We start from the raw sequence: 144,179 nt of genomic DNA, 5'->3' as shown, positions 1-144,179 counted from the left end.
CTATAGTCCTTTATTCACACATTGGTTTAGCTTCGCCTATATACATCTTATCATTCTTGATTGATATGAAAGAAATGTAACCTGCATAAGGATAAGATTTTCTTCTTTTCCTATGTTGTTTATCTTTTCCTTGCACTACATGATAAAATTTATATATTTAAATATAAAAAAATTAACAAGAGATGTAATTTTAAGAATAATTATAAAAAGGGAGGACAAGTTTTAGAAACCAAACACCTTTGCTCATTGTAATGCTTGAAAACTTAGGGATTTTAATTCAATATTAATTTTGTTGTACTTGCCTTCACAGTTCTAACATTTACACCAATAATTATACTTAATAGGTAATGTTGTTAATCATAATTGGGGTTGATAATTCAACAATAATTCTTTCTTAATAGAATTTAAAAAATAAATAAACAGTAAAGTGTACCTGCTGATATTAAAAACTTCTTTCCAATTACATCACCATCTTTTTAAAATACAATTAATGATTAAATGTTCAGAAAGATATAAAAAAATAAAATGTTTATAGCACACAAAATAAAATAAAGATATTTTTGTGTTAATTTACCTAAACCCCATTCTTCTTCATAAACTTGAGTCTGAAAATTAGGATTTAAAATTATGAATAAAGAATATTTGTAGTTTTTTTTATGATTTTATAAATACCTGAAATAGATTTATTAGATCTGAATAAGTATTCTTAGGGTCCAAAATAGCTGTAACTTTCCTAAATATTTAAAATTTGGATTGTCTAGTAATTTAGCACACTGACCTAAGTTATCAATCCTGCAACTCTTTTTACTCATTTTTTTATTAGGTATCATTATTTTTTTCATTTATCAAGTTTCTGTATGCATAATTCATTGGTTTGCATTAAATATGTAACTTATGGCTTAACGACTATTGGATTGATTCTTCTTTTTGAGACAAATTGTATGAAACCTTTTTTAACATCTTTAGTCATGTCGTGGTGTCGGGCAAAAAATCTATCACCTCCTCAACGATGAGCAGAATACCTGGCAGTAGTATCTGGACTTGGAGTACAGTCTGGCAACAATCCTCCCTCATCAAAAACTAAAGAAAACTACTTAGTTCATACTGTTTTAGAATCATTTGTAAATCCTTCAAGATCCTTAAATTCTATGTGAAGTTATACAGTAAGTAATGATAACCTTAAACATAACCTAAAATTTTTGACATAGGTGCAAAGAATGTCAGTAGAGGAATGTGTCAAGAAATGAACCTGTTATATCTCTGATTTTAGGTTGTGGATGTAAAGGAAGTCCAGTGCAAGAATCTATTTCTTCCACTTCATCAGACAAAAGCTTTATCTTCAAAATATTCTTTTATTATTTTATTTGATTTAAAGTTTAATATTTGTATGAAATTGTTTTAAATTCAACCTACCATGTTAAGAGAGTTGTTGGCTTTCATGGAATTCATTGGAACACTGATATGAAAAAAGATTATATACTTAACAATTATATTTATATTTAAAGTTTTTTCAAGGAATTAAAAATATGTGACTAAAATTCAAATACCTAGGTAGTTTGGAAAGATTCATAGCATTTTTATTCCTTTGAAATCCAAAAATTCTCCTTCCTATCCTTGATTGATTGACTTTTGGATCTTCTGTATATTTATAGATGTTTGGATTTCTAAATGGACTGGAATTTGATATGATATTAGGGTCCATGGATTGGTAACTCTTGTGTGTTCTTCCATTATTTAGAAAGGGTTGCCAATTTTGATTTAAAGATGGATTTGTAAAACAATGATCACCATGGCAACCTTGGAAATAGGTTGGTTTGTTAACCGATTGGCAATTATGACAACTCTCTTTACAATTTGGATAAAATGCATTGTGATTTGGTAAAAGTTGGCAACTTTGTTGTGTACACAACGCTGAACAACAGCTTTCAAAACAGCTGTGTGCTTGTTTGTGGTTCCAAGAATGATCAGCACGATTGTATGGAAAATCATTGTACAAATATTCTGGACTTAGTGTATGGTAATCATCGTATGGTGAATCACAATAGCTGCCCAGCAAATCAAAGTTGAGGATGTTTGAATAATTTGAATAGCTTGGCATGCTTCCCCGTCTACGGTCTAATTTAGACTGTACTCTAAAAATAACAAAAAGTTAAAATTTATCTTGGTTAATTTTACAGAATGGATTGTGAAGCTTTTTACAGTGCCTATATGACGTCTACTGGCTTACGATTGGTCAATTAAAATGTTTACTGGCCTGCCATTGGTGATTTAGTCTGTGTATTAGCCTATCATTGGTCATTTGAATTGAATTTGTATATGCCCTTTAAAGAGCTTCGATTAATTCTACTTTAAACAAAGCTTTCATTTCTATGAAAAACTCGTGTAGAACCTAGCTTTTTTTACCAACCAATCTTTTCCCTCAAATTATTTCACGACCTCTGATACTCTACCCCCTACCTTATTTTTAAAAATATGAATTTGTTCACCTTGACATTTTTGGTCTGAAGATTGCTGGATTCGGCAGATCCTTCCTCAGTTTTAATTCATGTGGTCTAGTAACAATAGATTTTTTATTATTAACAGTTAATAAATATATATTTAGAGTTTAGATGATGAAGTAAAAAGTAGAAATCATAATTTATAAGTAAAAAATATAAAGAATTACCAACAAAGTCAAATTTTTAAATATAATTTTCTGCCATACAAACTAACTTTAAAAAAAGCATTATTCTTATATTTTAGTTTCAACTTTGCTTATTTGCTTTTTAATAAAATTGTATAATGAGGGTATTTCTGGTATCTCTTATAGAATCAAATGTCTTTTTAATATCAAACAATGATGACAACATCCATAAAAGCTAAGCACTGAAACGGTGGGACAAACGGACATTAACACTTATATAGTGTCAGAACTGAATAATTAGAACATAAATGTATAAGAATCGGAGCAAAATTGTAAGTATATTTGTTGAAAAACTGCTTGATTCAGGATATTGTTTAAGGACATACTTACATTTTAGGACTTGAAAAAAGAGTTGCTTTGCTTATAACATATACTTTGTTGTCCCAGGAATCAACATACCAAAAATCAGATCAATCGGATGATTAAATCACATAAAAATTTGTTGTTAAAAAATAAAAAAATAACATGTTTATAATGGACGTACGGACACTCTTGTTATGATTATAGAGTTACTACGCTTTCTAAATCACCATGCAAAGTTTTAAATCGATAGGACGATTCTAACATGCCTAAATTAACGAAAAAAGCTATCCGTTTGTGACGGACGGACGGACGTACGGACCTACCCTAATTATAGAAAAGCTTCGCTTTTAAACAGCATAATTTTAAAATTCAACTTACAGACTTCTGAAATATTTCCCTTATAAAAGTAAACTAAAATTCTGATCTTTGGAATAATTCTACTTTCTTTGTCTTAAATTAATTTAAAATGAGAATAAAGTTACCTTGCATATTTATAATCTTTTTTAAGACAAGGTTTTAGGTTCCAGGATTTTCTATCATCAAATATTCTATCCTCGTAATGTAGAGGACTGAAGGACATTTTTGTCAATATTTTAAAATTTTGTCTACAAAAGCATGAAACAGCGAGAGTTGCAAGCAACTTATGTTAAGTTACTTTATACTATAACAAAAATGGCAAAATCCATTAAAACAAACATTAATACTTGTACAGTGTTTGAATTGAATAATCAGAATACAAATGTATAAAATCTAAACAAAAATGTAAGTAAATTTGTTTAAAAAGTGCTTAAATGGAGTTACTTTAAGTATTTACGTTTTAGGACTAGATTATAGAGATGCTTTGCTTATAATATTGTACCTTATTGTAAAAGGAATCAGTATTCCAAAAATGAGATGAATAGAATTATTATAACACATAAAAATTTATTGTAAAAAAGGTTATAAATCATCGTATTTTATATGAACATGCCGACATTTTGGTAACGATTATAGAGTTCCTACGCGTTTTAAATCTTCCTAACTATCATAGGAAGCACCATGCAAAGTTGAAATCGATAGGACAATTCTAAGCTGTCTAAATTAACGAAAAGAGCTAACCGTTACGGACGGACTGAAGGACGGATGGACCTACCCTAATTTTTGAAAAGTTTGGTAAAAGTTCAGGAAAGTTTTTAGAATATGTATACGACAATCAGCGACGTTTTGGGGGGGATAGGAGTGATTGCCCATCTAATTTTTATTTGAAATTTATTAGATTTTACCTCAATAGGTTATTTTATGGTGTGGGGGGAATTACCTCCCTTACCCAAACCCTTTCATACTCCCCCCCGCCAGCCCCCCCCCCAAAAAAAAAAAAAAAAATCAAAGCTCGGACGTGCTTAATGACAACCCACCTTTTATAAACATTTCAACTAAATTTGAAATAGATAATAACATTTACAGTTTTTCAGGTGAATAATATGACCATAAGTTTCTTCAATCTCACTGGACATTCTTAAAAAAACATCCTACTACTTTAGCATACAAGATAGTTACTTTAAGATAAGTGCCAAATTACTAAAAAGATATTTCCTTAAGAATGATATACACATGGGTATATAATGTGTGTTATATGTATTATATACCTATAAAATATAATAATCAGCAAAAATTCTTTATTCAGTGTTATATATTCTCATCAATCAAGTGATTAGAGCGACTGTTAGGGTAAAAGACTCAATAAAAGATTTAAATCAATAAGCAATAAAAAAACATATACAGCACAGTTTGTTCTATAATGCTTCATTACTTCATTACTTTGTCTTAATTACTATTTAAGTAACTAATAAATTTGATCACATAAGAAAAAGTAAAAAACAATATTTTTTTGTGGTGGATTGGGACTATTTCTTTTGGTAGAGGAATCCTGCCCTCATAAAAAGAGTTTTAAATAAACTGCCAGATCCAAAAATGAAACTTTACTATCAAGGATATTCATAACGTTCCAGTGGTTTTAGAGATCTTTTGATTTAAAAATACATATACATCCTGCTTCTTTTTATGTAAGGATGTAAAAAGACATAATAATTAGAGATAATATTTTGCCCTGTGTAAAAATTGGCAGCCCAAGATCACTTTTTGGGCATACTCGCAAGAGTTGTATAGTGAGAAACCCAGACTTTATACAAAGAACTGAGAACTTATTTCTTGTCAATGAACTGAGAACCTGTATTTTGTACCTTATTTTTTTAAAGCGAAGCTTTGCTATAATTAGGGTTGATCCGTCCGTCCAAAAAGGATATATCTTGTGTAGGCTTGTTAAAATTGTCTTTCATATCTAAATTTTGCATGGTGATTCCTGTAACAGTAGGTTACGACTTATAAAGCGTATAATAGTTTCAGAAAGTCTAATTTTTAAATATATATATTATTTATTCTATTTATCTTATTTTTGGAATAATGATTCCTTAGGCAACAAGGTATTATATTGTAAGTTTATTAAGAGCACCTCTAAAATCAAGTTCTTAAAAATATAAGTAACCGGTATTTAAGTAATTTTGCAATTTTCTAATATACAATTTTTTTTCAAATTATAAATCAACAGTAAATTATGCTACTCTACTAGTGTTGATGTTCGTTTGTATTTATAGCTTTCCTTTTATGGATATTGTCATCAAATGTAATTATTATGTCAAACTTAAACTAAGTATTTTTAAAACTATTTTAAATATGATAAAAATGAACGAATAAATCAAAGAAAGAAGCTATTTATAGATGTTGTACGAGTAGTTAACTATAAGATTAGTTTTCATGAAAAATATGCTTTTTAGATTACACACAATCATCTACGATATAAAGTGGAACGATGTCTGTCTGTCTGTCTGTTTGTACCTGAGGGTCTCGCTTACTGCGAACCGATCTGGTTCTTCTTAACAGGGTAGGTCCCTGGAAGGTTTATAACTATTTTAAGGGAGTGTACCACCACCATCCAAAGAGAAATCGCCCTAGGAAAAAATTATCCCTCCCACCCCCCAAAAAAAATTTTTTCTCATAAACTAAAATAAAAATATTAGGTTGGGGGGCGACCCCCCCCCCCTCCCAATTTTTTGGGTCCAATTAAAAATTTTTTGCGGATAATAATATCAAACTTAATTAGATCTCCATTGTTCTTAGCATCCAGTATGTAATTTACTTTGACCACAATGCTGTCAGTCATTTATCAAATAATAATCACACCACTGTTTTCAGGGAAGCTTTATTAATGTCTAGAGGTAGTTTAAGGCCATATATAATATTAAATAATTAGAGTGCTCAAAAATATTGCATTTTTTCGATTTATAGAATACTTTTAAATGGAATTGATTTTAATAAAGAGTTTCGACAATCGTACATATAATTTATTTTATGCAAAATCATGAGGCAATGATTGAAATTGATGGGAGAATTTCAACTAAAATTGCCTATTTCAGCCTTATCCTATTTACCTGATTATGTGTATAAACAAGACATTACCCCTTTATTATCCACCGACTCCACCCACCCCTCCTCACCACCTCCACAAAAAATTATTACCTTTAATTTAGAAAAAAGATAAAAAGTGTAAATTGTTTTTATTACTGATGGATTTTCATAACAGACAAACATATTATTGAAACTTTATTTTTTATTATTTTTATTATCAAAATTATCAAAGCATTTTGTTTGTTTTTATTGATTTATTATAAAAATAAGCTTCATTAATTACTTTTACAACTATTTTAATAATTCTATATTATTATGAATTTGTCTTCAATTATGACTTCAATTTTAATAACATAATTATGATTACAAAAATATCTAATATCCAATATGAATAATTCTGTACTATTAAAAAACCAATATCTAAGTTTTGAATATAACACAAATATTATTGTTATTGCAAAAAAATAACCAAAACAATATTTTAAATTTATTGCTGTTAAAATTTTACCCACACAGGATTAAAGTCCCTAACTATGGAAAACCTTAACCTCAATAAATGAATTTAACATTGAAATTATACAAATACAATATTGTTATAATAAATGCTTTTATAAAAGTGCAAAGATCCAATATTTAAACACAACTTCACCTAACCTAATTATATCCATAACTATACTAGAGATACAATTTGAGTTTAAAATTTTATTCTTAAATGTTCATAATGCAGTAGGTAGAACTAATCTTAATATTATAAACCTTAACTTACTAGCTTAACCTAACCTATCATATAATACAATGCAATATCGATACAAATTTGTCAGTTAAAATTACAGTTAGATTTAGGTTGAAAATACTAAATTATAGGTATAATAAAATACTGAAAAAAAACATAACATTTCTTTGAAATCATTTACAACTCTTTATTCATAGATAGATGTGAAAAAAATGGATTATCAGCAATAAAAAAACATATAAGGAATATATAAGTATAGGCTTATACTTTTCTTTCTTTTCAATATTGAAGTTGATGGAGAATTCTTATTATAGAAAATGCAATAAATTAGTAACTTATGAATCATCATTGATGTATGTTAAAATCATTTTTAGAAATAAAATATAAAAATGACTTCTTTATCATATTTATACATTGAACTTTATTGTCCTATGAAAAAAATAGTCATTAAAACATTTTGTCTTGTATCAAAGGTTTTATTGTTATGATTGGTAATTTTTTTTTTAAATAATTGCATAGTTGGTTACCAGTTAAAGGAACTTTTACAACTTTTTGCATAACAAATCTTTCTAAAAAAATTTAAATAATTAAATAATGAAAATGATAATAAACTAAATGTTTCAGCTATTTGTCCACTTTGTAAATTGATAAATTCAGTTTAATTTTTAAAAACTTTGATTGTAAATATCATATACTTGGTTTGAATACCTAATTAATAATTCAGTATTTATGGCAAAGAATTAAGAGAGGGTCTCATAGGGTTAACTTTTCAGCAAATTTGGAAAAACTATTAAAATTGAATAATCTAAACCTTTTTAAATATATTTATAATAAGTATTTCAAAGTGACTTCTGTTTATTGCTTTTGGTTTTGATAAAAATCTAAACTACCTTTATCTTATTTAGTGACTGCAGATTTGATCTTCTTGGTGATGACGCTGTTGTTGAAAAACTGAACAGCCCAGACAACCAGATCATGAAGTCCAAGAACAGATAGTCCTAACCAGAGTCCCAAGCTACTGCCAACATCAATAATGTACTTGAACATATCATAGTTGGGCATCCTCTTTGTAACAATAACTTTTTGGTTGAAAATTATATGAGCCCAACTACTTCCCCATTTTTTTGAACCCTTTTCATTTACAACATAAGTTGTTTCTTTGCAAGATTGTCTGCAATCATCTTCCAACCGGATATTACTCAATATAGCCACCATATCCACATAGTTTTTTAAAAAGTCTCCCCAAAATTTACCATAAAATGTGGAGTGTGAAGGGTAGGTTTGGTTACAATGTCTATTATATGACAACCATGGTGGTACACAACTAATGTTATTAAGCTCAAATTCTTTATGAATTTTCTCATCAACACACTTTGAAAATTCTAATTCTGACATTGGCTTTTCATTATCTTTGCATTGCAATCTTTCTTGAATCCTTACATTGATGAAATGCTTTGTTTTTGGTTTCATAAAGATTTCCTTTCCTACATGAGAGTCAAGGTGTGGCATGAAATAGCTCCTGCCATTTCTATTTGATATGAACACTCTTGTATCATCTTGATTCCTATGTTGTAATTCTATTTCTTGTCTATAATTTAGAAGAGAAGTCTCTCTACAAAGTCCATAAGCTGGTATAAATACAAAACTATTTTCAAATTTTCCTTCATATATACGTAAAGCATTTACTTTGTCCAAATAAAATACTTGGCTTTTAAGCTCATCAAAAGTGAGATTTACTTGCTCCCCCCATGCTGTACACCTTTTTGTTTCATTGCACGAAGTCTCGCCTGAAAGCATGAACTCATACAAATCATATCCTAGTTCTGTCATCCTCGTGAGATTGGTCTGATTTGTAGGACAGACTGTAAGAAGAGGCATATCATCATCAGTGGCAACTCTTTCATACTCTGTCAAAACTGTAGGGGGGTCAATCAAATTCACAGTGGCTGTGTGTAACTGGTTACAGAACATGATAAAGGAAAAGGCAAAGACAATAAACCTTAGAACATTTAAGATTTCCATTTTGTTTGAAAGTTTACGTTTATTGGAAAATTTTCCTTTATTATTTTGTAAGTTGTTTGCTCAATGTGTACAAGCAGACTGACGTAAAATTTTCCCATTTCAAACTAATGTTAGAATATATTTACAGTGAGGATAATCAAGTTATGTTGTTGACAATAAGTTTTGTGTGAGGAACAAAAAGACACCCAATCCTTTTCATGACCTCATGTCCTTTGTCTGAAATTTGTTACTAAGCAATGGTAATTGGTTGCCATTGTTTCTAGATGTTTCCCTTACTGTAAGGCATTTGAAATACTACTAGTTGGTTTAACTTTTAAGAATCATCAAAATCACCATTTTTCTTTAGATTTTACATGACTAAAGCCTTTGATGAGAGATGAGATTTTCTCATCTTGCAGATCACTTAGCAGTACCCTCCTCCAGGTTGTTTTGGTCTACCTAAATTTCTCTTTCCTTTGGAATTCCAAGTCAAAGATTGATTGGTTAAATCACCTTGTCCTTACCTTAGAGTGTGCCTTAACAATCTCCATTTTCTCTGTTTTATTGCTAGTTTGATGTCTTACATAACAGTATGCTATCAAAGCTCATCATTTGTGATTTTATTTGGCCAAAGATCCTGAGACATTAATTACATAATTACATATAAGAATTTTTGGTTATGACCATTTGGCTAAGATTTGTATCCATTACCTTCTTGAAAACATGTTGCAAGTTTTTATTAGTGTATGAGAATAGGTTATAAGTCTAAACAAATTTGGTATTGCTTATCACTTTAATTCAGGATGCTGTTTAAGGACAATCTTACATTTTAGGGCTTAATTGTAGAGATCCTTCAGTACAGAACGACACAGATCCTACTTCTTCTATATAAGAAAGTAGGTCAAGGCCTCTATAAAAAATACTGTATGTATATTGTTTATAGAGATTCTGGCATCAAGTTAAGTTAATTTGTATTGTATTCAGTATATTTGTTAAAACAGAAACTAGTTTAGTGGGGAGGGGGTAGGTTAAGTATTGAAAAAACACTTTATGGGATAACACCTTTTAATAAAGTAATGTGCTTAGCTAAATTTAAATTGTAAGCACTAAATAGTAACACTGTTGAAAAGAATTAATTATAATTAAGCATTGGTGAAAATTCAAAACAATTTGCAAGTTGGTAAAAATCAGAGAGTTGGTAAAAATAGGCTTTGTTCCTTACAGTCTAAGTTATAAAATACAAAATATAAAAATTCTAGACCTTGGTAAAATGCCTTTTGGCTGACATTTAGTAAAAATCATCAAGGATGACCCAACTTTTATTTGTTTTAGAAAATGTTATTTATCATAAACTTACTACTTCTCATACAGCTTATAGTGCCTATACAAAATGAAGTCATAAAATGCAAATACCAATGATAGGCCAGTATATATTTTACCATTTGTCAATTAAAATGTATACATGCCTATCATTGGTCATTTGTATTGTATGACGTCATTTTTATATAAGCTACTCCTTAAATTTCTAAATTTGAATTTACTAATTTTCTAAGCTGTTATTAAATTGTTTATGTTAAATTTTCTGTTCAAAACAGAAAAACATTTTCTAATATTTATAGGAATATTGATTTATAATTTTTAAAAGCATAGCTTCTCCATAATTAGGGTCTGTATGTCCGTCCATACAGAATAATTTTTGTTAATTTAGAAATATTAGAATTGTCATAGCAATTTCAAACATTTAAGGTGATCCCCGTAACAAGAAAAAGTAGCAACTCTATAATCAAGTTCTCATTAAATAGTTTTCTATATTTAAACAATATTGCAACAAATTTACATCCGATTTTATGTATACTTCTAAATTTATATTCTGCTTTTTAAATTTTTGGACGGTCATAGTAAATTACATACTGGATTCTATGAACAATGGGAGATTTAATTTGATAGCAATATCAACAATGACTTTGAAAAGTTTCAGCCGCCTATCTTTTATAGGAGTCGGAAAAATCACGTTTACCCCAAAACTTTTCAAACATATGAACCGCCGAAAATATCGAATTATAAAGTAGATTCGCTACGAAAAAAATATAATGAATTAAGATAATTTTGATTATATGTATTCTTTGAAAGCAAAAAAAAATAAGAATTATGTGAATCATTTTTGCCAAATTACAAATAAAAAGAATTTTTAGGTCGCATATCCAAATCCAAAGCAGACGTTTTTAAGGGAGGTAAAATGAGGGGTTTTTATAGATTTGAGGGGGATAGTCTAATGTATTTCATAAATTTAAGGGGTGTATAAATAGGGGTTTTCAAAGATTTGAGGGGGATATCTTAATGTATTTCAAAATTTAAGGTGTGTCAAATGAGGGATTAAGGGGGATAATCTAATTGATTTCAAATATTTTGAGATAAATGGGGGGTTTCAAATTTTAATGGACGGTTATGGCTCTAGGGGATAGTTTTATTTAGTTTTTCATATTTTAAGTAAACTTATTTTTCAAAAGATGATAAAATGTCAGTGAATGTGATGTTAAAGAACTTTAACAGTGGTATTTAATAAAAATGAAAAACTAACCAATCCTAAAGCTTTATATGGACTATTGCATTACTTGCAACTTCCACTTTCCACAATGGATAGAGATTTACGATTACTATAACTCATGTAGAAAAGCTTGCATACGCCATTGTTCCAATTCCAGTTAGTGCATTTAGTCACATCCTAAATTAGAGTTAGTTAGAATTTACCAAAGCATTTGATGCCATATTTTATTCAAGAATCCACCCGTCCCATCATTGATTTTAACTTATAAACAGACTATATGCTCTATTCTTGCGGGGGTTTTGTCAGGGATATAAATGGACATGCCAATAGAATAAAAAAAGTACATAACCAATATACGTAAATCAAAAAAACAACCCTTCTGTAGATTAATTATTTGTAAACACGTTTAAACACTAATAGTTAATTAACCAATAAATTTAAATTGAATTAAAGTACCCAAAGACTTTAAGCCAACGAAATGCATAACGGAATCACAAAACTTTGTGTTCTAGAGTAATTAAAAGTCCAATGTCCCATCCCTACGTTCGTGTTTGTGGTCTTTCTTAACCTAACCTAACAGAAAAAAACATTGAAAAAACAAGGTGTCATTTAAAAAAAATTTAATGATGCAGGTGTAGGTAAGATCGTACTAAGATCGATATATTAGTATGTAATTGACTTATTGGATAGATATTTATATTGATAGGTGGATATATAGATAGATAGAAACTGACCTGAAAACAAGTCTCCATGCAGTCTCCACTATTTTGGGTTTTGAGTGCTCTGTAGCTTGTAAAATTCAAATATCCATAATTTTTGTTACATTGTGGCTTGTTTCCTTTAAATTTTAATTGTTACGTAAACATTTATATATGAATAGATTTCTAAGTTCAGGATATTATTACACATTTAGAAAGCATCTGGGTTCTAGTTTTTAAAATGGTGACTATAAATTCACTATAACTAAATTAAAAATTTACTTTAGAGCACTATTGCATTGTATAGATTGCCTTTAAATAATTTTCAGTCTTTACCTTCAGTGCAATAACCAGAAATTTCTCCAGATTTTGCAGGATAGTCAATAGCCTTCAGAGTGCAGGAATCGCCAGAATATTGCCAGTAACTACAGTCATCGTTACCTGAATTCATTAGTGTTTATGTTGAATTAGTGTTGAAGACTTGAGTTCATTTGAAGAAAGTTAATAACAATAGCCATATATAGTTAAGTAGAATGATGCATAATGCTAACTTGAAGAGGTAATATACCTACTGATTCTGTGGAGTGAGCTGTGGGACTTCCCCAACACAGAAAGAAAGAAAAAATAGACCAATCCAAAACTACATTTTCTTATTATAAAACAAAAATGGGGAAAGGAACTCCTGAATCATAAATATTACATAAAAACTACACAGAACTCATGTTTTCACAACTCAAAAAATTTTCTAACACATAGTATGACAATTTAAATGATTCTATCCATCTATCCTTAATAAGGATGAAAGATTCTAAACAAAAATAATTGATACTTTGGCAAAGGTTCAGGCAGTCAGCAGCTGAAGATTTCTGTCTAATAACATCACCGCCCACTGAAACTAATCCAATTCCTAAAAAATCAAGTTTATGCTACAAAGAATAAAAAAAAAAATTTTAACATAGAGTACATGAAAAAAAAGATTATAGAAAATAGGATGTATTATGAGATACATAAATTTATAATTTAACTTTAAGGAACTAGATTTTAAGTCAGATAAATTTTGTTTATAACAAATACCTCTATCAGGGCCTACATAAGCACAATGGGAACCCATTCTCAGTCCAAGGTCTGTAGCTCCTCTGGGATTTGCATCTACATGTAAAAAAAAAAATTCCAAATAGTTGCTATTTTTTGGTTTCTAGCTTAAAAGAGTGGCCTGAAAGTATTTCTGACACTGCTGAGAAGGCTTTATTTCTCGCGTTTGTTACGTATTTTGATGACCATTGAGTATCTACTATATTATACACTTGACCCGTCAGTCTGTGTGCAAAGCTATGCAAACATTAAATGTCTTATGAGGTACTTTCATTTTTCTCTTCTGCAATAATATAGAAAGTTTTTTGCCTTACAAAACGCTTATACATACCATATTATTACCTATAAAAAGGATGGACATTTAGCACCAACCCTTTTATTTCACAATCTTTGTCTGGAACTCATAACCTTGCATGACAATAAGCTGCGCCTGTTTACATGTCAAGGCATTTCCCCTCTTTGGCTGTAAATGTCAGTGCAGGAAGCGAACCCGACACCTTTCCAACGGCAAACGGGCATGCTAATTCCGCGGATTGTGTATTATATTGTTCAAAAATATATAAAATTATAGATAATTACCTATAGACCGTTTGAATCTGAAGAAGAATCCAAGTGATTCAATGCTACTACCCAGACGTACTGATATGCCACTCAGCCAATTCTGGTACAGTCAAATTAAATTTGTGCACAAAGGGGTAGTTGCACAAAATGCATTTGGACTTAATTTAGGGAACCGCATTTTTTTCCTGGTTATTTGGTTAAACTACATTTATTTAATACCTATATTTGAGACAACTTTTATTTAATGAAATCTTCCAATTTTTAACATGTATAAAACGGCCTGCTTTATTGCATCAAGATCCATGACAGATCTATATAGGAAATAAACGTCTATAATCAAGCTCGAGTCTTCCAATCATATAGTGTTAAAAACTCATAGTGCTTCAATAATCCCTATTAAACTCTCACTGACCAGAACGTTAATACCCATTATTCTACTTTTTGCATCATAAATTCAGTTTTTTTAATTCATGTTGCTATTCAAATAACATTAAAGTATTTGATTTCTATTCTTAAAGCAGAAAACTTAAATTTTAAAAATAGTATATATTAGAAAACTTAGTTTTAAAATGAATTGATTCGTGCGACACTCCCGTAAATGTGTTCAGATATTGAACTAAATGTTTTAACCCCTTCAGGACGAAAATTTGAAATGAAAAATATTAGGATTTTAATCTTTAATAAATGATTTTAAAAAAGGAAGCAAAACGTTAAATCGTGTATTTTTAAATTGGGTGAAAATATAAACTAATTACTGAATACTCAGTTAAACAAATATTCTAACGTAAGACATTAAAAAGTCGTAGTAACGAGACAGAGAGAGGGGGGGGTGAGAGAAAGAGAACGGGGGGGGAGAGAGATAAGGAGAGAGAGGGGGTAGAGAGAGAAATATAACGAGGGGGGGGGGGGGAGAGAGAGAGAGAGAGAAAGATTAACAAGGGTGACAAAATCCGTAAAGAACTACTAAATACTAAAGAACATTAAGAAATATAGAGTAACTGCACTTAAAAGAGAAAATATTTATATTGCAGCAAAAATTTGAGTAAATATGTCATTTAATACCTTAAATACAAGTTATTTTATTTGGACATACTAACGTCATGGTGATGGGGAAACTATGTAAAGCAATGGTAAAAATTTACTTTGACTTCATTGCAGGACAGTTTCATGAATTTTATTGTCAAGTTTTAATTCAATAGAACAATTCTAATATGCCTAAATTAACAATCAGAACTTTCTTTTAGGGACGTACGGATGGACAGAACAACTGTAGAAATAGATCATTAACATTATACAACCCTTCTACCCCATTTCCTTCCCTCTTACTGGATGAACGAACTGACCAATAAATGAGGTCCACACTGACAAGCTATGTAGGGAATATTTACACAATTTTTCAGGCATTGAATTGAAAAATTGAAGAGAGAAAATTACATTTCCCCCTAATCCTAGCCATCAGACGAACGGACGGACATTTTGAAATATAAATAAGCTTCGCTACTAAATAACAGCGGAATTTGCAAATGTTCCATTATAATCTTGATTAAAAATTTAAGCCATTTAATTTTGATAGCAGCTGAGAAAACAAATATTTTAGCTATTAAATATGATGTCTCCAAAAGACTAATGGACCATATGAATTTAGAGGAAGAAGGATAGTTTCAATACCAAAATTTCTTTTCCTCAGGAAAGGAGGGAACATTTGACTGTAAATTACACTGTTAACCAAAGTTTAGTAACCACGTTGACTAAAAAAACTTAATCAGTGTTTCATCAGTTCTATACATACTAGAAGTGTCCAAACTTATATCAACAGAAGGCTTACCTTTGTTTATCATCATTTGGGATGTAAAATAAATATAGAACATTATCTCCTAAGATCCCTAAGTTTAAAAATCATCAACAATGATGATAATATCCATAAGTAGCAAAGTTCCTAATAGTAAAAGTAAAAACACAAAAGTTAAAAGAAGAAAACGCGGTATAAGCGACAGACAGACGAACGATGATCAGTGCAGTGGTCATACAAATCTTCACACAAATTAGTCTTTGATATCAGTAATATTTAATATTCTTAAGAGCATTACAGACCAGCGAACAACGTGAGCTGTAGGCTAATATATTCATACTACCAATTACAATTTATCAGTTATATAATAACGTACCAATCCCTTTAAAAATGTCATAAACCATGAACAAAAAATGCATTTTTGTTATACAACTGAGAGTAATTTGCATCCTTGTTTAAATTCAGAGCTGGATCTTTAAATCATTTTAGTGGTGAGCCAGATCGGGGTGAGTCAACTTTCCACCAATGAGAGCACAGCATTTTATAAAATGTCGCGCTGTGATTGGCTAAAATTCGGCGCACCCCGATTTGGCTCACCACTAAAATGATTTAAAGATCCAGCTCAGTTATCTAATATGCACCAATCCCTTTGAAATTGTCATAAACAAGGATTCACGTTGCATTTTTATTGTTATACAAATTTTATTAAAGACATTTTGACAGTAGGAAGCAAAAAATGGATATTTATATTTAACCATAGGAGGGATATGAATTCAGAAGAAAAACATTTCCAAGGACATCCGAGGGGGAAGAAATGGGGTATTCCTATCCAATTTTTTTTTAGGAATGAATATTTTTTGCCCGAGGGAATAAATGATGGAGCGATAGCTCATCATTTAAATTACCCTACCTTTAAAAGTTTTTTTTATCCCCTCCCAACAAAAATAAAAAAAAATTACGGTTTTGAATAAAGATGTATAAAAAAAATTATTTATTTGAATATTTAAAATTATTGAAATATTTTAATGTTTTTAAAGGGTGCGATTTTCTGATTATAACAGAGAAATAAATCACTTTTAATGTTTGCGCATTAAAAGTTACAAATTTTGCATCAATTATACAATCTCTTTAAAGTGACCAATATGCGAAATGTCTTATTTGTACATTTTGTTAGTGTAAAGTTTTGGCGTATAGTCTCTTTCGCGGCAAGGTGCGTTTCGTCGTATTTTTACAGTTGCTTTTGATAGGTTATTTTAGGTTCGGTTAAGTAAGATTAGGTGATTGCCCCGCAGGGGCTAGAAAAAGGAGAAAAGTTACTATGAAAATACGACGAAACGCCCCTTAAGAGGCGTTGTCACAAAAGGGACTATACCCCAGATTTGTAATGTTTCAGGGTTCTAGGGTCTATCAGAGAAGCAAAATTGGCCATTTCTACAAGTTTTACAAATATGAAAAATATTCTACTGTATGTTATAGGAAAATAGGTTAAACGGGCTATTTTTGAACATAAAACAAACAAATATTTAACCTCCAATGGTGGTCACTTTTAATATGAAGATTCATTCATTCCCCCCTGTCCAGCTTTTTTTACCTACATTAGCACTCCCACTAAAAATGACATATTATAATAGAGGAAAATTACATAACTTTAATTATTGCCAAAATTTTGGGTTTTATCAAATTTTTGTTAATATAATTCTGAATTCAGAAGGACTTAGTTCTATGAGTTCTTTTATCTAATCAGTTCAAACTTTTTTTGGAACTTCAAAAATATTCCTCCCCACCCTATTTTTAATTTTTGAAAAAAAACATATTACTAGCTCCTTCGGACATTTTTAAAATCCTCTTTAAATAAAACCAACAGAATAATTATAATAACACTTTATTAATAAGTTCGTTTGTGGTTCATATGCAAAATTGGAGAATTATCAGTCTATATCTAATAAGTCGCAACAGCGCAAATAGTTCGTGAATATATACTGTTAAATGAAGGTCAACAACACCAACAACCAACAACAATGCTGTTGTCATTGTACACAACAACAAAACTTGGAGTTAAAACCCATTCCTACTGTTACCTACAAAAATTTCAAAAAAAGCTTGAAAATTATGTAAACTATATTAAAAGGAAACTATTAGTTGAAACCCAACTAAAACAATTTACTTTTACTAAGACAAAAATTTATTAGTTTTTAAAAAGTAGCAAAAATACTCTACTTCTCTTGATTTATACATGTTTTACTTTCAAATCCTTCCCTTAAATATAATTTAAAAGACTTAATAAGATAATCTGTCTATATCTACAAATACCGTGATACAGTAATATGCCTGTATTGAAGCTACTATGTAATTTTATTTTTGCTAATTTTAAAGTGAAAATGTTATGTATTTTATTTTATCTAGCATTGTCCATCCCTAAATCCGTGTTAATATGCCTACAAGAACTCATGTGTATGTAACATTGTTATGCTAAAAGGGATTGGTCCAAAGCTTATGGCACATTCTCACAAATTATCTGTTGATCACTGTACCCCCCCCCCTTTCTAAAAAAAATAAATTGAAAATAATGGTATATTTTTCGTTTTCTTCACTTGTTTACATTAGGTCAGGTTATGTATTGTTGGGAAATGGGTAGCCCTGTAGAGTAGATGCCCGCAGGGGTAAGGCAAAGGGAAAAAACTACCCCCTACTACTTTCAATTTATTTAATAAGAGAAGAACGGGGGAGGGGGGTTGCGTTGTTATTCCTCAACTGGCATTTTGTGTGAAAATACTAAGTTTATATTATTCGCAAACTATAAGGATATAACTTTGACTTTTTTATACCATTTCGATAATAAAATTAGGAAAAATGAGTCGATAACTATTATAGCACATCTTAGCAATAAAAGGCTACAGATTAAGAAAACTTAATATTAGACAGCTTTTTCTTTCAAATTCGTCGTCAATAAAGTCAACAAAATTACATTAAGTATAGAGTATTTTTGCTACTCATAAAACTGTAAGAATTGTATGTATTATGCAATGTATGTACATACATAATGGGCAAATTAGTCACATCATACCAGGATGACAAATACCCAGCAGTCCAGAGATTGTACGTTTAAAAGTACAAGGGTAAATCTAAAATACTACTTTAAAGAGTTCTAATAATATTTTGGGTTTTAAAATCTCTTTGTTTTGTACATTAAGAAAAATAAATCCGATCCAGTATGGCTTTGAAACCGATTAAGGTCTGCTGAATCAGCCATACTGAAAAATCATATATAGCATCGTAGCCTAGGCCTTCAGCCTCTCAGGTCTAACAAAACTGGTTTTAATATTATAATTTTTCATTTTTATATCCACGGAAAGCCATGTAAAATACGGTGCGATAAATAACTATTTAATTATTTGTAAAACTCATATGTACATAATATATCATACAAATTCGGACCCTAAAGTTGCCTGTTACCAAATATGAACGTCCTTCCGTCCGATACAGTTAACTTTTTTTACGCTCATTGAATTTTAAATGATTATTAATACAGTAAAGATAGATAGAATCTTAAATTATTTAGTTACAATAAATGCACTTTTTAAGCTTAAAAGATTTTTTGTGCTATTATATATCTTATTTGAAACAGTTGAGATTTACATATTGATTTTAGACATGTATGTAATATATTTGTCTGTCTTTTCTTTAAGATCTCAGTGAAGACTGAGTTGAATTTTTGGATGATTTTAGTTTTCCTGATCTACAGGTTCAATGCTACATTTTAAAAGTTAAGAAGGTTAGGCAAGGGTTCATTAAATTAACAATTTTCAACTGTAAATTGATAACAAAAGATGCATAATCATATATAGTATCATCCTTGCTGTTTTATAGATATCAATATTATTATATTATTATTTCATACCCTTATTAACAATTTATTAATCTAATAAGATGAAATAAAATTTAATCGCCAAATAAAAACAGAATACAATATGTTTTTTTCTATAATTGGAGGCATTGAATAAAATTAGTGCTTTTCCACAAATGCTCGTCGGAAACTGAACCTTCCTTTTTTTATTTAAAAAAAAAATTGAAAATAAGGGGGGATATTTTTTCCCTATGGCAAATCCATGAAGGGGCCCTTAACCTGCAGAGCTAACCAATACCCATTATAGCCTAACCTAACCTAACTTGACCAAAATCTTTTCTATTGAACTGCATTTATAATAATTAAAATCAATTTTTATCTATAAAGCATTATAATTGTAAATCAACGCAATTTTTTCCACCTTAAATAAAAATATAAATTAAATTTATAATCTTGATTAAAAATAAATCTTATAATTATTTTTAAAATGTGATAAATATAAAATCAAATGTTTAATTAAGAACAAAATTTCGTCAATTCATTTTTTTAAAAATAATCTATTTTTATTTAAAATGTAAATTTTTTACGCTTGATTTTCTTTAATTAATTAATTTCTTATAATTAAAGAAACCTATTATTTAGATCTATGATATAATTATTAATACTTTTATACGAGGAAATGATCTTTTCCACAAATTATTTTGGGATTTAAAAATATAACAGGATTTCTTTTATGAACAAAAATTGTGTTTGATACTATACGACACATGAATTTTCAATATGGCTAAGAACCGGTTCTATTCCAGCGAATATTAATTGGTTTCAAAGCCAAATTGAACATGAATTAACAAATTTTTCAAAACTAATTAACAACATCATAAACTAACAATAGAGAAGCAACACTTGTTAGCGAAGCTACTCTAGAATTTTATATTTCTGTCCGTCCTTTAATTACTCCATTGCTGACGTTATCTTCCTAGTATGGCATATATTTGATAAAAATACAATTTTCTACCACGTAGTTTTTAAAATATCTAGACTTAAAAATCGTCTTTTTAAATTGCATTTATCACAAAAAGACGATTTTCAAGTATTGATATTTTAAAAACTACGAGGTAGAAAATTTTAATTCTTTCAGATACAGGGTGGGGCAAATAAGACCGGACAAATTCTAACTTCTAAACAAATGAACATAAAATTGTCAATTTTAAAGATTTTATTGAATTTTAAAAACTGGCAAGCAAAATAGGTATATGACTATTAGATTATTCAAAAAAAATCGCCGCCAGCTTTAATTACCGCCTTAACCCGCCTCCTCAACCGCCGGCAGGTCCAGGTCAAAACGTACTTGTCCAATCTGGCGTAGTTCTCCTTGATAGTGAGTTCTTGAGGGAGTTCTTTGAGGGAGTTCTTTGTAGTATGGGCACGTCTATTGGTGCATTGTCCATTGATTTAAGATTGGGCTGCTTTGAGGCCACATTTCCTTAGGAACGTGAGTAACCGCAGGATCCAAATTCGCCATACTTTCAAGCTACCCTTATACACGGAGGCTCTTATTTGGACCACAGTTGAGCTAGAACGACGTTTTTTATCTTTTTGGAAATGGCATGAAGTTTCAGCTAGGGTTGTCAGCGCAACCCATAGTCTAAAATGAGTTATAAAGTTCAATATGTGTCACCAAAGTCAAGACGCGAGAAATTTTCACGGTTTTTGACGTGTTTAAATCTCCAAATCTGCCCCGTTTCACTTTGCTGGAGTACTACGGCCAAGCCATTTCAGATAGAGAGCTCTAGTCTTTTCTAGTGTCTTACTTATGTATCTAACAGTATCCCCAGCAAGTTGCATAACTCTACCTTGCCTACAAATGGGCTGAGGTCAGATTTAGTGGGCCCTAGTCGAGAATCTTAATTTGTATTTTCTGCCTTGTTGAACAAATGCGCGGCCAGCTCGTTGTACACGTCTTATTGGTCAAGTAGTTTTGGGGCTATGACCGTTTAAAGTTTGTCCAGTCTTATTTGCCCCACCCTGTATATGCCATAAAAATGTAGTTTAACCCATTAACTAGGAAAAAATATGCGGTTCACTAAATTAAGTTCAAATGCATTTCGTACAACTACCCCTTTGCATTTTAAATGGTACTAACATTCACCAATGGATATATAATGGGTGGATATTGTGACAGATTCTCGCATACAGAGGTTAAATGTTTCTTCCAGCTGGCTAATATAATGATAACCCCATATCCCCTACCCTGACCATGGAGGAACATATGATATTGACCAATATTATGACTATAGCAGCATCTACACTACCAATAAATATTTCCCTGTCACAATATCCATATAATATATATTTATATATTTGATATTTAGCGAAAAAAAACTTATTTATTTAGAAATTAAAAGAAATTAGGATATTTCTGACCAACTTTTAATTAGGGAATGAATATTTATTTCCCAAGGCAAGAAATATCCTTCCCACGAAAAGGCTGTAAAACTGAAAATGTTTATCAGAAAGGAAAATCTGTGTAATAAAAGAGCTTAGGGTTAAAAATGAATATATATTACCATTAAATTTATATAACATTTCTTTTCTAAAACGAGATAACAAGGATGACAACATCCAAAAAAGCGAAGGTCTAAAATGGTAGGACAAACGATCATTAACTTTTGTAAATGTAAAGTGTAAGAACTGTATAAGCAGAATATAACTTTATAAGTTTTAACAAAATTATAAGTAAGTTTGTTGCATAACTGTTTTATATGACAATTCTAACATGCCTAAATCAACAAAAAGAGCTGACCGTTACGAACGAAACGATCCTAATTATAGAAAAGCATCGCTTCTAAAAACTTACATCTCTATTAGCCTCAACATACTGAAGACTGAATGGGAATTGAAAATCCAAGGATGAGACAGCCTCCAGGGGAACTGGATTTACCAGAAGGCAAATAAACATCCAGGTAAACAACTAGAATAAATTGATAATTATGGTGAAGGTAACCTTGATTGAGCAGGATTCTCCTTCCATTTCAAGATCATTATCTGCTTGTAATGGGATGTGATAATCTGCTTGTAATGGGACCCTTATCTGTGCGTCCCAAATGTGCATGTGATACTCTAACGCCCACAAAAGGGTGTTAGGCTAGATAATGTCTACAAGACCCTTTGAAAGCATGACCCTTGTCTGTACGTCCCACATGTGCATGGCAATGAGTTCATAGGCCAAGGCGTTCCCCTAACTCTCACTATTGGTGTCAATGGCCAGGCATAGCAGCGGTAGGTATCATTTTTATTCAAACCTGACACCTCCCTGACCGCAAGCAGGCACGCTATCATGTACAATAATACCGTGGGATATAACAAATTTTTAAGAACCAATAAAAAATGTATAAATGAAAAAAAAACAATTTAAAATTGCTCAGTTGTATTTTTAAAAGTTGCAAAATAAAAATTGAGGGAAAAAGCTAAAAAACACAATTTTTTTTAGTTAGTTATTAAGTAACTAGCGGCTTCGCCCCTAGCCTCTAGGGGCTTTGCCCCAAGAGGTGGTAAAAAAAATTAATATTTATTGTTTTTGGTGAGAGAATGTTGCTATTCTTTCATTCAAAATAAATGCTGGAATAAAAAATAAGGGGGGGGATTTTTTTGTTTTTGGGGGGGTTAGGGGTGTCCCACCCCTCAAAAAAATAGCTTAAAACCACCACAGGACCAATAGGTATATACCCTCAAGAGTAGAATCCGATCGGTTCAGTGGTTACCGAGATCTTAAGGGACGGGCAGACAGACAGACGGACGGACAGACAGACAGACGGACAGACATCGTTCTACTTTGTATTATAGATAACCAATAGAATTCAATAATCTACTTTTGCCTTGTACTGTTAAAAATTCTAAATGGTTTTAATTTCAATAGCAATATTTGTTTTACAAAAAGGAATTATCAACAACATTAATAAAAAAAATTAAATTCCACTTTAAAGTTTAAATATTATAGGACTATTCTTTAATCAAAATACTTACCATTCTAATGTCTTCTTGTTGTTCTGGTGACCTTGACTTAAATGAATCAATATATAAATAATAACAATTTTAAAAAGGCCAAGTGCATTTATTTCAATAGGAGTGAAGATATTTGTTAGCTCAATGTAAAAGAGATTTTTATCTATTTTGCTCCTGCTCATTGGCCAAATATTTAACAAAAATATTTTTCTGATTACATGCATCAAATCATTTGGAATAGGCAGGCACAATAAATATCCCATCTGTAAAAGTAACAGGATGTCTGTCTGTCTGTCTATGTGCACCGAAGGATCTTTCTAACCTCTGAACCGATATGGTTCTCCTTTACAATGTAGCTTCTCATAGGTAATGGGAAGGGTTATGACTATTTTCACAAGAAAATCACCACTAAAAAAATGACTCACTCCCTAGTTTGATTTTGCTTTTCCTTTTTAAAACTAAATTATAAATGGGAGGAGGATTGACTATTTTTTCGAATTAATTAGATTGTTTTCCATTGTCCAAGGGCTGAAGGGATTTTTAATTCCCTCAAACTTTGAAAATTAAAAAAAACCACAGAAATAAAGCTTGGACTACTTTTTCCCTGCACTTGTTATACTCTTATTATAAAATTATAAAGAATACCCGCCGCTATTAACAACTGCAACCTTGTGGCTTTGTCCTTCACAGTTAGGAGGTTTTTTTTATAGAAGCAGAAATATAATCTATGATTACGGTTTTGACCATCTAAAAAGCATGATGTATGATTCCATTTTCCCCTCTCTTGGTAATGATATCATCATGGCCGATATGATTTTTGTAATCTACCATTCCACTTTCAATAGAAACGAAACTGGAAAGGTACCAGGAAAAGGTATAACCAACAAGAGAAAAAAATCTAAAATATTATTTGGGGGGCAAATGGAAAGGTCGTGAATTTTACGATGTGTTTGCCCCCCAACGACAGCTGAAAAACACGTATAGGTTTCGTGATTTTTGTCTGAATTAATTTCATTGTTGGTATAAGCTGGAAAGGTACATTAATGTTTACATACTAGCGTATTCAATAACTTAAAATCTTTTAATTATAAATAATGTTTTAAACATTTTTACGATTAACATAATTTAAAGATAGTATGTATTACTTCAATTATGTCGATGTTAAAAGTGTAAACTACCATTCCAGTTTCGTCTCTCTTGAAAGTGGAATGGTACATTACAAAAATCGTATAAGCCTTGATGATATCATCACCAAGAGAGGGAAAAATAGAATCATACATTACGTTTTTTAGAGGGTCAAAACCGAAATTATAGATTATATTTCTGCTTCTATAAAAATGAATTCAACCTCCTAACTGTATTATACAGGTGAACATTTATCTGATAAAAAGAAATTTTCTTTTCAAAAATGACATCAAAGGAAGCTTTTTTTTGCATTATTCCAAACAATTTATTTTCAATTATATACAACTAGCGGCTACGCCCCTAGAGGCATCTAGTTGCACTTTCAATGTTTTTTTATATTTAAAATATGTCTATGTTGCGTTTGACGTTTGTGTTAGCGTTGAACTCTTTTTCTAAAATCGAGAACGTAAAAAAAATTCCGACCGGTTCAGCGGTTAGCGAGATCCTTCGGTACAGACACACAGACAAACAAACAGACAAACATCCTGTTACTTTAGTATAAGGATTACATAAGAAGCATGTACTTGAAGGATTAGACAATGGACGATAAAAGAATATATCCCCAATGATGATAAACAAATTATTGGTTGAAAAGTTTGGACACTGCTAGTTTAGAACCAACTAATCAATTTCAATAAACTAACCAAAATTCTTGAGCCAAACGAATATGATAACGTGGTTATCAAACTTTGGGTACCAATTTGATGTGCAGTCAAATGTCCTCTCCCTAGTGATAATTTAACACAGGCAGGAGAAAAGGGAATGCTATTCTGACATACTTTTCTAATGGAAAATTTTCCCACAGCCTTTTCCTTTTCCTCCCCTTCTTACCCACCCATTCTCAGTAAAATGAAACACTTTAAAAGGTTTCGTGATTTTTTGTAGAAAACTGTAAAAGGTTTCGTGATTTTTTGTAGAATTTATTGTTAGAAAAGATACCCCTGATCACAGGAAATGGAAAATTAACTTATTTTCCAGTATGGCTTCGTAACCGATTAATATCCACTAGATTGGCAAAATTCAGTGTAAACCACTAATTGATCATTGGAAATCATTAAAATTTCTTTAAATTGATTTAGTTGCAGAAAATTTTTTTTGATTATTATTTTGGATAATTTGACCATGTTTTTATTAGAAACATAAAATTGTTTTAAATTTATTGTAATTAAGGAATAGATAGCTTTATTTTTTTTAGAAATTCTTTATTTTTACTGCACAGTGCGATCCAGTGGGACATCCAAAAAATTTAAAATCGACTTTTATCTATCATAAGACCTAATAATGGCTATTAGTAGACAGCTAGAAAAGAAATTAAAAAAAAAATATTAATTTTTGGCGGATTTATACCATTTCTAAAAAAGGTAGTGAAAAACTTCTTTTCAGTTTTGATGATTTTCCAGATTATTTTACCCATTTTTTTAAAAGCAACAAAAAATACATTTACATTTAGCTTCTGCAAATAATTTTTGATTGGGGTACTTTTCAGATACCTGTACTAATGTCTAAATAAAGAAAAAATCTAAAAAATATTTTTTTGGGGGTGTAAAATTACATTTTGTTAGAAAATTTCACCAAAAATATTAGGATTTTTAACCCAAAAAATCCGTTTTCTCCATTTTACTCAAAAACGGCCAGGAGGCACCGGGTGATAGCTCGACTTAGAATAAAGCTATAAACACAAAATCAAAAGTGTTATTATTATGTTATTATTGTTTATATCTGTAAAATAAATATTTGAAAATATGCCTTATAAGTGTCCTATTTTACTTATACTGGACCTACCTAAAAATGCCGGGACTGGAACTTGGTGCACCTGCCGCTATATTCTTGTTCACAAACATTGTTTGCATTGATGAAATATTCACATAGACGTTTATTTTGTTAAAATATTCCTATCCTAACTAAAGTTATGAAGGTTTATAGATTTTTTAAAAATAGGGTAGCTTCGCTCCTCAAAAACAGCAAGACGTACTTACAAAATGCACATTAGAAGTGAACAGAGGCAAAATTCAAGTTATTTCCTAGCTAAAGCAAAAAAATTACATCATTTCTTCAAATACAAGCTTATTTATGGAAGTTAACTTTTGTCTACTCTCAATGTCCCGATTTTTGGCAAAAGATCGCACTGTGTACTGTTGATTTGTTGCTAAAATGAGGAAATAATCAAAAGCCTAAGTCGAGATAACTAAATTTCTCTTATATAAGGTAAGGCGCACGTCAGCCTCATAGATATCAACCTTTAACATTTTTTTTAAAAAATAGCTGGAACTCCAAACCTGTACAAACTATGGCAATTCCTATTTCAAAAAAAACATCTAAACAGGTTGTCTCAACCATGACACTTTGGTTGAGCTTGACTTCCGAATTAGCGGGAAGTTCACGAGATCAGTTGGCGAACATACAAACCCCCAATACCAGGAACCATCAAGTTTCAACAGCAGGTTTGAATATAGATTTATTGATGAAATTATTTCAAAGACCTGAAATTACAATATCAATTAGTTCATAATTCCAGTTATTTATAACCACGTAATCTTATTTGCTTTTTTTAAAAGTCATTTTTCTCTACAGTAAAAAATCTTTGGAAACTTTGGCTTTAAAGGAAAATTATTTTGTTTAATAAATCATTGTTAAATGCAACAATAAGGCACATAAAAATTACTAAAACATATATTAATCATAATTAAGTTTCATGCTTAGCTGGCTAAAGCCTTTTTAAAACTACATATAATCGTCCTATACACCATACTTCTTAATAAAGATAACAAATTCTACCTGAAGCTCTTATGGTTTCAAATCCCTGATATACTAGGGTCGTTCACACACAATGAGACCAATGATAGGCCCAATTTTGTTCTCCGAAATCTTCACACTCTCATATCTCATTCAAAAGTAAGGAACGTGCGCATCATAATAAACAAAACAATCCATGCCGCGCCACATTATGAAGGGAAAGCCATAAAAAGACGACATTTGCGCTTAGTTTTTGGATTAATGATAAGGAATTAATTTTGCACTTGATAAACACAAAGCTTCCTCGAAAAGAGGTTAAGACACACCCCCCGTTTGAAAGTCAAATTAACTTCCTTAACGAGATTCAAGGTTTTTTTTGCGCTGAGCACTAGCAACATTTCTCACTAAACTCAACTCACCATAATCACATGAGAATGGCCACATCCCGAAAACGTGACAATTTTGCTCCTAACTAAATGAAACCCCGTGAAATGCATACACAATATTATACTCCTCACTAGGACTCATAATACCTCACATTTTAGGATAGAAGGATGGGGATTGGTTTGTACCATACAACATTCCATGCACATGACAATCACAAGATCACATACACAATCCTAAAATAGATAATCCTATTAATCATGATGTTGTAAATATAACAACTATACTAAATAATAATCATTTCATAATCAATAGGTAATAAATCATTATTAATAAATCAATAAGTACCTACGAAATCAGGTTGAAATGTAAATGTAAACAATAATGGTAAAAATAAAACGAAATAAATCTTAGACAAGAAAATTAAGATTTATAGGTACTTAAAACTAAATTTGTTAAGCATCAAAAAGAGTAGTAAGAAAAAAATTTTTCAAAATCCTTGGGCAGAAAGTTTTTCAAACCTAATGAATAAGAACTGTAATATCTTAATCAACAATAAAACTTTTTAATACTTAAAGAATAGCAAAATAATAATATCTTCGTTAGAATTTTCATTGAAATTATGAAAAAAATACCAATTTTTCTTTGTAAAAAAAAATGAGACTTTAAATATGAATTTTCAATCATTCCTTGATCTGAATAAAAATGTTTTACTTGATTGAAATTCATATATAATTTTTAAAAAAATCTGCTAAAAAAATACTTGATTTTTTTCTTAGAATAAATATCGAATCACGCAACCTCGACACATTTATTCCTTTTTGTTAAACTTTTCAGGTAAGTTTTAAAATGAATTGTACTTTTGAAAAGAAATTAAACTCAATAAAATTAAATTTGAGCATATGAAATAGAAGAATATTTAATCGCATTTCATTTGATTCTTATTTTAGGCATAAAAATAGGCATATGAAAAATGTGGCTTTTTACTAAAAAAAAATCTCAATTTCCATAAAATAAGAATCAATTATTAATCATAATTTTTAACAACTGCCTGACTGATACAGCATGTTCTTCTAGGGGAGATTTATCTGTCAGTCTGAACAAGACTCTTGCAGTCTTTCTCCCATCCTCAATTCTCGTCACTCGGCCCATCCTCAAACATCTCATCAGGGGATTGGTACTCGTAACCAGAACTATATCTCCGTCAGCTAGTGGCTCTGCCATCTCATCCTTCCACTTGGACATCCGTAATATCTTCGGTAGGATCTCCTGGCGGTAGGCAGTCCAAAACTGGGCAGACAAGTCTTCCAACAACTTCAACCTGGAGGAAATTTGGTCCTCCGGTTTCATCGCCACATTGCACAACGGCTGGCGGTCAACATTTCCCAGCAGCTGGCCAGGGGTGATCAGCCGCCAATTCTCCACGTCGTTCGCAGCTTCTATCGTCAATGGTCTGCTATTCATCAACTTGCTGACCTCCGCCAACAGCACCAGGAGCTCGTTGAAATTAACAGAACTATTCACCAACTTCTTGGACAGCAATCTCTTGGTTAATCCCACCATTTTCTCAGCCTGCCCAATATAATGGTGGGCTCGGGCCGGGATCTGAGACCAAGAAAACTCTACCTGGCTGCCCAACTTCTGCTCTAAAACTTTGCGAGCACCGGATAATTGTGTGCCCATGTCGCTTACTATGATCTTCGGCAGACAATGAACAGCTTCCAACTTGCGCAGGGACAACAGGATACTGCTGGTATCATACTTTTCCAAGGCATCTAACCATAACGCCCCTGAGAACCTGCAGACCACCACGAACACCCACACCTTCTTCGTTGCTGTCTGACTCCTCGTTTTGGCGGCAGCTCTCCTCGTAACCAGCGGACCCATCAGGTTGACTTGCACAGCTTCAAAAGGCCTGCTCGGGACCAACTTGTCAGGTAACACGTCCTTCATGGTAGCACGACATTCCTTAGCCCTCTCAACACTGCAGGGCCAACATTTCTTCACTTCCATGATGGCCAACCTCCTTGCCTTCACAATCCAGCACCAACGGCGGCTCTCAGCTAAAGTTCCACGGACACCAGAGTGAAGCTCAACATGCGCTTCTCTCATAAAAACAGCAGCTAACCAATTACCAGGCTCCAAAATTATTAAACCTGGCATGTCTTCAAATATCAATTTACGGCCACCAGTAATGGCGTCAATGACTGGCTGTCCACGACCAACCATCTTAAGAATCCTCATCTCCCTGGTCACATACTTTCCACCGGGACCAACGACAGGCCAGGTCAATGATACTTCATGCACTAATGGATTTAATGACGCATAATTGCCTTTAGCGTCATTTATCCACTCATCCTCTTGGCTTCGTGACACAATGAAAAGTTCCGCCGCCGCCATAAAATTGTACAAAGACGGCTTGTACACAGAATCTGCGGCTGCTACATGACTACCAGCGGCTGTAGCCTTACCTTCTTGTCTGCTCTTTAGCTTCTTCAACCAGGTGTTCGCAACTTGCAGGACAGCTGCCATAATACGTTTGGCCTGTCCAAATGATCTCCTGTGCTTAAACCTAAAGACATCTTCAGCGGCTTCTCCGGCAACTTTCATTGAACATAACTTAACCATTTTGGTATTCAACTCCTCTGGGGGTAAAACCTGCTTGACTTCTTCGGCAGTTTTCACCGGCCACGCACTTTCATCCTGGCGCAACCATTCTGGGCCCAATCTGTACCTGGAACCTGGTCCCAAATCTGATACTTTGCAGGTGCTTCTGGTGCCCAAATCTGCAACGTTGTGCGTCCCCGGGACCCACCTCCAGTCATCCTTGTTGGTTGCAGATTGAATTTCTCCAATACGATGAGAATTAAATGTGTTCAACATAGCACTGTTGGAAACTATTTGTGATAAAACACATGATGAATCAGTAAAGTACATCACTCTGATAATATCAAAGGGCAGGGCATCTCTGACGGACTTTGCCAACCTTGTGGACATCTGGCACCCCATCAACTCAAGGCGTGGAATTGATTCACACTTGACCGGCGCAACTCTTGACTTGGTGGCTAGCAGAAACGTTTCAAATCCTTGTCTAGTTGGCCACCTCAAATATGCATTAGATGCATAAGCCTCTGATGACCCATCCGAAAACATCATCAAGGATGGAAGGCCAGTTGGTTCATCCGGGACCACACAACGGTCAAACTCCAATTTAGCGACCTCAGCTCTGTCCTCCAGCGACTGAACAAGTTCATCCCGTAGACTTTTTGGAATGAAATCTTGCCAGCCCAAATTCAGCAAACATGTTTTCCGCAGGACAAGTTTAATCCTCAACAGAATAGGGCTGCAAAGCCCGATCGGGTCGAAGGTTTGGGCGGCGAACCTGTGGACCATCTTCTTTGTCAGATTCTCGTCCAAGGCGTCCTGGAGGTTGTACAAATCAGCATCCTCTTTCACCTTCCTTCCCTTGACTTTACCATCTTGGTTGACTCTTGTGGCGATGGACAACACATCGGTGGCTGGCTTCCATATCAGCCCGAGAACCTTGGTAGGCTGGCAATCATCTCCAGAATAAATGACTTGTTTGAAGGAAAAACTACCTTTGCCGATAATCCTGTCGGCCTCTTTCATCATCTCCTTGGCTTCTGGCTTCGATCCTGCTCCCGAAATAACGTCATCTATGAAGCTGTGCTTCTCAAGCTTGACTGCAACTGGAATCTGAGGTAACTTGAATTCCTCATCAGGGTAGGTAGGTATTTGTGGCTCCTTCCATAATTCAGGTTTAGCAACAATTTCACTACCGTTTATCTGTCCCTCTCCATACATCTCCTTGACCTCTGCTTCACTCTTTCCGCCGAACAGGCGGGACGTCAACTTCAGGGCTGTAACTGCCAAATTTCCCGCAGCTAACTCGCCGAAATTCACAACTTTGGTCAGGTAAATTTCAAGTGGACCATCTGGCGTCGGGGAAAATAAAACTCTCTTCATCTGGCTGTCGAACTCTGTGGCCAGGATGGAGTTATAAAACTTGGAGATATCCGCGGTTATACCAACCTTGTAACCGCGGAAAAGCATCAAATGATAAAAAATCTTCTGCATTGGCGGCGGGCCTCCCAGCATTATGTTATTAAAACTGGTACCCTTGAACGTCAGAGAACTATTTGCACACAATCGCATGGGTGTGGAACTTGAATCCTCCTTGAAAGCAACCACTATTGATGAACAAGACTTAGGTCCTTCATACTGCAATTCTTCAGGCGTGGCTTTTTGAAAAACGCCTCTTCTTATGGCGTCGTTGAATACCTCCACATACATTCCATAGGTACCTTCCTTGACCATCCTGGCACGATCCTTTTCAGCAATTTTGCGGGCTAAACTCTCATTGTAGGGTAGAGTGTGAGGATCTTCAATATAAGCATATTGACCTGTCCACTTGTTGGACTGCAAGTCTAGTGTTAAACCTGCCTCAATTATCCTCTGCCTCTCACGCTGGTCCCAGGTAGTGCCGTCGGCCATAGCCTTGCACTCTTGACAAGCAGTACATCCTGGACAAAGTGCCTGCGGCTGTATGCCAAACGATTCAGACGTCAGAAAGTCTGGCAAAGTGCCTCCACTGACACTGACAGCCTTATAAGCTGACTTTTGGTCTCCAGCTCCACCATCAGCACTCGTACAGATAAAACCACTACCAAAAATGGTTCGCCACAACATAGACTGGCCCACTTTCTGGTAGGTTGAAGGAAACACGTCAGGATGTGTATTTCCAATGATGATATCTAAGCCTCCACTAATATATGTAAACCTTTCTGGCGGCATTTTAAATATCTCAGCGGCAGTTTCGGGGTGGACCGAGCGCATCTCGTTGGCCCCGCCGAGGGTAGGCATGACAGCTGCCTCAAACTCCCTCAAATTGCCGTCCCTATCCTTCAGATAAAACACAACATTGCGGCAGGAAGACTCACTGCCATCAGCTACAGAAATAGTTGTATATCTGCCGGTAGATTTCAGCTTCAACTTGTTGGATAACTTCTCAGACACAAGTGGCAAATTTGCCCCGGAGTCAAACATTACCGTGGCGTGGCAGGTGCCGCCGCCAGGTGCTACAACAGGAACTAACTGAAGTAAGAAGGTACAGGGGCTGGGTGCAGAACTTGACTTGTAAACTGTATTCACACCAGCACTAGCCTCATGGAGTAACCTGGAATGGTATCTGTCACAATTATTGGTACCACAAACACCAAGCTTATCCGATTTATTACATTTGTCAGCAGTATGGCCGTCACATAGGCAGAGTTCACATAACTTCTTCTGCTGGACAACTTTCTTCCGGTCAACCACATCCATCTTCTTAAACGTGAGGCAACGGAAAATCGGGTGCTTCTCCTTGCAGCTCTCCACAGGACATGCACTGTTCCACTTGGAAGCCTTGTCCTTTCCAGCCTTTCCATTCTTATTGTCGTTGCGGCCAGATACTTGCGCGGCGGCAGCTCTGTCATGATTTCTCTTGCCGGCGCCACTGTCATAGGACATATCACCGGCCAACATGGCACCCCTGGTCCTCTCCAGCAGTTCTACAATCTTCGGAATGTTTGGTTGGTTCATGCTACCTAGCTCCATCATAATTTTGTCTCTCAAATTTTCAGGGCACTTGTCTTTAAAAATATGAATAAGAGTTAGGTGGTTGTAATCCTTGGCTGCAGAACCAACGATGGCTTCTACCTCCTGCATCATGCTCTTGAAGGTAGCAATTGCGCTAACCACGTCCACAGGTTTATCCACAGGTTTCATCTTGTTCAACTTAGTTAAAATCCTCATGAACCGGCGAGTGTTTGATAGAAACATCTGATCAAGAAACGCCCATTGTTCATTATGATCTCTAATCGCTGACACTTGCTTGCGTAGTTCCGGGTTGGTTATCACCTTCTCCATACACAACATCAGACTTAACCTCTGGTCAGCAAATCCATAACCAGAGCATAGATCCTTAAAGACCTGTTTAAAGTTTGGGTAATCCGTGTCAGTACCGTCGAACGACGGCAATAAACTGTTGTCCCAGCGCCCATACTGCGGGTTGGAACTCCGAATATCCACGGCAGACATACTTCTGGAGAGCATGGCAGGTGTCCCACTCTCATCCAGGTTAGATGAACGACGTTCCATCTCTCTAAGCCTTCGGTACATATCACGTACTTCTTGGCGCAACTCCACGGAAATTTTAAGCACTCCCATGTCCATCTTCACCTTCTCAATGACGTCGAGGTTCCTGGCGACAGTGCTTGACCTCGCGTCATCAGAATCATTGTCAAGCCAGTACAGAATTTTTGTACACTGCTCCAACGACGCATAAACTTTATCTGCAACAGTTTTCTGCTCACTAGCTTCATCCAAATCACGCTTGAACTCGCGCAGCTCACTAGTCTCCACGGCAGGTTTTAGACTTTTTATTAGGTCAGATTGGTCCTTGACCTCACTAAAAATGTCACGAATTGATTTTACATTCACATTTTCACATGAACTAAAACTTTGGCAGGCTTTTAGATTGTCATAAAACACTTTTAACTGTTCATCAAAAACTTCTAGCCTTTCACTGCCAATAGCGATAGCTCGCTCAATTTTCTGCTTTTTGGTTAGTGGCATATTGATTCACTAGGTACTTATTTCACAGAAAAATTGTCACAGTTTATTGCATCAATAATTCACTGGATGCTATTGATCTCTTGATGAATGCTAACGCCTATTCATCAGATACTTTGAAATTGTCTCAACCATGACACTTTGGTTGAGCTTGACTTCCGAATTAGCGGGAAGTTCACGAGATCAGTTGGCGAACATACAAACCCCCAATACCAGGAACCATCAAGTTTCAACAGCAGGTTTGAATATAGATTTATTGATGAAATTATTTCAAAGACCTGAAATTACAATATCAATTAGTTCATAATTCCAGTTATTTATAACCACGTAATCTTATTTGCTTTTTTTAAAAGTCATTTTTCTCTACGGTAAAAAATCTTTGGAAACTTTGGCTTTAAAGGAAAATTATTTTGTTTAATAAATCATTGTTAAATGCAACAATAAGGCACATAAAAATTACTAAAACATATATTAATCATAATTAAGTTTCATGCTTAGCTGGCTAAAGCCTTTTTAAAACTACATATAATCGTCCTATACACCATACTTCTTAATAAAGATAACAAATTCTACCTGAAGCTCTTATGGTTTCAAATCCCTGATATACTAGGGTCGTTCACACACAATGAGACCAATGATAGGCCCAATTTTGTTCTCCGAAATCTTCACACTCTCATATCTCATTCAAAAGTAAGGAACGTGCGCATCATAATAAACAAAACAATCCATGCCGCGCCACATTATGAAGGGAAAGCCATAAAAAGACGACATTTGCGCTTAGTTTTTGGATTAATGATAAGGAATTAATTTTGCACTTGATAAACACAAAGCTTCCTCGAAAAGAGGTTAAGACACAGGTTTAAATAAGTGGCGGCTGCCAATCCCTCATATAAATCCCCATCATGGGTGGACTGACGTTCAAAGTAGGTTCTACAGATAACAAATATAATTTTATAAAATTCATAAAAAAATACCTATTTAGCAGACAATTTCATTAACTTTTTTTATAGAAGTAAAATTTACAATGTGATTAATAGGCTCGACCGGATGACCAATTTTTAAATGAATTTGAAGAATTGGCCTAATCATCAAAAAAATTTATTAAATAAAAAAATCCTTAAAAGTTGTATAATATATTACGATACTATAATTCTAAAACAATTTTAGAAATTTAAAAAAATGTATTTATGCATATTAAAGTTTGGTGCTACCCTATTCTTATTACAGAAGAATCCACCTGAGATATCGATCTTGAACAGCAGCCGAGCAATCAAAGTTTCGAAAGTACACCTGAAATTCTAAAGAAGCTTTGCTACTTAGACAAAATTATCAGTTTGATAAATAAAATATTTTTAAATAATTGAATAAAACACTTGTTATTTGTCTCCAAGTCAATGATAATAATATAAATAACAAGGATGACAACATCCATGAAAGCGAAATTTTGAAACGGTAGGACAAACGAACATTAACACGTGTAGAATAATCAGAATATGAATATATAAAAATCGAAACAAATTGAATACTGCTTACACAGGATACTGTTTAAGGACATACTTAAGTTTTAGGGACTTGATTATAGAGATGCCCCGCTTATAACATTTTACTTTGTTGTCATAGGAATCAGTATCCTAAAAAAGCAGATTATATTATGTATATCACATAAAAATTTGTTTAAAAAGTTAAAAATCTACATGTTAAAAATGGATGTACGGACATTCTGGTAACGATTATAGAATTGCTACGCTTTCTAAGTCGTACATAACCACTACATGAATCACCATGCAAAGTTTGGAATCCTGTTTAAATGAACGAAAAGAGTTCTCTGTCCGTAACGTACGGACCGACCCTAATTATAGAAGAGCTTCGCTTTTAACAAGGATTACAACATCGTAAACAGACGAGTTTCAGATTAGATGCCCACCCAACCCCCCCACCCACAGGTCAACTTATAAAACAAAATATGCATCTTTTTTAATATTATTCACATATTTGAAGAAAAAATATGCATATTTTGTTTTATAAGTTGATTTTTAACTTTAAAAAAATTTTTTTTTTTTCATTTTTACCTGTACAGAGACCACCTGGAGGCCTGGAGCTCCGGAACCTGGAGGCCTATCCAAAAAATCTTAAATCTGGGGGAAATTCATCATATAAGAATGATTTTATCCCTAATAACCTATCCTCTCAGTCCAAAGATAAAGCCCATACTCACCGTTTACGCAAATGTGTCAGAACTTCCCCCCCCCCCCTTATAAAAATTAATTTGCAAAGAATAAAAATGTTGTTTATTAACTAGGAAAAATTTTAAAGATTTTTTTTAATCCTTAACATTTTGGGATGTTATTACTAAACTTTTCACGGGATCCTGTATGTCCCCATCCAAGACCGTTCATAATAAATAATAATTACAACTTAACTGTGTATTTCAAGTAATAATAATAATACAATTTACATACATATAAAAAATATTTTTTGGTATTTACAAGCATTTTTTCATTTTTTTGGAGCAAAAATAACGGTGATAATGACATCGGAAGAGAAATATTTTCATTCAATCATTTTATTCTTGACGATCTTTAGAAAGTTCAATGGGGGAGGGGTGTAAGGTTTTATAAAGAAAATAAGTTATGTGAGTGATTTAGTTTTTCTATTGAATATTTCAATATCAGGAGATTTCTACCCCCCCCCCCCAACCGTTTAAAAAATTAAGTGGCTTATGAAAGTGTGACCAAAAACCAAGAAATTTCTAAGCGAAATCCTTCACTAAAATGGTTTAATTAATATATAAGGATTTTTGACCAAATAAGAATAATCTAAAAATATCATAACCTATGTTAAGCTTTCCTAAAAAAGAGAAAGATAGAGGGGTAATGCCTTTATTATTATTACAATATTATCTATTACTATGAGTAATGTGTGGATTCCATGTTTACAGGAATGGGACTAATAATTATTTTTCGTCAAAATTAACTTTGAAGAAATTGTTTAGGCGAAATATTGAATTATTTTACTGTGATGTCTTTTTATAAAAGAAATTATTTAACAAAATCTACAATTTATAAGCAAATTAAAGGGGGAGGTAGGTTGTACTAAAATTTCGTAAAGGTGCGAGTTTTAAGGATTAAAAACAGTAGTAGAACGATAATATTCACTAAATATAAATATATAAAATTTTTGTCTATGGTTCTATTCAATAAGGAATACACATATTTAGTGAATATTAACGTTCTGCTACTGTTTTTAAGCCTTAAAACTCACACTTTTACGGAATTTTAGCACAACCTAACACCCTTTTATAATTATCAAAGCTACATATAAAAAATAAAAAGCTGCCGAATAATTTGTATAATAAAACAATTTTTAACAAAACTGTTGAAAGTGCAAGTGTCCTCACATGCAAAAACTGTCAAAAACTGGGAATTACTTCTACAACAAAAACTGTCATTTCTTTTCTGTTCTTTTTTTTCAAAAATGAAAAAAATGCTTGATACAAAGGGAAAGGACAGTTAATGCTGTTTAACTAATATGCGCTTTTACTAATTTTATAATGCACACATTAAAGAAGACAAAGTACAGAATAGAATCCAGGTTAAGATTCTGCCTGGCTAGCCTGAACTAAAATTGAAACTTTTGAAAGGCCCAAATGTTCTTCTGTTTTCCATGATTTCCAGAAACTATTTCAGAACTGGACAATTGTTTAATTCAAGTTGGTAATAAGTATTTTATTGCGCAAGCGTGACTTTTCTTAAATTTTCCAAGAAATATTGGAGGTCTTCAATTCTATACTTTATCTTCTTTGGTATACATTTGCGGAAGAGAAAGATCTTCAAATCTTATAAATATGATGTACAGTGTACACTCTAAGCAAGTTTAGGTAAATCTAAACTATTTGACTCCAATCTCTTTCTCTTCGAGCTTTCATGTTTGTAATTCTGAAACATATGAATTAATGAAAATATGTAGAATGTTGACTTATCAACAGACAGATGGACAAAACAATGTATGAATTATATGAGCATATGTCAATAGGAATCTTCTCTAAAAATTTAAGCTGTCTTTATTCGATAGGAACTGAGAAAATCACGTTTCCCCCATAGCGTTACGGACTGACGGATGTACTGTACATAGAGTAGCTTCGCTACTAAAAACTTACAAACGAACATATATGATATTTTATTACTTGTAGACATAATACTTTGAAAAATTATTAATAACTTTTTTTTAAATGTACCCATTGACACATTGACAAGGCACTATCACATACAAACTGACATCCTGCCACTTGATGCATAAAAATACAAAGTTACCAACTCCATAGCTTTACCTGTAACCATTCTAGTTCCAGGATACTTTCAGCCTCTGGCCGCAATTCTGCAGATCTATAAATATATTTTTTTAATTAGGTTGAGTGATTTGCTTTTCTTTTGTTAGTGTTGGTCTATCCGTCCCTATATGACACCTGCCTTATCAAAAGCTTCTTACAAATCGACAATTGAATTATTATAGATTGTTTTTACTTTTAGAAAAACTAGCGGCTGCGCGCTTAGCATCTAGGGGCTATGTATTCAAAGGATTTGAAAAAAATAGGTTAAAACCATTCCAAGACTTAAGTTAAATCTGAACATGAAATAGAGCCTAAAACCATCAGGGGACCTATGTAAAGCTTAACTAAAATAGAGAACCCAATCGGTTTGCTAGTTCTTGAGATCTTAAGCTTCAGACAAAAAACCCTTACTGCTTTATATAATAGGACACTTACCTATTTAACATACTGGACAATAATTGTTTAAAGTTGGGATCACTATTGATAACTTCTGGATAGATATGCTTCTTTGCAGCTGTCAATGTTTGTACTCGCTCCATCTGTCACAAAATTTAATTATTTAGTAACCAAGAGATCAGAAAGGGATGGATGGATAATTGAATTTTACCAGGGATCTAAAGGGATAGGACAATGGCCCAAAAATAGATGTACGTACAGTGTCAGTATATCCCCAATCATTATACACAAAATTATCCATTCTGTAGATGACAATTTAATTAGTGGTTGAAACGTTTAAACACTTAATTTAATAAACCAACAAATCAAAATTGACTTAAGGTCCCCAAAGTTGTTGAGGCAACGAATAAGAAAACGTTAATATAAGACTTTAGGGACTAGTGCAATAAACAGCCCATTGTCCCCTCTCTCTCTTGAATTTTACACATTGTCAAACCTAACAAGACGTTATGACTCCTGAGGTGTTCGCAGCACACGTTTCGCGCAATTTTTCACAAGCCACAAGCAGGGAAGGAGGGGACAATTGGCTATTTATTACACTAGTTCCAAAGTTTTAAATAGCGTTTTCTCAATCGTTGGCTTGACAACTTGGGGACTTCAATTGAATTTGATTGGTAGTTCCAAAGAATAATTGTAATCTACAGAAGGGGTACTTTTGTGTATCATAAATGGGGATGTACAATGTACATCAATTATTCCCTTGAGATCCCTGGAAAACATATACTGGCAAAGGAACTGACAAGTATAGCTAGATTTAAGAGAAAATGCACTTAAATTGCCATACCTGGGTAGAAAAACAGACACAAAGTTCCAGAAAGATTAATCCAAGACTGTAAATATCAACCTGTAAACATTATTAAAATAAATACAAGCAGGAATTTATAAGTAGGGTTGGGCCGGATACTTTTTTTGCCGGATACTGGATATCTGGCTGATTTCTAATGCCGGATATCCGGTTCCGGCCGGATATATGGCCAACGTTCGATATTCGGCACATTACCGGATAATCGGATATCCGGCGTCAAAAATCAGCCGGATATCCTGTAACCGGATAGTTTTAATATCCGGTATCCGGCCAGATATTGAAAATGGCCAGATATCCGGCCGGATAACCGGCCAAACCGGATATCCGGCCCAACCCTATTTATAAGGGAATAGTAGGTTTCGCAAAATTCCGTAAAGTTGTGAGTAAGGTACCAGTCAAATGCGCTTTTAAGGTCACACTGTGTACAATTTGCGTTTAATAATACTATTAGTTTGGTCAACATTAAGAATAGTTAGACTTAATTAAATAAGCGCATTTGACTAGAAGCTTACTCAAAATTTTACGGATTTACCTAAATCATACCTTTTAAAGCACTTTTTTGTATTGATATAAATAAAAAAACCTATGCCTTTCTATTACCATTTCTAACACCTTTCAAGCGTAAGTTTAATTTCCAGTGCCTTTAATCAAAACTAAATTGTTATTATGTAAACTTTCATTTTCACGAATATTTTTTTTAAAGGTTTCATTTTAAAAAGTTTTGGTATATTTGTTATAAATAAGAAAAATAAAACATTATTTAAAGAAACTACTGGGTCATGTGAAGGAAACGAAGTTGCGGATTTCATATTTTTACATAATTTTTAAAAGGTTAGGTTAGAAGTCAGGTTAGCTGATTTCCCCGCAGGATAAGGTAATTGGCGCCACATGGATAGAGCCCCACGCAGGGGCTGGAAATAGGAGAAAAGCTACTGTGAAAATATGACGAAACCAGCGAATTCGTTTCCTTCACATGATCCAAACTACTGTTAGTACCTTGTGATTATATGATTGTTGTGCTAGTTGTTCAGGCGACATATACATCTGAGTTCCTACTTGGTCTGTTAGTTGGTCATACATATTTATCCTGTAATATAAAGATATATACATCTGAGTTCCTACTTGGTCTGTTAGTTGGTCATACATATTTATCCTGTAATATAAAGATATATACATCTGAGTTCCTACTTGGTCTGTTAGTTGGTCATACATATTTATCCTGTAATATAAAGACATATACATCTGAGTTCCTACTTGGTCTGTTAGTTGGTCATACATATTTATCCTGTAATATAAAGATATATACACCTGAGTTCCTACTTGGTCTGTTAGTTGGTCATACATATTTATCCTGTAATATAAAGATATATACACCTGAGTTCCTACTTGGTCTGTTAGTTGGTCATACATATTTATCCTGTAATATAAAGATATATACATCTGAGTTCCTACTTGGTCTGTTAGTTGGTCATACATATTTATCCTGTAATATAAAGATATATACATCTGAGTTCCTACTTGGTCTGTTAGTTGGTCATACATATTTATCCTGTAATATAAAGATATATACATCTGAGTTCCTACTTGGTCTGTTAGTTGGTCATACATATTTATCCTGTAATATAAAGATATATACATCTGAGTTCCTACTTGGTCTGTTAGTTGGTCATACATATTTATCCTGTAATATAAAGATATATACATCTGAGTTCCTACTTGGTCTGTTAGTTGGTCATACATATTTATCCTGTAATATAAAGATATATACACTGTGTTCCTACTTGGTCTGTTAGTTGGTCATACATATTTATCCTGCAAAATACAGAATACAGAGATGCAACGAAACTTTTGGAGGCCATACACTTATTAAAGACGACGTTTCCTCAAATTGTATTGTCGAGTAAAGAAACCTTCCTTTTGAAGTAAATTGAAAATAAGGAGAGGGAGAATAGTTTTTTTGTTTGTTTAATTGTTACTTTAGGTCAATTTCTACTGGGTACTGGGTAGTCCCGCAAGGTTGGGGCTCCAGCAGGGTTTCAGCATAGTAAAAAAACTACCCCCCCACTCCCCAGTATTTTATATCTATAATACAAAGTAGAATGATGTCTGTCCGTCCATCCGTCCGTCTGAAGCTTAAGATCTCGGTAACCACTGAACCGATTGGATTCTACTCTTCAGGGTATATACCTACTGGTCCTGTGGTGGTTTTAGGCTATTTTCTTGGGGGGTGGGACACCCCCAACCCCCCAAAAAACAACCCCCCCCCAATTTTTTTCTTTTGCAGAAGATTTCCTGGGTCCTTTTACGAATTTCACCTTAATTTTTTTTTGATCACCTCTTGTGGCAAAGCCCCTAGAGGCTAGGGGCGAAGCCGCAAGTTTAAATATAAAGGAATGGTTATCAGAGCTCAACCGGTCCTTTGTGAAAAAGCACCGACTATTATAAAATATGTGAAACTGATAACTTTGATGTAACTAACATGTTAGAATTGTCTTATCAATAACAAACCTTGCATAATAGAGTATGGTACCTGGAATCAGCTTGGTCTCCAGCAAGACTTGGGGCCACCTGTTCTTGGGGTAGGCTGCCTCCAGTAACCAGCCCAAAGTCTCCAATTTTGACAACACCGTCGTGAGAGAAGTAAATGTTGGAGGGCTTCAGGTCCCGATGTATCAAGCCTTGTCTGAAAGCAAATTAGGATTGAAACAGGGATGACAACATCCTTTAGAAGCTTACCTTATAGATGAGTAAGTAAAATTGGAAGAATGAAGTCAATTACTAAGTAGAAGTTCTTGCTCATTAGCCATGAAACTGTTTACAAGAAATTTTGGACATCTATTTTTAATAGCAGCGAAGAAAATTACTATGCTGACCATCGGACGGATAACCATATGTAAAGAGTAGCTACGCTACAGTTCTGCGTACCTGTGTACATACTCAACTCCGACACAAATCTGATAGAAGAATCCCAGAATTTCAGATTGATTTCTCACAGTCGTGTTTCTCAACCAATCACGCAGAGTTTCTTTTCTAAATATAAAATAATTCAGATATTGTACCTTATGTCTCCAGACATCATAAAAGAAATTGAAATAAAATAATTTAAAACAGCTAAGAAATGGGAATTGTTTTATTACGAGCACATAGGTAGACATACTGCTACTTTATGAATAGTTTTAGAAAAAGCACAAAAAACAGAAAATATTTCTTAATGAGGTAATTTTAACCATTAGAGTAAAATACTAGAGGGAGAAGTATCAGAAAATAATTTGCTAGCTTACAAAAAAGGTCATTGTAAAAGAGAGAGAGGTAGTTATCTGTATATACAATATACATACATCTATACTCTAGTATACCATAATAAAATCATTAAATTCGATGAAAAATGACTTATTTCATAGGGTAGAGAAAATACAAAAATATTAAAGGGCATAGTTTTATTGGTCCTTTAGGTCATGCTAACACTGATGGATTGGGAATTTAAATTAGTTAAGTGAATATTTAAATTCTTTACGGATATATTTTACCTACAAAGCTGCATAACAATATACAAATAGGACCGGGTTTCAACTGTTATATTCTTCTTTTCTGAAATAAAAATCATGAATACGACCTTACACTTTTAATTTTATTTTTAGATGAAACGGGAACATGGGTGTGTATTTTGCAAAGATTTATCTTTTTCCCCTGCTGAAAAATATTTCATTTTTTCCCCCTCCTAGTTTCCCCCCCAAGGAGGGAGAAAAAATGGAAAAATGTTTTCAGGACTGTTATTTCTTCATTTGCCCCCCCCCCCTCCTACATTAAAATTTTTTCCTTCCACTCTAGCAGGGGATCATCTCTTTTGAAAGGTTTATATCTTTTGATAATTCTGACCTTTCAATTCTTTACTGTCCCAAACCAGGGCATCACAACAATCTAAAACAGTGAAAATAAAAATTACTGAAAATTAGTGATGGCAATCTGTCAAATTTTTGGGCCGGATTCGGATTCCGGATTCTAGCAATATTTAAAAGGATTTAAAAAAATTAAAAATTAAGTGCTACATATGTCCTAAAAATCAATGTTCTTGGTGTCCTCTATAATTCACTCCCGAGAATCAAACCAGATTTTAAAAGATATTATTTATAATGATGAAAATCTTTGCCTTTAAAGAGGAGGAGTTGAAAGAAAAAACTCAAGACGCTAATTTTAGCCTACCAAATGAGAATTCGGAATCCGCTATTAAAAAACGGTTTCCGGATCCGGATTCGGATTCCAAAATTGGCCAAAAAATGGGCGGATTCCGGATCCGGATTGCCAACCCTACTGAAAATATAATTTTTATCAGGCGGACAAATAGTTTGTTTCCAAATCTATAGACCTTTAGATATTGTTAGACAATAAATCAGTGAGGAGGGGTACATTGGAGTCTTAATTACACGAGTACCAAAAGTCCATAAAGAAGTTTTCTTAGTCGATAACTTCAAATTTTTGGGTAATTTAATCAAATTATGATTGGTCTGTTCATTAAGTTTTATGTCCAGACGTTTCACTCAATAGTTTTAATCTACAAAAGGTTAAATTAAGTGTATCATCATTGGGATCGCACATTAATTTATCGGCCAATGCCTTATCCCTAAAGATCCCTGATATTAACACATTGCAAATCTACATTCTTAATGTTCGTTTGTACGACCGACTGAATTATTGAGCTTTGGGAGTTGTTATCCTTGTTAATTAAGAACCTACTTTATAATTCCCAACAGTGGAGTACAGGAATATATGGGGCCAACACCCCCCCCCCCCCTTATAGAGCATTATGCACAAACAAGAGCAAGTGATTCTAAGAAGCTTCCAGCAGTGATTCTAAATGTTTTTTTTGGGTGAATATACTAGGGTTAAGTTTAATATTGTTATATCAATTTTAAAAAGTTTAACCATGGTTTTATATTGACCAAAAAAATATTTAGATTCACTGCTAGAAGGTGCTTAGAATCACTTGCTCTCGTTCGTGCATTGTATTGGTCCCCTTTGAAATTTTATCCTCTAATGGTTTCTCACGCACCAAATAAATTTCTGTTCACGCCACTGATTCCATATGTCCTTAATCGAAATTACCTGAATTAACGGAGCCTTCATTAGCATCCTCGTCTGACATGTCTAAATCCAAAGAAAGAGCTTCTTTTCTTCCATTTACCTATAATAGTTATCAATCACATCGTATTATAAACATTTTTCCACGGATAAGGAAATAAAATTTATGTTTGATATTTTGGCCCGGGTCTTTTAATACTATTTTATTTTCGTGTGTGTAAAATTTTCTTGATGCGATAAATGATTTTTCAGTATGGCTAAGAACTGTTTTAATCCAGCGGATATGAATTGGAATCAGAGTTTTCGAACTTCCATTTTTGGTTTTAGTGGTTGGAGGTTTTTTTTATTAGTTTGGATATTATTGAGAGGGAAGAGTAACCCTCCCCCTAAAAGATAATCTTTACTGTAACGAAGCTCCATATCAGTCACTCTCTTGATGAGATCCTTAGGCTTGAAACAAAATCATCCCGTTACTTTTATATTATGATAATTTACCTCGCTAATGCCATCAGTGAGAGGGGATGATGAAGCATGAAAATGGATTCCCCCACTCGTTGTATCATCATAGTTATAATCAACAGAAAATCCACTAATTTTAAACATGCTTATTTTCATTTATATATAACAAGGGTCAAAACATCTATAAGTAGCGAAGCTCTAAAAATCATGGATAGAAAAAAACAGAAGTGAAATATCAAGCAAATGTAATTGTAGAGTGATCTTAATAAAAGAGGAAAGAAAAAATAGAAATAAGTACTACATATATATACCTACAGAACAAAAATATTAACTTGAAAAGATATCCTCTATAGCGTTCAGGATGGACTTACTGACGGACAGACAAAGTGAATTATAGAGGATTTAGGACAAGACACAAGAATAAGAATAATTTTGTCTTTAAACTTTTCTGTTAATCAAAATATTATCAATCATAAACTAAATACAATTTCTTCAATTCAAATAAGAAAAAAAACTAAGTACTTATGTTCAAGATTGTTTAGCTCTCCCCCCCCCCTTTCTTTTTCATTTTAAAAATAAGATTATTAAGCATTCCTTTCATCCAACGTGGAAAATCCTCCAAACGAAACTTGATCATTTTTAGTCCGTGATCTGCTATCACTTTTATTATCACAATTAGCATTATTACTACAGCTGTCAGTATCACTTGTAATATCCTCATTATTGTTATAGTTATTGCTATCACAGTTGGAGTACTCGAACCTGACACTGAATGAATCCTCATAGTCTATTTGTTGTGAATATTTGTTGGAGGATGGGGTGGGATGCTTGTGTGGGGAAGATCTTTGGAAGGCATCTGATAATAATTCATTATTGTATTGCTCTTAAATTTCGGAGATTTTTCTATGATAGGGAAAAATTGCTTGTACTGAAATTACTGAAGCGATTGGAATAGTTATTTCTCGCATCGTATTATAAACGGCTTTCCGCGGATTTAGAATGTACAATCATAGATTAAAACTAGTTTTTTAGCCCCGAGGTACCAAAGGCACTGGCTAAAAAAACTGGTTTTAATCTTTTGATTGTACATTTTTATATTCGTAGAAAGCTGGATATAATACGATGCTAGACATAGTTTTTTCGTATGAATGAGAACCGGTTCCTATCCACCGGATTCGAATGAATACGAGAAAGATATTTTCCAGTATGGCCTCGAAACTAGTTAAAATCCGTTGGATTAGAACCAGTCTTGAGCCATAATGAAAAATCATGTATCATATCATTTGTATTATAAAAATTATTTACAGTTTTGTAATTAAATACATTATTAAAATCACATTATTATGAAGTCAAAAGTACAAAAATCTAAGCATTAAGGAGCGCACCTACTCTATTATCAGGGTATGTTCGTGTAAAGTATACAATTATGTTCCTGTGGAGCCTTGTGATGAAATGCTGTACTGATAGAAAGGATTTCTATCATGCTTGACAGCTAAATCTTTACTTTGGGTTGAATACTCTAAAACAATAAAATAATATCAACTTTGTATAGGTGTTAATGTTCTTTCGTAGAATAATTCAAACAAAGACTTTTATAAAGTTTATACTTATAAAATATCCAGTTAAAAGACAATGGGCGATAAATTTATCTACATCACCAATGACAATAAACAATATAGCCCTTCTACAGATTAAAATTCATGATTAAAACGTTTGGACACTTGGACCAAAGTTTTGAACATACCAATTAAAATTCAGTAAAAGTTTCTGAGCTAACAAATAAGATAAAGAGGTTCTATATATCTATCATTGTATACCTGTTTCTGTAGGATCCAGATTTGTAGGCCCTGCTGCCGAGCCTAGGTCTTCTTCATTGAACCAAGAGTCAGCTTCTTTTTGCCAACCTTTAAACAAAAATCAATAACAGTGTGTGTGTCAGGTTAAAAAAAACCCGAAGATAAATTTCTGAGGACTGTTTTTCTCTAACCTCACTAAGCTAACCACCAAACTGTCAAATATTTACGTCCGTTACTGATGTAAGAACAATCAAACCATGGATGTTTTTATTCTTAAAGGATGATAAGAAAACCATTCAATTTTATCCTAATATATGAAGAAGTTTTTTGTCTGCAGCTTTAGATTAGCTGTAGTGGGATCCCGCGACCGTTGCTCAACAAGCAATGCATCCACTCGGTGTCGGAGAGGTGATAGGTTTGAATCTCGGCCCGTCACAGCGTCATAATAAAAGACGTTAAAGAAAAGTCTTCTGCTGCTGCTATGTCAGGTGCTTAACATAAAGCGTTAAAATAGGGGAAATTCCATGGCCCATAAACAGGCGCAACTCATTAACATGTACAGTAAGAACATCTCAGACAAGGGTCGTGCAATCGAAGGGTTAGCTGTCTGTTGCATGTTACTTAAGCTAATATCCTTGGATGTTAGCGTATCGTATCGTCACTTAAAAATCATGTAGAAAAGAGGTAAGGTCAGCTGTAGTGGGACGATTCTATCAAAATTGCAAAGCTACCTGGGGGAGGATTCTCCATCCAGGTTGTGTAGAACCTGACAATGTGTTTATGGTCCAATTTTGCGTGAAGCTTCACTTCTCTCATCACCTTCTTTTTAGACTCCTCAGATGATGGCAGGGTTATTCTGTGCCATAGTCCATGGTAAAAACAAGAATGACAACATTATATAGCAGGGATGCGGAGCCGGAGAGCCGCCATATTTCGCTGGAGCCGGAGCCGTTTTTATTGTTAAATAACAGCTCCGGCTCCGGGTTAGCTAAAAAAGGCACAAAAATTGTCGGACACAAACGGACAAAGTGAGTGATAGTGCAGTTATTGAGTGGTCATAAAAAAAGAAAGAGAGAAAAAGAGAAAAATACATGTTAGATTAAATATCACAAAAAATGAGAAATTCACATTTTCCCAAAAAAATCATGCAGGCGGACATTTTGAATTATAGCGTAACGTCACTTATAAACTTCAATCAAATAATGGTTACAAATTAAAGGGGGGGGGGGGGGGAAATGTGGTGACTCGTGCCACGACATTCCAGCAATTTTATTTTGGGTGCTACTCCCTTAGTTTTAGAGATAATTTGATGAAATCTTTTGGGCTGGGTCAGTAATTACCCCAACTAGAGGTATCTTTCAAAAAAAACGGCGGCGGGAACGCCGCTCCCGCCGCCCGCCGCCGTTTTCCGCCGCCACCAAAAAAAAATTTTTTTTTGCATTTCTCGCCGAATTAGGCAATTTGGAATCATATGAGACCATGTTATTTTTTTCAAAAATTTTTCCCCTTACAAGCAGCCCTGCGGGGGGACAGTCATTTTTTTAAATTCTCGTATATCAAGGTATATCTTAAATTCAGTACTTCTCCTGTGATTTTGAAGATATTGAAACAAAATCTTTTTAGGTTGGTAAGTAAAATATATTTGAATGAAGGAAACGGCGGCGGGACCGGCGGGACCGCCGTCCGCCGCCGTTTTCCGCCGCCAACAAAATTTTTTTTTTTGCAATTCTCGCCGAATTAGACAATTTGGAATCATTTGAGACCATGTTATTTTTTTCAAAAATTTTTCCCCTTACAAGCAGCCCTGTTGACGGCGGAAAACGGCGGCGGACGGTCCCGCCGCCGTTTTTTTTTGAAAGATACCTCTAGTTGGGGTAATTACTGACCCAGCCCAAAAGATTTCATCCAATTATCTCTAAAACTAAGGGAGTAGCACCCAAAATAAAATTGCTGGAATGTCGTGGCACGAGTCACCACATTTCCCCCCCCCCCCCCCCCCATTGAAATAAACAAGGGTTATTTATATACCTAAGGTATTTATAAGAAGAGTAGAAGAAAAGCGAAACATGTAAAAAGTTTGTCATGATACAAAATATGTAAGACATAAATAGTTCAAATTCTTCCAAAGTAAAATAAAAAATTATGCCATGGACTTTCCTTTTAACCGCATAATACACATCATCATATTTATTTTTACATTCAAACACAATTCCAAATCCTCCTTTGCCCAGGCACTGTACTGGCTCAAAATCTGATTGAAACCTGAAATTAACATATTAATTTTTATGATGCCAGACTAATTTTGTTGGGTCTTGTATTTATGTTGAATATACACAATCACATACAACACAGGGATAGGATAATGGACAGTAAATCGATCCCTATCCCCATTATAATGAAAAATAAGACCTAAGTAGTTCATTATGAGAATGCGTGGGGTAAGGGTGTGTAAAGGGTTGTCAACCCACCTATGAAAATTATCTTATTTTAATTGTATTTATACAAAACACAAAATTATAAATACAAATTGTACAATTTAGTTGAAAAATAATCCTATGAAAGTTGCTTAACAATCAGAAGATTTTTTGATTATTTTGAAAATTACAGGGATCTAAAGGTATAAGACAGTGTCTGATATTTTAATGTACATCCCCAATGATGATACACAACATTATTACTTGTGTAGAGTACAATTAGTGGTTGTAACGCTCGGGCACTCAACTTAATAAACCAACCAATCAAAATTCAATTAAAGTTCACAAAGTTGTTAAACTAACGAATAAGAAATAGGTATTTTAAAACTTTGAAGACTAGTGTAATATTCAGCCCAATGTCCCCTCCTTCACTGGAAAATTAACTCTTCAACTTACCTAGATTGGTATTGTGATCCTTGTCTCATGTAATCAGAAAAGTCAGGCCCACTTGAGTTAATAGTAGTCGCAGAGCTGGGAGTAGAACCTGTGGTATTAGAAATTTGACACAAATGATTAATTTATCATTGATATTAAACCCCTAGAAAGATTTTCATAAACTTATGTTTCCAATTGCCTTTCATAACTTGAATTTGTAATCTCTATAAACAATTCCCCATTCTTTTTTTGCAATATATTAGAAAAAAATTAAATCCGTCAGGCAGTCTGTCCGTAATGCGAACTTTCTTCTTTTAATTATCTAGTCTACTTTTCACTGTTTCTGCAAGGGACTTTTTAGGTAGATTAAGGGGGGGTTGCTAATTCGGTATTTTTTTTGGAAGGGGGGATGGGGTAAATAATAAAATTTTCAAACGAAACCAAGACCATTAGAAATCTTACGGAAAAGTCTTATCAGGTCCTAATAGGACGTTATGCTAGGATTTTTAAAAGTGGTCAAAGTTGGACTCAAAGCAGTTACCCGATTAAAAATGACATTTTCCGAAGTCGTGGTTAAAATTACTGGATTAATCCCATACCGAAATTAGCCTCCTCCCTCCCTACCAAATTAATTTTACTCAAATTAAGTTATCATAATTAAACTTGCTAATCTTTAGAAGCTTTATCTTTCTCCACGTTTTTGTTTCTAACTCGCTACTACTGGACAAAATAGTCCTTGTCCTAAATTTCTAAGTTTAAGAACAATTTGTATCTAATGATGCCTGTATTATTGGTTAGACTTGGCACAGGAACTTCAACAAAAACTTCTCTAACAACTTCTTGCGCATTTCTTTCACGTTGCAGATTTTCTACGTGGGTCACTAGTTGTCGGGACCATTCCTAGACAATGACATGGACAATTATACATATATGTGCATGACTTGGCTATAGTAGCGATTCAAATTTTTACAAGTGTCGATATTTAATGCACCATGGAATGATATAAATGTTAAAAATACCGTTAGGAAAAGAAATCAATTTGAAAGAACTATAATTTTAATAGACAGAAAAATGTTTGGTCATTTCTAAAAAGAAAGTTTAAAGTAAATATTAAATATGAATGTTTAAATTACTACAAATAAGATTATCATACAGTTCAAATGATAAGTAGTACAATATAAGTTTTAATAGATAGATTGATAGTAAAAAAGATGAATAAAAATGCATACATTAAAATCTTCTCCAAGATAATGAACAATTGGTCTAATGATAAGAAGCTTGTAGAAATAGGTATAAGTTTGTATAAGTAGATTTCATTTTCAATATACAGATAGATATATAGGTAGAAAAAAGATGGATATAAATTCTTACTTGAAAATCATCTCTAAGATTATGAACAATAGGTCCAGTGATGAGGAGATTAGTCATGATGGCAGTGACTACAGCAATCATAAGAACCTCTTTCCACCAATGCCAGAGACTCATGTATATCAACTCTACTGTTGTCTCCTTGATAAAATATTTAATGAATTTTAATCCACAAACTTCGGAACAAATAAATGCATTTGCTAGGTTACTAAATGTCGAAGTCGTAAAAAAATAATACAAAATTGAGATTAAGAGAAGAATAACTGCCTTGGCACTATTTGTAAAAGTAACACTGAAATTGTCTAATAAGTGTTACATCATCTATTACTCTAGGAATATAAACAAAATAAGGACATTACTCCACTTCTAACAACTAAAAACTTGGACTGGTTGATTTAACTTTACAATGTACTAAATTAAAATAAAACTTGCTCATACAAAGTAAGAGGTGGGACTCTTGAATGGACAAGAAAAAATGAAATAAAAAGAGTAGCTGCGCTACAGAATGTATATATTTACCTCTTCCTCTTGGTTCTTGTTGGTATGCCCTTCCAGCAATCCTGTTATGTTTGCAATGGGATCCTGTAAAAAAATATTGAAAATCACAATTAATTCCGGGACAAGGAATAAAGACTCTAGGTATCTGTATTGATAGCTGTTATTTAAATAAGGAGGTCATTTTTTCTGCGTATTTTCCGTAGAGTTGTGTGTAATCGTTTAGTCAAATGCTCTTATCAAGTCAAACTGTTCTGAAATATGACCATTCCTTATATAATATATATACACTTGTTCATAATTAAGAACAGTTTGACTTAAAAAGCGCATTCGACTAAACTGTTGCACACAACTTTTCGGGATATACTCAAAAAATGACCTTATTTCCCCCCCTTCCATCCATCATGTGCAAACATCTACCCCCAACTTAGAAAACAATCTAATTTGAAAAACATATTTTTATGAACCAAATGATGATTTGTTATTAAACAAAGACATTCCAAGTTTTGGGACTTTAATCAAATAAATTTTCATTACCTAAAAAACTGTGGATCACTCTAAAGAAGTTTAGAATATCTTATATTGAAACAAGCATAAAAATGAAGCTACTCTAAAAATGTCTACCTACCTCTGGGTTTAACTGTGGTGTATTCTCTGTGTAAAGGTAGAAACCAGAATCATAGGGGTATTCTGCACTGCCAGAGGTTAGTGCTAGTGCTGTTACCTTAATTATAAAATTAGATTAAATTTTGGTTTCAACTTTGGAGTATAGTTCCTTTCGTGACAACGCCTCTTAAGGGGCGTTTTGTCGTATTTTCACATTAGCTTTTGATAGATTAGTTTAGGTTAGGTGATTATCCCGCAGGATTAGGGCTAAAAATAGGAGAAAATCTACTGTGAAAATACAACGAAACGCCCCTATAGAGGCGTTGTTACTAAAAGGCCTATACCCCAACTTTGTTTACTTAGTACTAGTGTGTAACGTTTAAATAAAGGAAATTTAATTATTACATTTTCTACACCTTTCAAAAAAAAAAGAAATTCATTTTGATCAGTTTATCCAGTATTAGAGGGTAAAAAGACCTTAACTAAATCCATAATCAAATTTGCAACCAACCAAAATTAACAAGAAACTTTAGAAAATATTGCACTAATAAAAATTCGAAAAGAATAGGTATTATTAATCGTTCATTGTCTTTCCCTTAATTTGTAATCTTTAATAGAACGTTGTCCTTACAGTCATACGTACTGATATACGCTAGATAAAGAGTAGCTGCGCTACTACAAAGTTAAGTAAGCCAAACCTTAGCATCTTCCCTGTGCATGACAGAATCATAATTATTTGTCAACATGTTTTGAAATTGGACAGGTCCATTGTTGATAATAGGAGTTCTACTCGGGGTCACCATGTAGGGCTTCCAGCTCACTCTAAAATAACAAAAAAATACAGGTTAGGTTGGTAAAGGTTAATAGAGCCCCATAGGTACGGTAATACATATGAGAATATTGGCTCGCAGGGTCAGAACCTCAAGGTGTATTATCATGTTATTTCAAAATTAAAATATGATTTCGATGGTCAATAAATAAGCCTCGGTAAAACATAAAATTAATTTCTACCAATAAAAAAGGTTTCATCTTACTATTAAGGAAGTTATAGGCAACTTTAGACTAATATCCCTATACCCAATAGGATTTATACAGCAATCCTACATTAGTACACATGTTATTATTTAATTCTCTTATTTTTTAATTTTGGATAAATCTAAATTGACAAACCTTGGAAAATCTACATCCTTTGTAGATCCATCACTATCTTCAGCTAACATACTTCCCATCAAGATATTTATTGACTCCTAAAATATAATAATCTTAATGTTTTACTTTACACCAATCTAACTCCTCCCTAATTTTAGATGAGAGAGAAGAAGACTACTAGAAACATTTTCAAGATATTTGTCAACTAAAGAGAAGATTAATGTAATAAAGAAGACGACCTCCAACATAATAAGAAGATTAATGATTGCTGATACGAAATTTGAAGGCTGCTAATGATATTGTGTTGACCACTGTCTAATGGATGATTTTTATTTCAGAATCAAGCTTCTTTTACCACGAGGTGAGGCCTTGCTTTACGTTAATTTTTACTAGTTTATTCGCCCCTAACCTTGGGGGGTGGGGGGTTTATGGGAGAAGGTCAGGAAAATAACCTAAAACCCTCCCAAGACATTATAAAGATTCCTTGAAAAGTACAACCCATTCAAGACTAACAACTTCCGAGAAATTAAACTCAGACAAAAGAACCTCACTACCTACTTTATATTGTTGTAGGATAACAATTTAAAACAAACATTTTGCATGCCAAAGTAGATGCTTAACAAAAAAAAACTTCCTATCGTTTAAGATCATGTATATGAACTGACATAAAGAAAGACGGATAAATAAGTTATATCGTAAAAATGCTTGTTAAGGATTTTCACAGATTTTAATATAAAGTTTTATAATTCCAAAAAGGCAATCTAAATCTATTAAAAAATAATCTATACCTATACAGCAAGGAAATCTACCAAAACAAAGATTTTACACACAATCAGTGAAGGAATCTACCTGTATGTAGAGCTGATTATTATGCTTGCCAATATAGAGAGAAGGATTTTCGTCGGCTACAGAATCATCCAAAAGAACGTCTCGCCGCGGAATGTGATTTTTAGAGAACAAGTTTACCTAAACAATATGACATCAATAAAAAATGCAATTGAATAACATCTTTTAAAAGGGGTAGTTTCACGAAAGGCATTTGAACTTAATTTAGTGAACCGTATATTTTATCCTGGTTAATTGGTTAAACTACAATTATTTACTAAGTATATTTGCGATAACTTTTATTTAATGAAATCCTCCAATTTTTAACATGTACAAAACAGCCTGCTTAATTGCTTCAAGATCCATGTCAGATCTATATAGGAAATAAATGTCTATAAACGAGCTCAAGTTTTCCAAGGAATATTTGTTTAAAACTCATAGTGCTCCAATAATCCATAATAAACTCTCATTGCCCAGAACGATAAGACCCATTATTTTACTTTATTAAAATAATTTCCTTTTTTTAATTTCATGTTGCTATTTACCTTATATCAATGTATTTAATTTCTAATCATAAAAAAGAAAGTTTAGATTTATAATATAATAAATTTAAGAAAACTCTATTTTAAAAAAATTCGATTGTGGCGACACTTTGTGTGTTCAAATATTAAACTAAAATTGTAATCATCATCATTAACCCTTTGGTGATGGTAATGTAAAGAAAAAAATATAATTTAAAAAATCTTTTTAAAATCATTTAGATTATTAAATATTTACTTTCTTTTAGATAGTAATGCCGGGTGAGGAAAATAGATTTATTGAAAAATAGATATGCATATAGAAAACTAGCCAATAGGGAGATAATTATATCGAGCCAACTCTAGTATATCATATATTTGAAAGAATTTCAATTTTCTACCACGTAGTTTTTAAAATATCAAAACTTGAAAATCATCATTTTAAATTGCATATATCACAAAAAGACGATTTTCAAGTCTTGATATTTTCAAAACTACGTGGTAGAAAATTGAAATTCTTTCAAATATATGCCATATAAATATAGTTTAACCCATTAACTAGCAAAAAATATGCAGTTCAGTAAATTAAGTTCAAATGCATTTCGTGAAACTACCCTTTTGACTTGATCAAAAACAATCTGATCAAAATTAAATGGATTTAGGAACTATTCTAACGAGTTGAAGTTAAAATCATTTTATTCCAGCTTTAGAGAAATTAATAAACTTTAATTATACATAAAATAAATTTACTTTTAGAAGATTATTGCCAGTTAGCTGCCAAACATCTACGATGGGGGCCTGGAATTTTCTCTTCCACTTTAGAGTTGAATCATCCCTGTGCAGTTTTAGATACTTAATTAATTTCTTAAAGCGTACTTTTTAAGGGGTATTATTTTTTGATATTTTGTAATCATTGTATGATACATAAAAAAATTCGAATATATTTAACTTATAATATTAAGGTCCAAATAAAAAAATTAAATAGAATATGTAGTAGTACAACTTAGGAATATGTAACATTTGTGGCTGCCGTGTAATTGTTTATTATTATTTTTTGTTGGACATTATGTATTATATCTATAGGCCTTTTTTCAAGTAAAACTTTTGTCCAACGGGACTCTTTTCTTTAGTTCTTTTGTCCCGACCGACACGCTGATGAATTGGGCCGGATATCTGTCCAACGTTCGATATCCTGCAAATTACCGGATAACCGGATATCCGGCGTCAAAAATCAGCCAGATATGCTGTTACCGGATAGTTTTAATCTCCGGTATCCGGCCGGATATTGAAAATGGCCGGGAATCCGGTCGGATAACCGGCCAAACCGGATATCCGGCCCAACCCTAAAAAATATAATAGCAATTGCAATTTAAATTATTTTTTTTTTGTTTTGAAATATTGCCAAGTATCTTTCCTAGTGGCACAAACAATCCCCTCAGGGACAACTGTCTTGATGTTATCATCAATCAATGCTTCTCCATCATTCTCCTTTTTATCCCCTGAAACATTGTAAGTTATTGGTGGTTTCACACAAATTGCCGGTTGAGCACTGATAACTCCCCTCCTCTACTTTCGAATTAAACTAAAAACAAGAAGGGGGGGGGGGGCGTTGTTTTATTCTTTATGCCTTGCCAATACTGTGGGGCTACCCTGTACCCAGTATAACCATACCTGACCTAAAGTAATACAAATAAACGAAAACCTAACTCTCCCCCCCCCCCCTTATTTTAAGTATTATTTCATTTCAAATGTATTGTTACTTTAGTTTATAAGAGGATAGGGGAGGGGAGGGGGGGGGAAGGGTGCTCTTTCGTTCTTTCGATGGTTTTGGAAATAATGAAAAAAAATGTTAATACCTTCTGTGTCATTTTTATCACAGGGATCATTTCCCGGATAAAAAGAGACATCATGAAGACTCACAGAGAAATTCCACTTCTGTTCTCCAGTCTTAGGGGCATGGGCTCTACAATATACAGAATGTTTTATATGGAGCCATAGATGTCCAATAGCACTATCCTGGATTGTTATGGTCGAAAGTGAATCATCTAAAAAACCTATAAAATATCCCAAAAAGAGAAGGGAATGTGTCAGAATTTTGTTTTTAATAAATCCATTTTAAATGTTCTACTTTATCTAAAAATTTGAAAGAATTTGCACTTAAAATAAATTGTTATAGGTACCATAGTAAAACATAAAACATTGTGGGAAATAATATATTTGATTCACCTGACAGTTTTAGTGCTGCATTGAACAACAAACATATCAGCCACAGAATCCTCCTTGAATTTGTTGCATTCATTCATGGAACACTCATATAACACCTCGCCTAAACAAAAGTTATGAAATATCATACCTACTTTTTGTCCACTAAGATCAATGTAAGAATACTTTTGAATTATGAGGCCCAATTAAAATTAGCTGTATAATGAATGCTCTTTGAAAAAGGGTATTTTGAAGCAGCAGTCAATCTAAAATAAAGACTAATAATTTCACAGTTCCCCCTTAGTGTTACGGCCTGACGGATGGACGGAGAGAAAAATTAATATATAGAGTAGCTACGCTACCACCAATGATAATTAACCTGTTTTAGCATCAATTCCATATGTTCTTGTTTCTTTGCCTCCAGTTATTACAATATTCTCCTGCATTCTTAAACAAATTTACCAATAAGTTGCGCATCTACAAAGGCTGTAGAGAAAAACAAAGGAGAGCAATAAAAAAAACAGAAAAATGACTTCAATTCATAAAAAAAGGGTATAACAAAAAATTTCGTAGCATTTGATGTGCAGTTTGTTTTTAGATCAGATAATTTAATTCCCAATAAACGAGGATGAAACATCCATAAGAGTGAAGCTGAATAAATCAGAAAGGAGGACAAATAAACTAAACAATAACAGTTAAAAGTGCCTACAGCAAATATAATATTCCACACAATATAATACAGTTTTTAAAAACTCAGTATTATTCTTTCTCAAAATTGCTTAAGTTCAAGATACATAAAATGTGAGCAAACTTACAATTTTTTAGAATTTATTATAGAGATGATTTGCTTAATATTATACCTTTAAGTATGTATCCATAGTCATAACATATCATATATTAATTAATATTGTTTTTAAACTACGGCAAAGAAATAAACTTACTTCTGTGAGGAACCTAAAAGTGAGTCAACATCCATGGGTATTTGCTCCACTACTTCACCATCAAACTTGTACAGACGACCTTGATAGGAAAAGTTAAATGACAAAAGAGATTCAATGAAACAGATTTAGTCCCTTTCGTGCAACTCCTCTTAAGGGGCGTTTCGTCGTATTTCAAGTAGCTTTTCTCCTATTCCTAGCCCCTGCAGGGCAATCACCTAACTTAACCTAAAATAGTCTAACAAAACCCACTGTGAAAATACGACGAAACGCCCCTTTAGAGGCGTTGCCACGAGAGGGACTATACCCTATGAAACTAATTTAATCCTTAGTGCAAAACACTGAGGAGACGGCTATAATAAGACATATTGGTGCTTTCCCTCAAAGTACCTAGAATATACCCCCCCCCCCCCCACCATTATTTTTTTAATGACTTTAAATAAGAGCGGGGTAAGGTTATTTTTGTATTCTTTATGCCTACCTCTATTTGCCCAATGTAACCTAAACTAACCCAACTTGATATAAAGTAAAGATAGATAGATTACTGGAAACCGCCGACACGTCACATTAGAAAATTCTATAAACTGCATGAAAGTTAGAACCCATTAAAATATTACTCTAATTAATATAATTTACTTAATATATTAAGAATGATTAACTAATGTTTTAAAAGTTAAAATAGACACCTGTTAAAGATGGAATAAGTTTGACAAAGTATCCTCTGTTATCCAGGTCCATGTTGGAAATAGTTGAATCAAGCAAAGTTCCTGGGTGCATACTCACACTCCATAACATTTCTCCATCCTGAAAAAAAACTAGGGTAACGTGGGGTAATTCCGGTCAATTTTTTTCTTCAACTTAAAAAAAAACATACTTCCCAAAAACTTTTTCCGGTTTTTAAGAGTGCAAATGAACGATATGGCAATAACGAAGAAGCCTGTCTTGGTCCCATTAAGATCTCGCAACTAGAAGTCGGTCAAAAATCGGTTTAAAGGGCGGCGGTTGGCCTATACCGGAATAACCCCACCGGTGGGGCTATTCCGGTCAGTTGACTTTGGGGGGGTGGAACACCCCCTTAAAATATTTTTTTTTTAAATATTAAACTATGAGTAGAAAGCTGAGGTCATTAGCTTTCTAACAGTACTAGTCGCATGCAGATCAGACAATTTTTTGACAACATTTTCCCCATTTTAAAAAAGTCGGTAAAATCGCAAAAAAAAACATCAATTTTTTTCATGCAAACTTTTAAAAAAAAATCATACTTTTTATAATATGATTAGGTTTTTTTAAGCTTTATACATAAATTAGAGGCAATTTCTGATTCGCAGGTCTTGGAATTTCTTGAAAAAAGTGATTTTTTCCCAAAAAATTTTTAATTTTAAAAATCCTGCCAGTTTTGACAGCAGTATTTGATACATTTTTTCTTGTCTCAAATTGGCTAGGATTGACCTACAAGGATGGTTAAGGTGTCTAAAGATGCAAAATTACATGTCTGACAATTAACTTGAAATGATATGGGGTCTAACTCTAATATTTCAACACATTTTATGCAACAGGAATTTTGAAAATGCAAAATCTTGAATATGTACTCTAAATCTTGGAGATAGAACCCATATCCTGGGGAGTTTTTGTTAGGACATGCAAAGAGCTTTCTATAGACACCTTAAACACCTTTCTAGCTTAATCCTAGCCGATTTGACATTAAAAATCCAAACCGCGCAAAAATCGCGAACACCCTCTTATACGAAAAAGATGCAAGGGTTTCATATGGAATTTCAAATCTTCTAGCGGTGTTTCTAATAGACATACCCCTTCTTACATGAGCCAATGCAGCTGATACATCTTCAGGCAAATATTTAAGGTGTTCCTTTGGGTGATATACTCTTCCCATTACTATAAAAATGTGTCTGAAAAATTTTAAATGTCTTTACAATTTGAAAAGCTTAGGCAACAAAACATGACATAATACAAGCAGTAAAATGACTAATAATGTACATCTAACAACAGGCAAGGCAATGATTAAAGCTTAGGTCATGCATTGGGGTTGTTCATGCTTCCAGATCACCTGAAAAAAACATTAGGGTATAATATATTTATAAATATAGTAATAAAAAAAAAGTAAAAAAAGTGACCGGAATTGACCATATTTTTGAGACGAAAAAAAAATTATGAAAAAATCAAGTTAGAACAACGCCTCCAATTGCAAACGATAAATGAATGCCATATCTTTCATTTTACAAAAACCCGCGGGTCAATAGGACTTACCATTTTTTCACAATTTTAGGTTGAACATGGCCTATTTTGAAAATTTTTTTTTGCAAATTTTTTGCAACTTTTTGAGGGCAAAAAAATCATAGAAGGAGTGATCTGACAAAAATTTGCTGAAGTAAGAAATGAAAGTATAGGCAATAAACTACAACTTTGCTTTTCTGAAGATCTCTCGCAAACGTTTAGAACACCGTTAAAAAACGGTTTTAAAAAAGTTGGTCGAGTGACCGGAATTAGACCCCCCTACCGCATTTACCCCACGTTACCCTATGTATAACATTCTAGCGGATTTTTTAAAACCATATATTGCAAGATTTTACGCAATTTTTGTTAACAACACTTTAAGGATCACATTTTAATTATTAATCAACGCTAACTGAAAGTATAGTAAGACTTCATAACATTTATCCATACTTAGGAATACACATTTGAACATTTTGCAGATTTTTAGCTATACAGATATGTTTGAACATTGCATGCAGTGGATTTTTTTAATAAACTAAATATTGAAGGTAGCATTTTAAGGTCAATAGATTCGTTTTTATACTTATCATCAATAAAACATCTTGACGGATTTTTAGAAAGTTTTTCTCATATTCATTCAAAACCGATTAATATCCAGTGGATTAGAACCGGATCTCGTTCATACGAGAAAAAACTATGTCTGGCATCGTATTATATCCAGTTTTCTACGAATATAAAAATGTACAATCGTAAGATTGAGACCAGTTTTTTAGCAAGTGCCTTCGGCATGTCGGGGCTAAAAAAACTGGTTTTAATCTTTGTACATTTCATATCCGCGGAAAGTTGTGTAAAATACAATGCGAGAAATAACTATTATCAAAGTCCTACCTTGCTTAAATCCAAAGCTGATAATTGACCGTCCAGTGTGCTGACCAATAAAACATTGGACAGCCCTCTCTTCTCCTCTATAGCTGGCTTTGGAGGGCAAATGGGGAGCGGAGCATCCTCCTCTGTACCTCCCACAGAGAATGTGGGAGGAAGGGGGGTTGTAGAGCTGACCGGGGGCGCTGGTGTAATGTCAACATATTCCTCATCTTCTGAAAATTAAAAATTTTGGTTTCAAAGAAGAAAATTATATTTTTCGTAGGTATAAGTTTAGGAGATTATAAGTTTTTCATCTGTCCATCTATCTATCTACAACTGTTTCTGCAGTTTCTTCCAAACAAGAGCTTTTTTAAAAAGGCCTGCTTTATAACTGTTTGGCTGTCCTTCTAACTACATTCTATGATAAAATATTTATATTACAAGTTACAACTGAACTAACCCATATTTCTTTGATCTATCTATGTTTCTGTCTATCTATCACTCCTGCGTTTGTCCTGGAACCTCTTTTTACCCTTTTATATCTAATTAAGGGGGGGGGGGGGGAAGTTTGTACAGTTATAGGAAATGAAAATTCGGTACCAAATTTTGCCTTGGCCGTTTGGGCTTGTTTTTATAGTTATCAACCTAATTCTTTTTGTAAACTCTCTTATATGATTGGATCTACCTGTAAAACTTTGAAAATTGAATTTTGGGACTTTCCTTCTAGGGGCTAGTGGGGCAAAAGACCCCCCCAAACACTAAAATTTTAACTTAGGAGCTTATTTTTAAAGATATCGAGCTGATTTTTTAAATGGAACCTTTTATTACATAGATGAGTTGATTAGCCACTCCATATTTCATTTTTGCACTTTACTTCTAGGGGCTTTTGGAGTAAAACAAACCCCCCAAATACAAAATTTATAAGTTTTGAGCTTACATGCCCCTAGAGGTAAGGTGCAAAAATGAAATATGGGATGGCTAATCAACTCATTTATGCAATAAAAGCTTCCATTTAAAAAACAGCTCGATATCTTTAAAAATAAGCTCATAACTTAAAATTTTAGTGTTTGGGGGGTCTTTTGCACCACTAGCCCCTAGAAGGAAAGTCCCAAAATTCAATTTTCAAAGTTTTACAGGTAGATCCAATCATATAAGAGAGTTTACAAAAAGAATTAGGATGATAACTATAAAAACAAGCCCAAACGGCCAGGCCAAAATTTGATACTGAATTTTCATTTCCTATAACTGTACAAACTTCCCCCCCCCCCCCTTATCTATCGAACTACCTGTATTATCCTGCTCTGGGTTGGCTCTTGCCCCATAGAAAGAAAGGCTGCACACTAACAAACAGCCGAACTATCCAACTGTTTATTATCTATCTATCTATAGCTGTATATTTCTCTAATTATCTATCTATCTACCTATGTTATCTTGCTCTGGGTTTGCCCTAGCCCTATATATAACACTAGCGGCTTCGCCCCTAGCCTCTAGGGGCTTTGCACCAAGAGGTAATTAAAAAAAACATTAAGTACTACTGGTGCTGCCGCCAGTAGTTTTATGTGAGCTAACTTCCCCATAAGAAAAAAAAATGGGGGAAAATAGGTACCTACGCAAGAAAAAAAAGTGGAGGAAATTTTTTATATTTGGGGGGGTTGGGGACGTCCCACCCCCCAAGAAAATAGCATAAAACCACCACAGGACCAGTAGGTATATTCCCTGAAGAGTAGAATCCGATCGGTTCAATGGTTACCGAGATCTTAAGGGACAGACGGACGGACAGACAGACAGACATCGTTCTGGCTAATTTTTTTTGTTACGTCATAATCAGTCAGACACTATTACTGTGTTCCCCTAGAAGCTTCTAGGGACACTTAAGGTAAAAAGGGGGAAAGTCGACCTCATCCCATTTAAAATTTGAGTTTTAAAAGAGTAAAAAAATATTTTTGGGAGGGAGGGGGGTGAGGACACCTTCCCCAAAAATAGTTTAAAACCTTCCCAGGACCTATAAGAAGCTTCACTGTAAAGGAAAACAATATCGGTTCAGCGGTTAGCGAGATCCTTCGGTACAGACAAAAAACGCTAACTACTTTATATAACAGGATTATGCAACAGTCGAACTATCCTAGTGTTCATTATCTGTCTATCTATCTATGTTTTTATATCCATCTAATTATCTATCTATCTACCTGTGTTATCTTGCTCTGGGTTGGCCCTAGCCCCATAGATAACACAGCTGCAGACCAACCAACAGTCAGATTATCCAAGTGTTCATTATCTATCTATCTATGCTTTTTATGTCTATCTAATTATCTATCTATCTACCTGTATTATCTTGCTCTGGGTTGACCTTAGCCCCAAAGATAAAAAGCTGCAGATCAACCAACAATCAGACAATCCAACTGTTTATTATCTATCTATGTATGCTTTTTATGTCCATCTAATTATCCATCTATTTACCTGTGTTATCTTGCTCTGGGTTGGCTTTGGCCCCATAGATGACACAGCCACAGACCAACCAGACAGCTGACACATACACCACACACTTTATCCATTTCATTTTAATCAGATATTTTTAGTCTGCCCTGTTAATATCAATCCCTTATACTGCGTATTTAAGGCAAGGGTTCACACTGAAGATATGGAAAGAAAGCTTGTCTTTTTAAAATGAAAATACTACTTCTGTACTTTCATTGACAGACATACAAACAAAAACCAACTTATTTGAGATTACTAGAGCAATACAAACGGCGGGTAGGCATTATTTTTTTTTGGGAAAATTACATCTATAAAGTTAGTTTACAAATTTTATAGAATCCAGAATCCTATTGTACATTTTTATGGCCATATAAAAAAAGAAATTTTTTCAACAAATATGTCATTATTAGAATAGCTTTCGCTTTAGGTTATATTCTAATTTCTGTTAGTAACTATTGTATAAAAACCACCGCAAGTGAAATACTATATAACAAATCCTTTTCGGAATAAAAACATCCATAACATAAATATTATTTTTTTTAAAGTTGTAGGTAATGAAAAAAATAATCAGTAAATCTATTTTTGGCAGAGAATTTATTTTAAATTGCACTCAAATATTGTTTCAATAAAAGTAAAATATTGTAAGGGATTGATTCCTGGGTGCATTAAATGATGTTTCTTTCTTCCAACAATGATGTCCTAAACCAGTTCAGCAGAAGGTTAAGGTGGATGATGTTGGCACATTTTTTATCTGGAATAACAAGAAGACATCTATAGCAAATGATTGTTTTTTTATGGTGCATTTCCTAAATAGTTTAAAATTACATTGAAGGGGGAGGTAGCTTGCGCAGAATTCCGTAAATGTGTGAGTTTTAAGATTTTAAAAGAGGAGTAGAGCTCTACAGTTTTGTATGGCTATTGCTCTAATATAGTACATATCCATACCCCATTAAAGCAACTGTCATGCCAAATTTTATAGTTCTACTTCTATTTTAAATTCTTAAAACTCACACATTTACGGAATTCTGCGAAAGTTGTCTACCCCATTATTACTACTTTCCTAATCGGTATCTTTTTAATCAATTTAGTTTTTTGATCTTAAATTAGGTCCGTTCAAACAGATTCAGTGGCTGTACAACGATTCATACGGAGAGTGTAAAATATTCTGTGATCTTAATAGATTGATTAACTTACATTTAAACTTATTTTTAAAACTTCACCAATCTAAAAAAGTTTTATTTTACTAAAAAAAATTTAAAAGTTTCTTTTTAACAATCTAAGAACACTAGGTATTTATTAAAACTATTGAAAAAACTGAGAAATTATGCTAATTTAAAATGTTGTACCAAAATAATCTCATAAAACTCGATGCTCCCATCGATTAAATCATTTCATTATATTTTTTTGCATCTTTGTATAAAATATTAAAAAAGGCGGGAGTGCATTTGATTCTCATTTTCTTATATCATATTGAACATGTGATTTAATGAAACTTAGAATTAGTAGATAATAGTTCGATGCTTTCCCACAAAGTGCCCGTCGAGCAATAGACTGTCTCTTATTTTTAATAAAAATTTGAATAAGGGAGGAAATTTTCTTTCTATCCAAAACCAATATAATAAACAAACAAATGAAAACTACATCCGAACCTCTTACTTTCAATTTTGGAGGGGGGTTCGATGCTCAACTACGCGCTTTAAAGGAAAACTACGAGGGTTCATTTATATCTACATTTTAAGTGACATTAAATCATATGTGTAATTTGGACAAAGATCGTCAAAATTGAACCCCCCCCCCCCCCCAATTTCTCTTTAATCACTGAACCAGATAACTTACTTTTCTTACTTTGGTTATAAATCTAAAGGGATAGTTGCATGAAGGGCATTTCAGAAAAAATTTCAAGCATAAGCTACAAATATATTATTAAATTAGATAATTTTGTATTGCTATAAATAACAAACAGTTAGACATCACTAAATTAGTCGTCATGTTGTTTTTGTAAAAATAGCCAACTATATAAATTGCATATGTTACAAAAATACGATTGTCAAGTCTTTATATTTTTTAAACTGCGTGGTAGAAATTTGAAAATCTTTCAAATACATGCCCTTTAAATGTAGTTTTAACCATTGAACAGGAAAAAATATGCAGTTCACTAAATTCAACTTCAAATGCATTTCGTGCAACTACCCCTTTGGATACTTATATGAAGATTGTAATAATACTATTTCTCGTATTCATTTGAATCCGGTGGATAGGAACCGGTTCTCATGAATACGAAAAAACTATGTCTAGCATCGTATTATATCCAGTTTTCTACAAATATAGAAATGTACAATCATAAGATTAAAACCAGTTTTTTTAGCCGGTGCCTTCGGCACCACGGGGCTAAAAAAACTAGTTTTAATCTTATAATTGTACATTCTATATCCGCGGAAAGCCGTTTATAATACGATACGAGAAATAACTATTTTGTGATTTTAAAAAGATTAGATAATCAGTGTGAATTAAAATGACATAAAATATAAATCTATGCGGTAAAATTGGACTAGAAATCAACATAAAAATTATCACAATTAAAAATTACAAATGCTTGTTTTTAACCATTATCAAAGTTTCCCCATATCACAATTTAATATCAAAATCATTTTTTTTCTCATCTTAGTTAAAATTATGCTTCTATTTATATCACAAAGCTTAAAAAATGCTAAAATAATGTGCATAGGTAATGTCTTTTAGCTGCCCAAATAAAACTAATAATTGGCTTAAAGTTATAAAACATTAACACTAAGATAAAAATATATAAATAGTATAAAATAAATAATATATACAGTATGAGAGTAAAGCATTTTTACGAGAAATTTTTTATTAATTGAACAATAGGGAAATTTTTTTTTAAAGGACGGTAATCTAATGTAGTGGCTTAGATTTTCAACCAATTATCTTCAATTACACAAGGAGTAATTTATAAATCATCATTGGTTATCGTCCATTGTCTTTCCCTTAAGATCCCTGATTCTAATTAAAACTTCAAACATAAAAATGTTCTAATTCCATACTGCATAAAAATACTTGGTGGATTTTTTATCTCCTTAGAGTTTCCAAACAGTCTGAAGTTTTGCATCGTGTAGGTCGTCAGGACTTAAAACATTCATGTATTTCAGGTTCTCCCTAAATATAACATTATTTAAAGTTTTTATGTAATAAGATTTGTAAACGGTTCGAATCTAAGCCAAACGATGTAATTAAAAGTAATTCAAAATTGTAAATATTGCTGGTTTGTCATTCATCTTGACCAACTAAAAAGGAGTGATATGCGCTTCAAAATTAAGGTCTTTTAAAGAATGATTAACAGATCTTTACTATAGATGTATATACAAATAACTACCTCCCTCCCTTTTTCAATGACCTTTTTTTGTCTGCTAACAAATTTTTTTCTGCTAATTGGATGTGTTAATATTCCAAACAACATTGGTCGATTTGCAATGACCAAATTGAGAGTCGGCACAAAAATATTGTGATGGGGAGATAAAAGTTATTTAACCCGTTCTTCCTCTAGTATTTTACTCTAATGAATGATCAAAAAGCTTCCATTTTTGGTGGTTCAGAGTAGGGGGAATGCAAAGATTCCAGTTGGTTTAACCATACTTACTATCTTCTACGTTGGAAGACAAAATTATTGCCTCCACTTCTATTAATATTTTGTAAAGGGAGATAAAATCAACAGGCACGAAATTTAAATTATGCTTCACGATGATGGCAAAGCAACATAAAGCTAATTGAAATAAAAATGAAAATGGATATAAATTCCTTCACACAATGGAATAGAGCTAAAGTTAGACCCCTCTCCAAGGAAACATTGAAAAATAACAGGGGTTTATATTTTTCCAACCTAGTCTAAAATTTATTTACCCCGACCCCTCTCTATTTCTTTCCCAGATTTTTATAGTAAACATACAGAATATTTCCTCATTTAGAATTTTATGGAAAATACAAATCCTACCTGTAGAAAATAAGCTCAGAAACTACCAGGCCGTGGCTGGGACTGTTATCAGGTCTAAAATATCAATAATATTGTAAAATTTGCAAAGAACAGAACAAGATTAGAAAGGATGATAAACAACAGGAAGAGAGAGATACTCACAAGAATAAAAAGTATTCAGTATAATAATACAGCAGATGTTATTAATGATGAGGCATATATAGGGTCATACTTGTAAGATAGGATGTGAGAAAAAGAGAGGAGAGGATTATTACTAATAGGTTGAATAAATTAAGGAAAGGGGTTTACTTTCAAAATACTAAAAAAAGAATTAAATAAAAAACAAATTGCATTAAAGAAGGAGAGATAGACGTTTGGACATAATCTGAATCCGTCATATAAAGTAGTAGGTTTTTTTCCTCGTTTGTCCTTTAAAATTTTGATGACCACTGAACCGATTGAATTCTCAATTTAAAATTTTACTAAGCTTCATACAATTGATGAGATGGTTTAGGGCTATTTATTTAATTTTTTATTTGGCAGGCATAGTTAATAGTTCTTCTGCCATCTTCCATTCCCCTAGCAAAAAAAAAAAAAAAAAAATGTTTTAAAGGGTGAAACCAACTTACTTGAGATTGGCCGCTTTCAGGGTGTCTGCGACACGTTTGAGGAACTGATTGTGAATACTTTGGAACAGCCGGGTCACTCTGGAGGCTGGCAGGATATCCTGAATGGTAGGTTGCGTGATTATTATCTGACAAATTGCAACTTGTTTGTAAATTAAGTTTGTAACTGCTAACAACCATGAAATTTCTATTTGCAAAAGGTAAAAATTTTTTTTTTCCTATCTAATTGAGTTCAAAATAAGCTCAGAACTATTAGTTTTATTGTTGGAGGTAGAGGGGGGGGGGATGTTTTACATCGAAAAAAATGTTTGGGGAGTGGGGGGGGGGGCAAGTGCCTTAATGAAATTTTTTGTGTTTACTTTGGTTGGTTATGCGAAAAAAGTTTGAATAAAAAAATCAGCCTTATGTCTCAGAAATTCAAATGTTTGTTTACCTCACAAGCCCCCCGGAAGGGAAATACCAAAATTTAATTTTCAAAGTTTTACAGCTAATTCCAATCATATGAGATTTTGCAAAAATAATTTGATTGATTACTATAAAAGCAAGCCCGTACAGTCAGTGCAAAATTGTACAAACTCCCCCACTCCCTTACTAACAAACTAAACATACCTGGATAGCCTCATGTAATTTTGACAATTGTTTTCCAATTTGTTTGAAGGAATTACTGGGAACTGGCGGCTTTCTCTGCCACGTGGCCAACTAAAAATATATATTTAAAATATTTCTAAACAAAAGGTTTTTATTTATTTTTTAAGTAGGTATGACTTTTATTATTACAATGTTATTGTTTATGTTCTATTTATGATTTTTAATTGTCTAATTTAGGTTTATTTCATAAAAATGTTAGCATTGATTAGATTGATTGATTGATTTGTTGTATACCTGTTGTTGTAACGCGGCATCCACAATTTGGTAGATTTTTCTCTCCAATTCGCCCAGATGGTCATTGTAGTCTTTTACTGCGTTATCCAAACTTTTTTCTAATTGATACAAAATTAATAAATATTGATAGATTTTTTAACAAGTAGTGAGATTTATTTTTCTCGTATTCATTCGAATCCGGTAGATAGGAACCGGTTCTCATCCATACGAAAAAAACTATGTCTAGCATCGTATTATATCCAGTTTTCTACGATTATAGAAATGTACAATCATAAGATTAAAATTAGTTTTTTTAGCCGGCGCCTTCGGCACCACGGAGCTAAAACAACTAGTTTTAATCTTATAATTGTACATTCTATATCCGCGGAAAGCAGTTTATAATACGATACGAGAAATAACTAGTTCTACCCAAAATAAAGACAAGTACAAAAATAGAAAAATTGCAAAGTGAAAGTAATATACCTATTGCATTAAAGACAAATTATTTTGCCTCAAATCTTTTCTCAAAATTATCAGTTTTGAATAAATATTTCAAAATATTTCTTAATTTCATACATGAACTATTCAATAAGCACAGGGTATTTATAGAAAAAATAAAATTCATATTAACTTTCCTATGGTGGTATACTGTTTCGCTGACAATTCTGGGAAAAGGTCCATAAAATAAGATCTACAACATTTGCAATTCCATGCTATCATAATTTTTGGGGTCAATTAGAATTCAACCAACTTTGTTGCATACTAGTCCTAACTATGATAAACCTGAACTGAACCAATTAATTCTAACAATAACATTGTCATTAAAGAAAATCTTTATTCTTGATTATTAATAACTAATTAATGTCAGCCATTATCTTATAAACTAAAACATGAAAGCTTCACTGAAGAAAAACGCCTAAAATAAGTATTTTTTTTGCGCATTTAAATGCACTGCGAGATAACTGTACATTATTGTTTAATGAATTTATTACAGATTATTTGTAGGCCTTCTTTTGTCGGTTTGTGCAAGCTTAATCTATACGTTCCGCCGTTTGAAGCCTTTAAAGCTCATAGATTTTTGAAGATAATCGTTACCAGGAACATTTTACCCTGAACTGCACTTGATCCTAACTTTGAAAGCATGTAATTTCCTAATATGAGGTATAAGAGTGGCAACAAACTCCAAGCTACGCAGAGTAATTGCAAGATTCCTGAAAACACAAGATTAGTAATTAAGAAAACTAGGGAATGTAAAAGTTTCAAATCATAAAATGTCCATTAAAAATAATCAAGGAATGGATAAATGGATAAGACAGTTGAAGATAATTTTTTTCAATGTATAATTTCTTAAACAGGATAAAAAAAATATTCCTATCAATAGTTTTAATCTACCAATGGCACATTTTTGTTATTATTATTATGGGGACGATTAGTTAAGCGTCTATTTTCTTATCACTGCATTAATGCTAAAAGTTTCAAGTGATATAAAGATTAACAATAGCTTAAATGATATTTTACCTAATTGTAATAGTTTTAAGTCCTGCCAAACTGACAGCTCCTGCTCCAAGAACTAGTTGGCACGTCCTACAAATTAAGAATTATCATTTAGTGGTTTGTTAAAAATAACAACAGATTAATGAAGTTAAGAAGCAATCCTATTCTATAAGGTAGTAAGTTGTAAGTGTGTGTACGTTTGTCCCAAAAGATCTGTCGAAGGTCGTTCAATCAGGGTTGGTTGTCTTATGGGTGTTTGTTATACTAGGTGATTGAGCGCGTTACACTGCAATTCAAAATGTAGAGTATGTTCAAAGGTGACGTGGAGAGGCCTTGTACCAGAAGCGTCATTACGCCCCCTGTCATTAAAAGATCTGTTGATTGGACCGATTATTCCAGAATTTTAAAGGGCGATATCCCATAGGAAAAAAACTTTACCAGTGTGAAACATCAATAATATGAACCTCTCAGTGTAAATAAAGAAATACTTAACCAATAAACATACCCTGTATAAAATTGTTGCAAAGCTTTGCTAAATAAAAGCAATTAACTTTTTACCTTGAATTGAAAAGCTTGAGTAGGTCGCCAATCTTGAGGGCCACCTCGTCACAAGACTTTGGAGGCAGATCAGTGAGGAGGGACACGTAGCTTGACAGGGTGGACAGGTAGAATATTATGGATTCTACAAATGCAAAACTATCCTCACAGCCGATTATACGTAACTCCTAAAAAATAAATATAAAGAAACATAAAAAAATAGACTCCAATGTCTACTCCCTCACAGATATGGAGCGACAACGCCATCAATATTTAATACAGACAATGTTAATTTGAAGCTTTAATAAAAATTCGATGGCAATATATAGTGAAATTTCTTAAAATATAGAATGCTGAATGTAAATCTAATTCTAAGGATTGAATATAGAAATGACATATTGTATAGGTATAATTGTCCAAATCACAATTTCAACGCCATTCTATTCTCCTTAATTTAGGTGGGGTATATTAATTAAAGATAATAAAAAGCTTAATAAGAATGCCAGCTATGATAGATCCATGTTATCATGCTTGTCTGTGTGCAACTCTACAGAATACAATTGAGAGTTGATCATCGTCCTTGGAATCACAATTTTAAAAATCAAGTTAATTCGAGATAATTCTATCAGCGTGTCGGAGCCGTTTAATTTTGATGCGGTTCCGGCTCCGCGGAGCCGTATCTGGAAATACGGCTCCGGCTCCAGCTCCTACTTTAAAATTAATATATCAAATTTTGTTCATTATTGAAATTGATAAAATAAAATAAATAATATAAAATATTTTGCTTTTATTTGATTAAAGCTATATAAAAGTGAAGGATGTGTGTATATTTGTTAAGTAACAATAGTTTTTCAGTTTATTATATGGAAATACACCGTTGCCAAATTATAATATTACTTTAAAAATCATTTTTAGCTAATTTGAAGCCGGAGCCGTTTTTAACGAAAAATACGGCTCCGGCTTCACCAAAAATGTTGCTGCTCCCGGCTCCGGCTCCGAAACGCTGCTAGAAATAAATTAAAAATGACCTGTATATTAGTCCCCTCATCAATAGTGCCTAGAGCTTGTAATGTAGGTTCTTTCACTAGCATATCCAGGGGAGCTCGGAGCTTGGACAGGTCCCCTTGTTTACAATAGTGGCGCTTCCACTTCTCTTTCTCTAATAAACTTGCAACCTAAACATTTTTTGAAGATAATTTTTAGTTTTATCTTAAGTTGAAAAGATAAGTTATGAAAACTGTAGTCAAACTGTAGTTTATCCTATAATGGTTGTTAATATTGTAGAGATCCAAGGGGGGGGGGGGGATATTCACCTATCTGATATGTATTTGAGGGTGCTGTACGCCATTAAGATTAGCCCTATTTAGATTTTTTTAACCTTATCAAAAAAAGGGTGGACGTCCTTGTGTATTACATAGTCAAATTGAAATAAAAATCGTTAAAACAAGAACAATTAAAAATTATGATCTACTAGGTATTCACCTTATTTCTAGCAGCTTCATGAAATTGCTGGATAAACAGGATTGTTTGTCCTTGTTGAGAAAGTTGTAGGCCAGCACTAGATCTTCCACATATATCTCCTGTCACCTGGAATATCATATCAATTTAGTTCAAAATATCACCACTAGAGTTTGATTTCTTTTTTAAAAAATGTATTAACCAAATCGACATTAATTTTGCTCTGTCGGAAAGGTTTGACCAGGGACTAGGGAATGATATTCTGACAAACAAATCTAACATAAAATTCTCACAACCCCCTTCCCCTTTTCCTCCCCTTCTTTCCCACCCCTCTTCACTTACTTGATAAAAACAAACTATATTGGAGATGCGACATCTAAATTTCAAAATACTTTGAACGTACAGACAAATCTTTTAAAGAAATGCTTCGCATCTAGATCACTTTATTTATACCCTCTAAAAATTGGTACTATATAAAATATTATTCTACTTTTGATTGACAGTTTAGAGTAATTATCGCTTGTGGTTCAGGACACAAGAAATAGCTAAAGTGATCAACCCTTAGGCAATTTTAATGCACTTTTATGCTTTTTAGGCCTATTATTACCAATATACATCCATATATGAGTAATTCTAGCCTATCTATGGTAATCTATATGTGATTAACTAATGTTATATGACTATAGTAAACTTTATATCTATTGATAACATAACCATGTAACAATTATGTAAAACTAAGTATACCTAAAGTCCCTGCTTCATTTACGTCACAAGCTTAACACACAGACACTTTATGGAACAGACAAGAATTAAATCAGGGTAATAAGTTGTCTTTATAGCTTGCACCTTATAAAATCAGTCAGTTACTTACTAACTCTTGAACTATTGAGTTCTTTCTTCTCTCCTAGCTTAAAGGTAATGATCTTAGTTAATTTAGCATGCATTGTAGTTTAAATTTAGGTTCCTTAGTACTTAGCATGAATTGTGCCTAGGTCTTATGTTAGAGGCCTAACACTATGCACAATTAGATGCTTTGGACTTAAGGCAATCTCCTGTCCTACACTACTTATGTTTATTATCTCCTATCCTGTATCTTTCATACTTAATTGATTCACTTGTAATATAAATACACTTTATAAAACCATCTTCCCTCTTATGTACTTGATATACTTGTATGATATAGATTGGACATCATAACCAGCCATTTATTCTTAATTTAAAGCAATATAATACCGTGTGTGGGTATTTGTTGAACTGCCACGGGTTCAACCAAATTCGTATCATACTTGTGGGAATAAAAGGAAAAGCATTCTTCACTGACAAGCTGACTTTGAGAATGTCTATGTGTATTACAGTAGGATTTAAGTAGTACTCATAGAAGAGCGATCTCCACATTCCAGATTTTGGACAAGCGCCCCATTCACACTACCAATATCACCAGATACCCCATAAGGTTTCTTGTTTTTTTTTGTAGAATTGTTGGTTAGATTTGCTACCCGGCCCTGGGTTTGACTAACCACGGTTGGACTCTCAGATGTAAAAACTTTATTTTAGTGTTTGGCCAAAATGACTTAGCAATTGTATCTGTAAGTACGTCTAATAACACCCTTTGCTATTTTTAAAATCCTAGAAATTTTTTTTTGCAAGAAAATTGCATAATTTCACAACCTTTTTTAGAACCACTACATAACTCGAGTTTTAAAACTTTTTATATAAAATCCTTTTTACAAAAAATATCAATAATTACTTAAAATTAAACCTGAAAGAAAAAAAATCTCATTACACGTGTTAATTTGCATGTTTTAGGTCTTTTTTTGAGGAAAGTATAACTTCCACATTTTTGACAATAATTATATTTTTTTAACATTTCAAAGTAAAATATAATAAAACTTAAACGATTTTTCTTGAATTATCAGTTGAAAACTTCATCAAACATGCAATTTAAGTGATGAAAATTTAATAAAATCATTTTTTGAATGTTTAGAATTACCAATTTTCTACATTTAAAACAAAATGTTAACAAAATTTAAAAACATTTTAACATATAACTTAAAAAATCAATAACATTTTATAAAAAGATGTTTCAAAAAATAAATCATTAAAAGGTATTAAAATGCATTTGAAATTACTTAAAATTAAAACGAGAACATTTTTTTACACTGTATTCTGTGTAATAGAGTTTAAATGACATGATTAGTGAATGAAATATTTCCTAAACTCATTAAGCCTTTTTGTGACTATATTAAAAATAATTTATTTTGTTTTATATTGTTTTTTTTATTCAAATATTTGACAAAATTTTCCCTACGTCAATAAAATAAAGTCAGTTTTTTACTGTTTCCAGGTTTTTCTTTATAATTATAACAATTAAATATAATATAAATCTTCATTATCTTTTATTTGAATTATCATACACATTAAAATGTAAAGTATGAGCTAGAATAGCACTTTTTTCAACGAATATTTTAATGACATTATATCAAAATAATTCCTCTTAAATATCACACAACATATGATTGGGAAGTATAGCCATTTCTTGGAGGTATAATATTTACAAAAATACCATTAATTCTGTTTTTATCAGAAGTTAAAAAAATTTAACAATTCTAAAACAATGGTTGGCTGTCTAGATATTGAGTACACTAAGACTACGGCTCTGTTCTATTGAAATAACGTTGCAAAAAGAGGGGTTCTGAAAGTAATCTACCTAATTTTTTTTAAAGAACCAACAAGTACTGTCAGTATCTTTTTTCTTGTAATCTAGCAGACAATCAAATCATTACACAATTTTCATGATAAAATATTCAGGTTTCTACTTCACATTTTAAAAAATATACTGATCAATAAAATGTTCAAAATTTTACTTTGTACTAATTGAAAAAATATGTTGTAATTCTTATTTTAAAGTTACATTTTTATCCCTGACAAAATCATAGACGACTTTTAAAGGCATCTTATCTAAACTTTTTGAAGAAAAACTTAAAAACGTTAATTAAGTATGAAAACTATTTTCTTCGATTTTTCTGAAGTTATTATCGCATTCTATGGGTTTTTTATTATCATTTACTTATATCGAAAGTGCCAAACATTGTACCCTAACTTATTCATTTAATAAAAAACCAACCGTGTAACAAAGGACGGTGGTTTTCTTAAACAGCCTACTCGAATACAGATATTAACCCTTTTTACTTGAAATTAGGAGACATTAATTAGGAGGCGTTTATTTTCAAAAACCTTACCTTTGACAAAATGTTGATTAACTTTTGCAGCGTTGATAATTCTTTGGGAGTAACCAACTTCACAGCATTGGGTCTTGATCTTACTGTCACAAGCTTGCCTAGTCTCTCATGGACCTAAGATATAGATAGACTTGAGGCTACGCCCCTAGAGGCCCCTATAGTGGGGGGGGGGGAAGGAAAGTCGACCCCTAAACATTTTTAATTTTAGTTTTAATAGGATTAGTAAAAATGTTGCTTTTTTATGAGGGGAAGGTTTTTTTAGGTGCGATTTCTCTTGGGAGGCCGGTGGTTGTACCCTCCTCATATTAGTTATAAACCTTCCCAGGACCAGAACAGACAGACAGACATACCGTTACTTTTATATAAAGATGATCCTATATAAATTGCCACTAGCTTTCTTAAAAGTTAGATAGATCTTGATCTCGTGAAAAATCTGTAAAGAAAGGTTACCTGATCACAAATATTAACCATGACCTCATCAGCAGTTTGATTTAATCTCATAGCTGGCAAATTATCAGTCTAAAACAATTAAATTATGTCAATTGGATACTTTTATTATCCTCAAAAAAAAGACCTGAAATGCATTAGAGTAAAATTATTACCTAATTGAGCAAGAAATGGTGTTCATTTTTCACAGTTTGACTTAATAAGAGCATTTGACTACAACCCAACACTCAGCTTTACGAAAAAATCGTGAAAAAAATTACCCTCTTTATATAGGAATTCCTATTATATTGTACTTTAATTTAATAAGCTATTTGGCTAAACTTAATAGCAATAACATAAACTCATATAACTTTGTCATTTTGTAAAAGTAATTTCATTATATTTAGACATTGTCTTTTAATTACGTTTTAAAACAGGATTTAATAGTAAGTTCATACAACCTTCATTTATCAATTTGATAAAGAAAACTAACCTCTAAAGTTACAGAATCTGAGGATTGATTAGATGTCTCCAAAGATGATTTTATTGTTCTATATATCACATTCATTTTTCTAAATATATAAGTAGTTTTAATAGGAAGAGAAATATATAAATAAGAATAGATGGATAAACAAACAAAAACTTACAAAAGGTTAGATAGATAATAGAATTAAACATTATATTAAGCTTATTAGATAATAAAATGAGGGTAAATCAAAAACTAGGTAATGGTAATAAAGGTTGAACTGTATTGAATTGCAATAAGTAAATCCATTAAAAAATAACAGTATTTACCTAAGTACTACTATTAGAGAACCAACTAACAAATCTAACAATTCAGTCCATGCCTGAGAAAAATATTAAATCTGTTAAAATTGGTTTTTCTTAGAATCTTTTCCAGTTTTGGTATAACTCTTTTGTCAGTCCGTTTGTCCTTAACACTGTTGGGGAAATGTGATTTTCTCGGGTGCTATCTAAGATACACTGCTAATTCTTTTGGTAAAGATACCTCTTACTAAGGAGCAATCAGCCAACATTTTACTTTGTCCGGTGATCATGCTACAAAAGGTATATATATTGATTTTTAAAGGTTTCGTGATTTTCTATTGTTTAATAATCTCTCTCTTTCTTTTCCATGACCACTGAACATCTGGACAATAATTAACTTTGAGTGTTTGTACAAGTAATTTAAAAAATCCTCCATATTTTTTTCATAAATAGAATTTCATAGGAGCTTTCCTATAAATATTGTAACTTACATCAGATTGAGCGACAAGGGCGAATTCAGCCACCAAACTTGTCAATGTTTTCTCCTCAGTTAAATCCAGCTTTTCAAGTACAACATCCTAAACATTAAAAAAACATATAGGTACTTACCTAGTGATTTATGAGTCTATGATTTTTTTAATAAATCATGCAATCTTTTCATAGTCTTTTTTTATCGGGTTCATTCTAGAGAGAGAGGGGACTATGGGCTGGTTATTACACTGGTCCCCAAAGTCCTAAAATAACGTTTTCTCATTTGTTGTCTTATCAACTTTGAGGACTTTAGAAAATTCTGATTTGTTAGGTCAATAAGTTGAGTGTCCAAACGTTTCAACCATTAAATGTAATCTAGAGAATGGGTAATTTCATGTATCATCATTGGGGATTACATCAATTTATCGGCCATTGTCTTATCCCTTCAGACCAATGAGTTCATTCTCTTTTTTAATTAAAGGGAAGGGACAATGAAACGAACCATCTTTCCCAAAAACTGTATTAGATATTATATCAAAGGCATAGGGTAAGGAGGGGGTGATAATATATTGTCAATTATCATATTCCACTAAAATAAAAATTACTCAGAATAGTACCAAGTAGGTAATAAACGATCGCACAAATATTAAAATATCATAAAGTAGCTTCTACAAGTAATTTACAAACACTGACTTTTACCTTAATTGTCCTTTTAACAGCATTGATAGCAGTTTCTTCAAAGAATTCAAGGAAAGAATATGATTCTTGCCGTACTAACCCTGAATATTTAACAAGATTATTTCAATAAAATGCTGTCATATTGGGCACTTTTTTTGATATTGGGCGGCCCAATTGCCCATAAGGGTTTTGGGCGCTCAAAAGTGGTTTTTGGCACCCTTTTTGGGCAAATGTCGTAAAAAGCATATAAAAAGGATATAAAATAGCCTAAAACCATACTGAGACTTATTATTAGAAATAAAATAGCCTAAAACCATCTGAGGACCTATAAAAGCTACACTAGAAAGGAGAACCATATCGGTTCAGCGGTTAGCGAAATCCTTCTCTAGATACAAAAAAGGCTTACTAATCTACATAATAGTTAATATCACCCAAAAAAAATAGGCCCGCCCCCTCTTTCTTCACCCCCTCCCCTTTTTCTCTCCCCCCAAAAGGAGGTGCCCAAAACTGCCCAAAAGGACCTTATATTGGGCGGCCCAAAGCCGCCCGCCTAAAATGACAACCCTGATAGCAGTCCTCTACACTATATTCAACAAAGAAACTACTTTCTATTCTAATTTAAGCCACTATAACTTTAGAAATGGAGCAGACATAAACCATGGTATATTATGCTTTTGTTTCGTAAATCCTAATACTTTGAACAGAGCTGGATCTTTAAATCATTTTAGTGGTGAGCCAGATCAGGGTGAGCCAACTTTCCACCAATGAGAGCACAGCATATTATGAAATGCCGCGCTGTGATTGGCTGAAATTCGGCTCACCCCGATCTTGCTCACCACTAAAATGATTTAAAGATCCAGCTCAGGATTTTTTTATCTAAACCTAAAATTGTAGACAACCTTTTATGCTAATGTCATTAGAATGACAAATCACTTACCAGACACTAGAGAACTGAGTGTATATTGATCCAGCCCTGTTCCATGATCCTCTTCATGGTGGTTATCCCCATTCTCTTTGGCATCACCATTGTTTACAGGTATATTAGTGGTACAATCTGTTCAAGTTTAATGTTGTGCTTTCCATATTGTGGATTTTATATTTTGCGTTTTTCCTCTAAGTGCCTGTTTGTTGAGCCCCAACCCCTGGCCCCCTTATTAATTAAAACAATTAAAAATAAGGTATAACTCTAAAGCTACGATGCCAACCAGTTTCCATTATAATCCAACCTTACCCTTAAGGTTATCAGTAATCATAAGGAAACTTTAAGTGAGAGCGCCTAAGATTATAGTTTAATTAAAACACAAACATTCCTGAATTAGATAATATAGACTCATAATCAAGTCCAAAAACTAATTCTGTTTCATCGCTAAGCTCAGTGGTAACCATGGTTTTAAAGTCAGACAGCAACATATGACCTAAATTCAACAAGGATATTTGTATTCAATAGTAACATTCACATCCATATCTCTTACTGCTCTATTATTAGAGTAAAGCACTAGAGGGAGAAAGGGTTAAATAACTGTATCACCCCATCGCAACCACCTTGTGCAACCCTTCTATTGGGTCATTGAAAATGAACCAATGATGTCGCTTATATTAACACAGCCAAGTAGCAGAAAATAATTTAGAAGCGGACGAAAGACGTCTTTGAAAACGAAAGGGAGGTAGTTGTCTGTATATACATCTATACTATAGACGTTAAAAACCAAAGAAAACTAAAGGGAGCCAATCGATCTTTGTCTGTCCAAACACTCTGGGTAGAATGTAAAGTAACAAACACCTAACAGACTACCAAGTCTTTGATTGCACGTCTTTGAGTAATAAGTTGCTCCTGTTTTGGGCCAATCCATTCCCCCTAATCTAAATATATGATAACAAGATGGCTACTAAATGTTAACTATTACCTATAACTTGCATTAGTTGATCTAGCTGACTTGGTAAATGTTTTAATCCAACTATATCTCTTACATCATCCTAAATAAAATAGATATTATGCACATTGATAAGATCAGAGATACAAACGTAAGTACCTACATTTGTAGTAATATTGAAGATGTTAATAGATGATTCAAAATCCTTAAAAATATTCAGAGCCTTCTTCATAGATGTCACTCTTTTCTTAAAACATAAAATATGAACCCCTTCAATCCGTGTAAATTCAAACATTACTCAAAATTGATTCTGTGAGAAGATAACTAAAAACGAAGTCATTTTTACTTTAAATTATTTCAGACCAACAAGAACACCTTATATTGTAGCTGCGCTTCTTTAAATACCTTGATAATGTCTTGAGATGTAGAAATTAGATCTAACGCCCCCGAAAACTCTTGTCTTGATAACAAAACCTGAAAATAAAGTTTTTTATAATAAACGCTTTTATGAAAAAGAAGGATAAAATGACGTATTTTTGCCATCTTTTATAAATCACATAATCACAAGATACACATTAACAAAGATGACAACATCCATAAGTAGCGAAGCTCAAAATTATAAATGAATATCAGGAAAATATTTACTATAGAGTAGTGGCATACAATAATCATTAAACTTGATAAAATAGGGAAATCACAAAGCCTTTAAAATCACGAAAACTTAAAAATCTAGGAATCGATCTAGCACCGCAATTTTTGGACAAATCTTAATGAAACTTGATGGAAATTTGTAGAATATAAGCATATTCAATCCCTGATAATTTCAGGCGTCAATCCTGGATAGAAATAGAGAAAATTATGAAAACCTTAAAAATCTAGGAATCGATCTAGCACCCCAATTAATACCTAAACAAATAATAAAACTTGTTGAAAACATGTAGAATGTAAAATAAATTAATCCCTGAAAATTCCAGTTCTCTATCTTGAAAAGGAGCCGAGAAATTTACAAAAACATAAAAATTTAGCACCCCAAATAACAGACGGATGGACAAAACAATGTATAGAATAGATGAGCATATATCATAGGAATCTTCACTAAAAATTTCAAATGTCTATCTTTAATAGAAGCCGAGAAAATCACGTTTTCCCCATAGCGTTACGGACTGACTTACTGACTGACGGACAAAGTAAATTATAGAGTAGCTTCGCTACTAAAAAGTTACATTTTAAGATCAAAGAACATTGTTATGATATATCTTACTTGTATGGTGGGTTGTGTTTGATGTAGGGTGTAGATAATATTCAGTTTCTTTAAGATTAGTTCAATATTATTCTTTCTCAAACACATTTGTGGTACTTTAAGGGCTAAAACTACTCCTAAAATTATAAATAAAATATTAGTAATGAAAAATTAACAAACTAACAACATTTTTGATGGAGAAAAATACAGTAAAAAAAGAAAAAAAACATAACTAGGACTTTTGGTATTTGGGACAGGTATTAACAATAAACTAATATTCCCTAATTTTTGTAAATAGCAAAATTGCTTTAAAGCTAAATTCATCATGTCTAGTAAGAACTTTCTGGTAAATATAATAGAGTTGCTACGCTTTCTAGATTGATGTAAACAGTAAAATGCTACAGAAATTATTATGCCAAAATTAAAATCGCGAAATCTATATGTTACGGACGGACGGACCAAAATAATACATGGTAAATCCTACGCTTTTAAAAAGCGAAGCTTTTCTATAATTAGGGTCGGTCCGTCAGTACGTCCGTCCGTCCGTAACGGATAGCTTTTTTCGTTAATTTAGGCATGTTAGAATTGTCCTATTGATTTCAAATTTTGCATGGAGATAGGTACGATTTAGAAAGCGTAGCAACTCTATAATCATTACCAGAATGTCCGTACGTCCATTTTAAACATGTTGATTTTTTTACATTTTTAACAACAAATTTGTATGTGTCCTAGTTATCCGATTGGTCTGATTTTTGGTATACTGATTCCTGGGACAACAAAGTACAATATTATAAGCGAAGCAACTCTATAATCAAGTCCTAAAAATGTAAGTATGTCCATAAATATTATTCTGTATCAAGCAGTTTTTCAACAAATTTACTTACTATTTTGCTTTGACTCTTATACATTTACATTCTGATTATTCAGTTCTGACATTATACAAGTGTTAATGTCCGTTTGTCCTACCGTTTCAGAGCTTCGCTTTTATGGATGTTGTCATCCTTGTTAAAAATAAAAATCATAAAAATTCTAAAAGTTCACCTTTTTCAACATCATCTAATCTTTCTCTTAATGTTCTAACAACAGATATCAAAGCTCGTAACTAAAAAGTAAATAGATCTTGTTAAAAAATTTAAAACTTAAAAGATTAGGTAGGTAATTTAAAATCAAGTTTCCAATATTCTTTTAAACTGATCATTGTAGTTGTTTTAGATTTTTTTTCTTTAAAAAGAAGATAAACCAATTTTCAAACTTTTAAATAAATATCATTACGTAATTAAAAAGTTACCTGGGACATTAAAGCATCGTGATATGTCATGACCTAAAACAATTAAAGAGTTAAAATATAAACCTTTTCTAATTTAATGGAAACTAGGTAGTAACAAAGTTTTTAAAGAAAAATGGGCAAATCTCAATTCTTTATGATATATAATTTATTAATTATTTTTATACCATCGTCAAGACTATAACAGAGCTGGATCTTTAAATCATTTCAATGGTGCGCTAAATCACCCCGCGCAGAATTTCAGCCAATCACAGCGTCCCATTTTGTAAAATGCGCCGTTATGATTGGCTGAAATTCTGCGCGGGGTGATTTAGCGCACCATTGAAATGATTTAAAGATCCAGCTCAGGTAGATTTTATAGATAGATAACTGAATGTAGCATTTAAATAACCTTATAGCAATTTTAAAACATTTTAAATTCATCAATAAATAGAAAGTTAATTTTAGTCCTTTGCTAAATTATTCAATGCAAATGACTATCCGGCTATTATCAATATCCGGATATTGAAACTATCAGTATCCGGATATCGGATATCCGGCGCTGGCCAGAATCCGGCCGGGTATCGGATATCCAGCATTAGAACTCAACCTGACATACGGTATCCGACCAAAAAAGTATCCGGCCCAACCCTAGTACAGACATATATAAATAAAATTAGAGAGTAGCAGCGTTTTTAACAATTCTAACCTGGAAAAAATGGTGTGATTTTGCAGCAACTTGGTGAGCTATGCTAACTTCAACTTGGTCCAAATGGTGGGATAATTTCTCTTGTAATAATTTACCTAAATAATACAGCTCTGGAGTCGTTAAAACTTTTTAGAAATTCTTTATTGATAGATACTAGGAGTACAAGTAACAAATGATTATTATCAGGACGAAATGTATTGTGTTTCTTCTTTTCTTGTGCAATAAAAAGTCAAGGTTCTCAATGATATTTAATAGCCATCTAAAGAATATTTCTTCATGTGCTTTTTTTCTTATATGTGAGTTTTTTATTCTAAGTGATATACCTGATTTTTCTATGTGCCTGACTTCTCCAGTATCAATTTGAAATGGATTTGATCTTCTTTCAGATAGAGAATCCTGTAAACAAATCAAGTTACAAGAAGAAAAAAAACATCATAGAACGAATTATATCATATTAAAGTTCATAGCAGTTCAGTAGGAAATCACAGGTAATATCAGAAAGAGATGATTACATCAGGCAAAAAAAACATTTTTACCTGAAGAAACGGGAAGACGGCGTTGAAGGTTGCTGGATTGGAGAGGTCAAAATTCTGGTCAAAAAATATCGCTGGGATATCGAGTTTGGCTGGGGTGATTTTTCTAAAATAAATATCAGGAATAAAAAGTCTCAAAATATAATGACCAACGCTTTAGAAAAATATAATTTTGGTTTTAATTTCTACTATATAAATATTTATTTTTTACCTAGGTGATGATTGAGATGAGGTTGAATAAGAAAGCTTGGATTCTGGTGACTAAAAAGTACAAAAATATGTTTATAGAAGGATAAGGTATTCCAACGAATAGGGATGAGGTACATCAAAACGATAAATATCAGATAGTTCAGATATTCTGACTGGAGCTTATTCATTATTAAGTTATTAAGTAACCCTAATTAAGTGTTCTTCTAAATTAATTCCAATGAAATAAAGAAATATACCTGATTTGGCGTGTTATTTGCGCTACCGGGAAGTGGCGAAGGTGTTGTCTCCCTTGAGCTTCCAGGCGTGGCGCGTCCACTTTGCACATAGGCCTGAGATGGGGTGGCACGTCCACTTTGTACATTATACACTTGTGATGGGGTAGCCCGGCCACTTTGTGTTTGGCCTTGGGGTGGCTGCGGAGGCTTATTTCCACCACTATAGTGCTTGCGGACTTTTCTTATGTACCTATATAATTAAAACCATAAAAATACAGGACAAGGTTCATTAAAGAAAACGAAATACCTAAATAAAACATTAAAGTCCTACCTATCAAAACAGTTTGGTGGTAGTTCACAAATATGAGGAGACGAAGGTAAAAGCGCAGTGTCCACAAAATCTATTCCCCAGGCCCGTGTGAAGAAATCTTTCTGTTTACCTACATAATAAATCATGCAACACAAATAAAAACTTAAGAAAAGATGTTCCTATAAAAAGAAAATAATAAATTCATAAAATTCATGGATAAAAAAAGAAAAAATCAAGTTTTAAGAAAGATAAAAAATCAATAAATTTCATATTTACGTTACACAGATTACATTGCAATAAACCTTTTTCGAAAACTATTCAATTAACATAAATACTATTATAGGGTTAGACGGACAAGCGCCTTTTATAGAGGAGGTCAGCTTTTGAATAATACCTTTGGCGGGATCATTGAGAGCAGCTGGTAGATTAACACAACTTGAGTTTACCACCCATTTATCATCATTGTTACGCAGTAGGCTCATCTAATATTAAAATACATAAAATGTTATTTATTCAATTATATAAATTTATAAGCTTTTTAGGTTGTAACAAAGGATCTCACTAACCGCTGAACCGATTGGGTTCTTCATTTTGTGGAACCTTCATATAGGTCCCGGCATGGTTTAAAGCAATTATATTTTTCTATTCAAGTCCCGAGATGGTTTTAGGCTAATTTTCGCTCTTTTCTAACATTTTAAATATAAAGCCCCTAGGGGCGCAGATTAGTGCCATATGAAAGAATAATTTATTTTTAATGAAAAAAAAGTATGTATACATTAAAAGACCTAAACATCCAAAGGATATATTTATAGTTAACTAGAGAATGACACATGTAATACTCATTCCAGGGATGTAAATAGTCTCATTTTTGTACATCCTTATTTCAAAATATTATTCATTAGGTATTAAATTCAAATACTATGTAAAATGATAATATTGGGGGAAGAATACTTTGTCTTCGTCTAACTCACGGCGAGTTAAATCAAAACTAATTGGATTTCTGCTATGTAAGAAATTTATCCAATAAAAATCAGGGTTGCCACATTATGTCGATATATTTTCCCAGAGTTTATAGTGATTTTTTACATGTAATAAAACAATTTTTTAAGTTAAATTATAGCTTAAGATAAAGAAAACTAGTTTATTTATTTATATTAATTCTTAAATTAACTGCTTTATAAATAAAATTTCTCAAAAATGACGACTAAAGTTTAAGAATTTTAAAGTCTGATAATCTTTAAAATAGAGCTTTTACACTCATTATTTTGAAAATATTTAAAAGAAAATACATTTTTAAATATACCCTAGCAATTTCTTTTCATTCTGATAACTAAAACCAACTATCTTAACACTTTTTTAAAAAGGGGGTAATTTATGTAATTATTTTCCATAAGGTATGTGTTCTTCAAGACTTTAAAACATGAATAGAACACTAAAACTTGACATGGAAGTTGCTCTAATATGGTAAAATGTTGAACTGTGAAGAAATTTTATTGAAACCATCCCTTATATCAAATTTTCATATCGAAATTTGCCAGGGGATTGATATACCTTCCTACATCCTGTTTGCACACTTTCGTTTTTGACCCCAACTCCCTACAAAAAGTATTGAAATTGTGAAGAAATGGCTGCAAAACTGCTGTTGCCACCGAAAACTGTTTATCCCCCAAAAAAATTTTGCTTGTTCTTACTTAATCAGACAATTTTGTAAAACTTTAAGGCTAAACAGAGTAATACATGGACATCCAAGCTTTTTCATTTTTTTTAGGGGGGGGGAGGGGGTGGAAATTGTAAATTAAAACTTTGGGGGTAATCTTTATAACATAGAGGCAATGACGTCCAAGCAATTTTTTATTTGTAATTTTATTTTTATATTATTTTTTTTAATTTATCTTCATTTGAATATTAAAAAGAAGGAATCTGTAACATTAGGATTTAAAAAAACACCTAGCAAAAAATTTAAATAATTTTTTTTTGGGGGGGGGGGTTGAATTTAAAAAATATATATATATTCCAAAGTCTAAGAAATGAGGACGAAACCACATGTAAAAAAATATTGAAATATTTATGAAAATATTCAAAAGTTTCAAAGTGGCAACTCTGTTCTGACAATATTCTTACGTTGCATTCACGCGTATTCCCAGTACATGTAAATGTGTACAGTTAACAACACGATTACAATTAATTCATATACAAATGTTCTGTGATAATTTGACACTAAGTGACTTTAGAACTCTATAGCATTTGTGTGATGTTTGATTTTTCATTTGAGAAAAAGTAACAGTCTAAGTTACGGTGAACTAGGGCATAACATACCTGTGTGTGATGTTTATTTACATGTTTTATGTAATCATTATGCGACACCCCTACACCAGGACACGCATTACAGATCTTGTTGTCACCGTAGGTACAAATGTATGATCCACCCTTAAAAACAAAGTATATTCAGAAACATCTAAAATAATTTTGTTTCACATTGAAAGCGTCTAAAAAATTTTATGCTATTAGCAATAGCGTATTTGTAAATGAAAGTGTATAAATATGTAAATGTTAATGATTATTATGACTTAAATAGCTTTAAGACCATAAGTCTTCAATGAAAATAATACATTCAATGTAATGCCATTGTTAATTGGCACAATATGGCATTGACATTAAACATGACTCATCCTTTACCATATATATATTGTAAAAGCATACAAGAACAGGTTTTTACTTTTAGTTCACTATGACATTGGGAGAAAGGACATTCGATCAAGTATTATAAAAATGTATTAGACTTAGAGTGAAAAGTTAATAAAAATACTTTTTTAGACAATATAAAGTTAACATTGTATATTAGAGCTTAACCCTTTGAGAACGAGGCAAAGTTGCTTAATCAAGAAAAATCTTGTAAACACAAAAAGTATGATGCAATACCTCTATAGAACTGTGGAAAGTAGTAAGATGAGAAATAAAAGCTGCTTTTGACGCAAATCTTTTGTCAACACAAATTTTGCAGCTTCTCAGCCCGGCAGATTCAGATTCTAGCTCGGAAAATCTTGAATGAGAGGCCATTCTTTGTCACAAGAATACTTTAGGGTGCAAGTTTGAACCCTTGCATACTTAAAATCTCTGAAAATCAAAATAAACTTGAAATCTACTTACAGAAAAGATATTTATTATACCTTAATTATTACATATAACTGATATTTATATTTAAGAAATTTCTATTCAACTATATATAAATTGATTAAAGAAATATCAATTCAACTTAATTTTTAAAAATATCATAAAAATTTTTGTTTTCCATATCAGGCAAAAATTTTAAGCTAGGTACCGAAATCATATTGAATGTATAAATAATTTTGATTTTAACCAATTTAATTCTGCACCGTTTATAAAAAAAAAAATTGGGGCGGCGGCATTAGCCAGTAGTAAAGTGCAGCTTCGTCCAACTTTTGTTTTAAAATCTGTTTGTTTACGTGTACCAAAACATTGGCAGACAATTATCAGCTGTTTGCAAGTAATAAATGTCGTCTTTTATTAAACAAACGACGACATTAAAAATTATAAAATTTACAACCAGAATTTCCTATTATAAAGTTAACTTTTTATTTTTCTAGTTTTTGTCTTAAACCTTTCATTAACTGATAAAATTATTAAACGCAAATCAATATTTTAGTGTTATATATCATTTTTATTTATTCAAAAATCTAAATAAGGAACCAAAGTTTTGATTTTCTTAATAAAATTAATGGGACTAAAAAATAATTAAGTTTTAGTCCAAAATTTATCAAAAAATAGAAAATAGTGCGCGGTGTTCCCGAGCTACCTTGCGCATACACTGTAAACAACACGCAATTTATAACAAAAAGTGCATTTTTTGCAAGATTTTACTTACTTTTATGCCTTTGTTTCTTTTTTTGTTGTGTATATCTATTTTTTTGTCATTTATTTTTTTTAGAATTAGTATTGTAACCCGTAAATTTTTAAAAATCTAATTTTGATTGATAATTTCTTAATGCATGCGATAATTTACGCATCCAAAACTTAATTTTGACAAAGGTCATTGTCTAAAGCCTTTCCACATTTAGTGTTGGTCAGTACGTCTAAAATAGATTATTAATTTGGCATGGTGATTCCTGTGACCCTTGATTATTTAGTTCTGTAAAATTACCCATTTTAAAAATGATGATTATTTTAATCTTATTTATATGGTCAATTTATTTGAGCGTCAGACGATCTAGGTTTCATTTGGTTTTTGGACATATAAATTTCTGGAGAAAACTATGTACAAATGTTATTAAACCATATCATCCTGTTTTTGAAATATAATTGGGTAAATAAGTGTTTGTATTTCAGGTTGCTGTTTGTTTTGTCTAACCTCCTTTTATATTGTTGCACGCTTATAAATGTAATTAAGTCTATTTTAGACCTTAAGAGAGATATTCTATGACGCGGATTATAGAAATTTTTCAATTCTAAACTTATACCCGACCATAAGAAAATTATCAGAAGTGTTTAAAATACAGTAAATATTTTCGATATACTATTTGTATCTCTTTGATAATCTTCTAACTATTTTATTAGACACTATGTATCTAGTACTGTAAAAACAACAACAATAAAATGACTGTAAATAGTGCACTTCTTAATGTAGATAAACCCCTGTCAGATGAATTCAAACAAATATGGGCCGGGGTGGACGAAGAATGTCAGTTTCACTTCCCCAACGAGCCCCCACCTTGGCTCAATGAAGAACTGTATGACCGTGGAATAAAATTTGTCAATGACAATCTTGTTGGGGTGGGCATGAGCAACGGAGAAGCTTTAGTGTCAGGCCTGTGCATTCCTTCATTCTACAAAGCCCTAACGTTTTCTGGAGAAACGAATGTTAAGAAAAATGCCTTGTACAGATACAGAGATACAGGGTTGCACATATTTGGGAAATGGTACTTTTCAAAACCGTGGGTCGAAAATTCTGAGGCGGCCAAAAGCTTCAAGATTGTCAATAAAATGCATTCACACATAGCTAATAAAATTAGGGATGTTCGGGATGATTTTGATAATATTTTAGAAAGTAAATATGAAGACCCTGGAAAACAAATGCTCTTAGATGTTCTGCAGAATGATCTAAAGAAACTTAGAGAAGCAGTTGGTCCAATGCCAAATGAATATTTCTACTTTGTCAACAACTCACTTGTATTTACTCAGTTTGATATGTTTCTGGTACAAAGCAGCTTTTTTGGCGGTCCCCTGTTGTATCCTGAATGGTATGGCTGTGCTAGGGCTACTGAGTCCGAAATGGAGGGGTTTATACATGTTTGGCGCGTATTTGGTTATTATCTTGGCATTGATGATAAGTATAATGCAGCTCAATTTGACGTTCATACAACCAGAAAGCTTGGCTTTGAATGTTTGGAACGAGTTGTGAAGCCTTGTTGTTTGCAAATACATACCCAATCTGTTTTCCTTGCTCAGAAAGTTTTTCGTGTGCCAAGTGATTATTATATTTGGCTGTACAGAAATTATCATATGATGGGCCTTGAGCTGAAAGAATTATGGCGAAATTTTAGCTGGAAGCAGACTTATTATTACTATGTTAGATTTTGTTTTGGCTATTACGTTTATCCAATATTTGGCCTGAAACAGTTGTTCAATAGAATGACAAGAAAACTGATTCATGTAGTTGTTGATAGAGTCAAATCAAAAATCAAAAAAGAATAAAGTATCATAACCTTGAATATATGTCTTAGCACCGTCAAATTTTTGTAACACATTGTGATAGAGAAATACAAGAGTAGGAAAAAGTAACTTTAAACCCGTTGACATCAAAGTATTCTATTTAAATTTTTTTTAAATGTTTACAGACCGTTGTGTTTTGTTTTATAAAATACTGGTTAGTCTTGATTTCAAACAATGATAATAAAAATGATTCATGTTACATATTTCTAAATTATTGTGATTTTTATAACCTAAATTATATACCTAGCTAGTCAATTACAAAGTATTTTATCATTAAGAATAAGAAATCTATTTACCTAGATATTGTGCAATGTCAAAATGAGTCCAAACGGAGCAGATAAAATTTCAAATGCTGTAAGGTAAATATTTAAAATGATATGTAATGGCGTAGCAACTCTTAATATTGATATATTATAGTGCATACTTGAAATTGAAATGAAAGATAATACATTGCAATTGATGTCTCTTCAAATAAAAAATATTTTAAAATCAAGAATAAGTTCGCAGCAAAGAAATATTATATCTAAGTACTTTTATATTTTTAGAACAGTTGAAGAGAGTAGACTTGGAAAAAGGAGAAGACATCCAGACCTTGAATGTTCAGGTGAACTATCTTTCAAAATAAAGAGAAAGACCGAATGTGCGTAGTAGACCAACTATTGTGTTTTTAAAAAAATACAGTGAAATTTAAGGGGGGGGGGGGGAAGTTTTGACAAATTTGCGTAAACCTGGCACCTAGGCTTTATCTTTGGACTGAGAGGATAGGTTATTAGAGATAAAATCATTCTTATATGATGAATTTTACAAAGTTTTAAGATTTTTTGGATAGACCTCCAGGTTCCGGAGCTGCAGGCCTCCAGGTGGGTTCTGTACAGGTAAAAATGAAAAAAAAAATTTAAAGTTACAGGTCAACTTAAAAAACAAAATATGCATCTTTTTTAATGTTATTCACATATTTGAAGAAAAAAGATGCATATTTTGTTTTATAAGTTGATTTGTAACTTTTAAAAAAATTATTTTTTTATTTTTACCTGTACAGATACCACCTGGAGGCCTGCAGCTCCGGAACCTGGAGGTCTATCCAAAAAAATCTTCAAACTTCGTGAAATTCATCATATTAGAATGAGTTTATCTCTAATAACCTATCCTCTCAGTCCAAAGATAAAGCCTAGGTGCCAGGTTTACGCAAATATGTCAAAACTCCCCCCCCCCCCCCCCTTAATAAATATCGAAGATTACCTGGTCTAAATTTCTATAAATGAAATATTTGTTTCAAAGTAAATAAAGTTGTCTATTTGTTTATCCAAAGTTCTATAACAAATAATCCTACTGTGCTTTAAGTACCTAGTAGTGTAGAGTTGCATTTGATTTTAAGACTCAAATTTAAAAAAAAAACTCAACTTTGAAGCACCTCATTTTACCCCTCTATTATTTGCTTGGACGTCCTTCAAGATATATTTTTATTGCAGATTTTTAATGTTAACATTTTATTTCAGATTCATGTGATTGTGATGAATTTGCCGGAGCCCCTTTAGCCAAGAAAATTAACAGTTTACAGATTAATAAATCAAATCTACAAAATAACACAGAATCTCAAGTAAAATTCTTTTTACTTATAACGCTAAATTTATTTCTTAAACATTTTAAAACTATTAACATGGATGAAAAAATTTTACATGTGCTATTGAATTGTTATTAAAAACGAACGAATTAAATAATTTTTGGGGTAAATACATCTCATAAGTTGAGTAAATAACATTCCTATGGAAGGAATAATATTTGTGTACAGTAAGAGTTATACCTAGTACAAGACAATTTTCGAGCAAGTAGCAGCAGAGGAATATAGCTAATTTCATTTTGACTATAATTATAAAAATTTACGGACAGACTGACGGACGTTTTAAGTTGAATTTTAGAGTAGTCGCTCAATTTCAATTTTTTTTGTCGTGTAAAAAGCATAAAATATAGGTAGTTTTCTATCTCAAATAACAATAGATTAAATCAACAAGAATTTTTTTTCTAAAGTACTAGCACAAAATCAACTAGGTAATAATATAGTTTCGTAGATGGGAGCATTTTTTCTTTTTAACGTATTCTAACTATTGTAGGTTGGGTTTGAAGAAATATACAATTTTCCCGCAGATTCTGCATATTTCTCATCAAACAGAATGTTGAAAGATCTATATTTGGCAAGGTAATTTTGTAATTTTCAAACGGATAACATTATTAGACACGCCCCTAGAGGCCTTTAATTTTTCAATTTGTAAATAAAAAAATACCTACCTAGTTTAGACAATTTTTTGGGTGGGCTCCTCTTTTTTTCTATGGAAGATTTCTTTCAGATGGGTGGTGGTACTCTCCCCAAAATAGCTACAAACCTTCCCAGGAAGCTGAGAACGCTATCTGTTAAGCAGTTAGCGAGATCCTTCAGTACAGACAGAAAGACACACACTGACATTCTTTAAATTTTATACTAGGATAGTGATACAGCAAATCATATTTTCAAATATCACAATTTTAAGGCATACAATTAACCCCTAAAAAGATTATAGTAATTCCTACATAAAATTATACCTAATCAGTTTAAGGTTTGTATTTTTTACTGTAATAGCAAAAATTGTTTTTTTTTTTCAGAATAAAACGAAGACCCGACGTTGCCCATTATCCAACAGAATGATACAATCAGTTTCCACCCTACCAAAAACATTTTCTATTAAAAATCTTTGAAATGTAATTAAAAATCTACAAAATTGTCACTGTAAGTCATTTAAAGTTATAGTTATATGAAGATATTATGTATTTTGTTACATATCAAATAGGTTTATTTTGTAAGTAAGTATAGTAATGGATACAGGCTAAAAGGCTTATTCTGAGTTATTAGATTATAGGATTTTTAAAAGAGGGAAAGAAACTACTCATAGATCCCGTAAAAACTCAGTGTTGTGAACTTTTAGAAACACCATTGAAAGCTAAAAATTCATGTGTAGCTTCCCATTGACAAGAATTTTGTCTATTTATTCAATTTAACATCAAATGCTTTGAAAAGTTGACAGAACACTTAGACAATTTTCTAATCTTGTGTTAATTTCAACTGATCTTTATAAATGCCTGTTAATGATATATACCTATTTTAAATTTAAGTATTTTAAGTACAAAATACTGTATATTTCGGGATCGCTGAGTAGATTCTCACTCCCTTTGACAAAAGTGTTCACATAATGATCTTACGTATTTATTACGCATTTAACCTATTAGTAGTCTATAAAACAAAGTCAAATTAAAACTCAAAATGTAATATATTATTTCTTAGTTTCAACTAAGTTAGAAAAATTAAGTCCATAATGAAAAAGTAGAGCATCAATAGCAAACTGGACAACATTTTAACTGCAAGGTGAAAAAAGAATATGTGGTTCCTTTTCGGAAAATCAATCAAAATATGTGTATATTAATTTTTCCATGGACGGATGGACTTCAACAATACTATATAGAGTAACTGCGCAACAAAAAAAATAAAGTCTCACTTTTATTCTGTGATATGAATTCTCGTTGCCAATTTGTTTTACAGTTTTCTGATTTAAAAACATTTTTAAAAATCTCATTAGGCAAATTTTCAAATTTTTATGTAGGTGTCTTTTTTATGCAGTTTTTAAAAGCGAAGCTTTTTTATAATTAGGGTCGGTCCGTACGTCCGTCCGTCACAAACTGATAGCTTTTTTCGTTAATTTAGGCATGTTAGAGTTGTCCTATCGATTTCAAACTTTGCATGGGGATTCCTTTAGTAGTTAGGTGCGATTTAAAAAGAAAAGCAACTCTATAATCATAACAAAAATGTCTGTACGTCCATTTTAAACATGTTGATTTTTTTTACTTTTTTAACAACAAATTTTTAAGTGATCTTATCATTCGATTGATCTTATTTTTGGTATGTTGATTCCTGGGACAACAAAGTATAATTTTATAAGCAAAGCCACTCTATAATCAAGTCCTAAAAATGCAAGCAGTTTTTCAACAAATTTACTTAGAATTTTGCTCTGATTCAAATACATTTATATTCTGATTATTCAGTTCTGACACTATATATAATGTCCGTTTGTTCTACCATTTCAGTGCTTCGCTTTTATGGATGTTTTCATCCTTGTTGGATTATTATTCATAAATTATCAGTTATTGTTTCAGATTCATACTTTCTTTATTACAAAATGGCTCGGATTAGGGCGGCAAAAAAGAAGATGGGTGTAAAAGATCCCGAAGCACAGAAAGAAAAAAGGGAGGCAAAGTTTAAGAACAAGGTAAAAAATATTGAATATGGCTGGTGTGGTCAATGTCAACGAAATGTTAGTGGATGGAACCACTGTAAAACACAAGTATCAATGTTGATTTTAGAAGGTTAAACATAAACTGAAGGCAAAGTAAATGATATATACCTAGGTTAATTTTTTGTTGCAAAGCATGCTTTTTTGGATCATGTGAGGTTTATTATTTTTTTACTTGTTACTTTTTAAAAATCTCAATTGGTTTGGAAGTTGACTAAAACTCCATTATAGCCCAAAGCATTTAAATATTGTGCATTATGTACTGCTGCTATGTCTGGTACGTGACATAGATAATAAGACGTAGCTGGCCTATAATTAATTGTATTCCAGTAAAAGTTCACAAAATTTAAAGGCTTAATAAAAAGTAACCCATGCAGTTAGGACTTCCAGACAAAAGCCGTGTAATCAAAGGGTTTTTTGTCTGTTAGGTGTTACACCTAACAGACAAAGGTGTTACTTAACCATATACCCCGAATGTTTTGACAGAAAAGGAGATAGGTATTTGGCTTCATGAGTAGGTAACAACTAAATTTATTTTCAATTTATTTTAGATAAACAAGAAGCCTGGAAAAATTAGCGACCAGGAGGCGTTACCATGGAAAATGCGGCAAATCTTAATTGCTAAAGGGATACTTCATCACTTATACTATTTAATAAGGCGAAGTTTTTTTATTATTATGTTGGTCTACCGTCCGTCTGTCCGTAACGGATAGCAATTACAGTTATATTAGACATGTTAGATGTCTTGTTGATAACATTTTTTAAAAGCGAAGCTTTTCTATAATTAGGGTCGGTCCGTCCGTCCGTACGTCCGTCCGTCCGTCCGTACGTCCGTCCGTCCGTCCGTCACGGATAGCTTTTTTCGTTAATTTAGACATGTTAGAATTGTCCTATCGATTTCAAATTTTGCATGGTGATTCCTTTAGTAGTTAGGTACGATTTAGAAAGCGTAGCAACTCTATAATCATTACCAAAATGTCCGTACGTCCATTTTAAACCTGTTGATTTTTTTTACTTTTTAAATAGCTTTTTTCGTTAATTTAGGCATGTTAGAATTGTCCTATCGATTTCAAATTTTGCATGGTGATTCCTGTAATAGTTAGGTACGAGTTAGAAAGCGTAGCAACTCTATAATCATTACCTGAATGTCCGTACGTCCATTTTAAACATGTTGGTTTTTTTACATTTTTAACAACAAATTTGTATGTGACCTAATTATCCGATTGGTCTGATTTTTGGTATACTGATTCCTGGAACAACAAAGTACAATATTATAAGCGAAGCAACTCTATAATCAAGTCCTAAAAATGTAAGTATGTCCATAATCATTATCCTGTATCAAGCAGTTTTTCAACAAATTTACTTACAATTTTGCTTTGACTCTTATACATTCGCATTCTGATTATTCAGTTCTGACATTATACAAGTGTTAATGTCCGTTTGTCCTACCATTTCAGAGCTTCGCTTTTATGGATGTTGTCATCCTTGTTGTGAGATGATTCCTGTGACAGCTAGTGTAGCAACTCTAAACCGTTAACAAATAGTCCGAACGTCCATTTCAATTTGACAATAACAACAACTGAATAATTTCATTGTGATAATAGGTATAGTTTTTCTATTCATTTGATTCCTATGACAACTGTGAGCTTCCATTTTAGGAATGTTTTCCTCCTTGTTTGTTTTGCTTAAAATCTTTAAAGTTAAAAAAATCTAGGATAGTTAACTAGTTATTATATTTTAATCAAATTATAAAAAAAAAATAAGTTAGGGTTATATTTTTGCCATCCTCTCAAGGCGGGTGGCAGAATTTGGGGGGGGCGGGGGAAACTGATCCCTGCCCCAAATAGGCTCGAAAAAGTGAATATGAAAGTTATGGAGTAATCATATGAAGAGAAATATGAGGAATATGAAAGACAAAAAGAAGCGGGAACTCTGCCGGAAAAAAGATCTGACAATGGTTTACTGAATTCTATGAAACATATGAAAACGGTGATTTCTAACTTTTTACTTGTTATTGAATTAGTATCAATTACTAACATAAGTTATTGGCATACGCTCAACTGCAAAGATCAATATCGAATTTCAACCAGAGCTTATCCATTATTACTTAAATCCCAACAGGAGTATGACTGGTGCCCTACTTAACTTTAATACGCCCTAATAATTCAATGTAGCGAAACAGTAAAACTTATGAGGAATTCATACTTCTGTGTGACGCCACTTTTAACAGTTAAAAATCTACCTAAACCATAATATTTAGATTAGTAACTAGTGCTGCTTCATGACGAAATATATTTCAAAGAAAAAAATCTTGAGTTTCAATCGCATCTGTAGAGAAAAACAACATAAATGAATGAAAAAAGTAGTAAGGATTATAAAAAAAATAGTCAAATCGTTAAAATATATCATAAAAAATAAACTCCCAGCTACTGTACACATCTTTACATCAAAACTAAATTTGACGCTTTTCTTTTAATGTTGATATTTTCAAAACGTTAAAGGGGACTATGCATGAAAGGGAGCAAGTGATTAAAGCTGAGATGTTTTACATTTTTTTGGTGAATATACTAGGTTTCTGTTAAATGAGAAAAGATAAAATACCTCTGGACACTTGTATGAAAAAAATTAAGATGTAATAAAGTGCTGCAGATTACTTGCTCTCGTTCGTACCTAATACCTTTTGAACCTAAATCTGAAATTATCTTTTAAATTTCTATATATATTAGAATGGACCAGGGCTTCAAAAAGGAATGGATAGACCACTCCGACCTATACCTGTATTTCAACAACAAAAAGGAGAATCAGTAAAATCTTTTGTTAGAAGGTAAATTTTCATCATTTCCAGTACAGGGATACAACAATGGACGTTAAATGGACATTGTCTCCCAAAATAAAGAGGATCATTAAAGCTCTTGGGGAAAAGTTGGAGAGACTTCAATCTTCGGTCTCTAACGTTAACCTTTCCTCCATCCATTCAAGAACTTAATCTATCAAAAGTAGAAAGATTTTTTGGTCCATCGTTCCCTTTGCCTTTGATAATTTAACATGTAGTATTTTCATTAACGAAGCTTATTTATTATTAGATAAGTGTAATTTTCTTATATCATCCAGTATAGCTTGCTTATATTTAATTTAGGATCGAGTTACAGCACTGAAATTTGGTATGGCAGTTGCTTAAAAAAGGTACAATGTGGAACTGTGAAGAAACGGCGGCGGAACAGCCGCTGTCGCCAAATTGTTTTTGGTTTTTTTTTGTTGCGGGAAACGGTGGTAGCGGCGGTTTCGCCAATTTTTCTTCACAATTCCACATTGTACCTCTTTAAAGCAACTGTCATTCCAAATTTCAGTGCTGTAGTTCTTTTTTTAAGTTGAATTCCTGTAGTTTTGGTTTTAAAAAGTGTCACAACCCCTCTCTTTCTTTCGAAAATTTCTAAAACCAATGTACTTCTGGTTTAACAGATACTATGAAGTTATATGCTTCTTGGCTGTTTTTTCTTTACAGCTTTGCTGAGTCTAGATGTTGTCATCCTTGTTTTTCAAGATTCGTACTAAATTCTTTTTTTCAGGATGGGTCAAACAACAAAAAGTATGATAAGACAAAGAAAATACGAAGAAAAATTTGGAATTGAGTTTAAAATTGACCCAAAAACTGGTCAGCAAGTGTGAGTATTCAGTTATATGCTTAAATACAACATTCCCTTCACATTTTTAAAAGCAATTGCGGGAAGCTTTATGCTTCATTAAAATTTTCAATGTGAAATACCTAGTTTCTTAGTACACATTTTAATCAAATAAACCACGAAGCGAAGCTCGTCGTCGGGAGGAGGTGAAAGGTTCGAATCTTGGCCAAAAATTGCGCCATAATTAAAGACGTTAAAAACGGTACCTACTGCTTCCTTGTCAGGTGTGCGACATTAATAGTAGGGGAAATGCCTTAGTACAAACAGGCGAAACTCATTTCCATTCACAGTTAAGACTTCTCAGTGCGCGTGCGGGAGGATTACTCTAAGCTCTAGGGCAATTGCGAAGAAATCTATAGGTATGTTTTATATTTTTAAGCAAATTTTTTTTAGAATGGTAAAGCCGGAGAAAACAGAGGAAGAGAAATTAAAATTCGAGAAAAAGAAGAAACGGCTGGCTAAAAGAGGCATCCATGTACGGAATGAGGAGGAAATACGTGAACATAAGCTGGAGTATAAAAAAGAACTCAGAATGCGGAAAAAACGTTCCAAACTGGAAGAAAGCGAGGCCTTGCAGTTTTCAGACTTTCAGGACAGGCCCGAATTCGGGGAGATTGTGCATGAACCCCCAAAAATTACATTCAAGGCTCGCAAGGCTGAAAAATTGGTGAAGCAAAACAAAGTGGGCGGACTATTGCTAGCCAAGAAATTTGAAAATGCTGGTGGTAAAAAGAAGAAAGAATTTCAAGATATGTCACTTGCAAAGAAGGCCCAGATGGAACAGGAACGAGATAGAGTCATCAAGGCGTATAGAGCTATTAGAACAGATAAATATGCCAAAGTTAATGCTGCCAGAGAAGAGAAAGATGAGGCGGATGCCTTTTTTAAAAAGTAGTCATTTGATAGAAATGTTTTTGTATAGGTACCTAAGGGAATTTTTTTTAAAATGATGTTACAATAATATATTCTTGAGATATTATTGTTACTACAATTACATCTTGATAATTTACACCTTTGTGATGCTTATATATAAGTTATTTGTTACCTACTTACCTTTCTTAATCAAACTTGGGCTGTGATTTATGAATTTTTTTGTTATTATTTCAGATGATTTATTTAGATTAAATAACTCTGGCTGTTGAAGCCAGAAAGTATTTTAGTAAATTAACCAAAGGTACTTGTGCTTTGTATTGATTCCTTTTTTTTCTTTCTTTGCAACTTTACCTACTTTTTAAATAAAAGACTTAAAAGGCATTTTTTCAGTAATACTTGTTTTTTTCTTATTTATATTTCATCAAAAAACAGTTTAGCCGAGGGTTTTAGCAATGTATGTTTATAAAAATAGAGTTTTATGGAAAAGAAATCACGAATGTATTTGTAGGTATTATAGTTTTCTATTTTATTTCTGTAAAAATTCTTTTTGAAACAAAGTTGCAGTTTGAATAAGATTGTAGAATAAACAGGAATTTTGAATTTCAGTTTATCGTCCATTGTATTATCCCTAAGGATCCGTGATAAAGCTAGTCCCTAAATCATTAACTAAATGCAAGCATATATAAATATAAAGCACTAGTTATAGGGCCTAAAGAAGGTGAGGATCAACAGCCTCAAGATGCCGGAGAAGGTGTTGAGACTGGAGAGCATAGTGGGGGCCGAGGCCATGGAGTACAAGTGGCCTCTCACTATTGGCAAGGGCTCCCTCAGGGGGGCAGAGGATGAACACGATCAGGTATAGGCAAATTTAAGAAGGGGAAGGTAGGTCGTGCTAAATTCCGTAAAGGTGTGAGTTTTAAGGTTTAAAAACATTAGGTAGTAGAATGATAATATTCACTAAATATGTGTTTTCCTTATTGAATAGAACTATACCTAGACAAAAAAAAATTTTAAAAAATATTTAGGTTTTGAAAAAAAACTATTTTTTTCATTTATTTTAAAAATAAGGGGAGAGGGGTATCATTGCTTTATGGGCACTTTGAGGGAAAGCACTAATATTCTATTCTATATCCTAATCTTTTTGTTTTGTTTAGGCATCTGAGATAGTTGAATCTATAAAGTGGGTTGGTAGCGAGTATAAAGAAATTTCAGACGCAATGGGGGATCTTCTAAATTCTTATGACAGGTATATTATATTTATATTTTGACAACTTGATTAGTTTGAACTTCGAATGTGAGTTGAAATCTGCTACTTTTGTCTTGAACTGTTCTAAGGCATTGCTCTAATTCAACGTCCCTAACCGAATGAAACATTATGAAAACTCGTATTAGAAGTTGTCCTATTGTTGATATTTGCCATTTTTGTCTTGAACGGTGCCAAGACATTCCTCTTATTCATTAATACTAACTTCTATATTCAATGTAATATTGTACAAACTAAATTTTTAACATCTTTGACTAAATATTACATGTTTGATACTAGAACCCATTACCTCTGGGACAACTAGCGAACAATTTAGTTTTAATAGTTATTTATCGCATTGTATTATTGTAAACTTTCCGCGGATATTAAAATTAGAAACTATGTATAAGATTGATTCCAGTTTTGTTAGTTCCAAAGGAATGAAAGCCCGGGCTAACATAATTGGTATTAATATTTTCATTCTGATTTTATTATTCGTAGAAATCTGTCTAAAATATGATACGATACATGTTTTTTTTCAGTGTGGCTTAAAGCTGGTTCTACTCCAGCGGATATTAATCCGTTTCAAAGCCATACTGGAAAAAAAACATTAATTTCTTATTGCAGGCATGACTGGACTTGTATGAACCGTCTTGTGGCAACATTTAACAATACTGTCAAGAAAATCCGGGAGAGAGATAAGAAGAAAGAGAACCAGAGGCCTTCCAGACAAATGCTGAGACATATTTTACAACAGGTACAAGCTCTTTGTTTTTGTATGTCTGTTCTATCTTATATAGGGAGCTGCGGGAAGAAACATTGGACTGTAACTTTCTCTAGTAACCCAAAAGTTTAAAACAAGTTTTCTCCATATAGTTTGGTCTGAAAACTTGAATCAACTACGATAATTTTGTTCTACATCATTGGGTATTTAAATCATTTAAATGCTTCAAAAAATCACGAAACCTTTAAAAGTATGGTGGGGGTATATTTTGTTTTTTTCATGTAACTGAAGGATAAGAAGGGGAGGAAAAGGGGAAGGGGGTTGTCCATATATTTAAAAAATTAAAAGCTTATATTTATTTAGGTTTATAATACTGCCATTAGTGATCCAAATGAACTCAATCATTATGAACCCTTTACACCCGAGGTAATTTTTTTGTAAGATTTTTCATAGGTTGCTTCAAAGTTTCAAGCGTCGTTAATATTAAAATTAATTTATTCTTTCTCCTCAGGTCAAGGGTTTTTATTCTGCAAAATTGACCCTACTAAAGGGGAGGAGGTGGTTAAAAATTGAGAGAACTGTAAACATTTTTGCCTTTTTCTCACCTCCTTGGTGAAAAAATATAAAATAAATATGTGGTAGGGGGGATAAAATGAATGAAATATAGAGTTTTTTTAAATATTTCCCCCCCCCCCCCCTCCTTGGTGGAAAAAAAAATAAGGGGGGGGGGGATATAAAAATTGTAGCAGGGGAAAAAAAATATTGTGCAGAATATACAACCCTGTCTTAGCTTTTATTCAATTTAAAAATTGTGTTTCATATATACTTTTTGTTTAGGTTTATGGAGAGACATCATTTGAGTTGATAAATCAGATGATTGATCAGATTAGCCCAATCAATACAGACAACAAGTTCCTGGATTTGGGTTCTGGAGTTGGACAGGTAGGTTTATTTAATTTTCCAGGTGGTTTCCCTTTAAGTTTCAAGTCGAGCACCAAAACCCTCCCCCCTAATTTTTTAAAATATTGAAAAAAAGAGGGAAGGGTGGTTTTTCCATTGTAAGTTTTTTTTTGGTCAGGTCAAGTTGTTTTAGGTACTTTTAGTCCTGCAGGATTAGGGCATTGCAGGTATGGGTCACTCATAGTTAGAGATACCTATTAAAAAAAACAACCACTTTTGTTTTCATTTTTTTGTTGTTGATATATTCTTTATCATTCGACCACAGCACTTTTCATTTTAATTTTTAAAAAACTTCATCTTGGGGGAGATTTTTGCCCTGCGGTGATTTCTCTTGGGAGAGAAATAGTTATAAATCTTGACATCACCTCTATGAATCTTCACTGTAACGGAGAACCATGTCGTTCCTGTAACTTTTGTATAGGTATAAATGAATAAATATTATTTGTAACTTAATTTTGTAGGTTGTTTTACAAGTTGCGGCTCTAACAGAATGTCAGCTGTGTGTTGGTATTGAAAAGGCTATTATTCCTTCAGGTAGGCTACAATACATAATATTTAGTAGAGTAGCTAATCTATAATTTCATATGTCAGTCCGTCCGTTTGCTACATTAGAGAGTTAATGAAATTGTAAATCCCGCCAATTTGTTTTCTTTTTCTTTCTAGATTAGATAAAGGGAATCGTAGCTTCTGCAATATTGCGTAAAGTTGTGAATAAGATTCCAGTCAAATAAGCTTATTAGATCAAACTGTTTTTAAATATACGTTTACGAACAGCTAGACTTAATAATCGCATTTGACTGGAAGCTTACTCACAATTTTACGCAATATTGCAGAAGCTACTAATTTCTTTGAATCATTTAAGACAAACTTATTATTTTCTAATAAAGTTGACCTTTTCTTTTTCTTTGAAACTTGTGATTTTGATATTCAAATTGAATTCAAATACATGTTATAACTCTACAAAAAAAAATGTAGCGAAAATTTTATTTTAAAAAAGTTTGTCTCAAATGATTAAAATTTTAGAGTTCTACTCCTATTTTAAAGTCTTAGAACACACACCTTAACGAAAAATCCGCGCAAAAATGTCTCCCTTTATACTTGATTTTATAATTGTTCCATTGCCAGGATTTTTGAGATGGTTATTCCTAGACCGATATCGTTTCATGTAGTAGAACTGAAGCATTTCTACAATAAAAGTCTAAAAATTATTTAACTTCATAGTAACCCCAAAAATTAAGTTCTGATTTCGGAATATCCTATTTTTTGTTTCTTTAAAATAGAGTAATGTTACGTTCGATCGTCACTGTACTTATGATTTGTTGAGCTTTCATAGATGTTGTCATCATTGTTTTCTATTTATTTAAGGTCGAGCTGTAGAAATGGATTCTCTGTTTCGAAAATGGATGGCTTGGTATGGAAAGAAATACAGTCCTTACAAACTATATCAGGTTAATGTCCGTCCAGGGATAGGACAATAGAGATAATCTTTAGTAAAATTATTAATGTATAAAAAGGATAGGCAGGTTTACAAAATGCATTTTACGAGTACAGATACTTAAAGAAGTGTTATTTTTTTCACATGTTTTCGTTGCTTATGATATAATTTGAATATTATTCAAAGTAAATAATTTTCAGAATAAAAGTTTTTCAACTATCTAACGTTACAGTAATAAATGAATATAAAGTAAAAAACTTCAAAGAATATTTGAAAGATGCATATATCACCAGGTTTTTTTTTTATAGATTTAATGAATACTGATATATTTAGGGTGACTTTTTGACTCCAGAACACCGCAAAACGATCAGTGAATCTACAATTGTCTTTGTCAACAACTATGCCTTTGGTCCTGAGGTAGGCTATATTGTATACTAGTAGCTAGGGTTGGGCCGGATACTTTTCGGCCGGATACCGGATATCCGGCTTTATAAATTTGTCGGATATGCGGTATCCGAATAGTTTTGATATCCGGTATCCGGCCGGATATTGAAATTGGCCGGATATCCGGCCCAAACTTACTAGTAGCGCATCTTCTCTATTATTCTCTACACAATATAGATACATACGTATATAGAATATAATCTTTGCCTTTTTTTCATTTATGCCTTGCCTTTTGGGTTTTTCTATACATAAAGTAAAATACAAGATTTTTTATGTAAGACTAGCAAGTTTTAATTAAAACTAATTTGTTAAGGTTGATCACATGTTGAAGGAAAGATTTGCAGATTTAAAGGATGGGGCTAGGATAGTCTCCAGTAAACCTTTCTGTCCGCTTAATTTCAGGTACATTATGGTGTTTAATCTATAATTATAACTCCTATAATTTTTTGGTCTTGTAAAACAAATTGTTTGGTACATGAATTATAGAGATCAGTTAAAATTTCCACAAAACTCTTAATTTTTTCTAAAATAAAAGTTTCTTTTTCTAGGATGTTTCTATTCTAAATGTACTAAACCAGTGGCATGCTAAGGGTTTTTCCAGGGGGCTGTGATGCCTTGCTGGGATAAAAAAGGAAAAAGCAGACATATCCAATTTTAATATTAATATTAGTGTTGACACCCCCTATCTACATTCTACACGCTCATATGCTAAACACATTTTACATTTGTCGTCAATTTAGGTTGCTAATATAATCCTCAGTTATTGGCCAATACGTTTCTCTATGGTCAGGGCTGGGGATGGTATCTTTACATTAGCCAGCCGGAAGAAACATTTCTTCATGGTATGCGAGAATCTCTCACAATTTCCACGTATTCTAAATTTATTATCATTATGCATGCAGTGTCCTATAAAATGTTAATTTTATTTTCAGGATTACAGAAAGAAATCTGTCTGATATTGGAACTATTATGCATGTCTCTGTCATGGACCCTCTACAGGAATAGATTATTTTAAAATAACCAATATGAGCAATCTTAGATTAGATATTCTTGGAGATAATCCTCAAAGAATTAAGTATATCATATAAGTCATGTTTAGGTTAAGTTGGGACAATAGGGATTAGGCTTAAAGAAAACGCGTTATTATTGCTAGAAGAAAATCCTTTAACCCCGCAAAAGTTCAAGTCCGAAGTTAAATGACATTAGCTCTACTTTTCTGGAGTTATTCCCCTCCCCTTTGCTGAAACTGAGAAAATACCGTTTCACCTTTCCCTTACAAGGAAAATGTATTCAAAAATGAATCTTTGCCTGCAGGGAAGTGTTAGCTGGACGGATAAACCTGTCAGTTACTACCTTCATCTCATTGACAGCACAAAGTTGGAGAGATATTTTACCAAGCAACAGTCACATCATACTATTAGATCCAGGTAAATTTCACTTAAAACTTTTTAAATTGAGTTCTAGTTACAGCTCCCGTCTTCAGTTCCGGGGGTAACTGGTTTGAATCTTTTATCAGCACCACAAAGATTTGATGCTTTGATCTTTCTTAAAAATATAAAAATTAAATACAACGAATTTTTTTACTGTGATTTAAAAGTATATGGGTGAAATCTTCCTCCTTTTTACCTACCCTGGTATTTTGTTTCAAGATACGTGTAATGAAACATGAAATCCTTTTCAGGCGAACCGGGCATAGTCTGCTGGACATGGACAGCGGCAGCAACGGCAGTCGTAGTCGGGCTTCTTCGCTGGAAAAAGAAGCGGATTCGCCGCTGCTTAGCTCGGGCAGTGGAGAGGATAGTGATGCGGTTGCCGGCAAAAAGGGTCGTGGCTCCAGGGGCGGAAGTCGGGGGTCTAAAAAGAAGTTTACCAAGAAGAAGTCAACGCCAAGAGTGGATGGCCGTTTGTCTAAGGTACTGAACATTTTGTATTTTTTGTTTAATTTCAGCTTTTATACCCAGCTTTGATCATTGCTTACCAATGCCCCAAGAGGCTTAAAAAACTGGTTCTAATTTTATGATTGTACATTTTTATATTCGTAAAACTGGACACAATACGATGCTAGGCATAGTTTTTCGTATGGATAAGAACCGGTTTTAATCCACCGGATTTGAATGAATACGAGAAAAGTAAATTATTTTGTTTAGGTTCAGAACATGTTGAAGAGCCTGGAAGGAACAGAGATGGAATTAGAGACAACACCAGATACTTCTGTACCACCAAGTAGAGGTGAGACGTCCAAGCGTTTTATTGATGGGGGGGGGGGGCGGAAAAATGAAGGTTTTTTAACGGTTTTAGCGAGGGGGGAGGGGGCTAATCTATTGTTTTTATTTAAAATTTTGAGGAGGTCAAAATTAGGGGTTTAAAAGTATTACATTAGAATCGAAAGTTTTTTAATAACGTTTTCTTATTCGTTAGTTTAACAACTTGGTGGACTTAATTGAATTTTGATTGGTTAGTTCACTAAGTTAAGTGTCCAAACGTTTCAACCATAACTAACCATTAGAAAGAACTAATTTAAAATTACTTTTTTTTACTTTCAAACTCATAAATCGAAGGTGTGAAATGTTGCTTAAGGTTTACAAACTATTTTACCTACTTGTATTAATTTCACATAAAACATAAAATTTATTGCAAATATGATTTGTCTCTGTTCTTAGGGGAAAGTCCGCCAAATTCTGACTCGCCGGACACCGGTGGTTCAGCGGGTTCTGGCAGACCCGTCAGAGAGGCGGTAATAAACGCTGCCGCCATCACGGAGGCTCAAAATGATATTTACAACAACATCGGAAAACGGTAAGATTTTATACTAGGCATTGAGCAATTAATTTACTTATCATTAACTTACCGATCTCTAATTTTCTAATATATTTTTTTTCTGAATTAATAATTATGTAAAAAGTTCAAACTTTTTTACACTTGAAAAACAATGTAACTACTTTTTTAAAAATCTTGATTGATTAGTACACTAGAAGTGTATAATCTTTTGATTTTATTCTACAGAAGGGGTATTTTTGTTATATCTTAAATGGGGATGTTCACTGGTTCAGTAAATCCACTTATCGTCTATTGTCTTCCCCCCTTGTGCGATAAGGATGCTGTGTCCCCCTTAAGGTGTTAGGACATACAGACAGGATAGTTATAGAGCAGCTATAGCAAAGATAATCTACCTGAGTCTGTATCAGTAGAGTTGGATCTAAGTTTCCACTAGAAGTCCAGAGAAAGGTGGCCGGTGGATAGGGTGGGAGTTAAGGTCTCCAATACTAGGAGTAGGCGGGCATTTATTTCTGCAATTGGAAAATTCTGGTGGGAGTCTTGATTGTGATACCTAGATATGAAGTGTTTTATATAGGACATTTGTAATTTGTTGGAATCCTAAGCAACACCCATCTTATCTAGGCCCTATTCTTCCCCCCATAAATTAGTACAATATGGGTTAATACTAGGAAAGAGGTTAGATTGTTAATTTACAATATTAAGAGAATTAGCTGCCTACCTGCTGAATGAATCTGGTCAGCTTAATTCTCTATAGAGCTGGCAGACATTATAATTAAGCGGTCTGAAAAATGAAAATCTTAAATTGCTATTTGCACCGCGAAATTACAATGTCTGCTGCAGTGAGCCGCATGCAACCCGTCTGTTCTTCTCTGGTAACCTAAAAGTGTACATGCATTAGCGTACATGACACCCCTAAGATCACTGGTTATTGCTTTGCTTAACCCTTTGCTGACGGTTTGGCCGGACATCTGGCCAACGTTCAATGTCTAGCAAATTACCGGACATCCGGCCGAATAATCGGATATCCGGTGGGATAATCGGATATCCGTCATTAAAAATCAGCCGGATATCTGGCTCAACCTTAGTTTAAAGTCATTCTTCTGGTAAGAGTCAAATTATTGATTATATTTATTTACCAAGGACGACAAAAATGCGAGGGAGAGGAAAGTACAAACATCTAAATGAAGGAGAGAGACTTCCGAGGCAAACCAAAGCTACAACAACTAATAACAAAAAGGTATGTTTTTTGTGCTCTTAGAAAAAAAATTTAATATCTTACTTATTATAGAATGATATTAATGATTTATGCAACATTTAGTTACAATTTTTAAACCGTAGTAACTCTATAATCTATCATAACTAAAAATTACAGGAAGTTTTAAACATTTTTAACTGTTGATCTTTAGCTTAAATCTTATTTCAATATTTATTACCTAACCTTAAAATGTACTATTTCAATTTAAGCATACCATTAATAAAGCAATAGACATCGAATTCTTTTTCAATCTTTTAAATATTATGCTGTTTCCTAATTTACTGTTGTTCAGGCTGTAACAAAGAAGGGAGCAGTATCTGGACTTGATGAACTAGACGCAATGCATCAGGAAACAAAAGCATTAACATTATTAATAACTATCACATATGGAAAAGTAGTTAGATATCCATGTGTGTTTTAATAATTTTTCTTTCGAGAAAATTTCGGCTATTCTTTAATGGGGAAAAGGGAATTTCTTTCTTGAAATGGACATTCAAAGATATACCTAATATTATAAAAAAAGGATAGAGAAAAAATTTAAGTAAACTTTTTGAAACTAGGATATCAAATTAAATTTTGTAAAACAAAACTATCATTTTTTATGCACATTATTTTCTGATTTTAAAGTTTTTTTTTTAACTTTTGACCCACAATTTGCAGATCAAACTTCTTTTGTCACAACTATTTGCCAATACAACTTTTATTATCAAGTGATAGGACAATTGACGATAAATAGATTTTTTTCATTTGATAGCTGTTATATTTTGTTGAAAAGAGAGATTTGTAGTATCCTCTCCCTTTAAATATTAATACATGGCTGTCATATTAACAAGGATAACAAAAATCAAAGCAATATTTGAAATGCATGTTATGACCTGACAGGAAACTATGACCAAGATAAACGAGTACAATGAGAGTACAGTGCTGCCGTTTGGCTGTACAACTGAGAAGCTCAACATCCTGCCACCTGAACAAATATTCCATGAAGAAGTTCCATATCATATACAGACAGGAATCAATATAACTTCAAGTCGTCTTTTTTAAAAACTTACTTTAAGATGGTCATAATTAGAATAGAGTATTCTAAATATATTTTTTTACAGATTTTTCCTTAAAATATACCTATTATTGCAGTGTAAAACTTAAGAAGTTAGATATAAATTTTAAGTTTTATTCTCATAAATTCTATAGGTAATTTTTCTATAACATAAATTGTATTTAAAAGCCAAAATTGACTGTTTACAATATTTAGCTTGAATATATTAGAAAAACAATAAAAAAATATAGAATTTAATGATATAAATTCAATTGTACCTAACTCAAAAAATAAAAGGGGACTATCCACGAACGAGAGCAAGTGATTTTTAAGCACCTTTCAGCATTGATTCTAAATGTTATTTAGGTGAATATACTAAGGTTATGTTTAATATCATTATATCAATTTAAAAAAAATAAGTTTCACTATAATTTTCTATGAATAAAACTTTGAAATGTTAAGCATTTTTTTATCAAATGCTTTGTTGAGTTGAACGGTTCAAATAAAATAACACGCCAAAGCATAATCAAATGTTGTAGATTACGAAAGTACACTAATAAAACTGTTTACAATATTACAAGTTACCATCCCTTGATCTAAATTAAAAATTTTTCATTAGATACTTTTGTGTCACAGCAGTTTGAATTCACCAAAACATTCGATGATATTTAGTTTAAAAATTACTAACATTTTGAAGCTTTATTAATATAAAACAAAACTTATTTTGAGAAATTGATATAACGATATTAATCATAACTCTAGTATATTTACTAAAAGAACATTTAGAATCAATGCTGCACAGTTATGGAATCTCGACCACAAAGATTTTTTTATCCAATCTTGACAAGTGAGGTATTTTTGGAAAGAGGAATATACATAGAAAACGCCTATGTAAATTAGAAAATCCGCAGAAATCATATTTGCAAGTTATTTGCAAAAATCTGCAATGTTAATTTGCAAAATTAATTTCATGCCTTAAATGACAGATTTAGAAAAAAATCTTTTTATGAAATGTGTTTATCTATAAGTTTAGAACATACTTAAGGCAAAAAAAATTTCTTTATTGTTACTTTTTTCACCTTATATAGGAAAAAAAGCAGTTTCTCACAATTTATGATAAAAAAAGGTATAGGAACAAAAAATATGTTTTTTCTTGATGTAAACACAATAATTGGCATAAAATCTATCATCCTAAATGTAAAAATCAGATATAGACCCCTTTTTAGAGCATATATAGTGCAAAAAGTAACCTAGACATTTTTGCAAAGTATGAAAATCTAAAGAAAATAGTTCTTTTTGATTTTGATATACATATCAGATAAATGTATATAAAATTAGTGATCAAAAACTATAAAACATGTTATAACTTTTTTCAACCCTATCATTGATTAAAATGCACCTTTAGGTTTATTTATTACCAAAGTTGCACATTAAAACTCTTTTTATTAAGTTATTAAACAAAATAAATTCAAATCAACAATTAGGCGTCTTTTATAATGCAGTAGACCATTTTGTAGTTGTTTTTTTTTGGCATTTATTTTGTTTAATTACTACATAAAAAGAGTTTTTATGCACTACTTTGGTAATTCTTAAACCTAAAAGTGAAATTTAATCAATGACAGTGTTTAAAAAACTTTTAACATGTTTTATAGTTTTTGATCACTAATTTTATATACATTTATCTGATATGTATATCAAAAGCAAAAAGAACTATTTTCTTTAGATTTTCATACTTTGCAAAAATGTCTTGGTTACTTTTTGCACTATATTGACTCTAAAAAGGATTCTATATCTGATTTTTACATTTAGGATGATATATTTTATGCCAATTATTGTGTTTACATCAAGAAAAAACATGTTTTTTGTTCCTATATATTTTTTTTATCATAAAATGTGAGAAACTGCTTTTTTCATATATAAGGTGAAAAAAGTAACACTAAAGAATTTTTTTTTGCCTTAAATATGTTCTAAACTTATAGATAAACACATTTCATAAAAAGATTTTTTTGCAAATAACTTGCAAATATGATTTCTGTGGATTTTCTAATTTACATAGGCGTTTTCTATGTATATTCCTCTTTCCAAAAATACCTCACTTGTCAAGATTGGATAAAAAAATCTTTGTGGTCGAGATTCCATAACTGTGGCTGGAAGGTGCTTAGAATTACTTGCTCTCGTTCGTTGATAGTACCCTTTTATTAGTAAAAAAAATGTTTATCTAGTAAGCTAGAGATCTTAGGTTGTGATGCAAATACGGACAAAAATACATACCCCAGTTATAGAATAGCTGCGCTACTAAAGAATGCAAAGAATTTATATTGATATGTGGTGCACAGGAGAAGATAAGATCCCACACGGATTACACATGTTGTTGGAAACTATGAAGAAACAATATCTGGCTATGATACAAACTATGCAAAGCAAACAATATTCAGATAATATTATCAAGGTAAACAATCTTTGTTTTTTTCGTTCACCATCTTCTAAGGGTTCTTTATTGAAGTAAAGGGCAGAGAAATAACTTAAAACTATCCCAAGATTTAAGTGAAAAAGTGGAGCGGCCTAAAATCATATTTGAAGCTTCCCTTAGATAGAGAACCCAATAGTTTCAATAGTTATTGAGATCTTGAGCTTCAGGCAGAAAATCCTTATTACTTCATATAAAAGGATTACAGAGGGTTGGAAGTTGATCTAGATGCCTTGTCTTTGGTTATAAACCGAATGCAATAAAGACTTAATGAAAAGGGAAGGAAACCATAAAGAGATCCTGTATAACAATGTGTTAATACATTTACAAACAAGACAGAACTTAAGAAATATTCCTTTCTTTAAGCATGCCTTTAAAAAGATATATAATTTAAAATTAACACAAAACTCGGAATTTCAATCAAAAATTTGTCTTAATGTATTTTTTGGACTTTTCACAGCGGTTTTTTTTTAATTATTGGATAGAAAATACGAAAATTGATTTATTTTAAACCTTTTACTATCAGGAAATAGAGCGAGAGAAAGCGAAAAAAGAATCCTTGCAGAAAAGAATCAAGCAGTTGGAGACACAGATTGACGGCCTTATTAAAGACAGCCTAAAACTTTTAAAGGTAGTCAGTTTTTAATAATAAATCTTTTGGGTATAGTCTCTTTCGTGATAACGCCTCCTAAGGGGCGTTTCATCGTATTTTCACAGTAGATTTTCTTCTACATTTGGGGGCCCCTAACCAGAGCTTTTTTACACTAAGTAAGTAAGTTGGTATAATAATAATAGTTTGATCTACTGCAATTTTTGAGAAAAGAATCGTCCGAATGTTGTGATACTTGGCATAATTTTTTATTTACATTAATATATCTTGTAGGGTATAAGTAGAAGTATAAGTAGACTGTACCCCTGTAGGGACTCTAGATTAAGACCCATACTTAACCTAACCTGACGGGAAATAGTATATGAAATATGTCTTTTTCTAAAAATATTTAAAATCTTTCTTTTATAGGCCCGGATATCACGGTTAGGAGTTGAGACAGAGAGCCCTCTGGAGTTTATAAAGCATGCCAATACTATTGTATCATCACACAGCCAACTACTAGAGAAAAGAGATGGCCTGGAGGATGAAATTAAAAGGTATTTTTAGCAGCATAGTCCCTCTAGAATAAATGGATTTTATTACTACCAGTACCTAGTCTTTTTATCAAGTTCAGTAATATTTGAAAGATGAAATGCCAAGCTTTTTATATGCATTACTAATATTTCTAATAATCTTAAGAATCATCATTTCTAAATTAAAAAAAGGTAAATTATTTTCTCGTATTCATTCGAATCCGGTGGATTAGAATCGGTTCTCATCCATACGAAAAAACTATGTCTAGCATCGTATTATACCACCCAGTTTTCTACAAATATGTAAAATTGTACAATCATTAGATTAAAACCAGTTTTTTAGCCCGTGCCTTCGGCACCTCAAGGCTAAAGCAACTGGTTTTAATCTTTTAATTGTACATTTTATATCCGCGGAAAGATGTTTATAATACGGTGCAAGAAATAACTATTAATCATATTATCAGCTCTTAGAAAGATTGTTGAAAACCCATCTTTTGAATAATATGTACATTCGGCTACATTTTTCAAATGTTACCTAATCGTTGCAGGAATGCTTGAGCAAGGTTCAAAATCGTTAGGGCAATTCTAACACGCTTTAATTATTTAGACTGGAACAAGAACAAAAAGAATTAGTGGAGCGAAAAGAGAAAGAACTTTTGGAACAGTTGATATCACAAAGAAGTGGAGGGGATGTCAATTTATCTGAGTTAAGAAGTTACGTTCAGGTTAGTTTGGGTTTATCTTATGCTATAAAAGAGTAAAAAATATTTGTTTAAAATATTACACAACACAAAGTTCAATCAAGATTTAATTAAAGTACCCAAAGTTTTTGACCCTTTTTATAATGTCAGTGCAATTATAAGGTATAGGAAAAAATCACTCCCGGGTCAAATCATTTGATTTTAATAATGATGTTTTGACATAGTGATACAAATATAATTTCTATCCTCTGTAGAGAGAAATATGGAACTGTCTGGAGTCTCGTGGTAGCAGCACGACTATCCAGCCAGTGCTAGAGATCACTCGCACCACTGTCCACACTGTCAACAGCTGTAACAGCACCCAGGATACCCCCATGACCACCAGCACTGGTGGTCCCCTGCCCAAGTTGTCATCTGAAGTGACCCTTACAAAAGTTGGTGCTCCGGAGAAGTTGAAGGATAAAGATAAGGTAAAATTAAAATCCTAATAAAGTAACAGGATGTTTGTCTGTTTGTGCGTCTGTCCCTTAAGATCCCGATGACCTTTATCGCTTTTATTCATAAAAAGGACGCGCACTAACTATTCTATTCCCCAACAAGGACAAAAATCAACACATGAAGCTCCGAATATTTTCGTTTATTTGCATAAACATCATCAGGGTCTAAAAAATATTAAAATTTTTTACAAAAAAAGTATAGGTAAGAAATTGAATAACATAACAAATTATTTAAGCAAAATGGTCAAAATCTAAGGCAACAAGGACAATTATATCAACAAAAAGCGTAGTAACAACAGGACTAAATTTAAAATATGTAATACAAAATTTCTATAAAATATAACAACTTAAGTACATGGTTAGTATTTATATACATTTTAAAAAAAATAGCATTATCTTCGTGCATTTGGGGAAAAATTAGTTTGATAAAAATACAGGCGGTCAAAATTTGGGTGGTTGTTGTAAATCATCTGTCTAAAGGGTTAAATAACTATTACAAAAATGTTATATATAATAAAGACAAAAAAAACATTTAAGTACAAGAAAAAATTTTAAGTTTGCAATTGGCAATTAATAATTTCTGTTTACTCCAATGCAAAGATTACAGTATTTTTTTTCTAAAATCCAATATTTTTCACAAAAATCTAATAAAGTTTTATCTTTTTTATTTAATTTCTCAATTTCTCTAATTTCTCGCTTTTTAGATAAAAAATTAGAGTGGGGGGGGGGTTGCTGGTACCTCCCTTCCTGCAAGTACCCCTAAGGAGCCTCTAGGGGCGCAGCGCTAGTTAATAATATACTGCGGTATTATCCTCTTATAAATTTTTTTTTCAATATTGAAAATTTGAGTACCCCCCCCCCCCCCCCCCCCGACAGCGAACTATGAACTCTGGCCGCAGCGCTCGGCTCCCTAGCCTGCCTAGCCGCAGCTCTCGGCCCCCTTGCCTGCCTAGCCGTAGCGCTCGGCTCCCTAGCCTAAAACCTAACCTAACCTAAAATAGTTGTTCGTCGGTAGTCGGGGGGGGGGGGGGGGGGGGGGTACAAAATTGAAAAGAAATGAAAAAAAAATTTCTAAGAGGATAACGCCTATACTGCAATTTAATTGCTACATTATTCATTAAGACAGCTTACATAAAACTTTTGATAACAGAAATCCAATAACAGGTACAGAAAAATTAGGAAAACATAAATAAATCAAAGATTTCTAAAAAGTATTTTTAACGTTTGAATATTTTATTTTATCTACATGATACCTAATGATTCTTTATTGTACATAATAGCAGTTTTTATGATATATCTTGAAAAAATACTGGGATTCATCCATTAACCATTACTTTGTAATGCAGGACAACAGCTTTACACTGCCACGTATGGAGCTGAAGCTACCTGGAGAAAATTCTTACTCCTATGCAGAGGAAAGGAGAAGTGATCATCAGGTAAACTACAGTTTTAAAGTTTAGCTTATAACTTTAAATGATAAACAATGAATTTATAACTCTAGATGGCCATTCAGGCACAATAATCCGTCCAACTTTAAAAGGAATCACTATGTGTAGGTATATTAGGTCAGATTTTATGTGATCCAATAAAACCAGTGCCTAATTTTTTTGTAAACTTTCTAACTAATAATGTAGTCTGATTGTTACTTCCCAGTGTTCCAACTAGTCCAAATTAGGGATTAATAATCAAGACTTTGTGTATTTATTGGAAAACTCACTTGATTGGCGAACCCAAAGAGTAGTAAATTTAAGAGGAGATAAGTCACGTGATATGTTGAAAAAATAGCGGCAAATTCATATGTTCAGTTCAAACAGCTGATTAATTTTAAGGAGAGAAGTCACGTGATGGACGGAAGAAATGGCGGGAAATCTAGCAGCCTAGGACTGTCAGATGACTATGAGGACAGGGTGAAGATGATCATAACATCGGAGCTGGCCAAGGAGGGGGACAAAAAGATGTCACCGGTTAAGGATGCAAAAATGATGCAGGTTTGATTTTTTTGCAAAATCGGAGACCGAATTTTAAATTATTTTGTTTAGAAAAACTATTTTATTTACTGTAAATGATCTATCATCGAAATTCTTTATGTATCTTCTCTTATTGAATACTATACCTAGTATTTATTAGTAAAGGTTTCACACGGCTGAGTGTCACACTTTTTCAAGTTTTATATTATTTTCACGTCTTATGTCTTTAGGATCATGGAAGACGTACCGTCCAAAATGGGCCATCGCCAACCAGTCGCGGCCGTATTGACTCTGACCCGCGCTACCCGTCAGACTATCGCTCATCCGCCGGCAGCGGTGGGGTTGATTACCGTTACGGAAGCAGTGGCTTGCCGCCGGATTCACGTTATCGCTCAAGCGGAGGAATGACTATCGGGGTGCCGCATGATTTGCGCCGCACACCATCCGATCCCCGTTTGATATCACCGCACAGTGGAATTAGCCCCGTAGATTCGCGGTTGATTTCACCGCACGATCGCCGATTAATATCTCCGCATCATTCATCTATGCCAGCAGATGGTCGGTTGATCTCCCCGCATTCGTCAGAACCGCACCACCCCTCTAGTTCGTCCTATTCCTCAAGTAGGCGTAGTGCGCCCTCGCCGCTGGATGTTAGAGCGGGTGGGGGCAGTGGCCCCCCTCCCCCAAGATCCTCTTACATGGACAGACCTTACTTAGGAAATTTTCATCATTTCAAACTTCTATTGTATAATTCTTTTAATATCTTACTAACCAATGAAATGAAAAGTATCTTCATTTCATGGATGCTTTATCTAGATTCAGTTTAGACAAAAAAAAGAGTTGTTTTATTAAAGCTTTATTAGAAATGAATGAAAATTATTTACTAAATCAGAGAGCAATTCAGTTGAAGTAACCAGAGTATCTGATCCTAATTCTAAACATTTATCCTCACAGGTAGCACTTATGAAAAGATTATGCTGTGTTGTTGACTAAAGTGTTATCATGTATAGGAATGAGTTACATCGTTATCCATAGAATGACAAGGAATGTTTTATTTTATGAGCTGTCGTTCTACATCAAATGAAATAATTCAATGCCAGATATCAAACCCTCGTTTTAAAAACCGAATAATATAGGGGATATTAAACTTTAAGAAATAGATAGATAGTCTGAAAGTAAACAAGGATGACAACATCCATAAAAGCGAAGCACTGAAACGGTAGGACAAACGGACTTTAACACTTGTATAGTGTCAGAACTGAATAATCAGAATGTAAATATATAAGAGTCAAAGCAAAATTATAAGTAAATTTGATGAAAAACTGCTAGATACAGGATAATGTTTATGGACATAACCTAATTTTTAGGACTTGATTATAGAGATGCTTCGCTTATAAAATTGTACTTTGTTGTCCTAGGAATCAGTACTCAAAAAATCAGATCAATCGGATAATTCTATCTGATACAAATTTTGTTGTTAAAAAAGTTGAAAATCAACATGTTCAAAATGTACGTACGGACATTCTAGTAACGATTAGGTATAGAGTTGCTTCGCTTTCTAAATCGTGCCTAACTACTACAGGAATCACCATTCAAAGTTTGAAATCGATAGGACAATTTTAACATGCCTAAATAAACGAAAAAAGCTATCCGTTACAGACGGATGGACGGACGGACCGACCCTAATTATAGAAAAGCTTCGCTTTTAAAAAATCAGTTAGATAGATATGCCAATAAATGACATGTAAATACAAATTATTGTAGGATCTCATTGACATGTCAGTGGAGAGAGCCCTAGCCAACTCTCACAATATCCCCAGCTCAGTGTCCAGCAGCATAGGTCCCGGGGGAGCTTCACAACAGGGATCAAGGATGTCTTTGGTTATAGAGGAGAGTATAAGGTGAGTCTACACTATTATTGTCTGAAAGATCTCGGAAATGGTCGACTTAAAACCGTTGGTCTGCATGTTAATCAGCATTTCTAATATTATGCTTATCTAGGCCATTTTTCATCTAAATATTTTTTGTCATTTTGTAATAATAGACAGATGTCAGACCTTCACAACCTTAATAATTTGCGGAAACTATTTAATATCATTTTCAGACTATTCTATAGGGTTTTACAGCTACTTTAGTTGCTTTTCACATTTTAAAAGTCTTAAGGTTTACTGAAAGGAGTAGTAGCACAAAATGCATTTAAACTTGAATTTAGTTAACTGCATTTTTTCCCGCTCGATGGTTTAAATTACAGTTATATACACAAAAACAGCTTGACGACTAATTTATTTATGTCTAGTGATTGTTATTTATTGTAATCCAAAATTTTACATGTTTGATGGTATACTTATAACTTAAGCTTGAAATTATTTTTCTGAAATGCACTTCATGCAAATATTCCTTTAATCTTGTTTATTATTTTAAAGATCATCAACTTTTAATGAAACTATGAAATGATTTGTGTCTATCTGTCTATTAGGAAAGAGAAAGAAGCCGCAGAGAAGCAGAGGATGGTGTACAGTGCTGTGGTCAAGTCAGACTCCATGATGGAGGGGTTAGCGATCCCGCGTGGTGGTGGCGGAGGAACAGGTCCTAACCAACACAACTCAAGACCTAATAGTCTTGACAGAAAGCCAGGTTGGTGTCAAATTAAAAGTTCATGAACAGGCTAGGTTGATTTGTAACAAGATGGATCCTTCAAAAAAATGCATTAAGGACCATTTTATATATACTAGCGGCTTCGCCCCTAGCCTCTAGGGGCTTTGCCCCAAGAGATGACAAAAAAAATTCAAAAAAAAAAATAAGAAGAACTAAAGAAATCTTCTACAAAAGAAATTTTCTACAAAAGAATTCTTCTACAAAAAAAAAAAAAAAAAAAAAAAAAAAATGGGGGGGATTTTTTTTTGTTTTTGGGGGGGTTGGGGGTGTCCCACCCCCCAAGATTATAGCTTAAAACCACCACAGGACCAATAGGTATATACCCTGAAGAGTAGAATCCAATCGGTTCAGCGGTTACCGAGATCTTAAGGGACGGACAGACGGACAGACATCAAGCTACTTTGTATTATAGACTAGCGGCTTCGCCCCTAGCCTCTAGGGGCTTTGCCCCAAGAGGTGATAAAAAAAATTAAGGCGAAATTCGTAAAAAATTAATATTTATTGTTTTTAGTGAGAGAATGTTGCTATTCTTTCATTCAAAATAAATGCTGGAATAAAAAATATTTTTGAACAAAGGACCAAGGAAATCTTCTGCAAAAAAAAAAAAAAAAAAAAAAAAAAAAAAATGGGGGGGGGATTTTTTTGTTTTTGGGGGGGTTGGGGGTGTCCCACCCCCCTAGAAAATAGCTTAAAACCACCACAGGACCAATAGGTATATACCCTGAAGAGTAGAATCCGATCGGTTCAGTGGTTACCGAGATCTTAAGGGACGGACGGACAGACAGACGGACAGACGGTCAGACGGACAGACGGACAGACATCGTTCTACTTTGTATTATAGATATGTACATTTGGTTATAATTAAGAACACTTTGACTTAATAAGAGCATTTGACTACAACCCAACACCCAACTTTATGGAATTACGCGAAAAAATGACCCTCTTTTTATAGAATGTTAAAAATAAATTAGCTTTGAAAAATAATATTTCTCGTAGACAATGGTGGAGGTAGGTTGTGCTAAAATTCCGTAAAGGTGCGAGTTTTAAGGCTTAAAAACAGTAGAAGAACAATAAAATTTATGTTAACTTTTAAAAGAAAATTTGGGTAATTTTGTCTATAGTTCTTTTCAATAAGGAATACATTTATTTTGGAAATATTATCGTTCTACTTCTATTTTTAAGCCTTAAAACTCAGAATGTATTTTGTCCGTCTACAATCTACATGAAATTTAGCTTAACATTGCCAGTTTTGTTTGGATTTTCAATTTTAAAAAGTATAAAGACGTTGTAAGGGGTTTCTATGTTTCAAAATGAGAATTTGTTATAAAATATTATTATTTTAAAAACATTTAACTAATAAGAGTGAAAACTTTATTTTTTTGTATTTAGGTCCAGTATTGCCCCAGGTGGAGGGTCTAGCTGCCAGGTTCGACTCTTATCTGGAGAAAACTAAGGTAAATAATGTTGCAAGTCTTTTTTATTAAGGCTAGTTTACTTGTATGTCTGTTTGTTTGCCTTTCTGCAACGGATAGCAATTATAAATACATATCATATTGTTACATATCAAACTTGATTTAAAAGCAAAAATATTTGTTTTAAAAAGATACCTATCCTCTTTCTCATATATTAAATTGCCGTCTCTGATTCTCCAAAATTGTTATTTTTTTTTGACCAACAGTTTATTACTTTTCTTGGAGAAAAATGTTATCAATAAAATGAGAAATTCAATGGCAAAATAGATTTTCTTTAGGTAACATCTCCCCTCCCCCTACTTAACTCATGCTGTAATTATTTGATATCAGGACAAACCTGGCTCACGTGGAAGTGCCAACACAAGTGGATCTCACAACACATCTGGCGAAGGATTGGGCGCCAGGTTCTCTTCGCCGGACATGCCGCCGAATGCGGAGCGAGGCGGCCCTTTTTCATCCAGGTATGAGAAGTTTTTGTGAGAACTGATCAATTATATGTTATTACCTAGGTACCTATGATGTGATCAAAGACCAAATGTGTGCAATAGAAGTTAGCAGAAGAAGACATGATCAATGACCAAATAATGGATTCTTCTGATAACAGTGATCACTGACCAAAATTAATATTTGTCAAATATATTTTATCTATGTATTTACTTATTGTTTTATGTCTTATCAATTCCAGAGAGTGATTACCAGTACATCTCTGGGGTTTTATTTTATGCTCACACTAATGCTATTTTGTGTATTTTAGAGAGGAATGAAATGACTGGTTTCAGCTAGACCTAAAGTTACATTGTGTGTGCACACGCGGTGAGTCACACCAGTTTTATAGAACTTCTCAATGGTACCAGAGTTTTTGGCAACATTTGAAAAGATCTACGACTCAATGTAACGAAAAATCTAGCTTAAACTTGTTAAACTCTCTACAAATAAACTGAATAATAACTGTGTCATAACAACTGACGTTAACAAAAGACCAAAGCTGGAATAAAGCATAAAAACCCCGGGGATAAAAATGGGAAGTAACGGGCGGAATGATTTTGACGGGGTCAATAATCAGAGAGATTTAAATGGTGTAAACGAGACTGCAGGCGGAGCAGTAGGAGGTGGGGACGACAGACAAGTCCTAAACAACAGACCAAATCATGTAGATGGACTAAATGACGACGGTATTAGCGATGCGACTAATAAAAGACCAAATCATGTTAATACATCTAATGATAACGGTAACGGCGGTTCTGACAAAAGAACAAATAATGGCGTATTTAGCGGAGATCTTGAGAGATCTAAGGGCGTGCCCGAGGGGGCAAACACAGAAGCGAATAAAAGACCAAAAGATGGGTCAGGCGGACCAAATAGCGAATTTCTTAATGGAAGAATAAATTATGGTATTGGAGGCGGAGCAGAAAATGGTTTTCTTTCTTACAGGGAAGACAATATCAATAGTAGCAACAACAACAATAATTTTTACAACGATCGCGATAACAATAGACCAAATATGGATAGATTTTTTAATAATCCCTATTACAGGGAAGATAACATCAGAAGTGGCGCATACAATAGTAACAGACCAAATAATGGGGGGTACAACAACGATTATTACAGTTCTCGCAACAACAGGGATGCCGAATTTACAAATAACGTTGAAAATCGAAGCGGATACAATTATAATAGATCAAATAATGGTATGCACAATAACGATCCCTACAATGTCCGTAATAACAGGGATGCCGACATCACAAGTAGCACATATCAAAGACCAAATAATGGAATTTATGGGGGAATGAATAACAGGGATGACAACAATACAAGTAGCGAATATAATAGACCAAAAAATGGTGATTATTATGGCGGGGCTAGGCCAAGAACAAACAATGATACTGACAGACAAAGACCAAGACTCAGTATATTTGAAGACATTCCCAGACAGAGACAATTTATATTTGAGGATGACCCAAGGCAGGGAAACAGATTGTTCGAGAATAGACAAGATTACTATAGAGGGGAAGGAAGAAATACAATACCCACCCCTCTCCTACATGAATTTCGCGAATTTTCCACCTGGGAATCCTGTGTTTTAGCATGGCAACAAACTACAGAGTTGCCGCGCTACAAGCAAGGATATGTTCTTGCAAATGACTTACCAAAAGATTCCGACAGATATGGTAATTCTCTGAGGGAAGATTTATATAAAGCTTGCCCACCCCATACACTAATTAACAATGATAATGGTGTCGAACTCGTGTTAAAATTTCTTAGAACCCGCTTCTATGTAGATGAAGAAAAAGAAATATTTGAAGTGAAACGTCAAATGTCACAAATAAAACGAAAAAGCGGGCAAAATATAAATCAATTCATTATCCAATTTGATAATCTACATGAAAAGGCCAAACAACTAGGGATAGAAATACAAAATGATCGCCTTTTAGCACTAACACTATTTGAATGTGCAAACCTTGATCCAACAGAAGAAACAGTAGTGAGGGGCATAGTGCAATTTCTAACAAAAGACGGAAAACGTTATGAAACCGTAAAACGAAAATTACGCGACGTATGCAGCAGATTGAATGAAAAACAAAATAAAAATAATGAAGATACATTTCTTACAGAAAACTCGAATGCGGAAGACGACATTCAGAATAACGTTGATCAAATATACCTAGCCAAAGGATGGTTGCCACCTAAACAACAACAAGGGGGCCAAAATCGCAATTTTAGACAAAACGCGCAAAACAGATCAAACTATGGACAGAATAATAGCAACAATGGCAGATCAAATACAATGATAAAACCAAGAACAAAAAATCCCATAGGAGCAGATGGTAAGCCTATGAAATGTCACATTTGTGGTTCCACTATGCACTTTGTAAAACAGTGTCCAGATGCATATGAAAACATAAGAAAAGTAGGTAAAACAAAAAGATACAAAAGTGTGATGATAGTTACTGAAGCTGGAGAAGAAAAAGAAATTCTTAAAGAATGCTCAGATTCAGAGACAGAAAAGACAGAAATTGAAAATGTACATTGTACTGTGCTATGTTCTGACAATAAAGAAGAAATGAGCAACTTCACCGCTGAAGCACTGAACATGGCTGCGCTTGACACTTGTTGCACGTCAAGTGTTGCTGGAGAAAAATGGCTAAGGATTTACCTGGAATCACTACCCAAAGAAATGAAACAGAAAGTAAAAGGACCAACACAGAGTACTAAACAGTTCATCTTTGGTAATCAAGGGAAATTAAAATCCACGGCAAAATACACTATTCCTACAAAAATTGGAGGCTGTGACAATGAAATTACCTTGGATATCATCAAGTCAGACATTCCACTACTGCTTTCAAAAAGTGAAATGAAAAAGCTGGGAATAACACTAAACATGAAAGATGACAGTGGTACAATCAATGGAAAACCACTTGTTCTGGCTACTACTGCAGCAGGTCATTACATAGTTGATCTTCTACAAGAAAGTGAAATGCTTGAAGCAGTAAATATTGCTGAACTTGAAATTGACAATGAAACAGAACAAAGCAAGGCTTTGTCCAAACTGCATAAACAGTTTGGACATAGACCTAAGAAAGTATTTGTCACCATCTTGAAGGAGGCTGGAAAATGGAATGAAAAATTCTCTCCAATGATAGACAAGATCATGGAAAAATGTGAAGGCTGCCTGTTAAGGCGCAGAACTCCAGACAGACCAGCTGTAGCTCCACCAATGTCAAATGACTTCGGACAAATACTCACTTTGGATCTGAAAGTCTGGGACATGAACAAAGGAATATACATTATGTATATGATTGATCAATTCACCAGATTCCAAGTTGCCTCAGTTATAAGAAGTAAAGAACCAAGAGAGATAGTAAAGACTCTTCTTTTAAAATGGCTGCCCATTTTTGGTAGAGTAGAAAAGATTCTATCAGACAATGGCACAGAATTTTGCAATGAGGACATGAGAGAAGTTGCAAGTGCTCTGAACATACAACTCCTCACAACGGGTGCCAATAGCCCTTGGCAAAACCCCATAAATGAGAGAAATCATGGTATCACAGACTCCATTGTAAAAGCAACACTGAGAGACTATCCAAAAATGAGCCTAGAGGTAGCACTGGCATGGGCAATAACAGCTGTCAACTCCATGTCAAATGTCAGAGGATTCTCTCCGTATCAACTTGTTTTTGGCAGACAGATCAAACTTCCCAACATTTTGGATGATCCTCCACCTGCTTGGGAAGAACCAACAAAGAGCAAATCTCTTTTAGAAACTCTAGATGCTCTACATAAAGCAAGAACTGAATATACAAAGGCAGAAAGATGCGAGAGAATAAGAAAAGCACTAAAAGCTAAGATCAGGATAGCTGACACTATATACGAGAATGGAGACATAGTCTATTTCAAAAAGGAGGGAGAAGAATCTTGGAAAGGTCCTGCTAAGGTTGTATTCCAGGATAGCAAAGTCATATTCATAAGAGTAGGTAGTACATATTATAGAGTCAGTGCCAACAGACTAATAAAAGCAGGAGATGAGCTAGCAAAAGATATACTAAAGAAAGAAAAGAATGAAAATACCAACAACAATGAAGGCAATGATGATAAAAATGAAACAGACAATGAAGAGGTAACAACTAACAAAGAGCCTCACACAAGAAGTAGACAGAGAGAGATTGATCAGATGCTGGACGAGCAAGAACAGACAAGCAGCAGAACACTCAACAAAAGCTTATTCTCTACAGTATATCATGAAGACAACAATCTAAATGATACTGATGAAGTAAACAAAGAACAACAAGAACCGCCAGCAACAACAATACCATACAAATCCACAATATTTGAACACCAGGAAAATGAAAAAGCTAGTGAAGAATCAATCAACACTCAAGAATCAACTAAAAATCATGTTGATGACCATGAACATAATGAAAAAGTTACTGAAGACAAAACCTCTGAAAAGGACAGTACAAAAATTCCACTGCACAACTCAAAAGGAAGAAAAAGAAGAAAAGTAAGTCAGAAGCCAACACCCTGTTTCAACGAAGATGGCACACTACAAAATGCAATGAACGTGCTGAAAAGAAATGACAGGATTGAAATCTTGGAGAAAGGAAAATGGGAAAAAGGAAAGATTCTCAGTCATGGAGGTAAAGTTGGAGGAAGAAACGCAGGATGGTTTAACATAGAACTGGATAATGGTGAAGTGTTTCATGATGAAGTTACAAAAAGAGACATCAGGTACGAAACAGAGGCTGAACAGGTAGTCGAAGATGACGAAGTACTAACCGTAATAAAACTAGATAATGGCAAAAGCCTAAAATTCAATGACATAGACAAGCAAAAGATCAGGATAGAAGCAGAAGAAGAAACTGCGATTATTATGATTTGTGAAGAGATCCTAGCAGTTATGGTACCGAAAGAGAAAAGAAATTCTCCAGAATGCTTGCAAGCCAAGTTTGAGGAACTGAACAAACTGATTGCTTTTGATACATATAAAATAGTAGAAGACAAAGGACAAGACAGGATAACAACTACCTGGGTTCTGACTGAAAAAGGAAATGATATAAGAGCAAGACTCACCGCACGAGGGTTTCAAGAGGATACAGATTTTCCCACAGACAGTCCAACAGTACAAAAAGCATCAATAAGACTGTTAGCAGCAATTGCAGCTGCCAATAAATGGACCATACACACAACTGATATTTCCTCAGCTTTCCTTCAAGGCAGCCAGATGGACAGAGATGTTTTTGTTGAACCTCCAAAAGAAGCAAATCAGAAAGGTAAGCTATGGAAATTGCTAAAATGTTTATATGGCCTGAAAGATGCTAGCCGCAAATGGTATATGAGAATTCTGGCTAAGCTGAAAGAACTAGGATTCAAGAAATCCCCACTGGACAAAGGTATGTTCTATTTGATCAAAGATGGCAATCTGATTGGTATGGTAGGTATACATGTGGATGACTTTTTCTATGCAGGAAACAAAGAATTCATGGAAAAGATCATGCCAGAAGTACTGAATATTTTCAAAGTTGGCAAATCAGAATCAACAGAATTCATGTACACTGGTTTCCACTTCAAACAAGATAGCACAGGTATAACCATAGACCAAGACAAATACATCGATTCAGCAAACATTCCTGATGTAAATGCAAAGAACATCAAAGACAAAGATAGAGACATGACACAAGAGGAGCTGACCATGTTGAGACAGATCACTGGAGTTTTGAACTGGACAGTAAGGGCTACAAGACCAGACCTAGCCTTTGACTGCGTGGATTTGTCAACTAACTTCAAAGGTGGACCTTTAAGTGAATTGGTCAAAGCACAAAAATGTGCGATACGAATGAAGAAAGATAAAGTTGCAGTCAGAATCTCAGATCTGGAGAACCTGAATGACTGTCAGATCTGGATGTTCTCAGATGCAGCTTTCCGGAATCTGAACAAAAACACTGACAGCTGTGGTGGTTTTGTGATTTTCTTAGTGAACATTAAGAATGGAAAATCTGCAGTGATTGAATGGAAGGCCAATAAGCTAAGGAGAAAAGTACACAGCACATTAGGAGCTGAAGCACAAGTACTTTCGCTTGGAATTGATGCAGCGCTGGGAGTTAAAACTCAGATCAAAGAAATGACTAATGGCAAAGTTGACCTAAAAGTCAGAGCTATTACAGATAATGAATCTACCAGAGCTGCCATCTACTCAGAATCCGAAGTTCAAGAAAGAATGCTGAGAGCAGATATTGCCATTCTGAAAGATATGATTGAAGAGGGAAGAATTCTGGAGGTACGCTGGGTAGCTGGGAAAGATATGCTAGCTGACGTTCTCACAAAGCGTGGAGTCAACAAGGCTGCTCTGTTAGACGTCATCCAGAATGGTAAGATGCCACAAAGACTTCTGGATTTAATTCTGTATTAATTCCAGAACATCAAATCATGTAAATATGTACAAAAAATAAAATAATCAAAGTTTCAGAATTTTGGCCATCAATAAACAAAAAGATGGCAACACCATCCGATAAGAACAAGCGATCCCGTAAATTTTGAAAGCCAACAACACACATTTAGCGATCCCGGAAAAGAATCGTATACGCGGCATTCAGCGCAAATGCGTGATTAATCTGCCAAACCAAACGCCGCAACACACAAATCAACATTTGAAGAAAAATTTCTGCCCAATATACTACGAAATTGTTTCAAAAGATCAAATTATGGAATTATTTTTTTTTCTTCATGTTTTTTTTGCGTACTTATCTTATGAAGCACGTACGGAACCAAAAAGTTTTAACAAGTGATACATCAAAAACCATTTTTTTATTGTAGTCCATCAATCTTTTTATAATCTGTCAACAAAGCCCTGTTTTTCTTCGAAACATTATTTCAGCAATTATAAATGATCAAAATATGGATTTAGTTCATCAGTTTACAAGTTTTTAACACCCCACAAATCATGTTTCCAATTATTTCCAACGTCTCCATTATATTTTTTCTCATCATTAGCAAAAGATCAAATTATGGCATTTTATTAATGGATGTTTTCTTCATTTCAGACAAATTTTCAAGTGCAATAATCATGAGCCGTGTGCAAGACATCGTTTTTGGCTGGTTTTCCATGCCTGAGAGGGTGTGGGATGAAAAACTGACCAGAATCCGATGGATTTCCCTCCGTAATTATGATATGGAAACCGTTACGGATATCATTATTGATTCCATCCGTGACCAAGCACAAGCAAAGAACATCATAATCGCTGCCTACCAGCGCTGGGCAGGAATTGTCGAGAAGTCCAAGCTGACCAAATGCTTTGACAAGATCATCAAGGAAGTCGAGAAGCAGGAGAAGAACAAAGTTGTGTTCAGCTCGACCATGTTTTTACCCAACAGCTCCTCCGTCTGGCCACAAGTCGGAGCGCTTAATGATGAGATCAGGTGGTGTAATGAGAGGTTGAGAATGCCGCCTGTCAGCCTTCACAAAATGGGCATGACCACTATCTCTGAATATGACAAGACCCTGAGGGTCAGAGGCTGCTCATTTGTCGAGTTCCAGACTGGACTTGGCTTCGGCCATAATCCCAGTTTTGAAGGATGTATAAAGATCAAGAGCTACCTGCTAAACGCATTTGACAACACTTTTTCACCAAGAGCTTATCAGGGAAGATCAAGATTCGTTAGGGTAAAAATTCCCCCACCACTAATTGAGACAGAGGGTTACAGGTACAATGCGTTTTACCGTCAAGAATTGGAGGACAGAAATTTGACGGGCAGACCAGCATCAACAGGTGGTGCCAGAAGACATCATCTTACCTGGAGTGAGAGAAGACCTGAAGGATGGCCAAGATGGGATATCTACAAAAGAAACCCCTGCTGGACCAAGGTTGAGAGGGAGAGGGCCATGAACGACTGGATTGAAGAGCTAAGCAGGACTGATGAGAGGCCAGTCTGGGGGAACCAAGACCAAGAGGCGGCGGCCGTTGCTGTAGAACAAGCTGACCAAGTTGATGCTGCTGAAGAGCTGGCTGCTCCAATTGAGATTGAGGAAGAAGTTGCCGCCGAAGAGGAAGAAGTTGATTTGATCGTTTTTTCTGATGATGAACAGGAGCCCAATCATGATGTTCAAAATGATAATGAGGTGGAGAAGGTTGCTCAAGATTTTGCTAGGGCTGACATCAGAGAAGATTTAACAGTCACAATAGAAAATGAAGACGAAACAGATTGTAATGATATTGAAGTTATCACTGTGTCTGATGACGATGATCCCTCTGATGACCACAGAAGATATGATCAAATTAATGAACAGTTGGTCAAGGAATACAGAAAGGAACTGGCCAATAAGAATGTCCTGATCAAACAGCAAAAGACTGCAACAAAGCAATGGAAAGGACTGGCGCACAGGAATGGAGAAGAGAATCAAGCCCTGACGAAAGACAATGACTATTACAAGCGCAGGATCAGGACTCTAGAGAAACAGCTGGAACGTGTCTCTGAACAATACAGCTATCTTAAGGGGATGTATGAACAAGGTGGAAGGAAGAACAAGATCAATGGGCGTAAGTTTGTCAAGCCAGAGGATTTCCTGGCCAAGAAAAAGTAAATGACCAAAGATCTCAAATCGTGTTCTGTTAATTGTGTAAAAGACCAAAGATCAATCAGTTCTCCGGGTAAAAGACCAAAAGATCTAAAGAGACAATCTGTTTATAATTAATGTGAGAACTGATCAATTATATGTTATTACCTAGGTACCTATGATGTGATCAAAGACCAAATGTGTGCAATAGAAGTTAGCAGAAGAAGACATGATCAATGACCAAATAATGGATTCTTCTGATAACAGTGATCACTGACCAAAATTAATATTTGTCAAATATATTTTATCTATGTATTTACTTATTGTTTTATGTCTTATCAATTCCAGAGAGTGATTACCAGTACATCTCTGGGGTTTTATTTTATGCTCACACTAATGCTATTTTGTGTATTTTAGAGAGGAATGAAATGACTGGTTTCAGCTAGACCTAAAGTTACATTGTGTGTGCACACGCGGTGAGTCACACCAGTTTTATAGAACTTCTCAGTTTTTATTTTAATCATTTCTATATTTCTACAAATATTTCTATAAATTTTTAAAAACAAGATTGTGCGGGTTATTTTCTCCAATGCGATTTCTCCTTGGATTGTCGAGGTGCACTCCTCCAAGGGACCTATTCAAAGGAGAACCATATAGGTCCAATGATTAACAAGATCCTCACTACAGAGAGACATCCTGTTACTTTTACATAATGATATATTTTTTTATTAGGCCACCAAGCACCGGCTCAAAGAGCAGCCTACACACGCCTGACCTAGCAGACGTCCCACCTCCAACTGGTGGAGGCATCGGCAGTAACTTAGACAAGAAACGGGTAGGGAGCCCGCTGCTGTCGCCTGTGTCTACAAAGTCGGCGAGGTTAGACGAGGAGGGCGGCAGCAGTAACAGTTCTGTTGGAGGAGGGCTCGGCAAGAAGAGAGACAGCGAGGAGGCTAAGAGATGGCAGGTCAGTCTGTTTCTCTCTCTTGATATTGATTAATCAAGGAAAAAATAAGTACAACAATTCGTCTAGGTCAGTTATAACCTAAGTTATTTATAGAGCATAGAATTTAATAAACTTTGCATTAAATTTCCAATCCCGAAATAGACAAAAAAAAACATCCCCCATAAAACTTATAAAAACCTTATAGTCTTATATATTAGAGGCAGGTTGTATGTACCTCTGTGTCTAAAAGATCTCACTGTCCTACTTTTAACCTTTTCTTTTAAAACTAAAATTTGCAGTAAGAAAGTAGTGTTTTGAAGAACCCTCCTTTTTAAAGTGTCCAATTTAAAGAAAGAACTAGGTATAAGTTTGATTAATATTTATAACTCAAGTAGCACAGCATTAGTTTAGAAGGATGAAATGAAAAAGTTAACTATAAAGTACACTTTAAAAGTTAAAAGATGATACCTATTATGTTACATTATATAGTGTAACAAAAAGTCTTGAAAAAAGGGGTGCTTTATTTATCTCAATCAAAGAAGGGTCTGTGGACAAGTGCAAAGCATGAGTTTAGTCCCTGCCTTGGACAAGATGGCGATGCCGCCCAAGTTCCTGAAGCATGCTACATTCTGATTCTATCTCAATCTAAAATAGATAATACGGAGTGACTGAGGTACGAACATGTACCAGTTATGTTGTAGCTACTATACTAACAAGATTCTGTTTAGGATGAAATTTCTATTGGATTTGACCGGTTGGTCGCAATGGCCTCAGAGGTTGATAAGCGCAGGAAATCCACAGAAAATTCACCCGCCCATGGCTCGCCTAGGTAAACTATATTAAATTTTAATTATCCTATAATGTAACGGTTATAGAGTTGCTACGCTTCCTAAATCGTATCTAATTGTCAAAAGAATTATCTTGCAAATTTAGAAATCAATATCTAGTACAATTCTAACCTGTTAAAATTAACGGGGGAAAAAAACTGTCCGTGACGGACGTACGGAAGGACCGATCCTAATTATAATTTTAGGTTAATATAATGAAAACCAACACAAAGATTTAAAATAAAAAAGTATATGTTAGAGATTTTTATTCTATGATGGATTGTTATGATTCTAGTTTAGTTGTTCTATTTATAGGCTGACCAAAATCATCAACCAATTGGTCACTAATCATTAATACATATTTTTGAGCCTTGCTTTTATGGATGTTGGCTGATCATATCATCCTTTTTATTAGAATTGAAGCTACTCTATAATTTGAAATGTCCATCTGTCCGTCTAAGACATAGTGGGGGAAACGTGATTTTCTTGGCTCTTATAAAAGATAGACAGTTGAAATTTTTAGTGAAGATTCTTATAACATATGCCCATCTAATCTATATATTGTTTTGTCCATCTGTCTGTTATTTGGGGTGCTAGATCGATTCCTAGATTTTCATGTTTTCGTGATTTTCTCAACTCCTTTTCAGTATTTGCAGCTGAAATTATCAGGGATTGAATGTGCTCATATTCTACATATTTTTATCAAGTTTCATTAAGATTTGTCTATAAATTGCGGTGCTAGATCGATTCCTAGATTTTAAATTTTCGTGATTTTTAAGGTTGCATGATTTTTAAGGTTTCATTTCCCTATTTTTTCAAGATTAATGTTTATTGTATGACACTGCTTTATAGTAATTTTTCCCGATATCCATTCATAAATTTTTGAGCTTCGCTACTTTTGGATGTTTTCATCCTTGTTGGCTTATTTAAACCTCCTAATATTAATGTAGGAAAGAGAGTGGTAAAGGTTCCGGCTCAGATATCCGGATGTTGCAAGATTCCAATCCATTCGATCAACAAACACTTGCCATGAAGTTTAAAGCTGGTCTCATGCAGGTCAGTATGTTATTACTTAGACAATTATAGAGTAGCGAAGCTACTTTCAAATTCACTTTGTCATTTCACCCGTCAGTCTGTTTCACTATGGGGCAAATGTAATTTTAACGCCTGCCATTTACTCAGCTGCTATCATAGATAAACGGCGCAAATTTTATGTGTTGCTATTATTGACCTATAAGCATCTTCTACTCTTTAACTCACTTGGTCCGTCGGTGTGTCTATAATGCTCCTGAGAACATTTTATTTAGTGGGAGGTAGCCTGTTGTGTCTTTCAGCTGCTATAAAAAAAAACTGAACTGAAATTTTTAATGATGATTTCTGTAACCTTTAAGCTTCTTCTCTCACAGCTATCCTCAACAGTTTAGCGGATTAAAAACAAATACGCAAAAAGCAGTCAATGAATCCTATAAATAGACATATTTGTTGGATCAAACCTGTTTTTACCTAAATTGTACCTGCTCCTTCTTCAGTTTTATAGGCTTCTAAAAATTTTAACTAAAAATACCCTATTATTTGACTTATATATAGGTCATGATAGGTGATTTCTGTAACCTTTAAGCATCTTCTCTGTAACTCACTTTGTCTAATTTTCCGTCCATTATTTTTTAGCTTTACTACTTATGGATGTCAACTTCCATGTTGTTTTTCTTTTAAAATTATATATTATCGTATTATCCGTAAATAGGAATAAAACACACCTTGTTTTATGTAAAGATATAGCTTGACCCAACACTGTGTGCTTGCCTCTGGAGGATCAGTACTTCCTCCCGTCGGCAGCACTACTGTAGCTCTTAGGTCTTTCAGATTAGAATAAAGTGATACCAAACGCTCAAACATCTGTTATCATGATCTGAAGTGAGAGAGACCCTGTTACCAACTGTACATAGCCAATGAGAGAATATACATCTTATGGACAATAGATGGATACAATCACAATAGGACATAGTACATTTAACAGAGGCTCTCTCACTAATAAAATGTTTATATTAATATTTAGAATTGATTAAGAATAATAAAATGATTTTTTTTTACTTGCTTATGCTAAAATGTGGAATGTATAAAATTCTCAATAAAAATAGATATACTGTATTTTTAAAAACATAAAATAAAGAGTTTTAAAAGCCATTATTAAGAAAGTTAAAAAGCCATTTGAATTAAGATTATGAATAATAAAGTGTTGGATGTCCCAATATTAGTTCTGTGGATATGTTTCTTTATATGCTAGGACATGAACAATGGTGGATAAGATTTGTTGCTTTGTTGTAAATAGTTTGTGACTTTATTTTCTTTGGATTTGTTCTGGCAATTGTTGATATTCCATAGTTGAAGGATTACCTAGACAATGGATTATTACGATCCTAATAATAAACATTTGTTTATCAGGGTGGGGATCCTGGAGGAATGAAAGGTAAAGATGGAATGGGACGCGGAGTTGACTATGGGGGCGCATACCCGCCAAATTCTAAATCTGCAGAACAAAACCTTCCAGGAGAGAACCTTCCGGAACACCATTTTAAAAAGAAGTATTTCAATCAGGTAAAGAATTACTTTGTTTCACTAAAAGAATATTGTAATGATATTGCATTTTGTGTTTAGCATTTAAAACAGATTCTTGGAATTTAAAATATGGAGGCTGATAGGTTTAAAAAGTTAAATGTAACAAGATGAGACATGAATTAGGTTGAAAATATTTTTTTTAAGGATTGGCAATATTTTTATTTAGGAGTATCAAAGACAGCAGCTGGAGGAAAGAGCCAGGGATTCTGTCAACCAACAACTGTCCAGAGACAGATACCCTCCCAGCAGTACTGCCATCAGCTACTCAAACAAGCCTCCAGTGAGTATCAGCGGCATGCCTGGCCTACCCCCGGGCGCCAGAAGTAATATGGGGCCAGATATGAGTGGGTATCCGCCTCCGAGAGGCTCTATGCCACCAACATCGTCGTCTGCAGGGAGTGGAGACATGTATGGTGGACCCAGGGATAGTCTAGGTGGTCCCCCCAGTGGTGCCTATGGAGGAAGAGGCCTTCCACCCCCTGGAATGAGGGGTGGACCTGGGGATATGTACAGAGATACCAGGAAATTTTCAGATTTTGTACTTTAACATAAACCTAATATAGGATGTCTTTTTTTAATGTTTTTAATCAAATATTTGTTAATGAAACATAAAGGCAATTTGCTTACATTCCTTATCTAATAAATGTTTCTTAAAATCTGACCTTGTGTAATGTAGAATGTCTGGAGGCCCAGGTCATCCTGGTAGCATGGACCTGCGGGGGCCGCCTGGAGGTCCAGACAATGGTCTGCAACGTGGGCCGTCTGGTGGACCTGATAGCCTTCATCGTGGGCCGTCAGGAGGTCCAGATAGCGGAATGAACCGCGGACCGCCAGGAGGACCTGATAGTCTTTATCGTGGGCCGCCAGGCGGACCTGATAATCTTCAACGGGGGCCACCTGGGGGACCTGATAGTCTTCAACGGGGGCCGCCTGGAGGACCTGATAGTCTTCAACGGGGGCCGCCAGGCATGCCTGATAGCGCTATGCTCCAAGGAAGGCCAGGCGGGCCGGATAGTGGAATGCTTCGTGGACCGCCAGGAGGACCGGATAGCGCAATGCTCCGTGGACCACCGGGCGGGCCGGATAGTGGAATGCTTCGTGGACCGCCAGATGGAGGAATGTCTCGTGGACCTTACCCTGATAGCAGGACTGGACCGGGACCCGCTGGTAGATCTAAAGATTTTGACGGTAAGTTTTTATTAGTTCAGAATCAAGGTTGTGAAAGTTATGGTAAAAACCTGTTTGATATTGAACGTAAAAGTAACTTTTTAAAACAAATAAGTAACTCATTGTAACTCATCATATTTGCAGTTGTAAATTTCACTATTGCTTTTATTTTTATTAAAATTGTGTTTAGACGTCAGAGGCGATTACAGGCGGTTTGATAGTGGTCCTGGCGGGCCCGGAGGTGACCGTTGGACTCAAAATGGCCCTCCGCCCCCAGGCAGTGGTCCCAGTGGGGGAGGTCCACCCCCTAGGACGGGTGGACCATATGATCAAAGAATGGAAATGGAGAGAAGAAGGTAGGTTTTGTTTGGCTTGCTCAATATTAATGGAGTCTGGACCACACTACGTCATACTACGACATTAAAAATAGTACCTAATGCTGCTCTTTTTGGCAATTTACATAAATAGTTTGAATAGTGAGAAAGTTTGACCATAAATGTCAAATTGTTCGCAAATCATTAACATGTAGTTAGGACTTTTAAACAACAGCTGTGTAAAACAATGGGTAGGTTTTATCTTAATTTACCTAAACCCTAAATACCTAGATCTAGTAAGCACAATAAGATGACCTTATCATAGGTTTTAAGAGGGGTAAACGGCCAAGAAAGTTTGATAGTTACTCTTGTAAATATTGAGACAATATTTTTCGTTTAGGTGGGAGGATCAACAGGTCAGAAGTATGGATAGGCGTGGCCTGGATCCTTCTGGCAGAAACATGGATGGTCCTGGTGGCCCTCCAGGTAGAGGGATGCATCCTGGTGATGCCAGGGAACAGATGCAACAACAGGTTAACAGAGAGATCCAGGAACAGAGGGCAGCTATGTTTGAGGTTAGTTTCTCCTCATTTATTTAAAATCAAAATAGTTTCTCCTTATTTATTTACGATTAAAATCAAACTCAAAGATACTTGATACAAAAATTCATCAGCATCATGAACAAAATAATTTTGATTGTAATTTTGTTTTTAACGGAATAAGGTATTACTCTAGATTTTCTTATTTTATTGGCAGGCGGCTATAGTCATCTTAAATCTAAGCTCTTGCAGCTTATTGTCTATTTAATTTGTCCATTAATATCTCTTAGTCTAAAAGTAACAAGAATTTTGATTATTAGTAAGGTTAATTTAATTTTAGGGGCGTGGAAATCCTCGAATGATGGTTCCTCCCAGCAGTTCTTCCAATGATAGTCGCCAATTATACCAGGTAATGTCATTTTCTAGAGTTTGGCAGCGCTACTCTGAGCTGTTGCGGCTGTCATATTTAACAACTTGGTCATAATAGAAGTGTGGCATTTCTTTAATTTACTAAATTTAGTTTCTTTTAGTTACAATTCAATTGCTTTGATGCTAAGGCTAAAAAAACACATCAAAATTTTTTTTATTATATGAACATTTTATGGTGTAATTTAATGCCAAAAATACATTCTAGGGGTATGGTGGAGGTAGAGATTTTGACCCCCGGGGAGGAAGACCTCCAGGTCCCAGGATGCCCATGGGTCCAGATTCTGCCTCTCAGGTATTAATTTCATTCTTTTACTCCATTTTTTTTTTTACAGGTGGAAGACAGACAAATTATATCAGGGATCTTAATTGAAAAGACAATGAACGATAAATTGAAATATATCCTATAAAGATAAACAAAATTACCCCTTATATAGATTTGAATTATTGGATGAAAAGTTTGGATACTACAAGTTAGGAACCAATCAATCAGAATAACAAAAGTTTTTGATCCAACAAATAAAATGGTTTTAAAACTTTAGGTATAAGTGTTCTTTCCCTGTCTCTCTTTCTAAAAGTTTTTTGCCTTTATTTTTATGGTGGGTCGATTTTGGACATTTTTTTTTCTGAGACCAAAGCGGGGATCTGCAAATTATTTAAAAGTCTTAAAGCCGCTGACGACCAGACATTCAATTGTATAGCTATTTGTAAATGGGTGTCAAAAATTTATTGAATCAGAACTATGGCTTCATGGTGCTCCCAGGAAAGGCATTGAGGAGTAGAATTAGGAACTTTTGACCGTTAATTTGCAGATCCCCGCTTTGGTCTCAGGAAAAAAATGTCCAAAATCGACCCACCCTAGAAATGTCGTCTTTGCATATTTTTTATTAATGAAACACATTTTTATGTTGTCGCATTCTAAAACTCAATTTTTAAATTCTTTAGTTAGTTTTATCTGTTGCACATCTCCTCTTTGTCTAATTTTAATATGAACCCGCCCTAGAAATGAATCATTTCTTGCAAAAAGCAAATCAATAGTTTTCAAAAGAAAAAGAACTAAGAATGCAGCTAAGATGAATTCTTGTTAGTTTGTTTCAATTTAAAAAATAACAAAATCTTGATCAAGGAATTATATTTTCAGGTTGGACCAAGAGACAGAGATCCTCAAGGAATGCCAGGGAGAAATCCAGGTAATTTTATTAAACACCATGCAATGCTTATATGATTGGGTTGAAGGGGGGGGGGGGTCTGGGTACATTAACTTCGTTCTTAGATGTTATTCAGAACAACTAAACTTTTTGCTCAATTATTAAACTATAAACCTACTAAAAATTGTAAAACTAAACACTTAATCATCTAGGTGGCCCTGATGGAGGTATGAGCGGAGGACCACCCCAGGGACGAGGACCTCCGGGACCCCCAGGGCCCCCAGGAGGACCACCAGGTCCTGGAGGGCCAGGGGGGCCTCAGGTTCGAGGACCTCATCCACCACAAGGATACTATAATCAACAAATGATGCAGGTTTGAATTTTTTCTAATATTTATTTTTATTTTTAAAGATTTTGAAAAGGGAATGTTGTTTGCGGACATAATATTATATAAACTTCATGTAAAACTTAGTTTTGCATGGCATTATTAAATAAATAAAATATCAGCTCAGAAACATACAACTTAAAAATATACATATAATTCAATTAAAATAAGGGGTTGTATTATTTTTTATTTTTAATGTAATTTGTTAAGCAATAGGAATTTAATTTTGTTGCCTAATGAATTATTATTCTAATTCAGGCCATGTCATACCGTCACCAAATGATGTACGGAGGAGGCGGAGGTCCAGGGGGGCCTCCTGGTGCTGGGGGAGGGGGACCACCACCACCAAGAAAAAATAACTGACACGGGGGAGGGGTTCCACCCTACAGGCAAAATAACTGAAACTAACAATTTCTCTAGTTTTGATAATACATCAAATTATAATTTTGTTGTTATAAACTAAATAATTAGGTTTTGTAATGCAATAATTCTTAAATTTGAAGCATAATAAGAAAATAAGAATTCATTTAAAATCGCCTTAAAATGCATTATATTTTTAAACAATGGCCTCCTAGTTTACTTAAAGTTTAAAAATTGGCTGGTTTTGAATAGAATTCTTGTTTAACTATCAAAACATCACAAGTAAGAAGTAAAAAAATCCTGTAATTATTTTTTCATGTTTTAAACAGGCTCAAAGTCTGTTTTTTTAATACCTGATAAAATATTAATAATTGACCCTAGGTCAAAATAAAGATGGTTCTAAAGTTGTCAAATGTCTTTTTAGTTACAGTGACTTTTTATTCTGGGAATTATCTACTATTTTTTATCTCAATCAATAATTTATCAATTACAGTATACTGTAATTCATATATTTTAGCTTAAAATACGACAAAATTATGTATCACCTTTTTGTAATGTTGCACATATGGAAATAGGGTTCCAAATTATTCTGTCAAAATAATGATCACGTGGAAAATATTGTAATTTCTACCTTCATCGTCTCCGAAGGGGAAAGAGAAATATCAAGTTTTGCCATGTTATTAAGAATTGACAGAATATTTGGTTACCTATTCCAGCATGATCAATATTACGAAAATACGGTAATAGTTATTTCTCGCATCGTATTATAAACAGCTTTCCGCAGATATAGAATGTACAATTATAAGATTAAAACTAGTTTTGTTTAGCCTGAAGGCACGGGGTAAAAAAAAACTTTAATCTTATGATTGTACATTTTTATATTCGCAGAAAGCTGGATATAATACGATGCTAGACATAGTTTTTTCGTATGAATAAGAACCGGTTCTTATCCACTGAATTCGAAGGAATACGAGAAGTAATAATTATAGATTATTAAAAATAAGACATAATATGTTAAGAAAACATAGGTAAACTTATAATAATAGTATCTAACCCTCCCTATTACACCCACTATTAAATTACGCCTGAAATATGTAATTTAAAAGATTTGAACAACTTTAAAACTATCTTCTCACAAAGTTTCTCAAGTAATGTTTATAAAGTATTTTGTGTGTTGATTTATTTTTTCATAAAATTAATGTGTGCAATTTGAATAAGGGGGAGGAAGATTGTGCTTGTATTGCGTTAAATTGAGAGTAAGCTTCCAGTCAAAAGCGATTATTAAGTCTAACTGTTCTTGATATTAACATAGAGTATAATTAAACGGATAAACAGTTAGACTTATAAATCGCTTTTGATTGGAAGCTAACTCTCAATTTTACGAATTACAAGCACAAGCTGCTTCTCCCTTTGTGCTTTTCTCTTGAAATAGATCTTAATTCTAATACAGCTAAATCTATAATAGAGGTTTTGGTTGAATTTTATAGATCATATCAATTAGGGATGGCAATGCCTGGGATTTTAGGGGATTAGACAATGGCCACTGAAACATGAAACATTGGATACCATTGTAATTAACAGTCCAAGGTCTCCTGCCTCTAATACATCGGATTGTTATCGCTAATTTTGATAAATTGATAAGATAGTGGGCATTTGCTCTAACATTGTATTTCATATAATAGATTTTTTTCTCTTTTTTGTTGACAATTTTGTGATTTTAGGATTTTTTTACCATATGTATCTGTATAAAAAAAATCCGCAAATAAGCTTTCCCTGTCTATACAGTTTTATCTGTCCCAAAACTAAAAATTTTCTTTTTATTGATTATTTACATGTTTGTTAATTTAGTTTATAGTCCCTTTCGTAACAACGCCTTTTAAAGGGCGTTTTGTCGTATTTTCACAGTAGATTTTCTTTCTTTTTAGGCCCCTGCGGGGCCAATAGCCTAACCCTGCGGGGCAATCACCCTACCTAACCTAAATAACCTATAAAAAGTTACTGTGGAAATACGAGAAAACGTCCCTGAAGAGGCGTTGTCACAAAAGGGACTATACCCAGTTATTTTATTTCTTCTCATTAAAGATTTGCTATGAATGTCTTCAAATCTTGTTTCAGTTTTACTATGATTTTGTTTTGACCAGTACTGATGAGAAAGATCAAAATAAGTTTTGCTCAACATAAGATACAATATTATTGTAATGTTTTTTTTTTAAATTTGAAGTGATTTTTGTTTTTATCAAGTCGTGTATTTTTATAGAAGTGATAGACAGATTACATAATTAATATGATAGATTAAACATTTTGGTTTTAGTCGGAAAGAATTTTTTCCACAAACTTTTATCTGACAAACGGCTGAACGGTTGAAACCTTCGTTATGATCTGCAAATTAAGGCCAACAAATATTCTGGAATAGCAAAGTCTTTTTAACGAAAACTTTAAACCGTCTTTATTGCGCATTTGCTTGCGCCACGAGTTTTCTGTGTAATTTTGAGCCTTTGCTTTCCCAGATTATTTTTAGAACTTATTGATAAAGAGGGAGGTAGATTGTGCTAAAATTCCGTAAAGGTGTGAGTTTTAAGGCTTGAAAACAGTAGTATAACGATAATATTCACTAAATATGTGTATTCCTTAATGAAAAGAACTATAGACAAAAGTATTTATTGAATATTATCGTTTTACTACGGTTTTTAAGCCTTAAAACTCACACCGTTACGGAATTTTGGCACATCCTACCTCGTCCTTATAGAAATTACTCTTATTTAGATTCCTAGATCGAATATTTTGTTTACTTTGGAAAGAAAAACCAATAATAATTTTTTTTATTCGAAATTTGAGAAGGTTCAACAAGCCAACATACTAAAAAGATCTCCTTATCGAATTATTTAAGATTATCCGTAAAAAAGATTTCAATAATATTTCTTTTTATGACCTCTTGTCCTATTATTTTTCAATGTTATATTTTTTCCTATCATAAAATCATTCAAATATATTATTTGCTCATTAATGTAATAGTAATTTTTTGTGACTTAAAAATTTTAAAAAAGCATAATAGTGAAATTAATTATCTTTAGAATGATATTTTAATTTAATAGAATTGCCCCACACTGCCCAATAAAATGTTTTAAAGCATAAAATAGAATATTAAAGTACCAAAGGTTATTATTTTAATATAAAAATTAAAAATAGTTTTTTAAAATAATTTGAATTAGGAAATTTTTAGAGCATTTCAAAATTAATAATTATTTTCAATTTTAAGAAAATGCGCCTATTTTGTAGGCGCCCTTATAGAGTAATGCAATAAATAAGTCCATATTAATAGTTGTAAAAAAATTTAGTTTTGTGTATTATTGTTTTTATTGTAGCATTATTATGATTATTATAATTGAATCTTTTGTAAGTTTTTACTATAGAAATTAATAAATCAGCGCTAACTGAATCGTTTTTGTTTTGTTTCAGTTATATATCACAGATTTCCGCAGGTATTAAAATATAAATTATAAGATTTAAACCAAATTTGTTAGCCCGTTAGACCAAAGGCCTGAGCTAACAAAACTAGTATTAATTTTATAGTTTTATTTTAATATTCGCTGAAAATTGTCTGTAATACGATGCTATACATGATTTTCCAATATGGCTGAGATCCGGTCCTTATCAAGCAAATTTTTTTTTTGAAGCCGCAAAATAAAAAATTCCACAAAGCAAACAAATGCACAAGTAAAGAAAGGGAGAAGACAATTAAAGTAAAATTAATCTGCTGCCATTTCCTCTCACCCCCCCCCCCCTTTCCCTTCATAATAATAAGCTACTAAAGGCTGAATCAATCCTTCCGAGATCCAACTCCCCAGGCACTACAGAACCATCCTCTCCCAATTAAGATCCAACTTTGTCCTAAACTCCAAAGCTACCTCCATTCCATCAACGCTTCTCTTACCCCCAACTGCCCATCCTGTCCTGCTAATCCTTCCCCAGAAACAGTCCAACACCTCTTTTCATGTCCAAATAATCCCACAAATCTTACTCCTATGGACCTTTGGCAAAATCCCACCCATGTAGCTGCCTTCCTCTCCTCTCATCCAAGTTTCACCAGCCTTCCTCCCCTCCTACGCCCCCCTTCAGAGCCCCCGCACCTCCCCCCCCCCCCATCCTACTGATGACAACCCGGACCGGAAACGGACAACGAGCAGCCAACACAACAACAACTAAAGGCTGAATGTTATAATAATCCGAGGGATGATTATTTGACCATCCATTGTCCTATCCCTGCACAGATAATACCTCCCCCCGCTATATACCCACACTCTCTCACTTATCCAGGGAGGTAGGGACATTGGACTGTAAATTAAACTAGTACCCAAAGTTTTATAAACTTTTGGGTATGGTTAAAACTAGTAATGTCTAAACTTCTACTCAAAAATTTTTATTGTACAGAAGAGGTAATTTTGATTATCATGATTAAATGTGAACAAAAAAATTTACCGTCCATTGTCTTATCCCCTAAAATCCCTGCACTGCAAGTTTTTTAACTGCCTAAATAATCATGATGTCCAAATTTGATTTTTTAGAAATTCAACATTATATATGTGTCCTATACTATAAGGTGTAAGTATGTGTGGATGTGTCTGTGTGTTTTGTGTGAGTGTATGTGTGTCTATTAAGATCTTGTAAATCGTTCAGAAAACAATCAGTTTAGAAACGTTTTAGTTTTGGTCCGGGGCTGGTTGAAGCTTATTTTCCATAAAAAATGAACCAAAAACCTTTTTCAAATCACAAAGTAATGGAATGTTTCTGTCTGAAGATCTTGCTAGACGCTGGAACAAGTGGATTCAGATTTTATTAGGGGGATGGTAAAATGGCAAAAAAATCTTTGAAAATTTTATTTTAATTTTGGCAACCTAAACATGCGTTACTGGCTCTGCCTTAAGTGCTTTGATTGCTTTAAAAGTTGAAATATGAAATATCAATCCGGTTTATGAATCATCCTGTTGTTAGTTAACCCCAAAAGAAAACTGAAATAATTATTATGTTCGTCATAATATTTGTTCCGACTTATTTGAACATATTCAATATTATTTTGTGATTTTGTTGCAGTACAAGGTATTTAAGATATATTAAACAAGGATGACAACAACCATAAGTAGCGAAGCACAAAATCTATTGTTATATAGACAAACGGACAAAGTGAGTTATAGAGCAGATTATCTGCTATCATAACAAAGAAAAAAAAAGAGAGAATATGCTAAAATTTAAAAGTATGAAACCTTAAAGAAATACTGTTATAGGTCTTTGAAAATTGTAATAAGCTAAAAAGCTGCTTAAAAGCAGTCAGACTCCCATAGATTTTTTTTACCTAAAAAACAATGTCGATAATTATGTTATTATTAAGTCAACATAAGTAAAGTATGCAATTTTAATGTAATTACACTGAAAACATTATGTTAGTTATTATCATTATATTAATAAATCATGTAAATATTGTCACAAAAAATATTAGGAAATTTTGTCAGTCATGCCACTTTCTGGCAATATAAGTCGAAATATTTAATTGACTTTGACATGCACAAAAATGCTTAGCCCTCTAGCTCTAATAGAAGATGAGATATTAGGGGGGGGGGGGGGGGCGTTAAATATTAAAGGTACGACAAAGGGCCCGACTGTTAAGGATTAAGATAATCTGCTCTCTTTATACGTTTGTCTACTTAACAATAGATTTTGTGCTTCACTACTTATGGATGTTGTCTTCCTTGTTTCATGTTAGAATAACCATTTAGGCTTTTTATCTTATATCCCACCTGGTAAATATCTATGCACGCGCCTGTTCTAAAACACCTTTATTACAAATTTGTCTAATTCAATGTTGAAATTACCGTCATGGCCCCCCGCCCCCCCCCCCCCCCCACCTCTTTAAATATCTGTTTAACTTCAAATAAATAATATAGAATCTAGGTGCAAGCATATATTTCAATTAATTAATGTTGAAATAACCCTATACCACACTACTCCCCACCCCCCTTTTGGCAATTGGCTTGAAAAAATTTATACAAACAAATATTTTGTTTTTTGTTGAAATAAAAGTGTTGGTAACCCCTCACCACACTTC

General features: G+C 33.3%; 7 protein-coding genes across 10 annotated transcripts; 4 read left to right on the top strand and 3 right to left on the bottom strand.

Annotated features, from left to right (window-relative positions):
• Positions 1–11,262: 11,262 nt before the first annotated feature.
• On the bottom strand, positions 11,263–23,885 carry LOC145304720 (uncharacterized). Its single transcript, XM_080146670.1, has 8 exons — positions 23,714–23,885; positions 22,548–22,661; positions 14,076–14,157; positions 13,479–13,553; positions 13,234–13,311; positions 12,741–12,845; positions 12,441–12,544; positions 11,263–11,883 (listed from the first exon to the last, which is right to left on the bottom strand). Exons 1-8 carry the CDS (start codon positions 23,714–23,716, stop codon positions 11,770–11,772), a joined length of 675 nt encoding a protein of 224 aa, XP_080002796.1. The 5' UTR covers positions 23,717–23,885; the 3' UTR covers positions 11,263–11,769.
• A 14,550-nt stretch (positions 23,886–38,435) lies between these two features.
• Positions 38,436–64,820, bottom strand: LOC145304706 (eukaryotic translation initiation factor 2-alpha kinase-like). Of its 2 annotated transcripts, XM_080146649.1 has the most exons (34): positions 64,727–64,820; positions 64,050–64,177; positions 61,617–61,825; positions 59,183–59,300; positions 58,500–58,578; positions 57,938–58,005; positions 57,583–57,682; positions 57,213–57,319; positions 56,773–56,855; positions 56,107–56,193; positions 54,863–54,979; positions 54,035–54,111; positions 53,563–53,686; positions 52,887–52,982; positions 52,283–52,345; positions 51,767–51,904; positions 51,178–51,295; positions 50,417–50,504; positions 49,706–49,808; positions 48,278–48,404; positions 47,568–47,654; positions 47,186–47,269; positions 46,347–46,609; positions 45,787–45,882; positions 45,316–45,394; positions 44,092–44,133; positions 43,743–43,803; positions 43,141–43,245; positions 42,746–42,898; positions 41,212–41,302; positions 40,195–40,254; positions 39,390–39,493; positions 38,955–39,009; positions 38,436–38,562 (listed from the first exon to the last, which is right to left on the bottom strand). In XM_080146649.1, the coding sequence occupies exons 2-34, from the start codon at positions 64,147–64,149 to the stop codon at positions 38,491–38,493; spliced, it is 3,354 nt and encodes a 1,117-aa protein (XP_080002775.1). In that variant the 5' UTR covers positions 64,150–64,177; positions 64,727–64,820; the 3' UTR covers positions 38,436–38,490. The 2 variants fall into 2 exon arrangements, with proteins under 2 accessions (XP_080002775.1, XP_080002776.1); XM_080146650.1 differs by lacking the exons at positions 38,436–38,562; positions 38,955–39,009; positions 39,390–39,493; positions 40,195–40,254; positions 41,212–41,302 and adding an exon at positions 41,848–42,027.
• Positions 64,821–66,537: 1,717 nt separating this feature from the next.
• On the bottom strand, positions 66,538–88,226 carry scat (VPS54 subunit of GARP complex scat). 2 transcript variants are annotated; one of them, XR_013874169.1, is made up of 34 exons: positions 87,879–88,226; positions 87,276–87,386; positions 85,354–85,441; positions 84,981–85,089; positions 84,671–84,899; positions 84,436–84,485; positions 84,228–84,330; positions 84,015–84,087; positions 83,692–83,786; positions 83,007–83,039; positions 82,760–82,820; positions 81,740–81,855; positions 80,884–80,952; positions 80,512–80,581; positions 79,921–80,022; positions 79,545–79,664; positions 78,629–78,708; positions 77,950–78,036; positions 77,486–77,538; positions 77,184–77,262; positions 76,715–76,783; positions 76,265–76,378; positions 73,050–73,154; positions 72,596–72,742; positions 71,589–71,755; positions 71,055–71,120; positions 70,691–70,747; positions 70,175–70,230; positions 69,558–69,658; positions 69,285–69,374; positions 68,679–68,776; positions 68,071–68,124; positions 67,104–67,238; positions 66,683–66,854 (listed from the first exon to the last, which is right to left on the bottom strand). XR_013874169.1 is itself a non-coding variant. In XM_080146651.1 (33 exons), exons 1-33 carry the CDS (start codon positions 88,014–88,016, stop codon positions 67,160–67,162), a joined length of 3,069 nt encoding a protein of 1,022 aa, XP_080002777.1. In that variant the 5' UTR covers positions 88,017–88,226; the 3' UTR covers positions 66,538–67,159. The 2 variants fall into 2 exon arrangements, 1 of the variants encoding a protein (XP_080002777.1); XM_080146651.1 differs by having other exon boundaries at positions 66,538–67,238.
• Positions 88,227–88,771: 545 nt separating this feature from the next.
• Positions 88,772–90,987, top strand: LOC145303865 (uncharacterized). Its single transcript, XM_080145521.1, has one exon. The coding sequence runs from the start codon at positions 89,571–89,573 to the stop codon at positions 90,666–90,668; it is 1,098 nt and encodes a 365-aa protein (XP_080001647.1). The 5' UTR covers positions 88,772–89,570; the 3' UTR covers positions 90,669–90,987.
• Positions 90,914–94,863, top strand: LOC145303867 (uncharacterized). Of its 2 annotated transcripts, XR_013873843.1 has the most exons (6): positions 90,914–91,045; positions 91,232–91,290; positions 92,183–92,283; positions 92,795–92,880; positions 93,321–93,612; positions 93,872–94,863. XR_013873843.1 is itself a non-coding variant. In XM_080145523.1 (5 exons), exons 1-5 carry the CDS (start codon positions 91,005–91,007, stop codon positions 93,361–93,363), a joined length of 330 nt encoding a protein of 109 aa, XP_080001649.1. In that variant the 5' UTR covers positions 90,914–91,004; the 3' UTR covers positions 93,364–94,863. The 2 variants fall into 2 exon arrangements, 1 of the variants encoding a protein (XP_080001649.1); XM_080145523.1 differs by having other exon boundaries at positions 93,321–94,863.
• LOC145303866 (coiled-coil domain-containing protein 137) lies at positions 94,201–99,619 on the top strand. Its single transcript, XM_080145522.1, has 7 exons — positions 94,201–94,308; positions 94,794–94,975; positions 95,551–95,626; positions 96,891–96,988; positions 97,726–97,823; positions 98,566–98,661; positions 99,073–99,619. The coding sequence occupies exons 2-7, from the start codon at positions 94,886–94,888 to the stop codon at positions 99,572–99,574; spliced, it is 960 nt and encodes a 319-aa protein (XP_080001648.1). The 5' UTR covers positions 94,201–94,308; positions 94,794–94,885; the 3' UTR covers positions 99,575–99,619.
• Positions 99,620–99,765: 146 nt separating this feature from the next.
• On the top strand, positions 99,766–140,691 carry gpp (DOT1 like histone lysine methyltransferase grappa). Its single transcript, XM_080145524.1, has 44 exons — positions 99,766–99,853; positions 100,253–100,408; positions 100,707–100,798; positions 101,423–101,552; positions 101,883–101,945; positions 102,357–102,461; positions 102,941–103,013; positions 103,845–103,927; positions 104,248–104,331; positions 104,672–104,760; positions 105,291–105,350; positions 105,666–105,785; positions 106,040–106,271; positions 106,506–106,587; positions 107,019–107,154; positions 108,277–108,373; positions 108,684–108,745; positions 109,279–109,405; positions 111,766–111,876; positions 112,421–112,525; positions 112,913–113,040; positions 113,624–113,741; positions 113,972–114,187; positions 115,561–115,650; positions 116,044–116,202; positions 116,412–116,898; positions 117,074–117,135; positions 117,946–118,082; positions 118,658–118,815; positions 120,226–120,290; positions 120,639–120,769; positions 130,087–130,321; positions 131,029–131,129; positions 132,078–132,183; positions 133,570–133,722; positions 133,910–134,265; positions 134,420–134,931; positions 135,101–135,266; positions 135,625–135,799; positions 136,104–136,172; positions 136,398–136,484; positions 137,331–137,379; positions 137,550–137,710; positions 137,981–140,691. Exons 2-44 carry the CDS (start codon positions 100,292–100,294, stop codon positions 138,083–138,085), a joined length of 5,994 nt encoding a protein of 1,997 aa, XP_080001650.1. The 5' UTR covers positions 99,766–99,853; positions 100,253–100,291; the 3' UTR covers positions 138,086–140,691.
• Positions 140,692–144,179: the final 3,488 nt, after the last annotated feature.

This window comes from Acartia tonsa, chromosome 13 (assembly GCF_053477335.1).
Source record: "Acartia tonsa isolate MP-2025a chromosome 13, ASM5347733v1, whole genome shotgun sequence".
Taxonomy (NCBI): domain Eukaryota; kingdom Metazoa; phylum Arthropoda; class Copepoda; order Calanoida; family Acartiidae; genus Acartia; species Acartia tonsa.
Note: the sequence above shows the minus strand (reverse complement) of the source record. Positions and strands in the feature narration are given on the sequence as shown.

Excerpts from the sequence above, each read along its gene's own strand:
- LOC145303866 (XM_080145522.1), top strand. The coding sequence starts at position 94,886 with ATGGCTCGGATTAGGGCGGCAAAAAAGAAGATGGGTGTAAAAGATCCC. Across the intron at positions 97,824-98,565 it reads GTAAAATCTTTTGTTAGAAG|GATGGGTCAAACAACAAAAA; the intron begins GTAAATTTTCAT and ends TCTTTTTTTCAG. Across the intron at positions 98,662-99,072 it reads CCAAAAACTGGTCAGCAAGT|AATGGTAAAGCCGGAGAAAA; the intron begins GTGAGTATTCAG and ends AATTTTTTTTAG.
- LOC145303865 (XM_080145521.1), top strand. The coding sequence starts at position 89,571 with ATGACTGTAAATAGTGCACTTCTTAATGTAGATAAACCCCTGTCAGAT.
- LOC145303867 (XM_080145523.1), top strand. The coding sequence starts at position 91,005 with ATGAGTCCAAACGGAGCAGATAAAATTTCAAATGCTGTAAG. Across the intron at positions 91,291-92,182 it reads TCCAGACCTTGAATGTTCAG|ATTCATGTGATTGTGATGAA; the intron begins GTGAACTATCTT and ends ATTTTATTTCAG. Across the intron at positions 92,284-92,794 it reads AAAATAACACAGAATCTCAA|GTTGGGTTTGAAGAAATATA; the intron begins GTAAAATTCTTT and ends TAACTATTGTAG.
- LOC145304720 (XM_080146670.1), bottom strand. Across the intron at positions 14,158-22,547 it reads ATGTTGAGGCTAATAGAGAT|AATTGGCTGAGTGGCATATC; the intron begins GTAAGTTTTTAG and ends TGACTGTACCAG. Across the intron at positions 13,312-13,478 it reads TTATGTAGGCCCTGATAGAG|GAATTGGATTAGTTTCAGTG; the intron begins GTATTTGTTATA and ends TTGATTTTTTAG.
- LOC145304706 (XM_080146649.1), bottom strand. The coding sequence starts at position 64,149 with ATGAAATGGATAAAGTGTGTGGTGTATGTGTCAGCTGTCTGGTTGGTC. Across the intron at positions 51,296-51,766 it reads ATCTTAGAGATGATTTTCAA|GAATGGTCCCGACAACTAGT; the intron begins GTAAGAATTTAT and ends GTCATTGTCTAG. Across the intron at positions 43,246-43,742 it reads ATTGTTATGCAGCTTTGTAG|AAAAGAAACTCTGCGTGATT; the intron begins GTAAAATATATC and ends TTTTATATTTAG.
- gpp (XM_080145524.1), top strand. The coding sequence starts at position 100,292 with ATGCCGGAGAAGGTGTTGAGACTGGAGAGCATAGTGGGGGCCGAGGCC. Across the intron at positions 101,946-102,356 it reads ATGAACCCTTTACACCCGAG|GTTTATGGAGAGACATCATT; the intron begins GTAATTTTTTTG and ends CTTTTTGTTTAG. Across the intron at positions 132,184-133,569 it reads TTAAAGCTGGTCTCATGCAG|GGTGGGGATCCTGGAGGAAT; the intron begins GTCAGTATGTTA and ends TTTGTTTATCAG.
- scat (XM_080146651.1), bottom strand. The coding sequence starts at position 88,016 with ATGGCCTCTCATTCAAGATTTTCCGAGCTAGAATCTGAATCTGCCGGG. Across the intron at positions 76,379-76,714 it reads TGGTTAATATTTGTGATCAG|GTCCATGAGAGACTAGGCAA; the intron begins GTAACCTTTCTT and ends TCTATATCTTAG. Across the intron at positions 70,231-70,690 it reads GCCACTCTTATACCTCATAT|TAGATCTTATTTTATGGACC; the intron begins TAGGAAATTACA and ends TTGCAAATGTTG.